Genomic DNA, 144,179 nt, shown 5'->3' on the forward strand with positions numbered 1-144,179 from the left:
TATATTTCTTAACATTGGACGTGATCGTTTCTTACTAGGTTGCTAGCTACCGCTGCAACCCGTATAATATTTATCATAAACATTTCAGTTAGTATAGGCTAAAGTTTGTTCTTTATTATAACCTAGCTAAAATAGGGAAGATAATATGAATGAACCACAGGGTTCAGTTTCTTTGGGCTTGAGTCCGTTCTTTACTATAACTACCGCTTGAGTCCAGATTATAAATTACGAACAGGAAAAAGCCTACGGCTTTTTCTTCTTTGTAATAGTAAGAGACGATCCTCAAATAATCAGACAGCTAACTAGGTTTATAATTTGTTCTTTAACATAAACGTCATTTATCGGATATTTTAATAAGTTCTATATGGTCTAGAGGTTGGGATAGCTCTCACCCAGTTGGCTTGAGTTCAAATTTTGTATAGGAAATTTTAACTTATGATGATTTCTTAAGAAACATAATTAAAATTTCTCAAGGTACTAAAAACGATTTATTTTAAATAGAAGAAGTTTTAACCCCATGAATTTCCTTTAAAATGAGCCATTGAACAATTCTCTACGATGTTCCAGTACCAATCTATCTGTTGAATTACTAACCTATACTATAAATAAGTGGCGTATAAAATTTAGTATAGGCAAGAGCTCGTTCTTTATTATAAAAGTGGCATATAAAATTTAGTATAGGCAAGAGGTCGTTCTTTATTATAAGAAACCTTAACTATAATTAAGTAGCGTATAAAATTTAGTATAGGCAAGAGGTCGTTCTTTATTATAATTTTTATGCTATATCATTACAAACAGGAAAAAGCCTACGGCTTTTTCTTCTTTGAAATAGTAAGAGACGATCCCCAAGCAATCAAGTAGCTATCCAAGTCCAATGTATGCAGTGGTATGTTATTCCAAGGATCGTATTTTAATGTAATTTTCTTTATTTTCAAGCCAATATATTTCCCTTGCTGTTCAAGCCAAGGGACTGAAAGTTTACCATAAAGGGGTTTCGGGCAAGGCGGTTAAAATGGTGTACTTTTTGTTTTGATCTGACTCCTTTTTTTAGGAACTATGAGTTTTTATATTTCGTAACATTTGACGTGATCGTCTCTTACTAGGTTGCTAGCTACCGCTGCAACCAGGATAATTGTGACAGAAAGTTTCCTATATAGGGGTTTCAGACATGGCGGTTCTTATGGTGTACTTTTGGTTTTGATCTAACCTTTTTCTTAGGAGTTATGGGTTTTTATATATTTTAACATTGGACGTGATCGTCTCTTACTAGGTTGCTAGCTACCGCTGCAACCCGGATATACATGATATAATGTTTAGTCAAATAATAGTGTAAGCCTTCGGTAGCTCAGTTGGTAGAGTCGTAGGACGGCAAATGGACGTATGTCGCTGGTTCAAATCCAGGTCGAAGCAATTTTTTACCACCTTTGTTTTCAACTATACTCTGTCTCGTTTTTTAAATTAAAAAACCACAGAAAATCAGGCAACTAAGCTATTCAATTACATGCTGTTTTGTGTTATTTACTAATTTTCAGATTGTATATATTCACTGTGTTGTCGAACATTTTCCATTGCATCTATAAACTGTTCCGCAGTTGCCAATCCATACCTTGGAAGCTTTTCGTTAAACTGACAACATTTCTTTTGGATATTACTATGAAGCTTTGCCAAAGAATTTCTAGCCGACTTTTCAACAGCATCCGCTCTTTCAAAGAGAATTTTAATCTGTAATTTTGAATACTTTTCGTGATCCCGATAAAACATGCGTAAAATGTTTCTTAATTTACAAAGATCAGCCTGCATTTTTGCCATCTTCTTGTATTTCTGAATGTAATTTTTCCCTTTGTCCTTATGTGTTCTTCGGTACAACCTCGCAGAGAATTTAATTTTTTTCATTATAGATTTTGTCACCCCAGTAACGCTCCTTGATCTTTTGTTTGGCTGTCTCAATTTTTACTTCTCGATACACCTGGACGGTTGAATACCTTTGCTTCTGGTTTTTCTTATATTTGATGCGGTAATCTTCATCATTGTGATAACTCTCCTTGAACTTTTGTTTGGCTGTCTCAATTTTTGTATGTCTATAATCTTCATCATTGTGATAACACATCTTGCTCTTTTGTCTAGCCTGCTCAATTCCTGCTTCTCTGTAATCTTTATCATTGTGATAACGCTCCTTGATCTTTTGTCTAGCCTGCTCAATTTTTACTTCTCGATACGCCTGGTCGGTTGAATACCTTTGCTTTTCTGTTTTCAAGATACTATCTCTGTTGTTTGTGTAGTACTGTTTTTTTAACTTGCGTGCAGCTTGCTTTGATTGAAACCATTATGTAATTATGAATGAGAACATTTACAGTTCTGACGCTTCTTATATAGTAATTATGACGTCATGGCGTAATGATTTTATTTCATGATGACGTCATAGCGCAATGATATTATTTCATGACGTCTTCAGAAACAACAATATAATTTCGTGTTTTTCTATTCACGTCATAGCTCTAATATAAAACTATGATGACATTCATTATTTATCTAGTAGGGTTTCAGACAAGGTAATTCTAATGATGTACTTTTGTTTTGATCTGACTCTATTTTTAGGAGTTTTGGTTATATTTCTTAGCATTGGACTGATCGTCTCTTACTAGGTTGCTAGCTACTGCTGCAACCCAAATTCACATATATATTTATTTATGAGAGGCAGCCTGGCCGAGTCGTCCAAGGCACTGGTGTTAGCCACCAGTCTCTTCGGAGGCGTGGGTTCAAATCTTACCGCTGGTATACGATTATGTTTGAAAGACTGCAGTGTGAAAAGACATCGAAAATGCAGTTTTTGGTGGAAAAATTTATTCTCTTTTAGAAATAATTTATTTTAGTTACAAAAGGTTTTTAACCCAATTAATTTCCTTTAAAATGAGCTATTGAACAACCCTCTACGATGTTCCAGTGCCAAGGTATCTGTGGATACAAGAAAAAAAGAAAAAGAAGAAAAAAATATCCCGTTTGGGGAGAATAACGTGGTTAAAGTCAATTTTCTTGATTCTTCAAGTCAATATATTTCCCTTGCTGTTCAAGCCAAGGGACAGAAAGTTTTCTATACAGGGGTTTCGGACAAGGCGGTTCTAATGGTGTACTTGTTGTTTTGATCTGACTCCTTTGTTAGGAACTATGGGTTTTTATATTTCTTAACTTTGGACGTGATCGTCTCTTACTAGGTTGCTAGCTACCGCTGCAACCCGGACTTTAGTATAACCATGATACTGATTGAAATTACATAATCCCTATTAATTATGAACTAAATCGATCCTTTATATAAAATAAGCAGTAAACTAATTCCAACATCATGAATGGTTTTATTTTCTAATGATCGTCTTTTAATGTAATGTCAGAGCTCTGAATTTTTAATATCTGGACTTTAAATATAAATGTACAAGCCTATACTATAGTTAAGTTGCCTATACATATTAGTATAGGAAAGAGTTCGATCTTTATTATATTTCTAGCCAACATATATTCCTTGTTATTCAAGCCAAGGGACGGTAGTTTGCTATATAGAGGTTTTGGACAAGGCGGTTCTAATAGTATAATACTTGTTTTGATCTAAATCTTTTTTCAGGAGTTATGGGTTACTTTATTTTTTACTATGGGGCGTGATCGTCTCTTACAATGTCGCTAGCTACCGCTGCAACTCGGATAATACATTGACTTTAAATATAAATGTACAAGCCTATACTATAGTCAAGTGGCCTATACAGGTTAGCATAGGAAAGAGTTCGTTATTTATTATAAAACTCTCTACGATGTTCCACTGCCAAGCTATCTTTGGAATTACTAACCTATACTATAATTAAGTGGCGTATAAAATTTAGTATAGGCAAGAGGTCGTTCTTTATTATAATCAGAAATAACAAAATAATGTCGTGTTTTTCTATTCACGTCATAGCTCTAATAAAACTATGAAAACATTCATTATTTATCTAGTAGTGTTTCAGACAAGGTGGTTCTAATGATGTACTCTTGTTTTGATCTGACTCTATTTTTAGGAGTTCTGGGTTTTTATATTAATTAGTATTGGACTGATCGTCTCTTACTAGGTTAATAGCTACTGCTGCAACCCGGATTCACATATATAGTTATGACAAGCAGTGTGGCCCAGTGGTCCAAGGCGCTGGTGTTAGCCACCAGTCTCTTCGGAGACGTGGGTTCAAATCTTACCGCTGGTATACGATTATGAGTTATGTACAAAAATCAAATATCTTTGAAAAGACTGCAGTATGAAAAGACATCAAAAATGCAGTTTTTAGTGGAAAAATTTATTCTCTTTTAGAAATAATTTATTTTAGTTACAAAATATTTTTAACCCAATTAATTTCCTTTAAAATGAGTCATTGGAAAACTCTCTACGATGTTCCAGTGCCAAGCTATCTGTGGAAAAGAAAAAAAGAAAAAAAAATTATCCCGTTTAGGCAGAATGTTGTAGTAGCTGCCACTTTTCTTGATTTTCAAGCCAATATATTTCCCTTGCTGTTCAAGCCAAGGGACAGAAATTTTCCTATATAAGAGTTTCGGACAAGGCAGTTCTGATGGTGTACTTTTTGTTTTGATTTGACTCCTTTTTTAGGAGCTATGGGTTTTTATATTTTTTAACATTGGAAATGATTGTCTCTTAATAGGTTGCTAGCTACCGCTGCAACCCGGATATAGAATAATGTATCAGTTTTCAGTTCTATATGTATTAAAATGAGCCATTAAACAGCTCTCTACGATGTTCCAGTGCCAAGCTACCTGTGGAATTACCAACTTATACTATAATTAAGTGGTGTATAAAATTTAGTATAGGCAAGAGGTCATTCTTTATTATAACAAATGACATAAAGTTTCCTATACAGGGGTTTCGGACAAGGCGGTTCTAATGGTGTACTTTTTGTTTTGATCTGACTCCTTTTTTAGGATCTATGGGTTTTTATATTTCTTAACATTGGACTTGATCGTCTCTTACTAGGTTGCTAGCTACCGCTGCAACCCGGATTTTGATCTGAATCTCTTTTTAGGAGTTATGGGTTTTTATATTTCTTAACATTAGACGTGATCGTCTCTTACTAGGTTGCTAGCTACCGCTGCAACCCGGACTAGGTTTCAGCCATATCTACAGCCATCATACTGATGGAAATTACATAATTCCTATTTAAGTTTCAGCTAACATGGGCTAGGTGTCGTTCTTTATTGTAATCATTAGCAAGAAAACTCACACTCTGTGTTCTAAATAACCTGATTAAAAACAGGAAAAAGCCTACGGCTTTTTCTCCTTTGAAATAGTAAGAGAAGAACCTAAAACAATCAAGTAGCTAAACAAAGTTTTTTATTCCAATGATCGTCCTTTAATGTAATGAATGTACGAATTTTCTAAGAAGTACGCCTCCGTATATTCACTGTGTTGTCGAATATTTTCCATTGCATCTATAAACTGTTCCAATGTTGCCAGTCCATACCTTGGAAGCTTTTAATTAAACTGACAACATTTCCTTTGGATATTACTATGAAGTTTTGCCAGAGCATTTCTAGCCGACTTTTCAACAGCATCCGCTCTTTCAAAGAGAATTTTAATATGTAATTTTGAATACTTTTCGTAATCCTGGTTAAACATACGTAAAATGTTTCTCAATAAACCAAGATCAGACTGCATTTTTGCCATTTTTGCATATTTCTTAACATTGGACGTGATCTTCTCTTACTAGGTTGCTAGCTACTGCTTCAACCCGGATTTAAAATCAAATATAACTTCCGTTGATTTTGAATTGAAGTTTTCAAGTATTTTGCAGTAGGTTGCATAGGTTGCATCATAACATGGCTAATTATAGACAGAGAAAACCCAAGACAGATAGTCCAAGTAATTGAGAGACAAATGTTTAAATGGCTGGGGCACGGGTAAATGGCAGGAGTATACATGGTTTGTCTTATTGGACACATAATTTTTTGTTGGTTTTTGGAAAGGCATGCCTGCCTAGAGTCTCAGGTAGGCTGACCAAGAATTCAAAAATTGACATAAGACCGTTAGATTGGCTGTAATGAGAGGCAAACAAGGCACGAGTTGCAGTTATCAAGTATTTTGCAGTAGGTTGCATAGGTTGCATCAAGACATGGCTAATTGTAGACAGAGAAAATCCAAGACAGATAGTATAAGTAATTGAGAGGCAAATGTTTAAATGGCTGCAGCACGGGTAAATGGCAGGAGTATGCATGGTTTCTCTTATTGGACACATACTTGTTTGTTAGTTTTTGGGAAAGGCATGTCTACCTAGACTCTCAGGTATGCTGACCAAGAATTCAAAAATTGACATAAGACCGGTAGATTGCCTGTAATGAGAGGCAAACAAGGCACATCCGCCTATGGTCTTAAGAAGGTTGACCAAGAATTTTGAATTGACATAGGACCATAAATTTTCTTGAAATAACAGACAAACAATCGTTTAAAGCCATCTTTATCTTTCAAATAGTTATCTTTCAAACATCTTTATTTCTCAAACTAACAAACAAGTATATGTCCAATAAGCGAAACCATGTATACTCCTGCCATTTACCCGTGCTCCAGCCATTTAAACATTTGCCTCTCAATTACTTGGACTATCTGTCTTGGCTTTTCTCTGTCTACAATTAGCCATGTCTTGATACAACCTATGCAACCTACTGCAAAATACTTGATAAATTCAATTCAAAATCAACGGACTCGGCCGAGGCCTTCGGCCTCGACCAAGTTGTAAGCTTTTAATTAAACATAAAACATTTCTTTTGGATATTACTATGAAATTTTGCCAAAGTCTTTCTAGCCGACTTTTCAACACAATCCGCGCTTTTAGAGAGAATTTTAATCTGTAATTTTGTATATTTTTCGTAATCCCAGTAAAACATTCGTAAAATGTTTCTCAATTTACAAAGTATAATAAAGAACGACCTCTTGCCTATACTAAATTATATAGGCCACTTAACTATAGAATAGGTTAGTAAAGCTTATATAAAGGACTGATATGGTTCATTATGGTAAAGAATGAATTCTAGGCCATAGTAACTAATTTAATTTTGAAAAGAAGAAATTTCCGCAGAAACCTACATGGTAGTATAAATAAGCTACAAGTTATAATCAAACAGTTCGTAGTAGCAAACTGTATAGTATTACATTAAAAGACGATCAATGGAATATTTATAATAAAGAACGACCTCTTGCCTATACTAAATTTTATACGCCACTTAACTATAGTATAGGTTAGTAATACCACAGATAGCTTGGCACTGGAACATCGTAGTGAGTTGTTCAATGGCTCATTTTAAAGGAAATTAATGGAGTTTAAAACCTTTTGTAATTAAAATTTATAGTAAAGAACGACATCTAGCCCATGTTAACTGAAAAGTAAATAGGAATTATTAGTATCATGTATCATGGATTATCAGTATCATGACTGTAGAGATGGCTGAAACCTAATAAAGAACAAACCATGGCACACATTAGACTTAGTTAGCTGCCTGACTCTTCGAAGTTCGTCTCTTACTTTTCCAAATAAGAAAAAGCCATAGGCTTTTTCCGCTATAAAGGTTTAAGCAAAACTTAGAATAAGCTTAGAAAGCAAAAAGAGTGCTAGGTAAAAGAAACGAAAAGCGATAAAAAAATAAATTATAACCTAAAAACTTACCAGGAGGTAAAAATCAAGGACAAAATCCATTAAAAATAAACCAAAAGCTAAACCTCATCGTCACAAGCAAACCACAGTAGTTCAAGATAATAATTTTAGCTCTAGCAATGTTTTGGATCTGAGAAAACGAACTTGCATAGAAGAATCCTATTTTAATCAATTGGTTTTCACCTGTGCCAGCCAAAACACCCAAATCCCAATCCGTTGAACCCTAACACAAACTAAACAGTATCCACTTTTTCTTTGAAAATAAAATATAACTTTTCACAACAAAAAAAACTCGCAGTAATGAACAGAAATTCATTCTTGTAATTCTCCCAGATTCAAGCTTATCAATAAACCGCAGATAATGAGTACCGAATTCAAAGCTATTTAGCCTTGCAAGGGAATTATTGCCTCTCTTTCTTTGGCAAATAAAATAGTAATTAAAGCTAGTATAAAATTGGCAATCAGTATATCGTAAAAAATTAAATTTTTATATATAAATGATAAATAGCAAATGCGGGGCAAAACGAAATTAAAAGTGTTAAAAAAAAAAAAAAGCTAAGAAAAACTACAGTACTTTTCTAACCCAAAAACTTTCGAAGAAAAAATTTGAATAATTTAAAAAAATACAGGTTGCAAAAATTAGACACCCCCCCCCCACCCCTTAAAAATAAAGGGATAATGAATTTGACCATAGACGGGCAATTAGTATAATAACTTGTAAAAGTTATTGAATAAAACATGAAACATATCAAGATAAGCTTAGAAAATACCTATCTTACTTAAAAAAAAACGGAATAAAAAATTGAAAAAAACCCTTAGGCTTCATTGAAGTAAAAAATCGAAAAAAAGAGAAGGGTTCAAGTTGAAAATATAGCCAGACAAAATTAACAATGAAAAGAAACTGAATGGAGTCAGTTAAACTCTGTTATACGCACTTAGTGAACTTACTGAACGAAACTACTACGAAAAATGTACTAAATAAGTACAAAATGAGTAGCATTCATACTACAGAGCTGTGTGCCATGATTACTGTGTGTTATGTGTGTTACAAATTACTGTGTGCCATGAAGGCCAGGTATTTTTTCTGCAGAAGGGCCACTTTTCTGATAAAAGAATAGCCCAAGAGAAAATTGTGGCAACAAATCAAAAAGTGTGGCAATACTATAGATAATTAATTATTGTGTGTGTAGGTTCATAATAGTCCTTTTAGTTGTAGCTGATGACAAGAGAACCTGGAAACGTTATAAGGAGCTACCAGAAGGCAGCCCTGGTAAGCAAACCTTCAGAGTATAGGCAAAGTCATTTGATAATGGTATAATAGCTATGAGATGAACAGCAAAAATTTTTTAGCTTATCAGATCTAAGGTGTAAATGGAATTTTATCTAAAAAGGACATTAAAGCTGAAAAAAAGAGAGATTACTGACAAAACCGTTATAAAACTGTCTCAAGTACAAAAAAAAAATTTGAAAAGAATTAGAAAGCTTAAAAGTCTGAATAAACAAACAGGCTTATAAGCTAATGACAGTTAATGACACAAGTGGGTTCAAAATAGAACCAAAGTTTTAAAACAAAATGTATATAGTCGTATATGGGAAAAGTTATATAGTTGTAACAAATGTAATTGAGAAAATATCTACTGTTATAAATATATTTCGAAAACCTTTTATAAACAGAGAATTGTAAAAAAAAAAATTATTACAGAAATGTAAATAGAAAAGTTATGTTATATGAAATATTGCCAAGCCCTTATATAGAGGCTAATCACAGTTATCAATTATAGTGCATAAATCTATTTCTTGGAGTTGTGTTTGTTTTGTAAATATTTTAATTACAGTTAGGACTTATCAAATAAAAGTATTGACGGACTTATTTAAAAGTTGTACAGCGAATAAATATTGCAGTGATTAAATAAATTATGAAAGTACATAATTATTATTTGTTTTTAACAATTAAGTTATGTATCAACATAACTTTTGTTAATATATATATATACATATATATATATACTAAACTATCCATGTGAATATAGTGAATTAAATGTTGTGTATTTGGTTTTTTTATGTTTATATCAATCAAGAAGTATCCTACATTAATACTTCATAAGCAATTAACAAAACAATAATTGGAATTAATTCCAATACTAGTCTATACCGTGTTTTGTTTTTAAAAATGCTTTAAGTTTTAACCAATAGTATAATAACATATCTAGTTTTGCGACTTAAATACTTGTGTAAGTTATTACACAATGCTTGTATATATATACTATATTTTTATTAACTTTAAGTTTTAACTAGAGATTTAATTTTATATGTAAATGTTTGACCTCGAGTCAACGTATTAATAATTTTTATTGTGAAATAATCCGTTTAGTATTAAGTTTGAAAAAATAATCCAGCAAGAATCATAATGCTTCGATTTAAGCTGTATATTAATTTTGGAGTAATTAAAAAAGTGGAGAAAGTAATTAAAAGTAACTTACTTTTAAATACATTGATATATACAAAAATTGAGTGTTTCATTCTACTATATTTGTCAAAATATATGCTTTATATGTATACTAATGTGAATATTTATTTTAGATACAGCCTTAGATATATTTTTTTTTTTTTGGAAATCAAATTTTTCATAACATCCTTTTGGATCCAGTTCTCAATCATTTCTTTGACGCATTTTTGGAAAGTAGCAAATTTCAAAGCCAGTTCAATTATATCCTAATACCATCAGAAACCAAACCATACTTGATCAACTGATGTTTGGAAACTACAGACTTTGATACAAAATCATCAAAAGTAAGATAAAATCAGAACTTAATTTAGGCCTAGAAAATGTGCTACATAGCCAAATGGCTTATGTTATTGAAATATGTGAAAATGCTTTGGCTGAAAAAATATGTGAAAATTTAAGAATCAATAATGTTATAAGTAATTTATCCAAGGTAATTCAAAAAGGAAAAATAAACGGTATATTAACCACATCACACAAATAAATTAAATTATTAATGGGAATTAAATTTAAACTAAAAAAAATTCATAAAACTTTTCTAATATAAAACTAATTTAAGCAAAGCCAATAATATAATGTTTAAGCCGCTTGGGGTCAAGTTGAAACAGAAGATGAATATAAAAAGGGTAAAAAGTTTATTTTTCAGCCTTAGAGACAGATAAAACAGGAAACGACGAGGAGTTTTGAGATTAAATCTTTCGACCAATAATAACAGTGCCTATATTGGACCAGAAACAAAACCTTAAGGAAGCACTCGGATAGTACATGCAAATATTGACCCAGAGATAGTATCTTTATAGTTGTAAGCAAAATTAAATGGTTTTCAGAGAAAAAGATTGAGAATTGTGACAATTCTTCTTTAAATGTGGAGTACTCTGGTAAAGCTTTCTAATTTAGTTAATTATTAATTGAATAAAAATATATTAAGAGGCAAAAAAAAAGTTTCTAAATACCACGTTTTAAGATAAAGATACTAATCGTAGAATGTGTGGGCTTGGAGGGAACTTGCTCAATAACCAATTTCCTGGCTAAATGCGTCAATGTACCGGAAGGACGTGGTTAGTATTTCATACATATACCCCGATTTTTGAGACTGAAGAGAGACCTATTGACTTGCAGGGTGAACCTCTGCCCGTTTATTTTCTCATTAGAAATACCTTGGGATCTTGTCGGATCATTGTAAGTGTCTGTATCTTATTATATATTATTGTAGTTTTTTGAGACTTGTGGTCTACTTGGGGCAGCCAGTCCCAGTAGCATATCTATATCTGTAATTACTATGGGTAAATTGAATAAAAGTATTGTATTTTAGACAACCTCTCTACGATCTACCTTTAGCCCCTCGAACATACCCAGTCGGTACGCCTCATTAGTTCGGTCATAGCCTAAGCCACGCTACCAAAGTTTAATTACCTTAGGGCCAGAGTTTATCTCCCCTATAAAGGGAGAATAAAGGCATCTACGACTAAAACACCCAAATACCATAAAATACACGTCACTACACTTCACAACAACTGAGACTATAAATAAAGTTTCTGAGACTATAAATACAACGTCACAACACTATTCCAATTAAGGTTTGTATTAACCAACCAAGGTCTGCCATCAACCAACTATTTCTTCGTAAAAAAGTCTGTAATAGTTGATTTCCGTTTTAGATATAACTTCTATATAATGAATTTGGTTAGCTTTTATGACAGTTTTGCTTCAAAATTTTATTTTATAAAATGAATAAATGGTTCAGTTTTTATCCTAATCACAATAAGATTTATAGCGTACAATATGTTATTGTATTACTCAAGATCTATAAGAATGTCGACCCTATGGGACACATTTTCTGAATTTTAGGGGGGGTATGTATCCCCGTCTATCCTGTATTTAGTCTATCCTGATTTATTTTTGATATCACAGAGTTCTTTTTTTATTGGTTTTAGCCTGGAAAACTATCTTTTCCCAGAAGCAACGCCTGCTGGAATTGTTAAGAACATTTCACAATTTCAAAAGTCAATTGTTCATTTTGATGGTGGCGCGGTGCCTATTCAAACGCGGAGCCCGGTCGTTTCAATCGCCCTTTTTCCGGCCCTGGTAAACTGGCAGTATTTATTGTACATTAATTAAAAAAAAAAATTTCCACAAATAAGTTTTTCAAAGAAAAGTAAAGAACTCCATTGACCCAAAAATGAGCAAAAATAAAATCAAATGATCTACCAAGTGTCAAACTACTATAAATCAGCATCGATAAATAAATGAAACCCGAAACAAACTGTAAATTACAATAAATAACCGAGTCAAACTCAAAACGAGCAGAAATTAACATGAGTAGGGCTCAATTCCCCTGTGCCTTCCCAAGGCCAGAACATAATTTGCACTTTACTGAAAAAAATATTAATGTTTTTACTTTTATAACTTTAATAAACAAAATAATATTAACATTTTGACTATTAAAAATATCAGTATATGTATATTAAACTGACAATGCACATTCATTTTTATTTTTTTCAGTAAAGCGATAATTATGTTCTGGCCTTGGGAAGGCATAAGGGTTTTGCTACTCACGTTAATTTCTGCTCGTTTTTGAGTTTGACTCGGTTATTTATTGTAATTTCTCTTCGTTTTGGGTTTCATTTTTGGGAGTTCTTTACTTTTCTTTAAAAAAACTTATTTTATGGAAAAAGTTTTTTTAATTAATTTCTGTTCGATTTGTATTGACATAGTCAATTCAGGGAAAAAGAATATAATTCTTTAAATTTTTTCGTTTTTTATGACTTTATAGTTTGGCCTGCTATTTGTACTTATTTACTTGTACTTGTTACACGTTCAAGCCGCATCCAGACTCATTGTGGTGTCCAGCAGATGACGACATGTCTCCTTCTATAGGTTTCGCTCGAGGGTGGCGGGCTCCTCCATTTCCAGCCACTGGCGTTCCCAGTGACGGCCGTATTTTCGGAATCCTCCGATTGGCTCCAGATCAGACTTAACTGTAGCTAACCACGTCTTCTTTTGGCCTCCTGCCCTTTTCTTCCATGCAGGTAGCGGTAGACATTTGAGGCATTTTTTGCTTATATGGTCATCTGGTCTGCGCATTGTTTGGCTAAACCATCTCAGTCTCCTATGCGTAACAGGGTCAGAGACAAGTGGGCGATCCCCACATCTTCTCCTTACTTCTTCATTCGAGATTCTATCTGAGAGGCGGATGCCCAGGATATAGCGCAGGCATTTGTGGTTGAATATATTCAAGCTCAACTCTTCGGCTGCTTTAAGTGACCACGTTTCACATCCATAGAGGAGGACAGAGAGAACCATAGCATCATACACTCGGAGCTTTGTGCGTAGCGATATTTCGCTCCGCTTCCAGAGATACTTCCGTAATTGAAGGAAGACACTCAAGGCTGACGATATGCGGGTCTGTATTTCTTCTGAAGGTTCGCCGGTAGGGTTTACCATCGATCCGAGGTATTTAAACGACGGACATCCTCTATCCGATTACTATTTAGGGTCACAGGGGTTTCATCCATCCCATTTGTTCGCATGGATTTTGTTTTCGGAAGGCTTATTTGGAGACCAGTCGAAAGTGCCTTGACTGCCAAGTCATTTATCATAGCCTGGGCTTCTGCAACGGATTCAGCAAGCATGTCCACATCGTCAGCACAGTCAAGATCTGTGACGGAGAAGGACGGGCTCACTGCAACGCCTTTATAATTGTCCAGAACCCTGAAGATCCAATCGATGACGAAGTTGAACAAAGTTGGTAAAAGGACACAGCCTTGACGTACACCTTCCTCGATCAGGACCAGATCTGAAAGATCGCCATCAACTCTTACCTGGGCCTTTGTTTCAGCATAGTATGCCTTGAGAAGATTAAATGATCTTCTCAGGCACACTGTCCTCTCTCATTGCCTCCCATATTGTATCACAATGGACCGAATCAAACGCGGTAATGAAGTCTATGAAGATTTAGATTGTTTCCTGTTGTTGTTTAAACCGGTGTTCAAGTATCTGTCGCAAGCTAAAAATCTGGTCATAGCAACCCATACCCGGCCTGAATCCTGCTTGGTTGGGTCGCGTTTGGCTGTTCCTGGTGTCTCTGAATCTATTTAAAAGTATGACTGCGAACAGCTTGGCAGCAATGGGGATAAGGGATATACCTCGGTAGTTTTTGCAGTCCAGTCGGTCTCCTTTTTTGACGATAGGGACAATTATTGAGGTCTTCCAGTCATCTTGGATGTATTCATTGTCCCAGCCTTCGGTTATCACGCTATGAAGTTCATCCACCGCCGCCTCGGGGAGAGATTTCAGTAACTCGGCAGGAATCCTATCTATTCCTGGGCTTTTATTGTTTTTCAAAACTTGCATCGTCTTAATTACTTCATCCCTGGACGGTGGGTCCGCACATACATTTTCATAAGCCTGGTTGTGCGGGGGGTTCTGCGGTGCTGTAAGTGGTTGCTTTCGATTACTATTGTCTCCTGGTCTCAATAGTTCTTGGGAATGAACTCGCCATCTTTCAATACGTTCCTCGCTGCTTGTGATTATTTTCCCATCCTTCGCCTTAAGCGAGGGGATGGTAGTTTGCTTCTTCCCAGTGCATTCTCCAAGTATCTGATAGAGTTTTCGTGTATCATTCCGTGATGCGGCTCTTTCCATATCACTGGCAACATTAGGCCAGTAGATTTTTATGTCAGCTCTTGCTGATTTGTGACATTCTTGTCGTAGCACTTTGTATGTGGGGGACTTCTTGTTGGTCATTTCTTTTTTCTTGGCAAAGACTTTGAGTGTTTTTTCTGAGATCCATTTCTTGGTTTTACGCTTGACAAACCCAAGTATGTTTGAGGCAGCTTCATTGATGTGGTCCTTGAATTTGCTCTATTTCTTTTTAATCTTTATCTTGGGGCACAGATCAGTCAGGATTGCCTTCTCGGTGTCATCTTGAAGGACAGCGAAGCGGTTTGAAAGTTCAAGGACAAATGCTCTTCGGTACTCAACTACTTTCAGCTTCGACACATCTATTTTCTGGTTCGGCATAGTAATCTTCCTTGAACTAAGTCTGTACTTTAGCCTTATCTTCAGCAAGAAGTGGTCAGATTCATTTTTTGATCCCGTGTCAGCACCTCTGTGCACTCTCGAGTCCAACACCATGGATTTCCATCGTTGGGATGCTAGGAGATAATCTATTTGGGCCTTTACTCTTCCACCACGGGATTCCCATGTATACGTATGACACGGCTTGTGCCTAAACCAGGTGTTGGCCACAGCAAGATTGTTCTGCATTGCGAACAGCAAAAACCTGTTTCCATTTGTGCAGCTGTCTCCGAGGCCGTGCTTGCCGATCGCATGTTCCGAGTTATTCAGCTTTCCGCCGATTCTGGCATTGAAGTCGCTTCCAATTGGGAGGATATCTTTCCGGGGAGTCTTATCAATGACTGTCTGCAGGTCACTGTAAAACTGATCTTTTTGCTGTTGAGTGGCATCTCTTATTGGGGCGTAAACACTAAGGACAGTCAGATTGTTCGTGCGACCTTTAAATCTTGCCCGTACGATTAATGGTCCCGAGTTATAAAAAGAGACCGCCTTCCCAGCCGAAGATTCAAGGGTCAAGATGTTACGTCCATTAAGTCTCGTCTCAGAGACGCACAGAATATCAAGGTTATAAAGGTAAAATTCATCAGCTACAGAAGCTCGTGTCAATGAACATTTAATCGAGCATAGGTTCCAGCAGCCGATATTCAGGCCTTGTCTTCTTGATAGGACGGTAGCTAGCATACTTTTTGACGAGAACGCCATTCTTGTCACATCGCATAATACTGGGGTTACCGTAGCCAAACTTTTCATCATCATATTTGTCATCATCATTGAGCGTTTCTTGGGGATAAGGTACACCACAAGGTCCCCAGTCTTGCAGTCACCCGAAGCGCGTTGGCCATCACCTTGCTCGGCGTAGAGCTCAGTGATGTTTACACCCCTTCACCACTTTGAGGCGCGCTAGTGGATTTCCTATACTGACTAGGGATGGAGGGTCAAGCCTCATTGCCTGGCTGTCCACCACCGCCGTGGAAATTTCCCGGCTTAGCTAGCCCTTTCCTCCCAACTAGAATCAGAAATAGGCTTCAGAAGGGGCAAATCTTTCAGCAATTTTTAACAACATACACCCTTTTAAAAATCTGGACACGAATAGTAGTGTTTAATCTTGGTTCATATCTCCTCAAATTAACCTGAAATTGTAAACTTGATACCATTTGCAAGAAAATCTGTTTGCTTTCTTTGATAGCTTGGATACGCTTACGCTATTTTGATTTGGTTAAATTTTAAGAGCAGAAGTAGCCCCAAAAGTTTGAACATAATACCCTAACTCGTTCTTGAGATACTGCTGAGACGCCTTATTACAAATTAGCATTAACACAGTGCATTTTGATTTAATCTTGTGGCAACATTTAGTTTTTAGACATAATCGGCAAATGGGAGGGTGGGAGTGGGACTAGTTGCCCTCCAATTACTTTTGACTATTGAAAAGGGCATTAGCCCTTTCTATTTTCAATCGAATGAGCCCTTTCCGAAGTTCCTAAGACATTTCCTTCGATACGAAGTGCTCTGGTGTAAACAAAAAAAGACAAAAATAATAATACATTGTACCCACATCGATCTTTACTATAAAAATGTCAAGCCTTCCAATCACTTTCGACTATTAAAAAGGGTACTAGCCCTTTCAATTTCCATTAGAATGAGCCCTTTTTGAATTTCTACGAGAACGCTTTCTATAAAAACCTTATATGCCCCCAGGCATAAATTACAACCCTTGCCCTGAGGGCTGTGAAGGGGTTGTCATCCTCAAAGACTTAATTTTAAGAGCTTTCAGCCACGTTAAACAGAATAGTTATATCAAAATTTGGATTGGATGTGTTTGGGGAAATGGTGGGAGTCAGACGGGCATTAGTTGCTCTCCAATCACCTTCAACTATTAAAACAGGCACTAGCCTTTTCAATTTCCAATCGTATGAGCCCTTTTGAAGTTTCTACGACGAAGATATCAATAAAAACCTTATATTCCTCTAGGGCATAACTTACAAATTTTGCCCTGAGGGCTGGGGGGAGGGGTTGTAATCCTCAAAGACCTAATTTCCAGAACTTTCAACTACATTGAAGAAAATCGCTCTCTCAAAATTTTGATTGGATGTGTTTTGGGAAATGGCGGGCGTGAGAGGGGGATTAGTTACCCTCCGATCACTTCCGACTATTAAAAAGGGCCCTTTTTGAAGTTTCTACGACAACGCTTTCTATAAACCCCTTATACGCCCCAGGGCATTACTTACAACCCTTGATCAGAAGGCTGTGAGGGAGTTGTCATCCTCAAAGACATAATTTCCGAACCTTTTAACTACATTGAACAAAATGGCTATCTAAATATTTGTATTGGATGTGTTTGGGGAAATGATGGGCGTGAGAGGGGCGCCAATTGCCCTCAAATGACTTTCGACTATTAAAAGGGGCACTAGCCCTTTGAATTTCAAATCGAATTAACCCTTTTTCAAATTTCTACGACAGAGCTTTCAATGAAAACCTTATATGCCCCCAGGGCATAACTTACAACCCATACTCTGAGGGCTATGGGGGGAGTGTCATCCTCTTTGATATAATTTCCTATAAAAACCTTATATGCCCCAGGGTATAACTTACAACCCTTGCCCTGAGGGCTCTGGGGGAGTGTCTTCCTCAAAAATATAATATATATGTGGAAGTCAACTACGCTGAACAAAATGGCTATCTCAAAATTTTGATTGGATGTGTTTGGGGAAATGGTGGGCGTGGAAGGGGTGTTAGTTGCCTTCCAATCACTTTCGACTTTTAAAAAGGGCACACACCACTCAAATTCCCAATCGAATGAGCCCTTTTTGAAGTTTCTACGACAACTCCTTCGGTACGAAGTGCCCTGGTCTAAGACCAATAAACAAAAAAAAAAAAAAAAATAATACATTGTGCCAACATCATTCTTTACTAAGGCAGCGTTATTGCGCTGACTATGATAAAAATACCTTAAATTACATTAAATCGCACTTGCTAGCGATATGGACAAGTCCAGTGTACGCCAGTTAGTGATGATAGGGCCGCGGGACATCAGCTTCATCCCATTGCGTGAGCCATAGTTTGGTTTCCCATTCCTTATCGAGATTGGCTTTGAAACTGTCAACGGATAGTGAACTCACTGTCGTTTCGCTCAGATCGTTCCAGAGGCTTATGATGCGGTTGGAGAAGAAATGGTTCCTCTTCCTTGTATTAGCAGGCTTCCAAAAAAGCTTCGCTGAATGACCCCTGGTTCTTGACAACTGGGCAGGCTGAAAGAGGTCCTTGTCGTCAGACTTGAGCAGTTTGTAGGTCATTATCATATCACCTCTTCGCCGACGGTATGTCAGAGTTGATAGCTTGAGGCTCTGCAGTCGGCATTCATACTCTTTGTCTCTGAGCCCCTTTACGCATTTTGACGCCCGTCTTTGGACAGACTCGAGAGCCATCTGGTCTGTTTTATTAATTGGCGTGGCGACACACATTCCAAATTCTAACCTCGGTCTCACCAGGCTCTTGTAAAGTTTTGTGATTATTGCAGGGGATCTACTTGTCATTGTACGTTTGATGAGACCGAGAATTTGGTTTGCCTTTGCTACTGCAGCTCGGGTGTGGCAGTTGAAATTAAGGTCTTTGTCTACAACGACCCCCATATCTCTTTCAGAGGGACTCTCAGAGAGTGGCTGTCTCACACCAGCATTTGCTGACATCGAGTATTGCCATCGCGGGTTATTTCTTCCAAAATGGAGAACCTTGCACTTTTCGACATTAAACTCGAGCCTCCATGTCTTGGCCCATTCGCCAAAGCTGTCAAGATCTGACTGTATTGAGGTCACACCTTGCTGAGTTCCGACAGGACCAATGAGCTTCGAGTCGTCAGCGTATAGGCTAAGCTTGCTTGTAACGGTTCTTGGAGCGTCATTAATATATACATTGAAGAGTGTAGGTCCCAAAACTGTTCCTTGAGGAACCCCGCTTAAGACCTCAGCTATTTCGGAGTAGTAAGCTCAGCCACCTTCACCAAAAACTCTGACCTGCTGCTTTCTTCCCTTTAGGAAAGACGTGATCCAGTCCACCACTCCCTCTTGAATTCCAATTGCCTTCAGTTTCAAATGAAGCCTTTGATGGCAGACTTTATCAAAGGCTTTAGCAAAGTCTAGGAAGACCATATCCACTGGGAGACCTTGGTCGAGGAGCTCAGTTATGTAATTATACAAGTCAATCAGATTGGTTTTGACTGATCTGCCTGGTCGGAAACCATTTTGTTGTTTCGATAGAAGGTTATTTGTGATCAAATGTCTAAGAACAGCAGTGTTGACAATACCTTCTAGGATTTTCCCAACAGCAGACGTAATACTGATTGGCCGATAACTGTAAGCTTTGCTCTTGTCTCCTCCTTTATGTATTGGCGAGATATTGGCTACTTTCCAGTCCATTGGTATGACTGTAGTGTCAATAGATTGCTGGAAGAGTCTTGAGAGGGGTATTGCTAGTTGGGAATGAGCTTCCTTTAAGAGTCGTGGATGTATGCCATCAGGCCCAACAGACTTATTTGGATTAAGCTTTATAAGCCGACATTCGAGCTCAGCCTGATCCACTCTTATTGGTGATATTTGAGTGGTGATTTTGTAGCATGGTGGGGTTGGCAGGGGGGCTTTGTCTGCGGGTGTGAAAACTGATGTAAATTGGTGGTTCAAGGCATCAGCAATTTCTTGGGGGTTATTTGACTGGGCTCCATTACAAACCAGCTCCAAAACCGTGTGTCTACCAGGCTTATGTGCTGAGGCATAATTACATAACTTATTGGGATTGGTTTTTGAGGTTGCTGCAATGGCCTCCTCATATTTATCTATCAGTTCTCTGGACAGGGCTCGAACTTTGTTCCTTGCGGCTTTGAACTTTACCAGGTAGTCCGTTCTGTGGGGGTCCTGATTTATGAGCTTCGACAGTTTCTTCTTCTTGTTCCTTGCACTTTTCATTTCTCTGGTCCTAAAGGGAAGAGTTTTCGATTTTTGTCTCCACGTGGTAGTTGTATTTCTACTGACGGTGTCTAACAACATATTGTTCATTTTCTCCCACGTGTCCTCTGCCTCCATTGTTTCGACAAATGACCAATCGCACTGACAGAGTTCACGCCTGATTTGATTGTAGTTTGTATACACATGTCTGGTTAGATTCGATGTCTGTGGGTACAATTGAAATCTGCATTTTATAGCTATGTGATCACTATTTCCAAATGGGGGTTGCAATTCTATATCAATGAGTGACTCAGGATCATTTACCAAAACGAGGTTAAGTAGTGAAGGATTTGTCCTTCTCAAGATCTTGTCGGAAATGTCACCACCTGGAATAGCGAATATTCTTCTAAGCAGTCAAGAAAATACTGCGTAACCGCATTACTTGTGTGGCCGTACCCCTCAGTCCACTCAATCATAGGTGAGTTAAAGTTGCTAAATATGACAAGATTCTTACACTTTCAAGCAGCACCATGAATAGACTGGCATATAGCCAAGAGTGAGTTCTCCAGACTCGTTGAGGTGGGACTTCTATAAAAACAACCAAGTATAATGGGACCCCCAGGTAGGTTAATAGATATCAAAATTTGTTCTACACATGGCTCATATTCTGACTTAATATCAATAGTGCCTACCTGAATCGTTTCTCGTACATATATGGCTATTGTATATATAATACTTCTAGTATAATATAAATTACTCCCGTAGGTCAAGCTAGTAAAGGAAATACCCATGTTGTCTTGTGAGATATGTAGCATAATATGTCAGGCATAAATGTAAAATTAGCCCTTCCGTAATTTTTTTTTTCGGGTGGTTTTTAAGATTTTTGGTTCTATCTTTTGCCATATTAAATGAGTAAATTTGAAAACATTGGCTTAAGTTACAAAATTTTCTAATTTCGCCAGTTGACTACAAAATTTGTGAATGACAGCTAACTTTATCTTTTCAGGCTGATTATCTTTTGATAACTATTTCACTTGTGTCCCTTTAAGGTGAGACATTATTTTATTTGTAGCTTGAAAACCATTAGGCCTACAGTTTATCTGTAGGCTAGAGGAAGATGTAGGCCTATTTTTGGAAATTTATTTGCGTGCATAAGGTTGTAGAGGTAAATTTGGGGTTCGCTCAATCAATTCTCTAGCTGAGAGATGAACATTTCTCTTGGTACAATTTGGGGACAATTCTATCCTAGCCTAAGTTGCTTAGAGACAAGATAAATTAAATGCTTACATAATAGGCTAATGCCTAATATACTTAATAGACAACCTAAAATACTAAGAGGTAAAATTTTACTTTAGCTAATTTTGGCTATCTTGGAAAGGGGTTAGGTTAGGAAAATGAAACTTTCAGGGATGAGTCTACAGACTAAAGTATTTCCCAAAAAGGTATTTTAAAGTACCTATCTCCATCCCTTCTTCCTCTAGAAGGTCCTGGGTATTTTTTTATTTATGTTATTTCCTTATGAAACCACTTAATGCCTTTTTTATGCTCTTTCCAAATATAATAGGCCTAATAATTTATGTCAGAAATGAATTTTACCCCCATGCCTATAGGCCTATATACCAATTCAGGGTATAGGCTATATTTGCACATTAGGGGGATAGGGGCAAGTTTTATTTCTTATGTAAATGAGAGGTAAGTTTAAACTTTCCCCCACCCCCTAATAGGCAAATATAGGCTATAGGCTACCCTGAATTGGTATATAGCCTATAGGGGTGAGGGTAAGGTCAATATTTACCAAATCATATTATTGAGTTAGGAATAAAGTGAATACACCATTCAATGCCTTTTTTATGCTGATTACAAATATAGCTCTTAATACAGGCATCTGAAAACCAGTTCTAGGTTTGCTCTGAAGTTTTATACAGAGCAATTCTTGAGTGGGATTGCTATTAGTGAAAAGTACCATAGTAATTATTATTTTCATTTATAATAACAACAGATAGTTAGCCTAACTGTCTCATTAGACAGTTTGTAAAAATAAGTTTTTAAACTTTGGTCATTATGGACTATTTTGAGCCATTTTACTTCCTTTAAGTGTCTCAAAACATCAATGGCCCCAGAAGTAACTATTGAATTTGGAAAAGAAATTAAAAAAACCCATCAAATTATGTATTCAACATATTCCTAGCTAAATTATTTGAATATTTATATATCTACCTCAAATTATATATTTTACAGGCATTTTTCTGTTTCTTGGTTTCAATGACTACTTCTTTGCCATTCAATCTGTTAGAACAAAATAGTAATGCAATCAAGAAATAAAAAAATGCATAGGAAATTTATAATTTTAGTCTGTATATTTGCACATTAGAGGGGTGGAGATAAAGTAAAGTGAAGCACTTGTAGGAATGATATAGCCTAAGCATGTATTTAGGATTTTAAAAGTTTTTTTTTCTAAGTTTTATTGTGTTTACTATTGAGTAGGGTTCATTTCATTACTTATGTAGGGGTAACATGGAATGCATGGTTATCAGTATAGCTTTCCCATATTTTAGAAAGAAACACTATAAAATTCTGAAAACTACTGTAAAACGTTATTAAATACTTATTATTACCTAATGTATATCTTGATTACATTAATTTGCACTTCAGAGCAAATTAAGATCCTTTTTTATTTGTTAATTGCTCCATAGTTAATGATGCAGCTGATCAAACATAAGATGCATCCCAATAATACTACCAGGGAACACCATTGCACTTGCCATCTTGTAACTTCTTGATGGCTTCATCATTGGGTGCTGAAACTGTTGTTTCTGAGAGACTGTTCCAATGGTTGGCTACATTGTTGGAGAAAAACCATTGAGTGTGTCAAGTTTTGAGTGATGGTTTGAACAGCTTCTTTGAATGTTCTCTCCTATCTGTGCCAATATTTTGGGAAGTTGACAAGTGAATTGGGGGGGGAGTCTTTTGAAATTAGTTTATACCTTAGTAGCTCTTCTTTGCACCCCTTCCAGAGGCTGTATGTCACCCCTATCTCCTAGCAATGCTATGCATATTCCAAAATTAAGCATTGGCCCAACAAGGGCCTTGTACAATTTCATGAAAGTATAGTTAGATCTAATAGAGATAGTTCACTTCAAGAGTCTCCCTCTCCCTAATGGTGAAATATATTTCCTGAATTATATGCACTCAATACATTTTCTATATGCCTACTATTTTCTTCAAATTAATTCAATGGCAAATAATCAAGACAATGGCAACAAGCATTGAGAAGAAAATAATTGGCATGTGGAAAATTTAATGAGTATATATAATTTGAGGTATATATCTGACCATTAGGGGGGGATTTATTTTATGGGTGCACCTTGATATGATATGATATAAGTATCTAAGCCATTATAGAATGTTCTTCAAGTAGTTTTCAGAATTGCAGTATTTTTTTCAGGAGAATAGGAATGTTGCGGTTTTTCCCCCTTTCATTTAATTTAACTAGAAAGAAATTGAACACATCACTTGATGCCTTTTCTATGCTCTTTCAAAATGTAATAATTGCTTCCATGGGAAATTTCATTTTGAGCTCTTAATGGGGCCCTAAGATGGAACTTATTACCTTTTGACTATGATTAGAATCAGGACCTGATCTAGGGGGGAGAGGTTAAGCACATGTTTAATGACAATTTTAATCAATTTAATCAATTTCAATAAAAGCTTACATCATCACTCCATGTTGAAGCAGTTTCAAATTGAAAATTTTGAAACTACTTAAAAAATTTTGAAGCTAAATTCTTTTAGCTTCAGAAATTAATATTAATTGTTACCAGCCAAAGCTAGCATAATCATAGCTTTGCCAACATTTTTCTTAAAATTTAAATTTAATGCTTAAGAAGCTCAGTGTCAGTGAAAGAAGCAAATAAAAGTCTTTCTAATAGCTATAAGCCTGTTGTTATTGGAATTGTGGCTAGTCTTAATTGACAGATAACAGTAGTAAGGATCCTTCATTTATAGGCATTAGTGTTATTAAGGTGAGCCTATTTTTCTTAATTTATTAGGTTGCAGCTGTTGCTGCAACAATATCTTTTATCTTCTTCTTCTGATCTTAGATTTAAAGCAATTCACATATAAAGGCATTATATTTTGTATTGTCTTGCAAGCAAAGGAGAAAAATAATAAGGGAAAGAAAAATAGGGAAATGTGAAGCAATAAGAATGCTAAGAAGAGGGGGATATGACTATTAATTCCTCACTTCACCATAATCATGAATAAAGACAAGGTGGGATCTGTTTTGTGCAATTTGTGTACAAGCTTCTTAAGATGTAGGTGTCTTATGACTCTGGTTGCACTATTCATAGCAAGGCTCAACCTTAATTTGGGCATTCAAGTTAAAATCAAAATTTGTAGGTGAATTGCTAAAATTTACAACATGAAATGCAGCACTAGTAGGAATATTAGCCTGTATCCATTTTGGTAACCACCAAGGGTGTTCATGCATACTAAATTTTTCTTGTACTTTGGAGATAAAAATGGCAAGAGAAAAAGATAAGAGCAGGTCTGCTTTAACAAAAGCTGGAAAAGTGTTAATAAAAAAAAAAAAAAAAAAATAGTAATACAGTATTTCTAATAAAATCTTTGTATCCATATTGATTCTGTAAAGGAGCATTAAATTTGTAAAACAGAAAAAAAGAAATGTATTTTAAATTTTGATATTTCTGATTATATAGTAGGTATGTTGTTGTGTTTTATATTATTAAAAAAAAATAGTTTCTTCAACTGAAACTAAGGAGTTATATTAAAACATAAAACAAACAGAAATAGTTCCTGGAGTGAGGGGGACAGTCCCCACATCAATTTATCACTTTTTACTCTAAAGTTTTTTAGTACTTCATGAAAACTTCTTATTCCAATTAAATGGCCCTTATGCTTCAGGAGTCATTCATAAAGAGCTGGGACAAAAAAGTCAATTTTTACCATAAAGACTGAGGGATTGAGGAGGGGACAGTACCTCTCATGTATGGAATAATTTTTTATTGTTTTAAGTTTTAATGTTGCTTCTTATTTTTAGTAGAAATAATTTGTTTTTTGTTTAATTTCTGATTGTTTTTCAAATAATAATTATAATTTTATTTCAACTCTTCATACAAATACAGTGTAAATGCTTGAAGGAGTTATAAAAACAAGATAAAAAAGAACAAAAAATCACTGAATGCTACAAAACAAAATCAAACTGCAATAACTATGGAAGAGAGAAAAACAAACAAAATCAAAATCACAGTTTTAATGCACAAGACTGGCCAATGAAAAGTCGTGGATTGTCCTATTTTGACTTTTGAAATGGGTAGACAACTCATCCATTCTCTTACTTATCTCAAAAATATAGTACCTCTGTGAAACATACGAGTTTCTGAACCATATAGGAATTCCCAATAAATATTTGCAATACTGAAAACAATTTGAGCGAATTTGATTACGTTTGTTTTTACTAAAGTAATTCCACAAAGGGGTTAAAAAAGACATGCGGCGCAAACATAGCATTGGAGAGACGACTGAGTGTAATTTTGTCAAATTGACCTTTAGTTTGTGCTAGCATACCATAAGTTTTCCGTAGTTTTTCTTTAAGTGCTGCAATAACTAGATTTTTAGTAGCTTTGATAGAATTCCCATATTGGAGTCCAAGATACTCAAACTTATCCTTTTGGAGAACTATATTCCCTCAAACATCAACAACACGATTTGGCAATGTTTCGTTGTTCAAAACGACGAATTCAGTCTTAGATGGCTCTATTGTTAGCCCAATATCTCCAAGTGCAGACAACACAGCATTAATAGCATTCTTTAAAGATTCTAAATTATCACTTATAAAAAGTAGATCATGTGTGTAAGATAGATGACTAGCATCAATTCCATCATCTATAAAAATTCTTCTATCAATTTTGTTGCAGAATGTGCTATATTGTTAAATATCACAGGGCTGACTACTGGGCCTTGTTTAACACCCCTACATATCTCTATAGGCCCAGAAAGCTGTCCTGCAGACCGAATTCTTACTTGAGATTTTCAATGCCATAGACATTTACAGACAAAGGGACCAACTCCTGCCCTTAGTAGTGACAGGACTGCTTGCAAATGTAGGACAGAATCAAACACATCAGATATGTCTATTGCACAGACAAATAGCCTAACGGAATTTTTCGTTTCTTAAACTTTTCAACAATTGAAATAAAAATTGCATGTGCATTCTGAATGCCAAGCTCGGACCAGAAACCAAACTGATTGTCACCCACATCCGCTCGCGCTGCCACTATAGGGCACAGTATCTTCTCCAGTAACTTTGCTAGAACTGAACAAATAGTGATGGGCCTGTACAAAGCACAATCTTTAGGGTCTTTCCCCTTCTTATGTATACAGGTAACGACCCCCTGACACAGACCCTGTGGGACAGACTGTTGTGATACTATTGCTTGGAACAATAAAGCTATGTGACTAAACAGTTTAGGGGTACCATACCTCAGATGTTCCGGCTGAATATCATCTGCCCCAGGCGATTTTCCTAAAGGAAGAGGACAAACAAAAGATTCAACACACAACAGGGTAATAGTAAGCCAGTTACTGTATTGGTTTAGTCGATCAGAATGTCTCAGAAATTACTTTCTAATGATGAAGGATCAGCCGCAAAAATTGAAGAAAAATGTTCAAACCATCTATTTATTTCACTGCTATTGGGCGGTGACAAAGAAGAACAGATAAGTTTAGACACTTCTCGCCATAGCTGACCAGGATCATTTTTTATTTCCCGCAATAGCTCCTTAACCCAACTTCTTTTCCAAGATTTCACCTTCTTTTGATATTGGTGTTTGCTTGACTTCATAATTTTGAAAACCCATCCTGAACGTGGTCTTTCACAATCAACCCAAAGTTGTCTCCAAAACACATGGCTAGACTTTTCAACCTTCAAACCAAGAAAATCTGACCACCCTCTCTTACGGGTTTTCAGCTTTATTTTTTCCGACGGAACTGCAACGGATGCAGCCGTTTTCACACTATGCACCAATTCAAGCAAATAACAATTAAAATCGAGAAGCCAGTCAGATTTTACCCGCGAGAGCAAATGAAATGGATCCCTTATCTTATCTAAGTACGGATCAAGTAGCATCTGGTAAGTAAATATATCAATATGACTCCAGTTCTGTTTAGTGAACCACTTGGGTCTAGAGGGAGCATATGTCTCAAAAGAACTGAGTGGTAGATGAAACTCAAGATGCAAATGGTCACTGAAAAGAAAGTCGTCAGAAACATTAACTATCTGCCGCTGGAGATCCCCCATATCAGTAAACACGAAATCGAGATCAGAAGTGCTACCACTATTATGTACATAGGTAAACGATCTATTTTTCTGTAGATCAATAGCAATTTCGCGGCAATGTAGCATTTAACATTTGTGAGTAACCAATAGTATTATCATTAATGTCCGTATTAAAATCACCCATATTAACACAAGCTTTACGGGTAAGAGCTATTCTTTCAAGTAGTTTCGATAATGACGAGCAGGCATACGCAAACTTCTGACTCGATCGGTCATTTCTATAATTTGTAGGCATATAAACACAAACAGCAGTAAAACCACTAAATTCTACCGCAAGACATACATCATTAGACTCAAACAGATTTCAATTATGCTTATTTCTAACAGCTATCAATAAGCCCCCCGAGGGTCGAGCCCCTGTACTTTTAGCTGGGCGGATAAAAACTAATGATCAGAAGAAGTAATCAGTCTTGTGCTACTATCTTCATTAAGCAGATGCTTATTAACACAAATTGTATCGAAAGCACCATACACTATTTGAAGTATGTCTAATTTTCTCTAGCACCGTTTATGTTTTGACAGAACACAGGTACTTCGCCATTTATTGAGCTGGTCTACGATTTGAGTTATTCGGCGCAGCTTGGTCTGGAGTTGTACCACGAGCTGCATTTTTCAGGTTCAGGCACCGAAAGCTGTTACTTGCATGGTTGGATCTGTAGTTGGCCCATTTGAGCACATCTGAGGTGCACTCGGGGTAGCTATGATCACCGGCACACTTGCTACATTTAGTGTCCTTCTGACACTGGTTTGTACGATGACCAAAACATTGACATTTAATGCATTGCAGCGGCTTTGTAAGGGGCTTTGACACAGAAAACATGGTGTATTCCACTTTGATTCCAAACTAGAGAGCCTGATCGAAGTCAATCTTAGTAACGAACGTGAGCTGGTTAACTGAGAAATTTCCAAAGCACTTGGCTTGGGAAACACCACTAATTAGGCTGGGAATAGTTGAAACGTCGTAATCTTTGTCAACGTAAATGATCCCGAGGTATTCTGAACACAGTACCTTGCTACGGATATTTTACTCACCTTTGGCCCCGGAGGCGACAACACTTGCAGATGTTTTGTCTTTCATATGTACAAACAGCCTGTCTCTTCGTTGTTCGATTCTGTCTATTTTATCAGCGGGTCCAATTTTCCTCAAGAACTCCTTTTGCTTTGTAGGATTAGCACTCAAGTTCGGGCAGATTCGACAAAACAACTGGGATAGTCCTTTCTGGTCGGGGCAGAGATGGCCACATTGGTGGCTGGTTCTCTGAGCTAGGTACTGCAGAGGTTTCATGCTTCTCTACAAGAAAACTTAGCATCGCTTTACAATCATTCAATCGTGAGTCAACAATCGTACTCACATCTTCAGGAATGGTGGGAACGTCAGATGGGTCGAGATTGGCAAAACGAGGGGTCGGAACTTCATTTGGGAACCTTTCTGAAATAACCTCATAAATATCGCCATAAAAGGCGGAAGCTGGATGAGAACAACTATGACTCTGATTAATGTCTTTGTCGAGCACTGTTTTGCATATATCAATAGCATCTTTCAGAGCTTCCTTTGTGAAAAACTTCGACTGTCTGATAACAATATCCTTATTCGTTTTCTTTTCCACGTGCCTCTGTATAAAGTTCAACACCGGACTTCCGCGGTATTTTCCGTCATTCTTGATCCAGCTATCACCCCAAAAGACAAGGGAAGCGGCAGCCCCCGTTCATCTTATCCCCGCAGTTTAAGGGAGGCTCTCCCAGCAGGTACACCGGCGCTTGCGACGGGGGAACTGCCCCTCTCCTGCTCGCCTTGCGTCTTAATTAAATGAGCAAAGGATATCCAATAGAATTCTGTTATTTCAATTCTTGTAAAAATTCTATAATCACTGGGTCACTGAATTCATTGATAAACATAGGAGAGGATTATACGTCACCAATCCCAAGCTAATTCAATGTTCAGCAATATCTTACTGTTCAACAATTTTACTTTTGCGAACCAATTAAGTTCAAAGTTCCCCGTCAATAGAAACTCTCTCACACTAAAATTTCCTTTATGGAAAATACCTGCTGCAAAAATTTTCTTCCTCAAATAAATCCCTGCTGGACAATTGCATTCTTGCTGAAAGTTCTCCCTGGGAAATTTCCTGCATGTAATTCCCCCTTTAAGATCCTATATACTTTTATTAAAAAAAAACTTATTTTAAATTAATTTCTGATCATTTTTCAAATCCTGCCTGAAATCCCCCTCCTTGGAATTTTTCTGGAAAACCCCACCCCCACAACATAGTTTTCTCCTGCAGAAACTTTGCCCATGGAAAATACCCCCTCCCCACGAAAAAACAGACTTTTCTAACACTGCAGAAAATTTCCTCTGGAACATGTCCACATGGCAGATTGAGTCGCCAAAGAGAAAGTAAGACACATAAAATGAATTCCTGATTGAATTCTGGTAAATTCTCTCCATCTAAGATTTTCCCTGGAAAAATCCCCAGGAAACTGTTCTGCCCTCGGAAAATTGCCCACCCCCTTGAAATCACCCTCCTCCTCTAAAAAAATGTCTGTATGTTTCCCAAGAACAAATAGAATAAGCAATAGACAGATTTCATTTTCTGGGGCTCTGACGTGTCATATCATCCCCAAAGGTATAGTTGTTAGACTTTTCAAATATGCTAAACAATTGTATTTCTCAAAATGTTGATCATTTGATTGGGAAAAAAGGGGCATTGAAGGGGTGCTAGTGGTCCAACAATATTTTGATCACTTAAAAAGCGCACTAGAACTTTTAATTTCCGTTTGAATGAGCCCTCTCCTTATATACTATGACCATTGGTTTGATATAATCTCCTCTGGGGAGGGGGGGGGGATAAAACAAAAAGAAACCCACCCATGATCTTTCTTCTGGAAAAAATACAAAATTGAATTTTTTTTTCAGATTGGAGCCTGAAAACATTGTCAAAATCTAAGTATCAGAGTGAAAAAATTCTTTATTAACTTCTTTTGTTAGATACATCGGATAACATTCATAAAATCTAAGCATCAGAGCGAATAAATTCACTATCATCGTCATTTGTCAGACACGCTTGATAAAATTGAGAAAATCTATGCATCAGAGGGAATCAATTCGTTATCAATGTCGTTTGACAGATACGTTTAATAACATTGACAAAATCTAAGCATCAGAGTGAATAAATTCCTTATTAGCATTTTCTTTTTATCAACATCATTTTTCGGATACGTTGGATAACAGTGACAAAATCTATGTATTAGAATGAATAAATTCTTTATCTACAACTTTTGTCGGATACGTCGGATAAAATTGACAAAATCTAAGTATCAGAGTGAACAAATTATCTACAAACATCCTACGCTGGATACGTCAGATAACATTGTAACAATCTGAGTATTAGAGTGATTAAACTGCATATTAACTTCTTGTGTCGGACACTCGGGACAACATTGACAAACTCTAAGCATCAGAGTGAATAAATTCCTTATCAACCTCCTTTTCTGAATACGTCAGAAACATTATCAAAATCTAGATATCAGAGTGATTAAATTCTATATCAACATCGTTTTCTCGAATAAATAGGATAAAATTGACCGAATCTAAGTGTCAGAGTGAATAAGTTTTTTTATCAGCATCTTTTGTCAGATACATCGGATAAAATTGACAAAATCTAAGTATCAGCCTGAATAAATTCGTTATCAACGTCTTTATCGGATAAATCAGATAACATTCATAAAATCTAAGTTTTATTAATTTTGACTTTATGCATCGTGGCGTTGAATTTAGATTAGACTGGTTATAGATGGCAGCAGACCCACTCAGAAACACAGTCGTAGTGAGAGAGAAATGCAAAAAGTTAGTTTGATTTAGGTTTACTTATAGTGGTGCGCCACTCTAAGTGAACTTCCAAGACCAGAACTTCCAACTACCTGTTACTTCCAAGAGAAATTTGAGTGTGTTAAGTAAAAGTTTATTAGTATTAAGGAATAAGTTTTGCTTCGATGGAGAAAGTTGGCTAGTGATAAGGAAAACTTGCTACTTCTGACGAAAAACTTGTTATCATAACAAAAAATTTTTACTTGTAAGAAAAATAAGGTATCATTGACAGAAAATTTGTTACTTCTAACAGATAACTTATCATCAGTGACGAAAAATTGTTACTTCTAAGAGAAATTTGTTATCTTTGACGGAAAACTTGGTGTTATTAGAAGAAATTTGTTACTGTTAAGAAAATACCTATTACCTCCAAGAGAAACTTGAGTGTGTTAAGTAAAAGTTTGTTAGTATTAAGGAAAAAGTTGTTACTCTAATGGGAAAATTTGTTAGTGTTAAGGAAAACTTGCTAATTCTTACAGAAAACTTGTTATCATAAATAAATTTTTTTTTACTTCTATGAAACATTTGTTATCAATGACACAAAACCTTCCAATTTTAAGAGAAAAGGTGTTATCATTGACAAAAATTGTTACTCTTAAGATAAATTTTTTATCTTTGATGGAAAAATTGGTGCTATTAGGAGAAAATCGTTACTGCTAAGATAAAAAAACTGTTACTTCTAAGGGAAATTTAAGCGTGTTAAGTAAAAGTTTATTAGTATTAAGGAATAAGTTGTTACTTCGATTGAGAAAATTTGTTAATGATAAGGAAAACTTGCTACTTCTGACAAAAAACTTGTTATTATAACGAAAAAATTTTTACTTGTAAGAAAAATATGGTATCATTGACAGAAAACTTATTACTTCTAACAGATAACTTGTTATCAGTGACTAAAAATTGTTACTTCTGTGAGAAACTTGTTATCTTTGACGAAAAACTTGGTGCTATTAGAAAAAATTTGCTATTCTTAAGAAAATACCTGTTACTTCTTAGAGAAATTTGAGTGTATAAAGTAAAAAAAAAAGAAGAAAAAAAGTTGGATAATTTCTGTCCAAAAAAATTCAGTCCAAAAAAAAGTGCTACTACAAACAACATTTTTCTAATAGTAAATGTCACGACTAACATTTCTATATCATTCTCATTTTGAATTTGGAAAATATTAAATGTGAATTTTTTTATGTTTAAAGTATGCTTCATGTCATTCTAAGACATGTGAAAAAAAGCTGAAAAATACCATTTTAACAAAAATAAAAAAAAGTTAAAAAAAAATAGGGGGAGGGGGCCCAAAAAGTTGGAGGAAGCGGGACCCTTGGAGATTGGGGGTAGAGGGCCCTTGGAGGTTGAGGTTCTTGGTGGTTAGGTTCATTGGTGGTTGTGGTCATTGATGGTTCAAACCCAATATCATCTCACTAGTTGATTTCTAAGGATTGTTCAGAATTTCTCTACTAAAATTCTTTTCTTGGCATCTACATCTTTATTAGTTTCAACTTTTGGTATACTCCAATGCTAAGGCATATTTTAAATCGATAACACTACTCAAATGGTACTTGTGTATTATACTGAACACAGTCGAGGAGTAAAGCTAGGTCAAGGCATAAGGTCATCTTGGCGCCTATGACTGCTATTAGTTTCAACTTTTTAGCATACCCCAATGCTAAACCATATTTTATATTGGCAACACTGTTCAAAGGGTAGTTATGTATTACACAGAACACAGCGAAGAAGTACAACCAAGGTAAGTCCCATCATCACCTTATCAGCAGTAATCGTTTCCGTAGATTGATACCAATGATGTTATTCCAAATTTATATTAAATCGCGTAAGAGTTAGCACCCCTTTCGGGCTTACCTTAACTGGTAAGCACTTTAACCCTTTTTTACCACTTTCATACAATCCAATTAAAAATATTCTCGAAATCTGTTTCACCCCTATTATTCAATTACCAGTTAAGATCATTTAGAGCAGAGTTGTGCCAATGGAATACCTTTTTTCACAAATTGAGTTAGTTTTACGCAAATGGTACAACTTTTCGGTACCGTATCTAATACCGTATGCAATCATTAAACCTTCCGTTGAATGCTAATAGCCAAAACCTTGGCTGTTAACCAGCTAGACTGTTAACCTCAGAAACCCGTCTGGCATGTATTGAATCTGAATGCTATAGTTATGATAATCAAGTTACCGTATATTAAGTACCTTCTGTATCCGCTCTCTCTGATTGGCCCAGAAAATGTGTGTTGACACAGAAACATGTATGGTAAGTCATGTACCGTCTCTAGTACTAGATACCTGTCCGTGGTAAGCCATGTACCGTCTGTAGTACTAGATTCCTGTCCGTGGTAAGCCATATTATGCAATCACTCGCTGGACAGCAATATAGGTTACTACTCCTATATACAAAAATATGATTTTTTTTATCACAAGAAAGATAACGGATGCGTGTTTATTTATTTTTATTATTATTATTATTATCTTTCCCAAGGGTTATCGTACGGAACGAGCAAATCTAGAAGATCGCAAGATGGTCTATTGATCGGAAATCGAAAGCTTAATTGCCCTTCTTAAGTGACTAAAAAGATTGGAGGGCAACTAGCGCCTTTCCCACGCGTCTTTTTTTTCCAAAAGTCGTACGGTCAAAATCTTAGATAGCCATTTTATTCAGCATAGTAGAAACGTCCAATAACTATGCCTTTGGGGATAAGATGAACCCCAGAGTCCCAGGGGAAAGGGATATAATTTATAAAATTTGCCCATTGTTTAAGCGTAGTACTTGTTATTGGGAAGTATAGACATTTTCATTAGGGGGCAGGAGGATTTTTTTGCTTTAGGGGATTTTCCATGGCAAGAATTTCTGCCTATTTTTAACTTCAGCTTTAACTTTGAAGCTTCAGCTGAATCTTCCTGCCCCTTGCCAAGTTTAGACTTTCTTAAATATTTTGTTTCCTTTACTTTTCTTTGGGGATTTTTCTATTTCTTAGACTTAGTTTCCAGGGGAAATTTGCCGGAATTCCCACACTAAATCAGTTTTATTTGTCTTAGTCTGTCTTTGTCGGCTCAATTTTACATGTGGGGATAATCCGGGAAAAGTTTCGACTGGGTTGGAATTGTCAGTTGCATAGATCCTGATACTCCGGGGTGAACATTGTATAAAGCGCCCAGAACACGATCTAGTTCCGACCAAAATGATATACAATACAGATAAGAAGTATGCAAATGAGATACCTGTTGATACCTCTATTTATATAGGTCAATGACCCAAGTTATGGTGTTATCTCAGCATAGCATTCAAATGGTCTGAAGGGTCTTAACTCAGGATATCCAGATAAAATGATAATAATAAGAATATTTTTTTTATTTGGATTGAATGAAACTGGTAAAGGGCTAAAATTTCAATCGCTTATCAACTAATGGTAAATCTGAGGGATGGGTGATTCTCACGCCACATTATATATATGTCGGAATAGGATTAGAATATATCCATCTTTTCACAAGTCAATTGATTCGATTAACCTAGCTTTACTTCTTGGCTCTGGTCACTATAATACACAAGTACCAAGTGAGGAGAGCGTCCAATATAAAATATTGTTTGGTATTGGAGTATGCATAAAGTAGAAATTAATAAAGTTGTAGGTGCCGAGAAAAGCATTTTATATAGAAATCAAGAACAATCCTTAGAAATCCAGTACAATCCTTATATTTCAAATCAAGTAGTGAGGTGGTTAAGGGCCCCAATACCCCTCCCCCCATTTTTTCAACTTCTTTGAAGTTAAATTTTTTTTAACTTTTATTTTTTTTTTGAACATATAATTTTTTCAACTTTTTTTACATGGCTTAGAATGACATGAAATATACTTAAAACAAAAAAAATTCACATTTAATATTTTCGAAATACAAAATAAGAATGACAGAAGTGTTAGTCGTGATTTTTTATATTATAAAAAAAATTTGTAGTAACACTTTTCTTTTTTTACTTAGAATTTTTCGGACTTAGTTTCAGTAGCCTATTTTGTGGTACATTGAAAGGATAAACACTTGCATCATATTTAAAAATAAAGTGAAAATGAATTATTCGAAGAAAGTATGTACACATGATAAAATCATCGTTGCGCTGAATGCTGAATAAGACCAATATTTGAATTATGAAACAAGTACTACTGGGGATTTCATTGGAAATGTATGCGTGCGTTGTCATGACAGTGAGAGCTTAAATTTCTTTGGAGTAATGAAAAAATTCAACTCCTATGATGGTGGATATACGAGAGCATCATTTCCAGAGATGATAGTGCTCAAAGAGAATGCCAACATATAAATAATAGTTGATGAAAAAAGCCATCTTCTTGCTAGTGCTTGCGGTAACACGTTACCCAGTGATAAACCCTATCGCCAGCTTTCGGGTATTAGCATTCAATGGAAGGTCAAAAGAAGAAAGGCTTACTGCTGAACTAATGTCTTAAACCATATCTCGTCTACGTGCCAGAACTCTTACCTGTGTAAAAATAATGAGGTAATAGACAGTGAGATCGAAAGCAGAAAGAAAAGGGCATTGGCATACAATATAAAAACGCATATTGAGCCTGTAGGTGACACGACAGTAAAAATTGTGTATGACTCAAAATGGATTTATGTTTATTCTACTGATTATGAACCAAGAAAAGAGAGAGAGAGTAACTGCACTATCAAGAGAGAACATGATGAAATGTTTCATGGAACATATTCAAAATGCCCAAAGTTGTTCAAAGATATTAATAATGTATAATAACGTATGTAACATATTTTTATGTTAATATTCTACATGTTGTTATTTCAATTAAAATGTTTTATGCATTACCTTGTTATATTTCCGTTATTTTTAGGGCACGCCAGCAAGTCAAACGGTTAGAATGTCAATTAAAAAGTCGGTGATGCAAGAAAAGGAATTTTCAGAGAAATAGATAATACTAGCAGACTCATAGGGGATATATTAGAAACTAAGACAGGTTAACAGAGCTTTTACCAAAAATCTGAGAGAGATGAGCAAAATTTTTTCTCAAAAATTGAACAAATGGCTGTCTCAAAATTTAGATCAGATATGCTTGGGGAAAATAAGACGTTTATTTGTTTGGGGGGGATAGCAGCCCTCCAATCACTTTGACTCATAAAAAGGGCACTAGAATTTCCGATTTCCAATCCAATGAGCCTCCTCCTAAGTTTGTACTTAGTTTCAGTAGCCTATTTTGTGGTACATTGAAAGGATAAACACTTGCATCATATTTAAAAATAAAGTGAAAATGAATTATTCGAAGAAAGTATGTACACATGATAAAATCATCGTTGCGCTGAATGCTGAATAAGACCAATATTTGAATTATGAAACAAGTACTACTGGGGATTTCATTGGAAATGTATGCGTGCGTTGTCATGACAGTGAGAGCTTAAATTTCTTTGGAGTAATGACAAAATTCAACTCGTATAATGGTGGATATACGAGAGCATCATTTCCAGAGATGATAGTGCTCAAAGAGAATGCCAACATATAAATAATAGTTGATGAAAAAAGCCATCTTCTTGCTAGTGCTTGCGGTAACACGTTACCCAGTGATAAACCCTATCGCCAGCTTTCGGGTATTAGCATTCAATGGAAGGTCAAAAGAAGAAAGGCTTACTGCTGAACTAATGTCTTAAACCATATCTCGTCTACGTGCCAGAACTTTTACCAGTGTAAAAATAATGAGGTAATAGACAGTGAAATCGAAAGCAGAAAGAAAAGGGCATTGGCATACAATATAAAAACGCATATTGAGCCTGTAGGTGACACGACAGTAAAAATTGTGTATGACTCAAAATGGATTTATGTTTATTCTACTGATTATGAACCAAGAAAAGAGAGAGAGAGTAACTGCACTATCAAGAGAGAACATGATGAAATGTTTCATGGAACATATTCAAAATGCCCAAAGTTGTTCAAAGATATTAATAATGTATAATAACGTATGTAATATACTTTTATGCTAATATTCTACATGTTGTTATTTCAATTAAAATGTTTTATGCATTACCTTGTTATATTTCCGTTATTTTTAGGGCACGCCAGCAAGTCAAACGGTTAGAATGTCAATTAAAAAGTCGGTGATGCAAGAAAAGGAATTTTCAGAGAAATAGATAATACTAGCAGACTCATAGGGGATATATTAGAAACTAAGACAGGTTAACAGAGCTTTTACCAAAAATCTGAGAGAGATGAGCAAAATTTTTTCTCCAAAATTGAACAAATGGCTATCTCAAAATTTAGATCAGATATGCTTGGGGAAAATAAGACGTTTATTTGTTTGGGGGGGATAGCAGCCCTCCAATCACTTTGACTCTTAAAAAGGGCACTAGAATTTCCGATGTCCAATCCAAAGAGCCCCCTCCGAAGTTTGTACAACCACCCTTTCTATAAGAACCTTATATACCATCAATGCATAGCTTACAACCCTTGCCCTGAGATTTGTGGGGGGGGTCATCCTCAAAGACATAGTTTCCGGACCTTTCAGCTATGTTGAACAAAATGGCTATCTCAAAATTTTGATTGGATGTTTGGGGAAATGATGGGAGTGATGGGAAGGGGGGACTGGTTGCCCTCCAATCACTTCCGACTATTAAAAAGAGCACTATCCATTTCGATTTCCAATTGAATGAAGCCTTTTTAAAGTTTCTATGAAAACTCTTTCTTTACGAAGGACCTTGGTCTAAAAAAAAAAAAACACTGTGCCTACAATGCTCTTTAATGAGGCAGCACCTAAGTAGATTACTCTTTACTTATTGCGCTGCCTATGATCTCTCGAAATATAATAACTGCTGCCAGGAAGAATACCGTTTATCGCCCTTAAAGGAGCCCCAAAACGTAACTTATTTTTGTCACCACACAATAAACACAAGTAGAAATAGGTTTAAAAAGTGGCTAGAAACATACCACTTGCTTATAAATCAAATATTCAAAAGAGATGTATTCCAAAGGCACTAATTTATTACAATCTAATTCCACAAAAAAACTGAATTTATAAAAGCCCTTTTAAAACGGCAAACATTTTTCTGATGTCTGTAGAAAAGGGTGTGTCTTTTGCGCAATAAACTTTGAAGACAGCATAAGAAGGGATATTAAATATCAGCAAATAACTGAAAAAAGCTACAAGAGATCAGAGATAAGGAATATGTGCCAGAAGCACTCAATTGTTAGATTCATATTTCTTAAAACCTACAAGCCTGAAGAGAGCCTTCACTATTTTCTGATCAAGGCTTCAAAGTTATACTTCTCCTGATCAGAACACTCACCTTACAGACCATGGAAGCTGAAGCTACCCATGAAGATGATGATTCAGATAATGGGGACCTTGAGTTGGATTTTGTCTCTGAAGATCTGTTACTGCATCAACAAAAATGTGGTTTCCTTTTTTATTTAGCTTTTTAGTGTTATAATTTTCTGAAGTTTAATAATATTTTTATAAGAAAAAACAATTTTAGTTTTACTTTTTTTTTCAATTGAAGCATTGTATAAATTAGTTTCTTTTCCTTTATGTTTCTTGAAGGAAGGCAATAATCTTAATGAATAGGACAATCTGCATATTGAGTATTGGACCATATTTCACTCTAAAGGCAAAAATTAAGGTAATTGAGGCAAGGTAATATGCATTTGGAATGAATCAATGTCTTTATAATATATTATTTTGAAGTAATAGATTTAATAATTGAATTGCGAGTTTTAACTCATTTTCAACTTCACATCAGAGCTGGATCTAGATTTTTTTCTAAGGGGGGCCAAATGTAGATTTTTGTCACTCCTTGCTGCACCATAGATACTGTAAATATTATAATTTTCGTTTAGAGTGTAAGTTGAATGTATTTCATGGAAAAACAATGGTACTGGTATGTATTTATTACATATACATTATTTATCATAAGAGTAGAGTGCTAACTTATACTTTGTTTGCTGCCATAGGAATTCCCATGCTATTTGCTTGCTGCCATAGGAATCTCCATGCTATTTGCCGAGACATATAGGAAAAACGTTTCCAGAGTATGTAATTATGGATTTGCTTGCCTTATGTTCCTTGGTGTCTTTCCAGAGCATATACTTATGGATTTGGGTGGATTATCTTCCCTCCCATGCTACTATAAGGGCTTATGTTCCCTCCCATGTTATTCTAAGGGTTTATATTCCCTCCCATGTTATTATAAGGGTTTATATTCCCTCCCATGCCTTTCTAAGGGCTTATATTCCCTCCCATGCCATTTTAAGGGCTTATGTTCCCTCCCATGCTATTCTAAGGGTTTATTTTCCCTCCCATGATATTTTAAGAGCCTATGTTCCCCCCCCATGCTATTCTAAGGGTTTATATTCCTTCCCATGTTATTTGCTTGGCTTACGTTCCTTCCCATGCTATTTGCTTGGCTTATGTTCTTCCCGTGCTATTTGCTTGGTTTATGTTCCTTCCTTTTTTTTTCTTCGGACTTTTAGTCCCCCCCACGCTATTTGCTTGGCTTATGGTCCTTCCTATGCTATTATAAGGGCTTATGATCCCGCCCAGGCTATTCTAAGGGCTTATTTACCCTCCAATACTATTATAAGGGTTTATGTTCCCTTCCATGCTATTCTATGTTCCTTCCATTGTTATTCTAAGGGACCTCTGCACGTGATTAAACACCTTATGAAGCTACGTGCTATTTGCTTATGCCCCGTTGGTACATTTCCAAACGAGCGGGGATTCCCCACCTGTTCCTAAACATTGCAAAAAAGATAGCAGTATGAACGGTGATTCCCCACATAATTTAAAATTGGATGCTACAATGAGAATTGTTTGATTGACATTTGCAAAAAGGGGTAAGGGATTTGCGAATTGGATTGTAACTCGAGAGTAGTTTGTTATTAAAAAATTGGATACTACAATCAGAATTGTTTGATTGATATTTGCAAAAGCGGGTAAGAGATTTACGAATTGAATTGCATGAAGGGGGAAAAAAAAAGAAAAAAAAGGGTTAAAATGATTATCAGTTAAGGTAACCCCTCGGGGTTGTTAACTCAGGCAATTTGTTATAAATTTGAGACAATATCAATCTATGAAAATGGTTAATGATGATAGAAAGACATTGAGAGTTGACCTAGCTTTACTTCTTCGATGTGTTCTGTATAATACACAAGTTGTGTTTGAACAGTATTGTCAGTTTAAAATAGGGTCCAGCGTTGTAGTATACTAAAAAGTTGATACTAAGAGAGATGTAGATGGCAAGAAAATAATTTTAATAAAGAAATTCAGAACAAACCATAGAAATCCTTGCAAATCAAGTAGTAAGGTGTATGTGAGTACGAACCATCAAGGATCATAAGCACCAATGACCCTAACCAGCTGAGACATCAACCCTCCATAGGTCCCCTATCCCCAAACTCGAAGGGCGCCCCCATCCTCCAACTTTTCGGCCCCCCCCTCCCCATTTTTTTTTTTTAACATGATATATTTTTTTCAACTTTTTTTTACATGTCTTCGAATTCGCAAGTGGTATGTTTCTAGCCACTTTTTAAACCTATTTCTACTTGTGTTTATTGTGTGGTGACAAAAATAAGTTACGTTTTGGGGCTCCTTTAAGGGCGATAAACGGTATTATTCCTGGCAGCAGTTATTATATTTCGAGAGATCATAGGCAGCGCAATAAGTAAAGAGTAATCTACTTAGGCGCTGCCTCAGTAAAGAGCATTGTGGGCACAGTGTTTTTTTTTTGGATTTAGACCAAGGTCCTTCGTAAAGAAAGAGTTTTCATAGAAACTTTAAAAAGGCTTCATTCAATTGGAAATCGAAATGGATAGTGCTCTTTTTAATAGTCGGAAGTGATTGGAGGGCAACCAGTCCCCCCTTCCCATCACTCCCATCATTTCCCCAAACATCCAATCAAAATTTTGATATAGCCATTTTTTTCAGCATAGCTGAAAGGTCCAGAAGTGTTTTAAGTATATATCATGTCATTCTAAGCCATGTAAAAAAAGTTGAAAAAATTATATACTAAAAAAAAAAAATAAAATTTAAAAAAAATTTAACTTCAAAGAAGTTGAAAAAATGGGGGGAGGGGTATTGGGGCCCTTAACCACCTCACTACTTGATTTGAAATATAAGGATTGTACTAGATTTCTAAGGATTGTTCTTGATTTCTATATAAAATGCTTTTCTCGGCACCTACGACTTTATTATTTTCAACTTTCTGCATACTCCAATACCAAACAATATTTTATATTAGACGCACTCCTAACTTGGTACTTGAGTCTTATAGTCACCAGAGCCAAGAAATGAAGCTAGGTCAATGGAATCAATTGACTTGTGAAACGATGAATATATTCTAATCATATTCTGTCATTTATATAATGTGGTTTGGGAGTCACCAATCCCTCTGACTTACCTTTAGTTGATAAGCGATTAAAATGTCAACCCTTTACCTGTTTCATTCGATCCAAATAAAAAAAAATATTCTTATTATTATCATTTTATCTGGATATCCTGAGTTAAGACCCTTCAGACCATTTGAATGCTATGCTGAGTAAACACCATAACTTGGGTCATTGACCTATATAAATAGAGGTATTAACAGGTATCTCATTTGCATACTTCTTATCTGTATTGTATATCATTTTGGTCGGAACTAGATCGTGTTCTGGGCGCTTTATACAATTTTCACCCCGGAGTATCAGGATCTATGCAACTGACAATTCCAACCCAGTCGAAACTTTTCCCGGATTATCCCCACATGTAAAATTGAGTCGACAAAGACAGACTAAGACAAATAAAAATGATTTAGTGTGGGAATTCCGGCAAATTTCCCCTGGAAACTAAGTCTAAGAAATAGAAAAATCCCCAAAGAAAAGTAAAGGAAACAAAATATTTAAGAAAGTCTAAACTGGGCAAGGGGCAGGAAGATTCAGCTGAAGCTTCAAAGTTAAAGCTGAAGTTAAAAATAGGCAGAAATTCTTGCCATGGAAAATCCCCTAAAGCAAAAAAATCCTCCTGCCCCCCTAATGAAAATGTCTATACTTCCCAATAACAAGTACTACGCTTAAACAATGGGCAAATTTTATAACTTTTGGAACAAAAAGACGCGTGGGAAAGGCGCTAGTTGCCCTCCAATCTTTTTAGTCACTTAAGAAGGGCAATTAAGCTTTTGATTTCCGATCAATAGACCATCTTGCGATCTTCTAGATTTGCTCGTTCCGTACGATAACCCTTGGGAAAGATAATAATAAAAATAAATAAACACGCATCCGTTATCTTTCTTGTGATAAAAAGAATCATATTTTTGTATATAGGAGTAGTAACCTATATTGCTGTCCAGCGAGTGATTGCATAATATGGCTTACCACGGAAAGGAATCTAGTACTACAGACGGTACATTGGTTTACCACGGACAGGTATCTAGTACTACAGACGGTACATGACTTACCATACATGTTTCTGTGTCAACACCCATTTTCTGGGCCAATCAGAGAGAGCGGATACAGAGGGTACTTAATATACGGTAACTTGATTATCATAACTATAGCATTCAGATTCAATACATGCCAGACGGGTTTCTGAGGTTAACAGCCTAGCTGGTTAACAGCCAAGGTTTTGGCTATTAGCATTCAACGGAAGGTTTAATGATTGCATACGGTATTAGATACGGTACCGAAAAGTTGTACTATTTGCGTAAAACTAACTCAATTTGTGAAAAAAGGTATTCCATTGGCACAACTCTGCTCTGAATGATCTTAACTGGTAATTGAATAATAGGGGTGAAACAGATTTCGAGAATATTTTTAATTGGATTGTATGAAAGTGGTAAAAAAGGGTTAAAGTGCTTACCAGTTAAGGTAAGCCCGAAAGGGGTGCTAACACTTACGCGATTTAATATAAATTTGGAATAACATCATTGGTATCAATCTACGGAAACGATTACTGCTGATAAGGTGATTGATGGGACTTACCTTGGTTGTACTTCTTGGCTGTGTTCTGTATAATACATAACTACCATTTGAACAGTGTTGCCAATATAAAATATGGTGTAGCATTGGAGTATGCTAAAAAGTTGAAACTAATCAAGTCGTGGGCGCCAAGATGACCTTATGCCCTGACCTAGCTTTACTCCTCGACTGTTTTCTGAATAATACACAAGTACCATTTGAGTAGTGTTATCAATTTAAAATATGCCTTAGCATTGGAGTATACCAAAAAGTTTAAACTAATAAAGATGTAGATGCCAAGAAAAGAATTTTAGTAGAGAAATTCTGAACAATCCTTAGAAATCAACTAGTGAGATGATTTTGGGTTTGAATCATCAAGGACCACAACCACCAACGACCCTAACCACCAAGGACCTCTACCTTCAAGGGCCTCCTACTCCAAACCTCCAAGGGCCCCCTCCCTCCAACTTTTTGTGCCCCTTCCCCCCATTTTTTTTTAACTTTTTTTTATTTTTGTTAAAATGGTATTTTTCAGCTTTTTTTCACATGTCTTAGAATGACATGAAGCATACTTTAAACATAAAAAAATTCACATTTAATATTTTCCAAATTCAAAATGAGAATAATATAGAAATGAAAGTCGTGACATTTACTATTAGAAAAATGTTGTTTGTAGTAGCACTTTTTTTTTACTGAATTTTTTTCTTCTTTTTGTTCTTCTTTTTTTTTACTTAACACACTCAAATTTCTCTAAGAAGTAACAGGTATTTTCTTAAGAGTAGCAATTTTTTTCAAATAGCACCAAGTTTTTCGTCAAAGATAACAAGTTTCTCACAGAAGTAACAATTTTTTGTCACTGATAACAAGTTATCTGTTAGAAGTAACAAGTTTTCTGTCAAAGATACCATATTTTTCTTTCAAGTAACAATTTTTTCGTTATGATAACAAGTTTTCTGTCAGAAGTAGCAGGTTTTTCTTATCACTAACCAAATTTCTCCATAACTGCAAAAACCCACTCCTTATTACTGATAAACTTTTACATAACATGCTCAAATTTCCGTTTGAAGTAACAGTTTTTTTTATCTTAGTAGTGGACAATTTATTCAAATAACAGTAGTTTGCACGCCAAAGATGAAAAATTCTTTCTAAAAGTGAAATTTCTTGTCAAAGATAAAAACTTTTCGGTTAGAAGTAGAAGGCTTTCTGCAAAAGCTACTAAATTTTCCATAGAAGTAACAATTTTTTTCATTCATGATAACAAGTTTTCTGTCAGAGGTAGTAAGTTTTCCTTAACACTAATAAATTTTCTCACCGGAGTAACAACTTTTTCCTTAATGCTAACAAACTTTTACTCTAACACACTCAAATTTCTCTTGGAAGTAATAGGTATTTTCTTAACAGTAACAAATTTCTTCTAATAGCACCAAGTTTTCCGTCAAAGATAATAAATTTCTCATAGAAGTAACCATTTTTCGTCACTGATAACAAGTTATCTGTTAGAAGTAACAAGTGTTCTGTCAATGATACCTTATTTTTCTTACAAATAACAATTTTTCATTATGATAACAAGTTTTCTGTCAGAAGTATTAAGTTTACCTTATCACTAATAAATTTTTTCCATCGAAGTAACAACTTATTCTTTAATAATAATAAACTTTTACTTAACACGCTTAAATTTCCCTTAGAATTAACAGTTGTTTTTTTTTCTTAGCAGTAACAAATTTATTCTAATAGCACCATTTTTTCCATCAAAGATAACAAATTTATCTTAAAAGTGACATTTTTTTTCAATGATAACAACTTTTCTGTTAGAAGTAGAAGGTTTTTTCTCAAAGATACCAAATTTTACATAGAAGTAACAGATTTATTCGTTTATGATAACAAGTTTTATGTCAGAAGTAGCAAGTTTTCCTTAACACTAACAAATTTTCTCATCTGAGTAACAACTTTTTCTTTAATACTAATAATCTTTTACTCTAACACACTCAAATTTCTCTTAGAGGTAATAGATATATTATAAACAGTAACAAATTTTTTCTAATAACAACAAATTGTCTATCAAAGATAGCTCGTTTCTAATAGAAGTAACCGTGTTTTATCACTGATAACATGTTATTTGTTGGAAATAACAAGTGTTCTGTGAAAATTACCATATTTTTCCTAGGAATAAAAATTTTTTGTCATGATAACAAGTACTCTGTCAGAAGTATCAAGTTCTCCTTAACACTAGACAATTTTCTCCATCGAAGTAAAACTTATTCCTTAATACTAATAAACTTTTACTTAACACACTCAAATTTCTCTTGGAAGTAACAGGTAGTTGGAAGTTCTGGTCTTGGAAGTTCACTTAGAGTGGCGCACCACTCTAAGTGAACCTAAATGAAACTAACTTTTAGCATGTCTCTATCTCTACTACTGTGTTGCTGACCGGGTGTGTTCCCATCTATAAGCAGTCTAACCTAAATTCAACGGAATGATACATAAAGTCAAAATTAATAGGACTTATATTTTATTAATGTTATCTGATATTTTCGAATAAAGATGTTGATATTGAATTTATTCACTCTGATACTTAGAGTTTGTCAATTTTATCCGATGTATCTGACATAAGATGTTGATAAAAAAACTTATTCACTCTGACACTTAGATTCGGTCAATTTTATCCTATGTATCCGAGAAAAGGATGTTGATATAGAATTTAATCACTCTGATACTTATATTTTGATAATTTTATCCGACGTATCCAGAAAAGGATATTGATAATGAATTTATTCACTCTGACGCTTACATTTTGTCATTGTTATCCTATGTATCCGACAAAGGGTGTTGATATAGAATTTAAACACTCTAATAGTTAGATTTTGATAAAGTTATCCGATGTATCCAGCATAGGATGTTTATAAAGAATTCGTTCACTCTGATACTTAGATTTTGTCAATTTTATCCTATGTATCCGACAAATGTTGTTGATAAAGAATTTATTCATTCTAATACATAGATTTTGTCAGTGTTATCCAACGTATCCGAAAAATGATGTTGATAAAAAGAAAATGCTAATAAGGAATTTATTCACTCTGATGCTTAGATTTTGTCAATGTTATTAAACGTATCTGTCAAATGACATTGATAACGAATTGATTCCCTCTGATGCATAGATTTTCTCAATTTTATCAAGCGTGTCTGACAAATGACGATGATAGTGAATTTATTCGCTCTGATGCTTAGATTTTATGAATGTTATCCGATGTATCTGACAAAAGAAGTTGATAAAGAATTTATTCACTCTGATACTTAGATTTTGACAATGTTATCTGACATATCAGACAAAAGAGGCTGATAAAGAATTTATTCACTCTGTTGCTTAGAATTTGTCAATTTTATTCGACGTATCCAACAAATGATGTTGATAAATAATGTTAATAAAGAATTTATTCACTCTGATACTTAGATTTTGACAATATTATCAAATTTATCCGTCAAATGACATTGATAAAGAATTTGTTCACTCTGATCGCTTAGATTTTCTCAGTTTTATCAAGCATATCTGACAAAAGACGATGATAAAGAATTTATTCACTCTGATACTTAGATTTTGTGAATGATATCTTATATAACCGACAAAGGAAGTTGATAAAAGAATTTAATTACTCTGATACTTAAATTTTGACAATGTTATCCAACGTATCCGACAAAAGATATTGATAAAGAATTTATTCAATCTGATAGTTATATTTTGTCAATTTTATCCGATGTAATTGAAAGAGATGTTGATAGAAAACGTTTATTCACTCTAATACTTAGATTTTATCGATGTTATCCTATGTATTCAAGAATAGATATTAATATAGAATTCAATCGCTCTAAAAGTTAGATTTTGATAATGTTAACCGAGGTATCCAGTAAATAATGCTGATAAAGAATTTCTAATTAGATTTCGTCAATGTTATCTGATGTAACCAAAAAAGGAAGTTGATAAAAGAATTTATTCACTCTCATACTTAGATTTTAGCGATGTCATCCAATGTGTCTGACAAAAGCTATTGATAGAGCATTTATTGAATCTTATATTTCGATTTTGTTAATTTATCCGATTTGACTGACTCAGATCTTGTTAGAAAACATTTATTCACTTTAATACTTAGATTTTGTCGATGTTATTTTATGTATTCGAGAATAGATGTTGATATAGAATTTAATCACTCTGATACTTAGATTTTGATAATATTAACCGACGGATCCAGCAAATGATGCTGATAAAGAATTTATTCACTATGATACTTAAAATTTCTCAATTTTATCCGACGTATCCGACAAAGGATGATGATAAAGAATTTATTCATTATAATACATAGATTCTGGCAATGTTATCCGACGTATCCGACAAATAATATCGATAAAGAATGTTAATAAAGCAATTTGTTTACTCTGATGCTTAAATTTTGTCAATGTTATCAAACGTATCTGTCAAAAGACATTGATAAAGAATTTATTCACTCTGATACTTAGATTTTCTCAATTTTATCCAACGTATCTAGTAAAGGACTATGATAAAGAATTTATTCACTCTGATACTTAGACTTTGTGAATGTTATCTGATGTATCCGACAAAGGAAGTTGATGAAGAATTTATTCACTATGATACTTTGATTTGGTCAGTTTTATCAAACGTATCTGTCACAAGACATTGATAAAGAATTTATCACTCTGATGCCTAGATTTTCTTAATACTATGAATCATATCTGACAAAAGACGATGATAAAGAATTTATTCACTCTGATACTATCAAACTTATCAGTCAAATGATATTGATAAAGAATTTATTCACTCTGATGCTTAGATTTTCTCAATTTTATCCAGCATATCTGACAAAAGAAGTTGATAAAGAACTTTTTCACTCTGATGCTTAGATTTTGACAATGCTATCCGACAAAAAATTTTGATAAAGAATTATTCACTCTGATATTTAGATTTTGTCAATTTTATCCGATTTATCCGACAAAGATGCTGATAGAAAAAATTTATTCACTCTGATATTTAGATTTTGTCCATTGTTATCCCATGTATCTTACAATAGATGTTGATACAGAATTTAATCACTCAGGCACCTAGGTTTTGATAATTTTAACTGAAATATCTGGTAATGGATGTTGATAAGGAATCTATTCACGCTGATACTTAGATTTCATAAATTTTATCCCGACCTATCCGTTAAAGGATGTTGATAAAGAATTTATTTATTCTAATACATAGATTTTATCAATGTTATCTGACGTATCCGACAAATGATATCGATAAAGAATGTTAATAAAGAATTTCTCCACTCTGATACTTAAATTTTATCCGTGTTATCAAAAGTATCTGTCAACTGGCATTGATAACGAATTTATTCTCTCTGATCCTACGATTTTCTCAATTTTATCAGGCATGTCTGACAAAGTACGATGACGAGGAATTTATTCACTCTGATACTTAGATTTCATGAACTTTTTCCGATGTATCTGGCAAAAGAAGCTGATAAAGAATTTATTCACTATGTCACTTAGATTTGGTCGTTGTTATCAAACATATCTCCCGAAAGACATTGATAAAGAATTTGTTCACTTTGATAGAATTTGTTAGTGTTAAGAAAAAGTTGCTACTTCTGACAGATAACTTGTTATCATAAACGAAAAATTGTTACTTCTATGACGGAAAACTAGGTACTATTAGAAGAAATTTGCTACTGTTAAGAAAACAACTATCACTTCCAAGAGAAATTTGAGTGTGTTAAGTAAAGGTTTGTTAGTCTTAATGGAAAATGTTTATACTTTGAAGAGAAAATTTGTAAGTGATAAGGAAAACTTTCTACTTCTGACAAAAACATTGTTATCATAACAAAAAGATTGTTACTTGTGAGAAAAATATGGTATCATTGACAGAAAACTTGTTACTTCTAACAGAGAACTTGTTATCAGTGACAAAAAATTGTTACTTCTATGAGAAATTTGTTATCTTTGACGGAAAACTTGGTGTTATTAGAAAATTTTTTTTACTGTTAAGAAAGTACCTATTACTTCCAAGAGAAATTTGAGTGTGTTAAGTATAAGTTTGTTAGTATTAAAGAAAAAGTTGTTACTCCGATGAGAAAATTTTTTAGTGTTAAGGAAAACTTACTACTTCTGCCAGAAAACTTGTTATCATAAGTGAAAAAAATTGTTAATTCTGTTAAAAATTTGGTATCTGAGAGAAAACCTACTTCCAAGATAAAAGTTGTTATCATTGACAAAAACTGTCACTTTTAAGAGAACTTTTTTATCTTTGATGGAAAAATTGGTGCTATTAGAAGAAATTTGTTACTGCTAAGAAAAAAAACTGTTACTTCTAAGGGAAATTTAAGCGTGTTAAGTAAAAGTTTATTAGTATTATGGAATAAGTTGTTACTTCGATGGAGAAAATTGAATAGTGATAAGGAGAACTTGCTACTTCTGACAGAAAACTTGTTATCATAACGAAAAAATTGTTACTTGTAAGAAAAATAAGGTATCTTTGACAGAAAACTTGTTACTTCTATGAGGAATTTTTTATCTTTGACGGAAAACTTGGTGCTATTGGAAGAATTTTTTTACTGTTAAGAAAATACCTATTACTTCCAAGAGAAATTTGAGTGTGTTAAGTAAAAGTTTGTTAGTATTAAGGAAAAAAATGTTGCTTCGATGAGAAAATTTGTTAGTGTTAAGGAAAACTTGTTACTTCTGACAGAAAACTTGTTGTCATAAATGAAAAAATTTGTTACTTCTATGTTTAATTTGGTATCTTTGAGAGAAAACCTTCTACTTCTAACAGAAAAGTTGTTATCATTGAAAAAAATTTTCACTTTTAAGAGAAATTTGTTATCTTTGATGGAAAACTTGGTGCTATTAGAAGAAATTTATTACTGCTAAGAAAAAAAAACTGTTATTTCTAAGGGAAATTTAAGTGTGTTAAGTAAAAGTTTATTAGTATTAAGGAGTAAATTGTTGCTTCTAAGGAGAAAATTTGTTAATGATAAGGAAAACTTGCTACTTCTGACAGAAAACTTGTTATTATAACGAAAAAATTGTTACTTGTAAGAAAAATATGGTATCATTGACAGAAAACTTGTTACTTCTAACAGATAACGTGTTATCAGTGACGAAAAATTGTTACTTCTATGAGAAACTTTTTATCCGATGTATCTGACAAAGATGCTGATAGAAAAAATTTATTCGCTCTGATACTTGGATTTTGTCCATGTTATCACATGTATCCTACAATAGATGTTGATACATAATCTAATCACTCTGGCAACTAGGTTTTGATAATTTTAACCGAAATATCTGGTAAAGGATGTTGATAAAGAATCTATTTACTCTGATACTTAGATTTTATAAATTGTATCCCGACCTATCCGTTAAAAGATGTTGATAAAGAATTTATTTATTCTAATACATAGATTTTATCAATGTTATCTGACGTATCCGACAAATGATATCGATAAAGAATCTTAATAAAGAATTTGTCCACTCTGATACTTAAAGTTTATCAGTGTTATCAAAAGTATCTGTCAAATGGCATTGATAAAGAATTTATTCTCTCTGATACTAGGATTTTTTCAATTTAACAGGCATATCTGACAAAGGACGATGATAAGGAATCTATTCACTCTGATACTTAGATTTTGTGAATGTTATCTAATGTATCTGACAAAAGAAGCTGATAAAGAATTTATTCACTATGTTACTTAGATTTAGTCGGTGTTATCAAACGTATCTCCCAAAAGACATTGATAAAGAATTTGTTCACTTTGATAGAATTTGTTAGTGTTAAGAAAAAGTTGCTACTTCTGACAGATAACTTGTTATCATAAACGAAAAATTGTTACTTCCAAGAGAAATTTGAGTGTGTTAAGTAAAAGTTTGTTAGTCTTAATGGAAACTGTTTATACTTTGAAGAGAAAATTTGTAAGTGATAAGGAAAACTTTCTACTTCTGACAGAAACATTGTTATTATAACGAAAAAATTGTTACTTGTAAGAAAAATATAGCATTATTGACAAAAAACTTGTTACTTCTAACAGATAACTTGTTATCAGTGACAAAAAACTGTTACTTCTAAGAGAGATTTGTTATCTTTGACGGAAAACTTGGTGTTATTAGAAGAATTTTGTTACTGTTAAGAAAATACCTGTTACTCCCAAGAGAACTTTGAGTGTGTTAAGTATAAGTTTGTTAGTATTAAAGAAAAAGTTGTTACTCCGATGAGAAAATTTTTTAGTGTTAAGGAAAACTTACTACTTCTGCCAGAAAACTTGTTATCATAAGTGAAAAAAATTGTTAATTCTGTTAAAAATTTGGTATCTGAGAGAAAACCTACTTCTAACAGAAAAGTTGTTATCATTGACAAAAATTGTCACTTTTAAGAGAATTTGTTATCTTTGATGGAAAATTTGGTGCTATTAGAAGAAATTTGTTACTGTTAAGAAAATACATGTTACTTCTTAGAGAAATTTGAGTGTGTTAAGAAGAAAAAAAAATTTGAGTAATTTCTGCCCAAAAAAAATTCAGTCCAAAAAAAAGTGCTATTACAAACAATATTTTTCCAATAGTAAAAGCCACGACTAACATTTCTATATCGTTCTCATTTTGAATTTGGAAAATATGTTTAAAATTTTTTATGTTTAAAGTATGTGTCATGTCATTCTAAGACATGTAAAAAAAGTTGAAAAAAATATGTTAATTTTTTTTAAGTTCAAAAAATGGGGGGGGGGGGAGGGGCCCAAAAAGTTGGAGGAAGGGGGACCCTTGGAGATTTGTGGTAGAGGGTCCTTGGAGGTTGAGGTCCTTGGTGGTTAGGGTTGTTGGTGGTTGTGGTCCTTGATGGTTCAAACCCATAATCATCTCACTAGTTGATTTCTAAGGATTGTTCTGAATTTCTCTATTAAAATTTCTTTTCTTGGCATCTACATCTTTATTAGTTTCAACTTTTTAGAATACACCAATGCTAAGGCATATTTTATATTGGTAACACTACTCAAATGGTACTTGTGTATTATACAGAACACAGTCGAGGAGTAAAGCTATGTCAATGCATAAGGTCATCTTGGCACCATTTTTAGCATACCCCATAAGGTCATTTTTAGCATACCCCAATGCTAAACCATATTTTATATTTGCAACACTGTTCAAATGGTAGTTCTGTAATATACAGAACACAGCCAAGGTAAGTCCCATGATTACCTTGTCAACAGTAATCGTTTCCTTAGATTGATACCAATGATGTTATTCCAATTTATATTAAATTGCGTAAGAGCTAGCACCCCCTTCGGGCTTACGTTAACTGGTAAGCACTTTAACCCTTTTTTACCACTTTCATACAATCCAATTAAAAATATTCTCGAACTCTGTTTCACCCCTATTATTCAATCACCAGTTAAGATCATTCAGAGCAGAGTTACGCCAATGGAATACCTTTTTTCGCAAATTGAGTTAGTTTTACGCAAATGATTCAACTTTTTAGTATCTAATACCATATGCAATCATTAAAGCTTCCGTTGAATTCTAATAGCCGAAAGCTTGGCTGTTAGCCTCAGAAACCCGTCTGGCATGTATTGAATCTGATTGCTATAGCTATGATAATCAAGTTACTGTATATTAAGTACCCTCTATATCCGCTCTCTCTGATTGGCCCAGAAAATGGGTGTTGATACAGAAACCTGTATGGTAAGTCATGCACCGTCTGTAGTACTAGATACCTGTCCGTGGTAAGCCATGTACCGGCTGTAGTACTAGATACCTGTCCGTGGTAAGGCCATATTATGCAATCATGCGCTGGATAGCAGTATAGGTTACTACTTATAGGAGCTTGAAACCTCTACAGTATGGTTCTCTTATCTGCTGAATCTGGTGGTGTGATTTTCATTAACCGCGATATTTTTAGGGGTGTTCCCCCTTTTTCAAAAATTGGGCCAATTTTTTCAGGGTTGTTAGTTTTGATGGATAGCATTAAACTTAATGAACGTTATGTATTTGGAATCAACATTAATATTCTACCCATTTGATTTGTCTGATATTAAAAAACTGTGTTTTTTAGAGTTTTGGTTACAATTTAGCCGCTCGTACTTACAATTTATCCTCGCGTCGCTCGTACTTACAATTTGTTACCACGAATTGTTTGATCTTAGATCGTAAAGTAAATATTTTTTTGCAGGTAGAGTAGCCTGCATATTTAAGCTGATTTAAGTAGTCACATAATGTCAAGGTATAAGAAAGTCCTTGTTGCTGCAGCTGCGGCTGGTGGAGCAGTCTATGCTATTTCAAGTGTCTCTAGCAATCACCACGTAAGTAACACTAGATTTATTGTTTTACTCGTAATAGTTAGAGTGGAATATTTGACCCAACCCAACTCTTGAACCTTTCAAAGGTTCTCATCAAAGGAAAAATAGCCCAAATGTGCGAAAATCAAGCAGTTTCGAACTCAAGTGCCTTTTATGCAGATAGCCTCTTAGAGGCCCCTTTCGTTCTTAATAGGCCCATCTGTTCTACGATTAACCTCGATTTAGACAATTACACAATTAGGCACAGAAAGGTTTTCGACCATTAAGGCTTCGGAGGTCAAAAACAAGAAAAGGTCTATTTTTAGGTTACAATTTTACTGGGGAGGGGGATTTTTGGAAAAAAAATGGAGCCCATTCCCCCTTCAAATGAGCTGAATCGTCTTGCATCAAGAAGTACCCTTTCGTTGCGCCTTATTGTTTATGGAATTCAGTTTATTTATTGAACAGTTTTATAGTTGATATTTTGGGCAAAGCAAAACATTTTTATTTCTTTTCAGACTATAACATTTGAATTTCATTCAGCTTCGTTCATAAATTTGTGTCTGTATGTCTTCGTTTCGGGTGTTTCCCGTATGGGAATTCTGTCCGGAATTTTTTTAGAATAAACTTATTAATGAATTAACCAATTAAACCTAGGTCTGGGCAGCAATGTGAACTAAGTCCCACAAGTCCCATGGATATCGATTCACGAAAATGTGAGGGGTCAAAATGTATTTTCAAATGATTGTGAGTGATTTCTAAATCTAGTGATTGTTTACGATATAGCGCGTATATACATAATTTAATCAAATTAATCTTGTAAGAAGCTAAGTAATAAAAAAAACAAAACACAAAACAGTAATTCACTACACTTCCTAATATGTTCCAGATTAGCATTTATGCAAATATATCGCCTTTGAAACTTCCGATTTCCTGTGGTAACAATCTAATTAAGCAGAAATAATTTAATATGAAATAAATATTTATAACGCAAAAAATATAAATTGCTAAGTTTCGAACTATCAATGTTTACTAATATAAGAAAAAATATCCTTTATGTGAGGTTTGAAAAGGAAATTGCTAGTAACCACTTTCGTGGCTAAGTACGTAAAATAGTGGGTTTTGTTGTGGTTGACTTTTATTTGGTGACATAAATAAAAGTATTATATTATAAACAACCTCTCTACAACCTTATTTAAGCTTCTCGATTAACTCCCAGTAGGTACGCTTCAGATAATTAGTCAAGCCAAGGCCTAAGGGCACGCTACCAAGATTTACTCACCTTAGGACCATAATTATACCCCCTAGAAAGGGTAAGTTAACACAGCAACCAAAACCTACGTTGTAACAGCTAGTGACAGCTGGTGGCAACATAAACTTACTTTACTACATTCCCACCGTCAGGGTTGCCACCCCTAGTGATTTATCACTATTTCTAGTGATTTTTTATGTTGCATAGTCATTTTTTTCTAGCTAGTGATTTATACTGATTTTTGTTCTAAAACTAGTGATTTTTTCCTAAATCTAGCGATTGTTCACGATATAGCAAGTAGACTCATGATTCAATCAGATAAATCGTACAAGAAGCTACCTAATAAAAAAACACACAAAATAGTGATTCACTACAGTCCCTACCATATTAGCATTTATGCAAATACCGCCTTTGAAACTTCCGATTTCCCACTATATGTCCATACCAAATATGACCCCAGAGCGTTATCATCTAGATAATAGGTGAACTAGTTGATCGCAAAATTGCAAAAATGTTCTATACATCCTATTTACAACATTTGTTGAGGTCGAATTTTGTCTTCATATTTATGTCATTTTTTCTCTACAATCTGTCAGTTCTAAATTAGATTTTCTTCTGTTAAAACCTTTGAAAGTGGAGTGAATGGTGGATATAAATACACCCTCTATATCTGAAAATAGAACAGAAATAGAGTAATTGAAAATAAGAAGGTAGGTATACATTAAATATAATACTCTAAATGAAAAACAGAAATCATTGAAAAAATTAATAGGACTTTTTATAATAGTTTTTAAAATAGGACTCTTTTACAATGCCTCTTATAATAGGATTTGTAATATAACTAGATAGATTAAATCGATTGTTAGTTTCAGGATTGAAATTAGTTGGGAGTAGGAGGGGGGGGTATCTACTCTGGGAATGGTCTAATGATTTTAATTTCTGATTCTAATATCTAATCAAAACTCCGATAATTCTCCGAATTCTTTTATTTGTAATTGAAACACCTAATAAACACAGATAACGTCATATTCTTTAAGTTTTCGGATTTATGTGCTAATATATAAAACAGTTTGTGGTAACGAACTGTAAGAATGGAACTACAAGTCTCAATAGTAACCGAAATTCTAGAAACAGAATTTTGATACCAATCAATACTTCATCGGCTTATTAAGTTGATTCCAAATATATAAGATGCATTAAGCTTAGTTTTACCCATAAAATGCTAAGAAACTGTGAAAAATTACCTGATTTTTCAAAGAGGGAGGAAAGACCCAATAAAAGTGAAATTTTTTAAAATTAAAATCAAACCATTACATTCGGTGCATCAGAGAACCCTACTGTAGAGGTTTCAAGCCTCTATCTGCAAAACTGTTGAATTTTGTATTATTTGCCAGAAGAATAATCACGGATGCGTGTTAATATCTTTTTTTTTAGGGGTGATCGTACCGAACCAATGGTTCTAGAACATTGGGAGAGGGCTCATTTGAACGGAAATTAAAATTTCTGGTATCCCTTTTATTTGACCAAAAGGTCGGACGACTACTAGCTCCCCTGATATGTCCTTTTTTTCCCCAAAAATTGATTTGATCAAAAGTTTAAGATAGCCATTTTGTTTAGCATAGTTGAAAGGTTCCAAAACTATACCTTTAGATTTAACATGACCCACGCAACCCCTGAGGATAGTTCATGGGATGAAGTATGCTAAGGATAATAAGGATAATGTACGATCTATGAAAACCAGTTTCATTGCCACAAAGACAGATAACCGGTGACAGAATGCATTGGACTTGTATAACTTGGGCTATATATTTGCACATTAGGGGAGTGGGGGTATGGTTAGATTAAGTCACTTTACCCCCACACCCCTTTAATATGCAACTTTATAGCCCAAATTATATTATTATATAAACTAAAGTATTATATTTTCATCATAGTTCGGCATATTTCATTAGTATTAACATAGCTTTACTTCTTGGGTGTGTTTCGTATACGAGTTCCGTATTCCGTGTTTTCGTAATTAGCAAGTGCATCTTTATTTTTAAGAAGCATTAAGACCGATGCCTCTCGAAATTTGTGAAGAGTGGGACACATTTTTTCCATGGAATTATAAAAAGGTTATTTTCAAAATTGTCGCTGGTGTCAATTCGGGACAAGCGAGGAAGCAAGGATTTTGTTCCATTCTCTGCATAAAGATGCAAAAATGCATTTCTCAAAATTTCAAGGGTAATTTTCGCTTGAGAAAAAACAAAACATCAATCTAAGGGTATCTTTCCACATCTAGGGGGTAATTTTACCCCCTTCCTCTAGGTGTGCCTGTATAGAACATGGTAAAGAAACAAAACAATTATTAATTACAATGATAAAAAGTATTAAAATTCTAGTGATTTCTAATAATTTCTGGTCAATAGTCTAGTGATTTATGTGCTGATTTAGTATTTTTTTTTTCAAAAATCTAGGGATTTTTTTTCACCGGGTGGCAACCCTGCCCACCATATATCCGTATCAGATATGACCCCAGAGCGTTATTGTCAAGATAATAGACGAACTAGTTAATCGTAAAATTGCAAAAATGTTCTATACTTCCTATTTTACACCATTGGCTCAGTCAAATTTTTGCCTTCATATTTATGTTGGTTGTTTTTTCTGTAATCTGTCAGTTCTAAATTAGATTTTCTTCTGTTAAAACCTTTGAAAGTGGAGTGAATGGTTGATATGATATAAATACACCCTCTATATCTGAAAATAGAACAGAAATTGAGTAATTGAAAATAAGAAGGTAGGTATAGATTAAATATAATTTTCTAAATAAAAAAAAAGGAGAAATCATTGAAAAAGAAAATAAGACTTAGCGCTTTTTACAATAGGATTTGTAAAATAACTAGATAGATTAAATCGATTGTTAGTTTGATGGTCGAAGTCGGTTGAGAGTAAGGGGGAGTGTATCTACTCTGGGAATGGTCTAATGATTTTAATTTCTACTTCTAATATCTAATCAAAACTCCAATAATTCTCCAAATTCTCTCATTTATAATTGAAACACCTAATAAACGGAGATAATATTCTATTCTTTAAGTTTTGGGATTTATGTGCTAACATATCAAATAGTTTATGGTAACGAACTGTAAGAATGGAGCTACAAGGCTCAATAGTAACCGAAATTCTAGAAACGGAGTTTTGATGTCACTCAATATATCATCGGCTTATTATGTTGATTCCAAATATATCGGATTCATTAAGCTTAGCTTTACCCATAAAAGGTTGAGAAAATGTGACACATTTGCCTGATTTTTTAAAGAGGAGGAAACACCCAATAAAAGTAAAATAATTAAAATCAAACCATTAGATTTGGAGTATCAGAGAACCCTACTGTAGAGGTTTCAATCCCCTATCTGCAGAAGCGTTGAATTTTTATTATTTGCCGGAAGAAAAATTGTGGATGTGTGTTAATTTCTTCTTTTTTCCCCAGGGGTGATCGTATCGAACCAACGGTCCTAGAACATCGGGAGAGGGCTCATTTGAACGGGAATTAAAATTTCCGGTGTCCATTTTATTTGACCAATAAGATCGGACGGCAACTAGCCCCCCTCTCACATCCCATTTTCCCCCAAAAATTGTTTGATCAAAAGTTTGAAATTGCCATTTGTTTAGCATAGGCCTATTTGAAAGGTTTCAAAACTATACCCTTAGGTTTAACATGACCAACGCATCCCCTGAGGATAGGTCTTGGGATGAAAGTATGCTAAGGATAATTTGTTAGGGATAATAAGGATAATGTACGATCTATGAAGACCAGTTTCATAGCCACAAAGACAAATAACGGGTAACAGAATGCATTGGACTCGTATAACTTGAGCTATGTATTTGCACATTAGGGTGTGGGGGTAAGGTTAGGTTACCTTACCCCCACACCTTCCTAATGTGCAACTATATAGCCCAAACTATATTATTATATAAACTAAAGCATTATATTTTTATCATATTTCATTAGAATTAGCCTACCATAACTTTACTTCTTGGGTTTGTTCCATATAATTAACAAGTGCCTCTTTATTTTTAAGAAGCAATAAGACCGATGACTATTAAAATTTGCCGAGAATGCGATTCTTTTTTTCAATGAATGCATAAAAAGCCCATGTTAAGAAATGTTTCCGGTGTACCGATAATTACAGAAGCTCAATTAGAATTAAGAGAAAAAAACTTTCTATCTTCTATGGGAAAAAAACTGAGGTTTTGGATCGACCAGTGAAAAACATTAAAAAGAAAAAGCAAATATTTCGATTAGATCACTGATAACGAATTTTTAGTGATCGGGGTATAAGCCAAGGGTATCAATTCGGGAACAGGGAGGAAGCAATAATATTGTTCCATTCTCTGCATAAACATGCAAAACGGCATTTCTCAAAATCTCAAGGGCAGTTTTTGCTTGAGAAAAAACAAATCATCAATCTAAAGGTCCTTTTTCACATCTAAGGGGTAATTTTACCCCTTTCCTGCAGTTGTGCCTGCAAAGAACATGGTAAAGAAACAAATAAAAATATTAATTACAATGGTAAAGAGTATTATAATTCTAGTGATTTCTTGTCAATTATCTAGTGATTTATGTGCTGATTTAGTGATTTTTTCAAGAATTTAGTGATGTTTTTTCTTACCGGGTGGTAACCCTGGATTTATTGTTTGTTTGTTTTTGTGTTGTTTTTTTAGAATTAAAAAAACAATAAAATTAATCTTATTTTAGTCATTCATGAAGTCTAAGTGTAATTTTCCTTTATGACTTTCGACATCAATATTATTTCAGTGAAGCTGAGCTTTCTTGGTCATAAATTGTAAAGTTATAGCCTAAAAGTTAATAAAGGTAAATCGAAGTGAAGGAGTGGCACTAATCTTGTATATATGTCAATTTTTTTTTTACAGTTATTGAAATTTCAGATTTGTTCATAAATATCATTTGTTACCTCATTGCCAAATATTTATTTGCCCAAACTCTCGATAATGATTTAAACATTCTCCCATGATAGTAAAATTGTATCATGCTTCTTTTTTTGTTACCAAAATGTCACGCATTCATTACTGGAATAAATTTTTCGTCATTAATAAGAAATTTTGTCAGAGAAACTGTGGGCTGATTAGCAAATGTTTCAATTTCTTCAACTGAAAATAAAAGATCATAGAACGGTGAAGCATCTTGGCTAAAGGATCTGTGGAAGATCTAGAAATGTCCACGAGTACGAGCCATGGACATGACGAAACCCTTTCAGGTTTCTTTTTTGTATCTTGGTGATTTGGCTATGACGCTTAACTCGTTATGACGTATTTAAGTGTTTCCACGCTTGCGGAATATATTATTAATTATGTAATGCACATCATCATTGAAAATCAAATTAAAATTGAAACGATTTAGGTTAGAATTTAAGGTACTTTTTATTAGAGGAGGGGGTACGAATATTTCACTTCTGGGTTATTTGAGCAAGAAAAGATTCGAAGGAAAAAATTAATAGAACGTCTGCGTAGTTAAGTAACGGGTTCAGTAATCTATTGACACCTTTCCCTTTCTTTCAGACCCAAATATTACAATGATAGGAATTCTGGGTACTTGTCGGTTATTGGAAACACACTCAAGAATTACGCTTTGCACTGTAAGACAAAAACCGGTTTCCTTAATGGTTAATCCTAATGAAATTAAATTTAAAAAAAGCAAGTTTTTTCAACTGAAAGTAAGAAGCAACATTAAAACTAAAACGAACAGAAATTATTACGTATATGAGGGGGTTTGCCCCCTAATCAATACCCCGCTCTTTATGCTAAAGTTTGGATTGTGTTCGAATTACAAATCTCTGAATCACAAAGGCCGTTAATTAGAATAGATAGCTCGTTTGAAAGCACTAAAAAAACTTTAGCGTAAATAGTGAGGTATTGACTAGGGGGTGAACCCACTCATATACGTAGTAATTTCAGTTCGTTTTAAGTTTTAATGTTGGTCCTTACTTTCAGTTGAAAAAACTTGTTATTTTAATTTAATTTCTGATCGTTTTTTTAAATAATGCTGGAAAATCCGGCGCCCCCTTCATAGAAATGTCCCTTCACTCAAGGAAACATCCTCCATGGAAAGATCCTCCCTCGTAACCCCCTTCTCCGATCCTCCCCCCAGAAAAAATTTCTCCTAAAAACGTCTGTAGGCCTATATTTCCCAATAATCATTACTAAATGTAAAGAATGGGCAAAGTTCATAACTTGCAGCCCTTCCCCCGGGAGCTGTGGGGGACTAAGTCATCCTCACAGACATATTTATTAGATTCTCGACTGTACTGAACAAAATGGTTATGTCAAAACTTTGATTGAATGACTTTGGGAAAAAAATGAACTTTGGAGGGGGCCAAGTTGCCCTCCAATTTTTTTGGTCACTTAAAAAGGGCATTAGAACTTTTAATTTCCGTTCGAATGAGCCCACTCACGATATTCTAGTACTACTGGATCGATACAATTACCCCTGGCAAAAAAAAAAAACACGCATCCGTAATGTTTCTTCTGTCAAAAAATACGAAATTCCACATTTTTGTAGATAGGAGCTTGAAACATCTACAGTGGGGTTTTCTGTTAAGCTGAATCTGATGGTTTGATTTTTTTTTAAGATTATATCACTTTTAGGGGGATGTTTCCCCCTTTTTTCGAAAATAAGGCAAATTTTTTCAGGCTCGTAACTTTTGATGTGTTAGGCTAAATTTGATGAAACCCCTTGCATTGAAATTCGAGGTGTTTTTTTGCCATCCTTTTACGAGTTAATATTGTAAGTGGCAAAATCCTGTTGCATCACAGGATATATATAGAATGATTCTTCTAACTTGTCTATTCTTGATTTGGTAGTGATATTTGATGCAGGGTTTCCTTTTGATAATTATCTCTGAAATAGGTAAATTTTGACGCAATTTCTACCAAGGTGACTATAATAACACAATAATAGTTTGGAGAGTAAGAGAACTTGAATTAAATGATTGTCTTTTCATCATTAATTATAATTAATTATGTGATGATGTGACCATTCATCATTATGTGAGCCAATTTCACCAGCAATTGTCAATCAACAGTTTTTGATGGACTCTTTTGATGGACTTTTTGCAGACTCATAAAGCGCAGTGGTTGTTGATCAACAATCTTGATCCAAGATTTTCTGTTAGAGGGTGGAAAACGCCTTGTTCCTGTCAAACATTCAGTCTGACATCCTGTCGTATCAAGGACTGCCATTAAGAGATGCTTGTAGTGCATCTTGTATCTATATTTGTTTGTCTCATTTTCATTTATTTGTAGGTTGGTTTTAATCTAGCTTCTGCTGAAGCCAAAAATCCTTTTAATAAAAGGCCTACATTACCTTTGCCTTCTCGGGCGGATCAGTTAAAGTCCTTGCAAGAAGATGAATTCGACGTCTTGGTCATCGGAGGTGGTGCCACTGGGGCAGGGTGTGCACTTGATTCAGTATCCCGAGGTATGTAGAGCTCAATAAGACTTTTCCTGATTGCAAACTCAGTTTAAAATAAGATGAGAACTAATAAATTTAACTGTTTACCTTTAAATTCACTTTTTTGATAAAATGCTTGAGTCATTGAAAATAGCATTGTTTTATTTTTATGGGATGTATTACGTCTCTTTAATACTAATTTTGAAAACTTTTGCAGGAACTATTTTCCAAGGGAAAGTAAATAGCAGTAATTAATTTTAAAAAGAACAAAGTCATATGATCAGTCAAACTTAAAATGGACAATCATGTCAAATTTAAAAATTACTTTGAATGAATAAAAAAACTAAAGTGAACAGATATTAAAATCAAGAATCAAGTCAAATATAAAGCAACCATAAATTAACTAAAAATAAGATTGCTGTCACCACCCCTTCAGACTCCCTAAAAGCTAGTGTTCTTTGTGGAGCTTTACTGAATACCATACGTGTTTTGGAAAAGTGTTTTTTATTTATCATGACATGAATAAAAAACAAAAACGCAATAAACTTGATAGGACAGAATAGCAATACCTGAAGCGGTCTGATTGGTTTTCTGGAACAGTATTTCGATTTGGCGAAGCAATAAATGATTATAAAATAATTTCCTCTCACGGAAATTCCTTCCACGTAAAATAAACCCCCCTTCTCCGATAAATTCTCTCCGGACAATTGCATCCTTGCTGAAAATTCCCCCTTCCCCTCTTTAGAATTTCTTGCGGACAATTCAGCCTTATAGATTCTCCTTAGTATACTTTCATTTGAAAAAGACTTTAATTTCTTATCGTTTTTCCGATCACTCTGGAAATCGCTCCTTCCGTGGAAATTTCCCGGAAATCGAAACTCGCTGAAAATTTCTCTCGGACAATTCCCCCGGAACATCTTCATTTGCAAAATTGAGTTGGTAAAAAGAAAGCAAACCAAATAAAAAGAGTTTCGCATAAGAATTTTGTCAAATTCTCCCGGTGTAAAATTTCCCCTGGAAAGTTAAACACCGGAAATTTCCCTCCCTGTAAAAAATTCTTGCAATGGAAAACCAACCCAATCACAAAATCCCCCCCCCACCCCGTAAAATGTCTATGATTCTCAAAAACAAATACTATGCGTAAACAATGCGCAATTTTATAACTAAAAAACCTATCCTCAAGGGCTGTGGGGTCATTTTATATCCAAAGGCATATTTTTAGGACCTTTAAATTATTCTGAACAAAATGGCTATTCAAAATTTTTGTCGAACGATTTAAGGAAAAATGGATGGATAGGACGGGGGCAAGCTGCCCTGCAATCTTTTTGGTCACTTAAAAAGAGCACTAGAACTTTTAATTTCCTTTCGAATAAGCCGTCTCCCGATTTTCTTGGACCATTAGTTCGATACGATTAGCCCTGGGAAAAAAACACGCATCCGTGATCTTTCTTTTGGAAAAATATACAAAATTCCACATTTTCGTACATGTGAAATTGAAACCTGTACAGTAGGGTTTTCTGATACACTCAATCTGATGGTGTGATTTTCATTAAGATTCTTTGACTTTAAGGGGTGTTTTCACTCTTTTTCGAAAAGCAGATGAATTTTATCAGGTTCGCCACCTTAATGATTTATTTATATTTGGAATGGCCATAATAAGCCGATTATTTTGAAATATGTTTTGATATCAAAATTCCGTTTTTTAGAGTTTGGGTTACTATTGAGCCACGTCGCTCCTTGCCTATAATTCGAGATGCGATACAACCGTCTTATTAATTTATAATAAGAAATAATGTATTTGAAGTTTATATTGTTTTTAATAAAGAATTTTTTAAAATTTTAGGGTTGAAAACTGCTATGGTAGAATTAGACGATTTTTCAAGTGGCACAAGTTCAAGGAGCACAAAACTACTACACGGTGGTGTTAGGTATTTGCAGAAAGCTATCATGCAACTGGATCTAGAACAATATCGAATGGTACAAGAAGCACTCTATGAGAGATCTAACTTATTAGAAATCGCACCACATTTGTCTCATCCTTTACCCATTATGTTACCTGTGTATCAGTAAGTTTTTATTTTCAAAACTTCGCTTGACAGTATCTTAACATCATGATCAGTCCTATATATGCGAAAGGGTGAATCTACCCTAATTTTATTGAAACACAAACAAATAGTGAAATGTGGTCATCAGATCGTTTTCTTAAAAATTAATTTAAAAAAAACTCCGAAAAATAAGTTTTTCTAAGAAAAGTAAAAGGCCATTTTAAACTTAAGCTCAGCAGATACAAATACCTTTTAAAATTCAAACTCAAAACGACCAGAAATTACTATTAAAGAATAAATGAAACCCAAAATGAACAGAAATTAAATAAACATTCATAGGAAAAAACATACAACAAGTAATAATATAAATGAATAAATACATCGTAAAGGAAGTAATACTTAGATTGAATATGAAAATCAAGCTTAAAACGAAAAAAAATATTTTGGTATTGAAGTATAAATGACACTTAAAACGAACAGAAATTAAATAAACTATCAGTGCAAACGAACGCACAATCGATATTAATGTAAATGAATAAAGAAATCTTAAAACAAGTGAAACTTAAATTGAATATGCAAATCAAGCTTGAAACCAACAAAAATCCCTACAAACAAGAGTTTGTGTATGGCCTCCTTCTCTCACTGTAAAAGTCTAAAATCTCACTGGTAAAGTCTATTTCATGCATTTGGGAGAAAAGGGCACGGGGGGGGGGGGGGGCTGGTTATCCTCCGATATTATTTTGACGCTTAAAAACTGAACTAGAAGTTTCAATTTCCAATCAAACGAGCCCTCTCTGAAGTTTATACGAGCATTCCTTCCAGAAAAACATTATATGCCACCAGGGCATAACGTACAACTCTTGCTCTGAGGGTTGGGGGGGGTTGTCATCCTCAAAGACCTAATTTCCAGAACTTTCAACTACGTTGAACAAAATGGCTATCTTAAAATTTTGATTGGATGTGCTTGGGGAAAAGGTGGGCGTGAGAGGGGGTCAGTTGCCCTCCAATCACTTTCGACTTTACAAAAAGGCACTAGCCCTTTGAATTTCCAATCGAATGAGCCCTTTTTGAAGTTTCTACGACAATGCTTTCTATAAAAAGCTTATATGCCCCCAGGGCATAGCTTACAACCCTTGCCTTGAGGGCTGTGGGGGGATTGACCTCCTCAAAAACATAACTTCTATCTGGAAATCAACTACGATGTGTTTAGGGAAATGATAGGCGTAGAGGGGGTCTTAGTTGCCTTCCAATCACTTTTAATCCTTAAAAATTACACTAGAACTCTCGATTTCCGATTTAATGAGCCCCCTCCGAAGTTTATGTGACGACCCCTTCCATACGAAGTGCCTCTGGAAAGAAAAATTCATCAGATGCGACGCTATAGCGTTGCCTATAGTAAAGGCCCAATGTTTTATTATTTATTATTTTTTTTTCCAGGAGCTCTTCATATGGAAGGGGTCGTCGTAGAAACTTCAAAGGGGGCTTATTCGATTGGAAATCGAGAGTTCTAGTGCCCTTTTTAAGGGTCAAAAGTGATTGGACGGCAACTAACACCCCTTCCACGCCCACCACTCCAAAAATATCCAATCAAAATTTTGAAATAGCCATTTTGTTCAGATTAGTTGATTTCCAGATAGATATTATATTTTTGAGGAGGACACTCCCCCACAGCCCTCAGGGCAATTAGTACCAGTTATACTTTTGGTGCATGTAAAGTTTTTATAGAAAACGTTGTCGTCAGAACTTCAAAAAGGGCTAATTCGATTTGAAATTCAAAGGGCTAGTGCCCTTTTTAATAATCGAAATTGATTAGAGGTAAACTAACCCCCCTCTCACGCCCACCTTTTCCCCAAACACATCCAATCAAAATTTTGAGATAGCCATTTTGTTCAACGTAGTTGAAAATTCAGGAAAGTATATGTTTGAGCAGGACACTCCCCCCACAGTCTTCAGGGGCAAGGGTTATAAGTTATGCCTTGGGGGCATATATGGTTCTTATGGACGGAATGTTCGTATAAACTTCAGAGAGGGCTCATTTGATTGGAAATTGAAAACTCTAGTTCACTTTTTAAGCGTCAAAAGATATTGGAGAGTAACTAGCAGTAGTATGCGCCTTCTGGATTTGCGTACCGCCCTAGCAATTTCTATGTTATTTGCGTACCGCCATAGCAATTTCAACATTATTCTATAGAAGCTCTTCACCTTTTCAAAGAGATTCAGAGCTCCCTCACATAATGAAATTTGAGGGTCGATAAAGTGAAATTATGTCACTATTCTAGTTTTTCTAAACCGGTATTTTTCTAAACCGGTTTTCTAAACCGGCTTGCCTGTATAGGACCATGCTATTTGCTTGGCTCAATAGCAATTCCCATGTTATTTGCTAATTTTTTTTTTTTTTATTAGAAAATTGGACACTATACTCAGAATTACTTGATTGACATTTAAAATGGGGTAATGAGATTTGCAAATTGAACACTATGAACGATATTGATTAATGTTTTGAATAATAAGAGTGTGAATGACTCTAATTAGTGATTAAAGGGTTCATGATAAAAAAAAATTTTTTTTCTAGTTGTTTTCGTTTTTGCTTTATTGTTCGACTTGATGACAAAAAAAACATTTTGAAACTAAAGAAAACCATAAAATTTAGTAAATTGTCAAACAATATCAAAATGTAATCTCTTATTTATACGTTATATCTTGGAAATTAAGCCTCTTCTTATCATTATTCTGCAATTCAAATGCTTAATACCCCAAGCATATGCGAGTCAAATTTCACTTTAAAGTGCTGGCGTATCTGATGAAATAATTTAGGTCGTATGATCAATTTAGTAAGGACACCTACTCATTTAGTTTTCTTTCCTAATTTAGTGCGTTTTCTTAAGAAAATGGCCCATCGTTAAAAAATTTAGCCTTAGCTAGTTAAAACTGCACATAAACTCTTGATTTTTTGTCGTGTTAATTAGGTAATACAGGAACATTCGGTTTTCTTTCCTAATGTAAGTGTTTTCTTAAGAAAATGGCCCATCTTTAAAAAATTTAGCCTTAGCTAGTTAAAACTGCACATAAACTCTTGATTTTTTGTCGTGTTACTTAGGTAATAAAGGAACATTTGGTTTTCTTTCCTAATGTAAGTGTTTTCTTAAGAAAATGGCCCATCTTTAACAAATTTAGCCGTAGCTAGTTAAAACTGCGCATAAATTCTTCAATTTTAGTTATGTTAAACAGCTAATAAAGGAACATTTGGTTTTCTTTCCTAATTTAGTGTGTTTTCTTAAGAAAATGATCCATCGTTAACAAATTAAGCCTTAGCTAGTTAAAACTGCACATAAACTCTTCATTTTTTGTCGTGTTACTTAGGTAATAGAGGAACATTTATTTTTCTTTCCTAATTTAGTGTGTTTTCTTAAGAAAATGATCCATCTTTAACAAATTTAGCCTTAGCTAGTTAAAACTGCGCATAAATTCTTGATTTTTATCGTGTTACTTTCCTAATAAAGGAATATTTAGTATTTTTTTTTCTAATTTAGTGTGTTTTCTTAAGAAAATGATCCATCGTTAACAAATTTAGCCTTAGCTAGTTAAAACTGCACATAAACTCTTGATTTTTTGTCGTGTTATTTAGGTAATAAAGGAACATTCGGTTTTCTTTCCTAATGTAAGTGTTTTCTTAAGAAAATGGCCCATCTTTAACAAATTTAGCCGTAGCTAGTTAAAACTGCGCATAAATTCTTCAATTTTAGTTGTGTTAAACAGCTAATAAAGGAACATTTGGTTTTCTTTCCTAATTTAGTGTGTTTTCTTAAGAAAATGATCCATCGTTAACAAATTAAGCCTTAGCTAGTTAAAACTGTGCATAAATTCTTGATTTTTTGTCGTGTTGCTTAGGTAATAAAGGAACATTTAGTATGTTTTTTCTAATGTCAGTGTTTTCTTTAGAAAATGGACCATCGTTAACAAATTTAGCCTTAGCTAGTTAAAACTGTGCATAAATTCTTCAATTTTAGTTGTGTTAAACAGCTAATAAAGGAACAGTTGGTTTTCTTTCCTAATTTAGTGTGTTTTCTTAAGAAAAAGATCCATCTTTAAAAAATTTAGCCTTAGCTAGTTAAAACTGCACATAAATTCTTGATTTTTTGTCGTGTTACTTTCCTAATAAAGGAACATTTAATATTTTTTTCTAATTTAGTGTGTTTTCTTAAGAAAATGATCCATCGTTAACAAATTTAGCCTTAGCTAGTTAAAACCGCACATAAATTCTTCATTTTTTGTCGTGTTACTTACGTAATAAAGGAACATTTGGTTTACTTTCCTAATTTTGAGTTTTTTCTTACGATAGTGGCCCATTTTTAACAAATTCAGCCTTAGCTAGTTAATACTGGACATAAACTCTTGATTTTTTGTCCTGTTATTTAAGTAATAAAGGAACATTTGGTATTCTTTCCTAATTTAGTGTGTTTTCTTAAGAAAATGATCCATCGTTAACAAATTTAGCCTTAGCTAGTTAAAACTGCACATAAACTCTTCATTCATTTTGAATTTCTTTCATTGAAATGCAAGAGTTGGAATATTTCAGTAGTGTTTTGTTGTGCTTTACCTTGTCACAGTTACATTCTGTTGATTTTCATAGTTCATTTTGAATTTCTTTCATTGAAATGCAAGAGTTGGAATATTTTAGTAGTGTTTTGTTGTGCTTTACCTTGTCACAGTTACATTCTTTTGATTTTTCGAAGTTCATTTTGAATTTCTGTCGTGAAATGTAAGTTGGAATATTTTAGTAGTGTTTTGTTGTGCTTTACCTTGTCACAGTTACATTCTGTTGATTTTCATAGTTCATTTTGAATTTCTTTCATTGAAATGCAAGAGTTGGAATATTTCAGTAGTGTTTTGTTGTGGTTTACCTTGTCACAGTTACATTCTCTTAATTTTTCAAAGTTCATTTTGAATTTCTTTCGTTGAAATGAAAGAGTTGGAATATTTCAGTAGTGACTTGTTGTGCTTTACCTTGTCACAGTTACATTCTCTAATGATTTTTCGAAGTTCATCTTTAGCAAATTTACTGTCGTTGAGCATAGTCAAGAATTGCGCATAATTTCAGTTAGAGTTTTTGTCGTGTTGCTTTACCTTGTCACAGTTACATTCTGTTGATTTTCATAGTTCATTTTGAATTTCTTTCATTGAAATGCAAGAATTGGAATATTTCAGTAGTGTTTTGTTGTGCTTTACGTTGTCACAGTTACATTCTCTTAATTTTTCAAAGTTCATTTTGAATTTCTGTCGTGAAATGCAAGAATTGGAATATTTCAGTAGTGACTTGTTGTGCTTTACCTTGTCACAGCTACATTCTCTTGACTTTTCAAAGTTCATTTTGAATTTCTGTCGTGAAATGCAAGAGTTGGAATATTTCAGTAGTGTCTTGTTGTGCTTTACCTTTTCTCAGTTACATTCTCTTGATTTTTCTAATTTCATTTTGATTTTCTGTCGTAAAATGCAAGAGTTGGAATATTTCAGTAGTGTATTGTTGTGCTTTACCTTGTCACAGTTACATTCTCTTGATTTTTCAATGTTCATTTTGAATTTCTGTCGTGAAATGCAAGAGTTGGAAAATTGGGGTCTTAGTCCACCAGCCCGAATGGTGGAAATCCACTAGCTCAGTATTGGGGTCTTAGTCCACCAGCCTGAATGATGGAAATCCACTAGCTCAGTATTGGGATCTTACTCCTACAGCCTGAATGGCGGAAATCCACTAGCTCAGTATTGGGGTCTTAGTCCACCAGCCTGAATGGTGGACATCCACAGCTTTACCTTGTCACAGTTACATTCTCTTGATTTTTCGAAGTTCATTTTGAATTTCTGTCGTGAAATGCAAGAGTTGGAATATTTCAGTAGTGTTTTAGTGTGCTTTTACTTGTCACAGATACATTCTCTTGATTTTCATAGTTCATTTTGTATTTCTTTCTTTGAAATGCAAGAGTTGGAATATTTCAGTAGTGTTTTATTGTGCTTTACCTTGTCAAATTTACATTCTCTTAATTTTTCAAAGTTCATTTTGAATTTCTTTCGTGAAATGCAAGAATTGGAATATTTCAGTAGTGTCATGTCGTGGTTTACCTTGTCACAGCTACATTCTCATGATTTTTCAAAGTTCATTTTGAATTTCTGTCGTGAAATGCAAGAGTTGGATAATTTCAGTAGTGACTTGTTGTGCTTTACCTTGTCACAGTTACATTCTCTTGATTTTTCGAAGTTCATTTTGAATTTCTGTCATGAAATGCAAGAGTTGGAATATTTCAGTAGTGTTTTGTTGTGCTTTACCTCGTCACAGTTACATTCTGTTGATTTTCATAGTTCATTTTGAATTTCTTTCATTGAAATGCAAGAGTTGGAATATTTCAGTAGTGTTTTGTTGTGCTTTACCTTGTCACAGTTACAATCTCTTAATTTTTCAAAGTTCATTTTGAATTTGTTTCGTGAAATGCAAGAATTGGAATATTTCAGTAGTGTCTAGTCGTGGTTTACCTTGTCACAGCTACATTCTCATGATTTTTCAAAGTTCATCTTGAATTTCTGTCGTGAAATGCAAGAGTTGGAATATTTCAGTAGTGACTTGTTGTGCTTTACCCTGTCACAGTTACATTCTCTTGATTTTTCGAAGTTCATTTTGAATTTCTGTCGTGAAATGCAAGAGTTGGAATATTTCAGTAGTGTTTTGTTGTGCTTTACCTTGTCACAGTTACATTCTCTTGATTTTCATAGTTCATATTGAATTTCATTCATTGAAATGCAAGAGTTGGAATATTTCAGTAGTGTTTTGTTGTGCTTTACCTTGTCACAGTTACATTCTCGTAATTTTTCAAAGTTCATTTTGAATTTCTTTTGCGAAATGCAAGAATTGGAATATTTCAGTAGTGTCTTGTCGTGGTTTACCTTGTCACAGGTACATTCTCATGATTTTTCAAAGTTCATTTTGGATTTCTTTCGTTGAAATGCAAGAGTTGGAATATTTCAGTAGTGACTTGTTGTGCTTTACCTTGTCACAGTTACATTCTCTTGATTTTTCGAAGTTCATTTTGAATTTCTGTCGTGAAATGCAAGAGTTGGAATATTTCAGTAGAGTCTTGTTGTGCTTTACCTTGTCACAGTTACATTCTGTTGATTTTCCATAGTTCATTTTGAATTTCTTTCATTGAAATGCAAGAGTTGGAATATTTCAGTAGTGTTTTGTTGTGCTTTACCTTGTCACAGTTACATTCTCTTAATTTTTCAAAGTTCATTTTTAATTTCTTTCGTGAAATGCAAGAATTGGAATATCGTTTCTTCAACTGAAAGTAAGGAGCAACATCAAAACTTAAACCTTGGATAGACAATACAGATACTTTATTCAAGAAATTATGAAAAAATCACAAGTAAGTAACAAACTCTTTCTTGAATTCCCAATTGGATGCACAATACAGAAATTTAATTCAAGAAATTATGGGAAAAAAATGTAAGTAAGTAACAAACTCTATGCTTCTTCTGCATCAATTGTCGGATATGTTGAATAAAATATGCAAAGTCGACATAGTTTTATTTCATTTTTTAAGGTTAATTTAGACGAAGTGTCGTGCGCGCACGTAACTTCTTCTAAATTAACCTTAAAAAATGAAATAAAGCTATGTCGACTTTGCATATTTTATTCAACATGTCCGACAATTTATGCAGAAAAAGCATAGTTTGTTACTTACTTACTTACATTTTTTTTCCATAATTTCTTGAATTAAATTTCTGTATTGTGCATCCAAATGGGGAATTCAAGAAAGAGTTTGTTACTTACTTGCGATTTTTTCATAATTTCTTGAATAAAGTATCTGTATTGTGTATCCAAGGTTTAAGTTTTGATGTTGCTCCTTACTTTCAGTTGAAGAAACGATATTCCAATTCTTGCATTTCACGAAAGAAATTCAAAATGAACTTTGAAAAATTATGAAAATGTAACTGTGACAAGGTAAAGCACAACAAAACACTACTGAAATATTCCAACTCTTGCATTTCAATGAAAGAAATTCAAAATAAACTATGAAAATCAACAGAATGTAACTGTGACAAGGTAAAGCACAACAAAAGACTACTGAAATATTCCAACTCTTGCATTTCACGACAGAAATTCAAAATGAATTTCAAAAAATCAAGAGAATGTAACTGTGACAAGGTAAAGCACAACAAGTCACTACTAAAATATTCCAACTCTTTTATTTCACGACAGAAATTCAAAATGAACTTTGAAAAATCATGAGAATTTAGCTGTGACAAGGTAAACCACGACAAGACACTACTGAAATATTCCAATTCTTGCATTTCACGAAAGAAATTCAAAATGAACTTTGAAAAATTAAGAGAATGTAACTGTGACGAGGTAAAGCACAACAAAACACTACTGAAATATTCCAACTCTTGCATTTCAATGAAATAAATTCAAAATGAACTATTAAAATCAACAGAATGTAACTGTGACAAGGTAAAGCACAACAAGTCACTACTGAAATATTCCAACTCTTGCATTTCAACGAAAGAAATCCAAAATGAACTTTGAAAAATCATGAGAATGTAGCTGTGACAAGGTAAACAAAGAAAATACACTAATGAAATATTACAATTCTTGCATTTCAAGAAAGAAATTAAAAATATACTTTGAAAAATTAAGAGAATGTAACTGTGACAAGGTAAAGCACAACAAAACACTACTGAAATATTCCAACTCTTGCATTTCAATGAATGAAATTCAATATGAACTATGAAAATCAACAGAATGTAACTGTGACAAGGTAAAGCACAACAAGTCACTACTGAAATATTCCAACTCTTGCAATTCAACGAAAGAAATCCAAAATGAACTTTGAAAAATCATGAGAATGTAGCTGTGATAAGGTAAACCACGACAAGACAATGCTTAAATATTAATAGTAATTAATTTAAATAAAGTATTTAATAATTAAATTCTGATAATAAAGAGAATTTAACTGTGACAAGTTAAAACACAACAAGACACTAGTGAGATATTACAACACTTTCATTTCAATGAAAGAAATTCAAAGTGAACTATGAAAATCAACAGAATGTAACTTTCACAAGGTAAAGCACAACAAAACACTACTGAAATATTCCAACTCTTGCATTTCATGACAGAAATTCAAAATGAACTTCGAAAAATCAAGAGAATGTAACTGTGACAAGGTAAAGCACAACAAGTCACTACTGAAATTATCCAACTCTTGCATTTCACGACAGAAATTCAAAATAAACTTTGAAAAATCATGAGAATGTAGCTGTGACAAGGTAAATCACGACATGACACTACTGAACTATTCCAATTCTTGCATTTCACGAAAGAAATTCAAAATGAACTTTGAAAAATTAAGAGAATGTAACTGTGACAAGGTAAAGCACAACAAAACACTACTGAAATATTCCAACTCTTGCATTTCAATGAAAGAAATTCAAAATGAACTATGAAAATCAACAGAATGTAACTGTGACAAGGTAAAGCACAACAAAACACTACTGAAATATTCCAACTCTTGCATTTCACGACAGAAATTCAAAATGAACTTCGAAAAATCAAGAGAATGTAACTGTGACAAACTAAAGCACAACATGTCACTACTGAAATATTCCAAGTCTTGCATTTCAACGAAAGAAATCCAAAACGAACTTAGAAAAATCATGAGAATGTAGCTGTGACAAGGTAAACCACGACAAGACACTACTGAAATATTCCAATTCTTGCATTACGAGAAAGAAATTCAAAATGAACTTTGAAAAATTAAGAGAATGTAACTGTGACAAGGTAAAGCACAACAAAACACTACTGAAATATTCCAACTCTTGCATTTCAATGAAAGAAATTCAAAATGAACAATGATTCCACCGTTCAGGCTGGTGGACTGGGACCCCAATGCTGAGCTTGTAGATTTCCACCATTAAGGCTGGTGGAACAAGACCCCAATACTGAGCAAGTGGAATTCCACCATTCAGGCTGGTGGACTAAGACCCCAATTTTCCAGCTCTTGCATTTCACGACAGAAATTCAAAATGAACTTCGAAAAATCAAGAGAATGTAACTCTGACAAGGTAAAGCACAACAAGTCACTACTGAAATATTCCAACTCTTGCATTTCACGACGGAAATTCAAAATGAACTTTGAAAAATCATGAGAATGTAGCTGTGACAAGATAAACCACGACAAGACACTACTGAAATATTCCAATTCTTGCATTTTGCGAAAGAAATTCAAAATGAACTTTGAAAAATCATGAGAATGTAACTGTGATAAGGTAAACCACGACAAAACACTACTGAAATATTCCAACTCTTGCATTTCAATGAAAGAAATTCCAAATGAACTATGAAAATCAACAGAATGTAACTGTGACAAGGTAAAGCACAACAAAACACTATTGAAATATTCCAACTCTTGCATTTCACGACAGAAATTCAAAATGAACTTCGAAAAATCAAGAGAATGTAACTTCGACAAGGTAAAGCTGTGGATATCCACCATTCAGGCTGGTGGACTAAGACCCCAATACTGAGCTAGTGGATTTCCACCATTCAGGCTGGTGGACTAAGATCCCAATACTGAGCTAGTGGATTTCCATCATTCAGGCTGGTGGACTAAGACCCCAATACTGAGCTAGTGGATTTCCACCATTCGGGCTGGTGGACTAAGACCCCAATTTTCCAACTCTTGCATTTCACGACAGAAATTCAAAATGAACTTCGAAAAATCAAGAGAGTGTAACTGTGACAAGGTAAAGCACAACAAAACACTACTGAAATATTCCAACTCTTGCATTTCACGACAGAAATTCAAAATGAACTTCGAAAAATCAAGAGAATGTAACTGTGACAAGGTAAAGCACAACAAAACACTACTGAAATATTCCAACTCTTGCATTTTACGACAGAAATTCAAAATGAACTTCGAAAAATCAAGAGAATGTAACTGTGACAAGGTAAAGCACAACAAGTCACTACTGAGATATTCCAACTCTTGCATTTTACGACAGAAATTCAAAATGAACTTCGAAAAATCAAGAGAATGTAACTGTGACAAGGTAAAGCACAACAAGCCACTACTGAAATATTCCAACTCTTGCATTTCACGACAGAAATTCAAAATGAACTTTGAAAAGTCATGAGAATGTAGCTGTGACAAGGTAAACCACGACAAGACACTACTGAAATATTCCAATTCTTGCATTTCACGAAAGAAATTCAAAATGAACTTTGAAAAATTAAGAGAACGTAACCGTTGAGAGGTAAAGCACAACAAAACACTACTGAAATATTCCAACTCTTGCATTTCAATGAAAGAAATTCAAAATGAACTATGAAAATCAACAGAATGTAACTGTGACAAGGTAAAGCACAACAAAACACTACTGAAATATTCCAACTCTTGCATTTTATGACAGAAATTCAAAATGAACTTCGAAAAATCAAGAGAATGTAACTATGACAAGGTAAAACACAACAACTCACTACTGAAATATTCCAACTCTTGCATTTCAACGAAAGAAATCCAAAATGAACTTTGAAAAATTAAGAGAATGTAACTCTGACAAGGTAAAGCGCAACAAAACACTACTGAAATATTCCAACTCTTGCTTGTCAATGAAAGAAATTCAAAATAAATTATGAAAATCAACAGAATGTAACTGTGACAAGGTAAAGCACAACAAAACACTACTGAAATATGCCAACTCTTGCATTTCACGACAGAAATTCAAAATGAACTTCGAAAAATCAAGAGAATGTAACTGTGACAAGGTAAAGCACAACAAAACACTACTGAAATATTCCAACTCTTGCATTTCAATGAAAGAAATTCAAAATGAACTATGAAAATCAACAGAATGTAACTGTGACAAGGTAAAGCACAACAAAACACTACTGAAATATTCCAACTCTTGCATTTCAATGAAAGAAATTCAAAATGAATGAAGAATTTATGTGCGGTTTTAACTAGCTAAGGCTAAATTTGTTAACGATGGATCATTTTCGTAAGAAAACACACTAAATTAGGAAGGAAAACCAAATGTTCCTTTATTACCTAAGTAACACGACAAAAAATCAAGAGTTTATGTGCAGTTTTTACTAGCTAAGGTAAGTAACACGACAAAAAATGAAGAATTTATGTGCGGTTTTAACTAGCTAAGGCTAAATTTGTTAAAGATGGATCATTTTCTTAAGAAAACACACTAAATTAGAAAAAAAATACTAAATGTTCCTTTATTAGGAAAGTAATACGACAAAAAATGAAGAATTCATGCGCAGTTTCAACTAGCTAAGGATAAGTTTGTTAAAGATGGATCTTTTTCTTATGAAAACACACTAAATTAGGAAAGAAAACCAAATGTTCCTTTATTAGCTGTTTAACACAACTAAAATTGAAGAATTTATGCACAGTTTTAACTAGCTAAGGCTAAATTTGTTAACGATGGTCCATTTTCTTAAGAAAACACTGACATTAGAAAAAAAATACTAAATGTTCCTTTATTACCTAAGCAACACGACAAAAAATCAAGAATTTATGCACAGTTTTAACTAGCTAAGGCTTAATTTGTTAACGATGGATCATTTTCTTAAGAAAACACACTAAATTAGGAAAGAAAACCAAATGTTCCTTTATTACCTAAGTAACACCACAAAAAAATCAAGAGTTTATGTGCAGTTTTAACTAGCTAAGGCTAAATTTGTTAACGATGGATCATTTTCTTAAGAAAACACACTAAATTAGGAAAGAAAACTAAATGTTCCTCTATTACCTAAGTAACACGACAAAAAATGAAGAGTTTATGTGCAGTTTTAACTAGCTAAGGCTGAATTTGTTAAAGATGGATCATTTTCTTAAGAAAACACACTAAATTAGGAAAGAAAACTAAATGTTCCTCTATTACCTAAGTAACACGACAAAAAATGAAGAGTTTATGTGCAGTTTTAACTAGCTAAGGCTGAATTTGTTAAAGATGGATCATTTTCTTAAGAAAACACACTAAATTAGGAAAGAAAACCAAATGTTTCTTTATTAGCTGTTTAACACAACTAAAATTGAAGAATTTATGCGCAGTTTTAACTTGCTAAGGCTAAATTTGTTAAAGAAGGGCCATTTTCTTAAGAAAACACACTAAATTAGAAAAAAAAACTAAATGTTCCTCTATTACCTAAGTAACACGACAAAAAATGAAGAGTTTATGTGCAGTTTTAACTAGCTAAGGCTAAATTTGTTAAAGATGGATCATTTTCTTAAGAAAACACACTAAATTAGAAAAAAAAAATACCAACTTTTCCTTTATTAGCTTTTTAACATAACTAAAATTGAAGATTTTATGCACAGTTTTAACCAGCTACGGCTAAATTTGTTAACGATGGGCCATTTTCTTAAGAAAACACACTAAATTAGGAAAGAAAACTAAATGTTCCTCTATTACCTAAGTAACACGACAAAAAATGAAGAATTTATGCACAGGTTTAACTAGCTAAGGCTAAATTTGTTAAAGATGGGCCATTTTCTTAAGAAAACGCACTAAATTAGGAAAGAAAACTAAATGTACCTCTATTACCTAAGTAACACGACAAAAAATCAAGAATTTATGCACAGGTTTAACTAGTTAAGGCTAAATTTGTTAAAGATGGGCCATTTTCTTAAGAAAACGCAATAAATTAGGAAAGAAAACTAAATGTTCCTCTATTACCTAAGTAACACGACAAAAAATCAAGAATTTATGCACAGGTTTAACTAGTTAAGGCTAAATTTGTTAAAGATGGGCCATTTTCTTAAGAAAACACTTACATTAGGAAAGAAAACCAAATGTTCCTTTATTACCTAAATAACACGACAAAAAATCAAGAGTTTAGGCGCGGTTTTAACTAGCTAAGGCTAAATTTTTTAAAGATGGGCCATTTTCTTATTACCTAAGTAACACGACAAAAAAATGAAGAATTTATGTGCAGTTTTAACTAGCTAAGGCTAAATTTGTTAACGATGGATCATTTTCTTAAGAAAACACACTAAATTAGAAAAAAAAATACTAAATATTCCTTTATTAGGAAAGTAACACGATAAAAAATCAAGAATTTATGCGCAGTTTTAACTAGCTAAGGCTAAATTTGTTAACGATGGGCCATTTTCTTAAGAAAACACTTAAATTAGGAAAGAAAACCAAATGTTCCTTTATTAGCTGTTTAACACAACTAAAATTGAAGAATTTATGCGCAGTTTTAACTAGCTAAGGCTAAATTTGTTAAAGATGGGCCATTTTCTTAAGAAAACACACTAAATTAGGAAAGAAAACTAAATGAGTAGGTGTCCTTACTAAATTGATCATACGACCTAAATTATTTCATCAGATACGCCAGCACTTTAAAGTGAAATTTGACTCGCATATGCTTGGGGTATTAAGCATTTGAATTGCAGGATAATGATAAGAAGAGGCTTAATTTCCAAGATATAACGTATAAATAAGAGATTACATTTTGATATTGTTTGACAATTTACTAAATTTTATGGTTTTCTTTAGTTTCAAAATGTTTTTTTTGTCATCAAGTCGAACAATAAAGCAAAATCGAAAACAACTACAAAAAAAATGTTTTTATCATGAACCCTTTAATCACTAATTAGAGTCATTCACACTCCTATTATTCAAAACATTAATTAATATCGTTCATAGTGTTCAATTTGCAAATCTCATTACCCCTTTTTAAATGTCAATCAAATAATTCTGAGTATAGTGTCCAATTTTCTAATAACAAAAAAAAATAAGCAAACAACATGGGAATTGCTATTGGGCCAAGCAAATAGCATGGTCCTATACAGGCAGGCAAATACCGGTTTAGAAAAACTAGAATAGTGACATAATTTCACTTTATCGACCCTCAAATTCCATTATGTGAGGGAGCTCTGAATCTCTTTGAAAAGGTGAAGAGCTTCTATAGAATAATGTAGAAATTGCTATGGCGGTACGCAAATAACATAGAAATTGCTAGGGCGTTACGCAAATCCAGAAGGCGTATACTACTATCAGCTCCCTCCCCCCCAAACTCTTTTTTCCCAAATGCATCCAATAAAAATTTTAAGATAGCTATTTTGTTAAAAATAGTTCAAAGATCCTATAACAGAAATTCTGGTGTCGACATAATCCCCCGGGGCCCGGGGCAGGCGTTGTAAGTTATACCCTGGGGGCATATATGGGTCTTATGGAAGGGATGCTCGTATTAACCTCAAAGAGGGCTCATTTGATTGTTAATTGAAAGTTCTAGTTCACTTTTTAAGCGTCAAAAGATATTGGAGGGGGCACCTAGCCCCCCCTCCACACCCTTTTTTCCTCAAACCCATCCGATAAGAACTTTGAGATAGCTTTTTTTTTAAAAAATAGTTCAGAGACCGTATAAAGAAAACTCCGGGTCGACATAGCCCTCCAAGGCCCGAGGGCAGGTGTTGTAAGTTATGCCCTGGGGGGAATATATGTTTCTTATTGAAGGGATGCTCGTAAAAACTTCAGAGATGGCTCATTTGATTGGAAATTGAAAGTTCTAGTTCAGTTTTTTATAGTCAAAAGAGATTGGAGGACAACTAGCCCCCCCCACGCCCTTTTTTCCCAAATGCATCCAATAAAAATTTTGAGAATGCCATTAAGTTAAAAATTGCTCAAAAGTCAGATAACAGAAACTCAAACACATCCAATCAAAATTTTTAGATATCCATTTTGTTCAACGTAGTTGAAAATTCAGGAAATTATGTCACTTTTTGATAGTCAAAAGAGATCCGAGGGCAGCTAGCACCCCCCCCCCTCCATGCCTTCTTTTTACAAACCTATCTGATGAAAATTTTGAGATAGACATTTTGTTAAAAATAGCTCAAAGGTCGGATAAGAAAAAATCCGCCGTCAATATAACCCCCCAGGGCCCATGGGAAGACGTTCTAAGTTATGCCCTAAGGGCATTTATGGTTCTTATGAAAGGGATGCTTGTATAAAGTTCATAGAAGACTCATTTGATCGAAAATTAAATGTTCTAGTTCACTTTTCAAGAGGCAAGAGATGTAAGGGCAACTAGCCCTCTCCCCCACACCCCGTTTTCCACAAACCCATACGCTACAAATTTTCAGATTTCCAGGTTTTTGAAAATTGTTCAAGAATTAGCTAACAAAAACTTCCCCCAGGGCTCAGGGGATAAGCGTTTTAAGTGTTGTCCTGTGGGCGTATATGGTTCTTATGAAAGGGATGCTCGTATAAACTTCAGAGGGGGCTCATTTGATTTGAAATTGAAAGTTCTAGTTCAAGTTTCAAGAGTCAAAAGATATCCGAGGGCAACTAGCCCCCCCCCCCCACACACACACAACCTTTTTCCCCAAGCCCATCCGATGAAATTTTTATAATAGCTATTATATTGAAAATTGTTCAAAGCTGAGATAAGATAAATTCCTCTGTTAATGGAACCCACCAGGGCCCCGAAGCAAGTGGTATGAGTAATGCTCTGGGTGCATATTTGGTTTTTATGAAAGATATACTCGTAAAAGCTTGGAAGAGGGCTTATTTAATTTGAGATTGAAAGTTCTTGTTCACTTTTTAAGAGTCAAAATAGATCGGAGGGCAACTAGCCTCCTCCCCTCCACGGCCTAAATGTATCAGAACAAAAATTTTAGATAGACATTTTTTTTAAATAGTTCAAAGTTCAGATAACAAAAAACTCCGGTGTCGACACAGCCCCCCAGGGCCCGAGGGTGGGCTTTCTAAGTTATACCCTGGGGGTATATATGGTTGTTATGAAAGGGATGCTCGTATAAACTTCCTAGAGGGCTCATTTGATTGGAAATAGAAAGTTGTAATTCACTTTTAGAGGCACTTCATATAGAAGGGGTCGTTGAATAAGCTCCAAAGGGGCTCATTCGATTGGAAATCGAGAGCTCTAGTGCCCTTTTTAAGAGTCAAAAGTAATCGGAGGGCATCTGGTCCCCCAAGCCCTTTCCCCCGAATACATCTGATAAAAATTTGAGGTAGCCATTTTGTTAAAAATAGTTCAAAGAAAATATAACAAAAACTCCTTTGCCCATGGTCATTTCGTTAAAACTAGTTCAAAGGTCAGATAAGAAAAACTCCTGTGTCGACACCCCCCCCCCCCCGGGCCCGGGGCCTGCGTTGTAGGTATTGCTCTTGAGGCATATATGGTTTTTATGGAAGGTATGCTCGTATAAACTTCGAAGAGGGCTCATATTATTGGAAATTGAAAGTTCTCGTTCACTTTTTAAGAGTCAAAAGAAATCGGAGGGCGACTATCCCCTCTCCGCGGCCTATCTTCCTCAAACCCATCCGATAAGAACTTTTAGAGAGCCATTTTTTTCAAAATAGTTCAAAGGTCAGATAACAAAAAATCCGGTGTCGACACATCCCCCCAGGGCCCCAGGGGCAGGCATTGTAAGCTATGTCCTGGGGCCGTATTTGGTTCTTATGAAAGGGATGCTCTTATAAACTCCAGAGAGAGTTCATTTAATGGAAGTTAAAATTTGCATTTCATTTTCTCAGAGTGAAAAAAGATCGGAGGGCAACTAGCCCCTCCCGCCCTCCACGCCTTTGGGTTTATCGGATAGATAAACCATTACGATATAAATTTGAGGTGACCATTTTGTTAAAAATAGTTCAACCATCAGATAATAAAACTCTGGTGTCAACACAACCCCCAGGGCCCCAGGGGATATATATGGTTCTTATAGAAGAGATACTTGTATAAACTTCAGAGAGGGCTCATTTGATTGAAAATAGAAAGTTCTAGGTCAGTTTTAAAGAGTCAAAAGAGACCGAAGGTTAATTAGTCCCGCCACGCCCTTTTTCCCTAAACCCATCCGATAAAAATTTTGAGATAGCGATTTTGTTAAAAATAGTTCAAACATCAGATAATAAAAACTCCGAGGTTGACATAAACCCATTTTTTCAATTTGATATTGTTACTTTGATACCAGTTATGATATTTCGATGAATATTTAATTTGTTTTTTAAGTTTTATTTTGAAATAAGGAATTTTTATAAACTAGAAACTTTTTGCAATCAAAAACGAACAAAAATTAATTAAAAAAAACTTTACGAAAAATAAGTTTTCAAAGAAAAGTAAAGGCCATTTTAAACTTAAGCTCAGCAGATACAAATACCTTTTAAAATTAAAACTCAAAGTTGAACTCAAACTTAAAATTCAAAGCGCCAATGATGCAGTAGGTTTTAGACTTTTACATTGAGAGAAGGATGTCATATCCAAACTCTTGTTTGTAGTGATTTTTGTTCGTTTCAAGCTTGATTTGCATATTCAATTTAAGTTTCACTCGTTTTGAGATTTTTTTAATTAATTTACATTAATATCTGTTGTATGTTTGTTTGCATTGATTGTTTATTTAATTTCTGTTCGTTTTAAGTTTCATTTATACTTCAATAGGAAAATATTTTTTTCGCCTTAAGCTTGATTTTAATTTTCAATCTAAGACTTAATCGCTTTAAAATCTATTTATTCATTTATATTATTACTTGCTGTATGTTTTTGCTATGATTGCTAACTTAATTTCTGTTCGTTTTTGGTTTCATTTATTCTTTAATAGTGATTTCTGGTCGTTTTGAGTTTGAATTTTAAAAGGTATTTGTATCTGCTGAGCTTAAGTTGAAAATGGCCTTTACCTTTCTTTCAAAAACTTATTTTTTGGAAAGTTATTTTTAATTAATAATAATAAATAATAAAACATTGGAGCCGTATGGCCTTTACTATAGGCAACGCTATAGCGTTGCCTCTAACTCGTTGAAAAACTGAATCGATCTATCGTAAATCAGTGGGTACGAAAACTCTTTTAGATTTTCGAAAGGTTTGTAAGGAAGAACAATAGAAGTTAGAAAAAGAACTTTTTTAAGAATCAGGTTAAAACCTGTAAAGAACGCTGTAATTCATTGGGCATCAAGCAATCCTAGTTACCTATCATATGTGCCATGCTATGCTTGAGACCGTAACTACATCAAGCGATTTGGAGAGGAGAATAACTCATCATAACCATTCCGGCTTGGTTAGATGGTACAACAACTACTACTGCTAACAATCCACCACAGAACCAAACCGCCTAAGGCAAACACAGCTACACACGCTCCTCCTCCATCCCAATCTATTCAAAGCCTCCCTCTTTACACCCTCCCAGGAAGTTTCCATTTCCCTTATATCTTTCTTTATAACATCCTCCCACCCCAACCGCGGACGACCTGCTATTTTGGGCCCTAGATGGTTGGCCAAAAAGGACAATCTTCGGCAATCTGTCATCCTTCATCCACAGAACGTGCCTTACCCATCTCAACCTGTCTCTCATTATAGCCTTAGAAAGCGGGATTGAACCACAATTTTTGTACAGTCAACTGTTTGAAATACGGTCAGTCAGACGGGTACAGTATCAAATTAACATGTTAAGTTTTCCTTTCAGTGCCTCGCTAAGCCTATTGATATCATATTCTTTGGACTGGCTCTGACTGGAATAAGTTTCAGCTAAACTACACCAGCTCGTTGGAGCCCACTAATAGGGGTGTCCTCATTATAAAGTAGGGGTGTCCTCATTATGAATGCCTTAAATGCGGTTTTGTAGAAAGCGAGTATGATGTCAATACGTAATTTCCCTTAAAAAGGTGTTTATAGATCAGCAAATGACTCTTTGCTGGGCCAGTTATATTAATTGTTATATAGGAAGACCTGTACATGGACCGTTAATTTTGTATGCTAAGAAATTCAGATTGCGGGTGCGTATTGAACGTGATCCATTTATAATCTATATAACTCAGGACTAAAGGGGCTTGGTAATTGAAACGCTTCTGGTCATTAATATAAGTATAAAAGTTTGGTCTAATTCCTGTTCCTAAAACCACATTGTTCTATTCATAAAGCTTTATCCACAGCATCACTTAGTCTAATAAGCATCATCTTGCTAAGCAATTTGGTTCCTAAAGAAATCGAACTCTTATTAAATAATGTATTCACTCTTGTCCGATTTCTTGTTAATAGGTTTCATTGAAGTCTTCCTAAAATTACTCGGTACTTCCTCTTTATATGGAATCGTATTCGTAATTTTCAGTATCTTATGTCTAACTTGGTAACCACTGCATTCCAAGAACTCATTTATCATACTATTAGTTCCTTCAGCCTTATTAATTTTTTTTACTTGTAATACCATCTTTTCACCTCTTTACTTACTAGTTTTTCCTTTGTTTCTGAACTGTTGAAAATTCTCAATATACTTAGTTGTATGATTCATATAAATATTATATAGATGCACGTAATTACATGCTATAGAAATTACGACTAGTTGGAGTTGGAGGTAGGAACTTTACTAAAAAGACTAAAATAATGGTAAGGGCTCAGGTGCTGGTAGTGTGGTAAAAGATTTTTTGAATATGGTGATTACGAAGCTAGGGATGAGATAGTAAAGATTATGGATACGTTTTTTTTTAAATGGATTGTATCTATCGATTTAGGAAAACTTTGATTACCGTACCCCCTCCCCCCTTTATAAGAAGGATAATAAAGTGAGTGCAGTTATTACAGAGGTATCATCTTTATGTCTGTGGAAAGAAAATTACTTACCATGGTGATGAGTAATTAGCTATTACTACATTCACTCACAGCATAATAAGAGTGAGTGCGGTAATTATAGAGGCATTAGCTTGGTTTCTGTAGGAAGCAAATTACTTAGTATGATAATGCTTTTTAGACTTAAAAAAGCTGCAAATAAAGTTTTAAGAGATAAACAGCGTGGTTTTAGGAACGGGAATAATGTGACTAGATTTCCACTCGTAGATAAGGAGTTGAGAATTGTCTGAACAATCAGTCCTCTTGAGTACTCAGTTTTATAAATCATTAACAGGCATGTGATTCAGCTGATAGAAAAGTTTTAGTATATGTCCTATCCGTTTATAGTATAGCAGACAAACACATTTAGGTGACTAGTGCAATGTTCATTGATAATGTTGCTGTGGTCAGAGTTGAGGTGACATGTTTCGGTTCAGAATTAGGGGCTAGAGAAGATTGTATCCTATTCCAGTTTATACGGACTATTTTGATGAAATTTGTCCTAAGGAACTTGGCAAAGGCTATGGGAGAACATGGTGTCAAATAAGAAAGTGAAACTCCTAGGCTCAGTGGCGGATCCAGAGGGGGGGGGGGCGAGGGGTGCGCCCTCCCCCCCTAGCGTATTCTGAAGTAGTTTATTTTACTTATTCAACTCACGTTTACATTAATTAAACTTGATCCTCGGGCCAATTTATTGAATAAATCTATTTTGCCCCCCCCCCTAATTTTTTTTTATCGGATCATCCTATTTTGTGCCCCCCTCCCCCCCCCCACCCTAAAAAAATCCTGGATGTGCCCCTGCCTAGGCTTGGATATGCAGATGATTTGAGTGTCTTAGGTAAAATATTACTGAAAAGAATGGAATTCGGGGTGCAAGTTTATGGTTCAGTGTGCATATTAGGTTTTAGGGTCCGAGTTTAGGTTTAAAATTGAACCTAACAAGACAAAATCACTTAAACTGGGAATAAATGAGGATGTATTGGCGATTATAGGTAACAAGAAAATCGAGCAAGCGGATAGCTTCACTTACTTGGTTAGCATAATTAGTAATGATTGTGAATGCAGTGAATATATAAAAAGTACAATATTCAAGGCGTAGAGTGTTGATTCGTAGTTGGAAAGGTTTTGGAAGAATAAGTAATTAAGCCTTCGAACTAAGATTAGAATATTACAAGCGACGGTAATGATTTTGGTCAAGTGTGGCTCTGGTATGTGGTTACTTCGAAGGGTTCAGGAAAACATTTTAGATATTTTCCAGACAAATTGTTTAATGATGATTCCAGGCACTCGGTTGCCTGACCGCATAAAAAAAAACTAAAAGAAAAATGTTGTTTGACCCCATTTTCTGCGCTGTATTGTAAGAAAAGTTAAGATGACTCTGCCATGTTTTAAGGATGAAGGGTGATAGATTGCCAAGAATCGTGCATTTTTACCGCCCATCTGGGGCCCAACGCAGGTCATCCCGAATGGGGACGGATAGAGGTGATAAGAAAGAATTGAAAGGAAGAGGAACCGTGGAATGGAATAAAGAGTGAAGCTTCGAATAGAGAGGTGAGAAAAAGGAGTGTCCGCAGCTGGGCTAGTAGTATTATTAATGTTTAAGAGAATGTAAATGCTGATCAAGGTTACCGGGAAAAAAACATCCTACCTGAATAAGTCTTTCCTGTATCGCCGGGCTCCATGCTTCCTAACTCTGGGGGGAGATGAATTTCTGAAACTCAGAAAAAAATCTATTCTGCAGCCAAGACATCAAATGGGTTGTTTTTCTTTCTACATCGTAATTACAGCCCTTGGGGAAGCAAACGGTCCTGCCAGTAAATCCCGGAGACCAATAAATCCTAAGTGCTTCCGAAGTCCAGTCTATCCAAAGTGCTTAGGCTAGATTACGACTGGACTGTGAGCAGTTCTTGGGACATCTAGTCTAAAGGAAACTTTATGCAAGCCTAGGCCCTTTTTGGTCACAACATAGTTTTAAGCATTTTCTGATGCCATTATTTAAGTTGGGAAACATAAAAAAGAGAAAAGGAAACTTTAAAGGAGAGTCTGGCCTTAAGGGAGTCTTGATGAGCTCTCAAACTTTTACTTTGTTGATTATTAAGTTAGTGCCTTTCCGATTCCAATATTGCCTCAAAATTTTTATTGTGGCAAAGAAATATTCGAGATTAATGTCACTCCTGGTTATCTGATTCGATATTTGGCACGGATTATCGTCATAGGAGTAGGATATTCAGCTACAAATATTTGCATCTTTATTTCAATGTGTATTCTTTATTTTTGTTTATTCCCTGTGTATTATTCTTTTCTTTTTAGATGGTGGAAAGTTCCTTATTTTTGGGTCGGTATCAAGGCTTATGATTTGGTTGCAGGATCCAAGGGTCTGCAAAATTCTTACTATCTGAGTAAAAGTAGAGCTTTGGAATTATTTCCGATGTTGAAGAAGGATAAACTTTGTGGTGCTATTGTTTACTATGATGGTAAGTTGTTTCTAGTCTCTTTTCTTCTTTTAATAAATTGGAAAACAAAGTATGCAAAAATAAGTGTTTTAAGGAAAATTAAAAAGTATTTTAAAACTTGAAATGAGCAAAATAAGTCATAACGAATAACGTTATAACGAAAAGGCTTTAACGCAAATGACAATGGCTTCTGTCCCTATCAAGTCAGCCTAAAGGATGTTGTGTTGTTTCCACTTGACTAAAACTGATGTATGTTTTGGAAGTTTTTTTCTATCATACCATTTATAAAAATCAAAGTGCTACTGAAGTCTCCAGGAACAAAAAAAAAACAAATAACTTCTGAGCTCCACTACATCCAATTTAGTTTTACTATTTAAAAAGAACAAACATTTTAGTTGCTATTTTGTTTTTCTTTGAATTGAAGTTTAAACATATGTTCTGAGTTTCAGATCACTCATAGTTGTTGTGCAATACTCTCAGTTTAGCCTTTTGCGAAATCTGGGTATTTGAAATTAAAAAAAGAATAAAGGTTGAAATAATAAATTTACGAATAAAAAGGATGTTCGCAAACTTGTAATTAAAAAATTAATAAACGGTAAGATACTCGAAGCTGAAAACAAAAAATAGCCTGCATTTTGAGGCTTTGTTGAATCTGTTTGGAATTGCTGGACTACAGATTTGCAACTACTTTGGTGGAAATCGCCCTATTTCTGAACCGTGTCTCTACTTCGTCTTGATCTTGGGAAATTCTTTACTGGTAAATTTGCCTTATAGTTGCTTTTAGCAATCTAAGAAATCCTTAAATTGTAATTTTGATTGAAACCAAGCACTATTTAAGCCTCCGTTTTTTATTTTCAAGAGGGCGCAATTTGTGACGTGAATAACGGAGACTTATGCCATTCATAGACGAAAATAACTGCTCGCAACGGTTTTTACTTACAAACATGAACATAATCTCATATGTTAACTTTCTAGTATTTTGAAGTTTTACTGGTACATATCTTTTAATTTCCGGCACCTCAACATCCTAGAATATTTTTTTTTTATCCCAAACACACTGAATCTATATTACTTCCATTAGTGTATCATTACGTCTAGTTGTATATTGAATGAATCGATAAAATAATGTTAATTTGCTATCCAAGTATTCAAAATCTTCAAATTTTTCTTAGAACTAATTTCTGAGATTCGCAGCATTTTCAGCGTATTTCCAATAATATGCAGCGATTACTTGAACTTCATTTATGCATGTAACATATTGGAAAATTCGTCAAATTTTCTTCTCGCAAATGTTTTTCGCATAAAACCAACTCACAAGTTGCTCCTTTCCTTGTAGTGATAAATTTAGATCAATCAAATGTTTTATATCAATCATGAGCTTAAAATCTTGTAGCCAAAATGGATCACTAAAAAAAGGTCAGGTGTCAGCTTTTGAATGTAAAAATTGACGTTTTTCATCTTTTAAATCCCAGAATTTCTTTAGTATCTCGGAGCAGATCTAGCCAGCAGATCTAGCCAGCTAGATAGCCAGCAGATCCCGGATACATGAGAGAATCCGAAATATTCTCTTTCTACTTCGCTAAGGAAGGTACAATACTATTGCTGATTTAACCCACGTAATTCTATAAGAATTTATTACTTTTTTAACATACGACAAGACATTATCTAACCTTGTAACCTTCGTACATAAAACTGCTTGGTGAATAATGCAACGGGCATGATGGGGGTTCGGTTCTTCCCAGTATCTGCGTGTTGCTGGCGTAGCAATGAAGTTTGACATTCCTGCTTTACACAGTGGCACTAATTGGGGGTAGTTAGGGGTCGCAATCGCTCCCCCCCCCCTCCTCCGCTAGGTTTTGAAAACTCACATTCTAAATTTTTTTTTGTAAAAAAACTTGAAATTTGCTGATACTGCATGAAGTCTAATTCATCTTAAAAGATTTTTGTAAAGGAGATATAGAGCAGAAATTTTTCTAATTGAAGAATGGTAGTTTGCGTTTCCTTTTGAAAAGTGGGATTTATTCTATATTCTCCAACTTTCGTTTACGAGACTTTCCACATCATACAAAGAAACTTCAATATTTGTATACACGAATAAGCTTTTCATTGTATTTATTTAGGTCAACACAATGATGCAAGAATGAATATTTCCATTGCAATGACGGCAGCACGTCTTGGTGCAACTGTTGCTAATCACTGTAGAGTCGTCAAGTTGCATAAACAGCCCAATGAAGAAGGTGAAGAAATTCTTTGTGGTGCTCTAGTTCGAGACGAAATCTCGGGTGAGATACTTTTTCTGTCTTGTTTTCACCTAGTTATCAAACTACGTATGGCTGAATTATGAGTCAATTAGTTCAACCATGGACCTTGAGCTCAAATACACGACATCAAACAAGCATTTTAAAGTAATTACATCTTTTAGCTTAATTAGCCTTTAAGACAACACCTGAAAATTTATTTATTCTTTCTTTTTAGCTAAAAATAAGAACGTAGAGTTTTGCCTCCCCACTAGGTTTGTGTTGAGATTGCTTTCTTTTTCGAGAGGAAGGGGATTTTTCAAAATAGCAATGATGTTCAATCATTCTTCATCAACTTTTATCAGGGGATACATGTGTAAATTTCTTACTGTATGTATTTCATGTGTTATTTTGATCCTCCCTTTAGTTTGGCCATGCCCATGGGATCGTACATCTAACCGCACTTTCTAGTTGAATGTTGTCTACTTAAGACGCTATGCAGTTCCGCCTATTGGTTCTAACTTGATAAGTATAAGCATTGAGTCGGCACATTGAATTGTACATCTTCCTATAACTCATGTTCTTGTAAAGATATTCCATAACTTGAAGTAAGTTTGAATTATCAGGAGTGTGTAGTAAAGTATGTCCGAAAAAAACGAATTGGTGACCATGGCGAAGTCAAAGAAAGAATGTGGGTCGCTGTGCAATATATGGACAGCGACCTTTTTGCAGCATATATTTGGATCAATAATCTGCTATTATTTCTGGTGATCGTTTTAACTACTTTTGTGTTGGGATGCAGTTAAACTGGGAATTATATTCTGAAAATAGATTTCACAGAATTTCTCTGGTTCTAATGAAGCAAGAATCTTGTTCTAATAGAAGAACTAGTCGATTAAATGCGAAATTATCTGGTTTTGTTATGATTGACAGTTCAGTGGCCAGTAGCCTTACCACAGCAAATAAATTGTGGTTACATCCCAAAAATAGAATTATGTAATATATACTATCTGACTTACAAAACTTAAAGTGTGAGGTGATTATTACCATAAGTAGCCTAATATGTAAGTTTAACTCCGGATGTTATTATTTGCTGAATAGAATGTGTAGTGAAGGTGACTTAAATTTGAATTTTGTTCAGGTTGTAAAGCTTTCCCGGCAACAACTGTACAAGACAACATGTCTAGGGCTGATATAACAGCAACAATTAATAGTACCAATTGGTTTGTGTCTCCCGAAAAACGTCTCTGAAGACCGAATTCACGGTTCTTGTCCTCGTGGTCGTCCCCAAACAGATGGAAGGAAAGCTTCGCGCCTCATCGGCCTTCTGACCTTCTTTGCCTAGCAGAAGACCGTGAGGCATACTGAAGGCGTATCGACGCTATTACAAATAAAGTCCTTAAGGCAACCTTCAAGGACGGACAGGACCTAAGCCTAGTCATGTCAATTCGATTTCTGCAAATGTTACTAAACAGTTGGCTCAAAAACTTATTAGAGAATGAACCAACAGTTTGGTATATGAACTTTGCAATATTCACCAAAAGTTTGACTTTCTCGAGGCTTCAATTACTAATAAATGTAGCCTAGTGATGAGGAAGCTTGAAAAATTGCCAGCAAAGGAATTGCTGCGATGTAAGTCAATGCTGAGCAATCATTGGAATACGATGTTGAACGTGTTATTTGCTCTAAACAGGATAGGAGGAAGAGATGGAATAATATATAGGGTGGTAAATATGTTCCACCTGTCCCACTCGCATAACACACAAGCCTCACTAATGTGTGCCATGGGTCTAAAATAAATGACGCCGGAACTACCAGTCTCAGAAACTGGATTGGTGAGTCTCAAATTTCAACCGCGACCCCCATGAAATTTTGATTTTTGGGGGAAAATAAACATGTTTTTTTCTTATTTTCCCTATAGTTTCAACGGGGAGTCCCTTTAAATAGAATAAAATGTATATAATGCTTTATCGGTAATTGATCTAGTCCTTAGGAATATGGAGTGCTTTTAGTACGCAGGCATAAGTATATGTTAGAGCAAGGTGGAATGTCCAAAAGGAGGAATCGGCTGAATTGCTCCAGAGGGGCTATTCCTGTCAATGGGGGTAATTTAATTCAAAATTTTAGTTGCTAATTAAATAGTAGGGTTAACAATTACTTTTAGGACGAACCTAGAAAACCGCTTTCTTGAGAATTTTTCGTCAATACTTAAAGAGCTCTTGATCTAGGTGAATAAACATAAGACATTTCATGATTGCTTCAGCGCTAGTGTTTATATTAATGTTAGGGAATTAAGGCTAAATTTTGAGGTGAAAATCTCTTAGTTCCTTCTCAAGGTGTTTGGTCCTCATAGGGTCTCTCAATCTCTATCCAACTAGTGAGTGTTAATGTCGATTAGGATGATTCTTTCAGCAACTAAGTTTTCCACAAAATTTGCTTGTAATTTAACCACTTTTATAGGTAGATGTCCTGACGGCAAGAATTTAGGGATCCCTCTTCCCCCTTCCAAAGATAACAATAGATTGTTTCTGGGCACCCAAGGAACTCAACTAGGTGACTTTTTCTTCCTTCCCCTAAGTTTGGTTGAGATCCAATAACCTGTTCTGACAGATGTAGTGACGACAAATATTGAAGGAGTCTTGCCTCCTACAAAGGTGGGAACGAGTGTTGACTCCCCGAAAAGCCTGTTTCGCTTACCCTCGTATATACTTTATTGTATCCATCAGGACTAATTCCTTAGGCTAATGATGTTTATATTCTAATGATATCAAAAATTTAGTTTCTAGTTACGAAAGAGGAACCTGTAGTTTGCTGTCGTCTAAGTCATCCTGATTGCTTCCAGGTCTATAGTAATGTCCCGCCTTTTTTGGATGTTCTTGTTGCTTTTGTTAATGATAGCACTCAGTTCCAGAACTCAATTATCGTTGGTGACGGATAATCATCCTTCAGCTTGAAATCACAGATTGCGACAAATTTAGCCCCTAAAATACTTGAAAAGCGTGAAAAGGGCTAACGTCATAGATTGTTTTGCCCTTATTGGAACAGAAACTTCAATCTCATTGCTAGTTTCAAATGTGTGTAACTTTGGATTTAAGCATTTCTCTTTTTAAAAAAGGATCTTCTAGAGTACCCTTGAGTTAGTGTCTTTAGAGTACTTGTGCATTGGAGTGCATTATGTGAAAAAAATTTTTTTTTGTTCTATCTCATCCAAAAGAAAATATTAAACGGAACATATAAATTGTGATTTTGTCGTTTTATTGTTGTTCTAGATTTTACGTCAGATAAAAACCACACTGTGCGAAACACAAATGTATGTTCAGTAAAGCGCAAATAAAATTCTAGGCTTTAGAAGATTTAAAGGAGTGGTATTCTTCCTCTTATTTGTGGAAATATCTGTTCGTTTTAAGTTTGAATTTATTATTCATTTTAGAATCGCTGGTTTAGATTTAATTTTAAACATCTTTTTGGGAAACTTTTTTTTACCAGTATATAAAAAAAGCTGTATTCAGCTCTCGGTGTATTTTTATTTTGTTTTTTTAACTGATTTTTTTTCACCTTTAGGATAAATTTACACACATCGTCAAGAGCTATTCTCACTGCCAGAACTATGTCATCCGGAGACCTACTTGCCGCATAAATGTCTAGGCGCTTTGACTATTTAATACAATTAATATCCACCGTAGCTGAATGTCTAAGGCGGGTAATATGATGGTGCTATTTACTTCCTAAGAATCTGCTCTCTAGGAGACCAAAAGATAAAAGAGTAGAATATGAACACCCTCTACTTACGCAGCTTTATAGATTTGGACCTCAGCTATGGCGGTAGTGAAGGTTGATTTGAAATACGTTGATGGTAATGCACTGGGTTCTGAAGGTACCTGTTCCTATTACAATGTGTTTAAGATGGGACTTATAAACACGTCCTATACTAGGATTAATAATTTTAATTAAATAAGTAGGACTAAAAAGCTTTCACCAGTTGTAAATTTTTTTTCTAATACTAGTAAACCAGCACTTTTCTTTCGAAAAGTTTTCTCTCTTCGTAACACCGTTTGTCAAGTTATGAATCAAGGTGAAAGTGCCGGAATATGGCTCACTCTAATTCCCTGCATTAAGAAACGTCCAGTGAAGAGTACGGAAGAAATAGCTTTGTCTGGCATGGTAAAATTCTCTTAAAGCAGTGTCCGTTGATTTTGAATTGAATTTATCAAGTCAGGTTAGGTTAGGTTAGGTTAGGTTACAAGTGAGAAGACTAATGTCATAAAGGGTACTCTTAATGTGCTTCGCACCTAGAATATTGCTGTGAAAGATAATTATATTACTAGTAGTTATTAAACTAAAGTATTTATATTACTATTTAATTTCAGGTAAAGAATGGGACGTTAAAGCAAAGTGTATCATTAATGCAACTGGACCTTTTACTGATACGATCCGAAAGTTAGATAATCAGACTGTGATGGATATATGTGCACCTTCTTCCGGGGCTCATATCGTATTACCGGGATATTATAGGTAAGCCCATAAGTGATTTTAGAATATAGAATAGAATTTAATTAAAAAATTATTTCACAGCATGGTTGCCGAATTTGAATTGTACGTCAGAAATATATATATATATATATATATATATATATATATATATATATATATATATATATATATATATATATATATATATATATATATATATATATATATATATACACATATATATCGAAAGCATTTGACCTTCAAATCAAACATAATCTATTGTACAAATCACATAAAAAAGATGAGTCGAAACTTAGCTAAAAAGTCAAAATGAAAAAATAAATAGATGACAATAAAATTAATGACTAGTTTTCCTCACTATTATACAACTCAACAAAACTCGGAACAAAACTCTTGCGATATATTTCATGTTTAGCGGGGATCAGGGAGTCAGTTTCTGGACTTTTTGGTATTTTATACGGGACGGTCTGATGTGGGCGGGGAGGTAGGATTTGGGGATGATGGAACGTAATCGGGGAACAGACAGGGTCTTGGTACCGAAACGGATGTAGAGGAGGTTCCTTCTCTCGGCCAATGTGGTGAGCTTGAACTTACCTTGTAGATAAACTCTTTCTTTTTAGACGATTCTCATCAACAAATGGATGTTCTCTCTGTTCCTTATCTTTTCAATATCGGGAACATACGCTATGACGGAACCCTTCCATTAAAATCTATCCTGAAAGTTTTTAATTTAGTGGAAATTTCATAGAAAATCTCCATAGGAATTCTCTCTCTCTCTCTCTCTCTCTCTCTCTCTCTCTCTCTCTCTCTCTCTCTCTCTCTCTCTCTCTCTCTCTCTCTCTCTCTCTCTCTCTATCTATCTATCTATCTATCTATCTATCTATCTATCTCCCCCTATCTCCTCTGATTTTTCTTTCTTTTTTTCTCGCCCTTATGGTAAGAAATTTGTGCATCTGTGCTGTGGTTTTTTGTAGTGTTTACTTCATTTTTTCTAGATGATTCAATTATTCTCTATCTTTTTAAAGATGAAATCTGGTTACCATTTCCTATTTTAGCACATAAATTGCTTTCTGTCATTATTTCTTTTTATCACTTTTTGGGTAGTTATTGGTTAGTTTCCCAGCGTAATTAATGCAATCAGTATTTTCCCAAGCAAGTTTTCTTATAAACCTTTATTTGGGTTTTAGTTTGTTTTTTTTTTTAAGAAAGAGCAAATAAACTTAAAACGAACGGAAATTACCGCAAAATACGAGTTGGACTATCACCCCACCAAGCACCCCTAAGGCTAGAGTGTCAGAACAATGAATGATGGATTGGATTTTTTTGCAAGGATTCAGTCAGCATCCTAGACTCAGCAAATTAAGACTACTCTTTTGCACCGAGTCAGTGTGCAGTTGTGACTTGGGTTCGTTTCTACCTTGGGTCAAGACCTTGCTGGTATTTACTCTGAGCTAGGACTTAGCTTATGTAAGTACCGAATTAATCCATAGCTGGGACTTAGCTCATTCTTGCACCCAGCCATGGTTTAGTTTATTCGCTTTTGTTTTGCAATTTTTGCAATCGTTTTGGCTCGTTTTTGCAATCAGTGATTGTACAGCCATGGCACAAAATTATGCTATTTGGACTTAGCTCGGTTTTTAAGTGAGTCAATCCGCAGCTTGAAATTAGCTCGTCTATGATCATAGTCAGGACTCCTCTCGTTCTGCTGGGTGGGGGGGGGGTGCTGAGTGGGTAACATGTGCAATTTTTGCCTTTAATCATGCAAATGTAATGTTTTTGCATCATTCTAGTTTGAACGATGCACAACATGCTTAGATATGCTGCTAAATTGTATCTGTGAAGAATGAGCCATTTTTAAAATTTAACGCCCTTGTCCCAGAACTGTAGGTGTTATGTTTTTTCTTTTTTGATCGCTAAAAAGCGAAATTACTCTAAAAATATTGTGTCTATTCCATAGGGGCTATTGGGGACAAAAGGATTAGGTAGGGTGGCAGGCTGCCCTCTGATCCCTTTTATTTACCTGAAAAGGGTATTATAACTTCAATTCCTGATCGAATGGTTTCCCTCCTAATTTTATGGCCAGAGAAAAGCAGAGGAATGATAGATGCATTGATTAAACAATATTTTCAATAATTTCTCATTTTTTAGCCCTCAAAAGATGGGCCTACTAGACCCAGCGACTTCTGATGGACGAGTGATCTTTTTCCTCCCATGGGAAGGAATGACCATTGCTGGCACCACAGATTCACCATGTGAAGTAACCTATAGTCCAGCCCCTACAGAGAAGGATATTCAGTTTATCCTGAACGAAGTTAAAAATTACCTTAGTTCAGATATCGAAGGTACGAAATATTGATCAAATTTGAAATTAAATAGACAAATCTAAGTTTATGATTTATATCCATAGAGTAAATGTAGAAGACCGTAAATATCTTCGAAAATTTTTTAACAAAAAAAATGCAATGGGCCCAACGCTTTTGTGTAAAAAATGTACTAAATGCAAAGCCCACAAGAAAAATAAGAACAAGTGAAAAGTTGATGCTTTAAACAACGATTTTAGGAACATTACTGGTAAAATTAATTCTACTGATATGGCTTTCTTTGTATTATTTTTGTATTATTTTACTCTTTGTATTGTTTTTTTTTTTTTCAAATATAATTTCTATTTGAACTGATCGATTCAATGTCATTAAGACTTAAGGAAGTGGTTATGAATATAGATGCCATTTTTTTTTTTTTTTTTTGAATATTTCGAGGCTGGAGAAATAGAAATTTTTTTTTATTGTCATTACGGTAATGTCAACTGTCAAGAATAATAGAAATTAATGAGGTAAAAGCAAACAAACTTTAGATATTTTGCAATAATAGAAGCCGTTAGTTTTTCCATGGCATATATGTGCTTTTAAGTTCCTTGAGTTTTGCTTTTCTGTTTTGTCATAAAAAAAAGCCTTTTCCGAATTGTTTTCTGGATGTTTCTAGTCACGTAGGGCTCTTCTGATTGACTTTTGGTGTTCTTAAAGTGAAGCAAAAGTTAAAATACTGTCCTGTGTATTCTAATGAACTTTGACTTTCTTATGTGTGTTCCAAATGTATCACCAGAACTGGTCTATTGCCCCCTGCCTAGCCCAGTGTCTAACTAACATATTCATTGATCTCATTGTAGAATTACGGACTGTTTAGACAAATCTGATTGAACAGAACATTCGAAGTTTTTTTCTAGTGTTCTCTATGTTCCTATTTGAATATATAAAATGTTTTTTTTTCCGATTTTAGTTTATGAATTCTAGTTAGTGCATAGTATGTTTCAAGGTATGTTGTACCAGGGACTATATATATCTGCTGTAAAATTCTGGTATTTTTGTTTGTGTTGTAATTTTTTTTTTTTTTTTTTTTTTTTAAATTAATACCTCATACTATTTAAAAAAAGAATCGTTATAATTTTTGTCCTTGGGCAAACCATAATCGTTTGTATTTTCGGTTTAATTAGGAGTCAAGTAAACAACTTACCTCGACAGTCGAAAAATTCCGTTCAAATAAACGGGCTTTGTACTATTCAAGAAGAAGGAAACACTAAAAAGAATCATTTGTGGAGGGAATATTTTGGTTTCATATCGTATTTCTTGCATAGGAAGAAATCGAAATAAAAGTTCAATTGATTCAACGCCGAAAAAGATTCAGAGCTGCTTACTCAAATTATGTTGCATGTTATCAAATTATGTTGCATGGTTACTACTCAAGAAGAAGGAAACACTAAAAAGAATCATGTGTGGAGGGAATATTTTGGTTTCATATCATATTTCTTGCATAGGAAGAAAGCGAAATAAAAGTTCAATTGATTCAACGCCGAAAGAGATTCAGAGCTGCTTACTCAAATTATGTTGCATGTTTGTGTCATAATATGCATAAGTCCATGTAAGTCTGATACCTTAGGGGATCCTCAGATCCCCCAAAGGAAAAGGAATATTTTTCAAACCACAACTTGATGTCTCTCTGTTCAGGTATGCCCCTTGAATATCATCTTTGTACTTGATCCTTTCCGCTCATTATTCGTTATTATTTGGATTATAAATCATAAGTATTAAATGGTAAATTATATATAATACTTAGGTTTGCACTATGACTGTCATAAATCAAAACACACTAATTTCACATTTTGAAATTGGTGTTTGATTTCCAACAAAATAAATAAATAAATCAAAACATAATAGGTATGTAAGAATTTCTGAGCTTGCTGACCAAAAAAATTATTGATGTTCTAAATCAGAACTTGTGAAGCACACATTTCACAAATGTTTGAAATCCAATTATCGCAGTAGAGACAACCAAAAATAAAAGACGTTAATGAGTCTACACATTTCACAACTGATGTTCAATTTACAGCAAAACTAATTGGAGTGGTAGTCTAAGGGCTTTAATTAACAAGCTCAGAGGGACACGAGCTCAATATCCCCATTCTGAGCCTCCGTAAAGGTTTAGAATCCGTGCATCACCCTAATCTCAACCAGATGTAACACCAACCTAATCAACACCGTTAGAAACATAAATTTCTTTTTCCCTTTAGGTCTCATTTCTTCCTTCATAGCTATTTTTGAATTATGGCCGTCGCAAATTTTTTACGTTTGAATTTGTACCATAAATAAAAGCGCTTTGCTACACCTAAGAACATCCGAAAGTCTAAAGAGTGATTTCCAGCCTCTCTAAACATTTGAAACAACGGAATATGGGGTTAAATCCACAAAAATATTGAGAAAAGGTGGTTTATTTCCAAAACATCTGGTGAAGCAATTAAAATAAAAACGTCAAATGCACTCCGAATCTCCCTGGAAGCTTAGTCTCATGTGTATCTCGAAAAGATAAAACAGAACGGAAGTTTGAATTGTCCTTTTTTGTTTTCTTGAAAGTTACCTATTGCTTCGTATAATTTCAGAATCATGGGATTTTGAGTTTGTGCTTAAAGTATAATATTCTAATATACTACCTCAGGATCTTCCAAAAGGAAGGAAAAGGAATTTTGGGATTTGTGTCGGTGGAAGCCACCGTAAGGATCTAGGCTGTTCCTTAATGCCTAGCCGAAATTTTTTTCTGGCATACAAGTCTCTGTTCCCGAGTTAGAAGGGTCTAATAGGTGAGGACACCGTGGGATATGATGCCAGTTAGATGTCCTACCCTGTGTCTAAGGAATTTCACTTGTCGCTATCTTATGAGTACCGAAAGGGGGTCAGGCGTAGTGCTTTTGGATATGTAATGCCGGTCGAATGGTACTAGAGAGCAGTAAGATTGATTCGACGGTTGACTCATGCAGGCTCATCTTAGTTTTTAGGACGAATTCATTCCTTCTCGAGAAGGACTTTTTTATACTTGTGAGTGCGCCCCATTTTTTTTCCTGTCTTTGCTGCAATATCGGTGGCTTCATGCTCCAGTTTAATAACCAGCTCATTTGGTCGTTTGTTTGATTACATCTAGTTTTAATGTTTTGGTCGATCATAAGGCCAGCTTTCTTTGATGGGCATGAAACATCATTAACCGTTTTTTGTAGTTCCACAGACATGCTTCTTCAGAGAGCTACATCGTCTGAATAATCGAGGTAGTGAGGAGGGGGGTTAATGGGGTTCTTTTTCTTCTGTTCAACTACGAACCCTTTATTAGCACACAGCGAACTAACCATTATTGAATCAATATTTTATGTAGTTGAACAGGATTGGAGAAAGAAGAAAATCTTATTTGACTCCTGATTACATGTCAAGTTCAGTCGTCTTGCTGTCGAGAGTTCGGAATAACGTGACTGTCGACTCATAGTTACCTTTAAGTATTTTAAATTAACTCTGGTAGGACGTCTTCTTTCATCATGATCTTCCGAAGCTCGGCTCCGATAAGGAACGGAAAATACGAACGAAATCAACAATGCCACTGATGACTGACAGTTGGTAATCTGTTGCGCTGTTGTATAATTAGGTGGAGAGTAAGAATATGCTCTTGGCAGCCTCTACTCGGCCTGAAACCTGCTTGTTCTGGTCTTATAAGCTGACCTTTGTAGTCGTTGAAGCGGTTGGGGACGATGAAGTTGTCAACTTATTTTGCGTCGTCATCTTCGCTGACGCTTACTTCAAGGTCAATAGCATTAGAGATTTTCAGAAACATCTCTACTATTCCCCAAAAGGAACCTGGCTATTATGGTTTTTTTTTTTCCCAAAAATAACCAGCTTTGGAAATCGAGTCCCATAAATAACTTTTCATTTCAGTTCGACGGGGTGATGTGCTTTCTGCTTGGAGTGGAATCCGTCCTCTAGTCTCTGACCCCAACAAGCCGGATACACAATCTCTAGCCAGAAATCATATTGTGCATATTAGCCCAAGTAATCTTATTACCATAGCAGGAGGAAAGTGGACTACATACAGAAGTATGGCACAAGATACACTTGACGCTGCAATTGAAGGTAAGTTCTCAGTTATTGCTTTTATGAAGAAAGGAAAATGTATTTTTCTGTGCAAAATAATAAATTGAAGGATCAAAACATTACTTAGGATTTTCAGCTTTTATTAAAGGGAAAAGATTGCTGAACCTAGGGGTTACTGAACCTAAAATAGAAAAAAATTATTCTAGTTGTCTAATAATAAATTGGATAGTTTAAGGGTATTAGGGATATTTAGGGACTCAGTTGAAGGAAAAAGAATGTTTAACCCCCAATCCTAAACTAGAAAAAAATGATAATTTGCTGACCCTTAAAAAGATGAAAGTTTTGGTAGAAAATAGTAATGGTAGAATTAATTGTTAAGCGCAGTTTGAGAACCAAGAAGCTTATTCAAGGGTATAACCCTCAGGTATTAATTAGCTGCGAAAGTATGTTAGTGGTAGCGTGATAACCAAAGCACTATTTTTAGGTTTGGTTCATGCTAAATTTAACCTTACTTTTTTAAGTCAGGAAATGAACAGGGACTCCATTTTAATATTTTCTTTCACTATGGCAGGGGGGGGGGTGACCCCCTCCTCTAAGGTTGATAGTAAATATTTTCCAAACACAAAACAAATCGTGGAAACGGGGTAAATAGCCTTTTCTGAAGTTTTGCTCAACACCTTTTTTTTATGAATAGCTACAGTTGTCCCGAGAAACGAAAAGCGTAATATTCGGTTTGTATAAGAATATTTGTTTTCTCTTAGCGTTCTTTTTTGTTTTAGTTTCGAAGAGTCGAATGAAATAAATGCCTCAAAATATAATTTAAATAGTTGTATTCGATTGCTTTTAAGAATTCAGCAATGCTGAGATTTGCTTTGGAATAAGTTTCGAAGAGCTAACAATCCAAAATTCTTTGTATTTATTACTATTTTAAATACTGATGCAGCCAAATTGGAATTAATGTTCAGGAGAACCAATTTTAGTTGTTATCTTATCTTGTTTCTTGCTCTCTTATGATTTTCATCAAAAAATAATGGTACATAACTGTCCTTGCATCTTTGAAGTGTCGCTACTCTATAAGATTGGAGTATATATCGTTAAATTTCATGGGTGGAGACATGACTCCTAGAGCCATTGATTTCTAGGCATGATTCAGTTACTAGACATGCTAGCAGTTTATCTACCAATTGGCTGTTAAATCTGAAATTTTCTATTTGCATCTGATGCATGTTCCCTAGGACCCATTCGATACTCAAACCCGTCAAAAGCTATAAATAAATAAAAAGCAAAAAAAAAATGAGTATTAAAAGGGTACTACATGCCCAAGTAAATAATCCTCTTAACCCCTTTATAAAGAGTTGCTTGTTTTTGGATGTATATGTACTATGTACGAGTATATATTCTGTGTTGTAGCTACTGGGCTGAAACCTGAAAGACCTTCTCAAACTGATGGCCTACTACTGGAGGGAGCACACGACTATACAGATAACCTTTATATAAAACTCGTCCAGGATTATGGTCTTGAAAGTGAAGTTGCAAAGCATCTGGCAAGAACCTACGGTGATAGAGCCTTCTCTGTTGCTAAATTGGCAGACTTAACTGGTACTTAATATTTTCATTTTATTTCTTTACTTGATAATTTTGCTTTAGTTTGTGTGAATAAGCACAAAAAACTAGTTTAGACGGTGGCCGGCAATTATCCCCCCCCCCCGTGGAAAATAAGGTTTTCCAAATTTGAAAATTTTATTCGAGTTTTATTTTATTTTTTTAATTTCCGTAGGGGGAAGGAGTTTTCGTACTTGTGTATTATGGGCCACTCACTCAAGTTTACGCTGTATAAAACTCGAGAACAAACCGGTTTCTTCGTTACTTTTTTTTCAGCTTAGCCCGAGACAAGATAAAGACAAGTGACAGTGTATGTTGGAAATATATAATTTTGGCTATATATTTGCACATACGGGGGGGGGGGGGGTAAAGTATTTGGACAGTTTGAAGTCAGAAAACAATTTCTTTCTAGGTATATGGCCACTGAAAAATTACAGAAGAATAGCGAGGTATCTGGAAATTTTGTTAACTAAAAAGGGGGAAAAAAAATCTCAGTATTAAGTAAATGTAATGTTTCATTAAAGTGTTTTATGATGATCGCTCATCAAAGTTTATGGTATTTGTGCCTTTCATTTATGTTATTTTAGCGTGTTCATGGCCGTATATTGGGCTTTAAAATACACTTATCTACCTATCTATCTAATATGCAGAATAATTGTACAAAACACATTTTGCATGCAGACCAGTTTTGCTTTACCCCCCCCCCCTAATGTAGAAATCTATAGCACAAATTTATTTTTAAAGTAACAAAGAAACTAGCGAAAAAAACGGTGTGTTCTCAAAGTTTACACAGCGTAAACTTGAGTGAGTGGCGCATAATATACAAGTACCAAAATTTCTTCCCCCTACGGAAAGTAAAAAGAATAAAACTCAAATAAAATTCTCAAATTTGTAGAGCCTTATTTTCTGCGGGTGGGGGAGGGTAAACGTCTAAAATCAGTCTAGACTACTCTATAAAAAAAATCAGTCCCAAAAACAAAGGGCCCCCACAATTTTTTTCAACCAAGTTTTTTTTTGAATTTTTAGCTGTGATTCTGTGCTAGTTACCCCTCTATCTCTCTGTACCCACTTGAGTATGACCGGATAGGCCGACTTGTGGATGAGAAAAAAAAATACGTCAATGAAATAAGAAGTGGGAAGGAAATGACGCACGAGAACTGGTCCTGCTCCAATTCTTCCTTGTGTCGTTCCATATCATTCTACCACTCGCACAAGTTGAAGAGATCCGGTATTTAGGATTCACTCTGAATCCAAATCTGTGTTGAGAAAACAACGCTGCCACATCGTAGCATGCAAGCTGGCGAGAGGCCTTGGAGTTCTGACCCGTTTTCTACATTTTTACATTTTAAAATTCTAAATTAATCGTAATATTCTTTAGTTGGGCCTTATAGGAGTTAGGACCGTTTGATTTGAACGAGTAACTTTAATTGAAGTTTCAGGTTAGCTCAGACTCTGCAGAATAAAACTTTAAGATTGACAGGTAGGTTTGATCGTGGTATTAATAGCACTGAGTGACTTTTTAGAAAGTTCAATATTTTACAAGTCGGTGAAAAAGAGATTATCAAAGAGGATTGTTTGCATTCCACTGCTTGAATGCCCGTGCACCAGATTTTTTCTATGAATTTTTGAATCCCGGTTCGTTTTATTATGACTGTGTGACTATGAGTGCTGCTATTCTTGCATTTCCGCCACAAAACACAACGAAAGCCATTTTTATGACCAGACGCTTAGGCCTGTCAGTTTTGAATTCATTCCTAGATTCTATTGTCAAGCTGAAAGGGAACCTTAACTTTAAAATCGTGAATTTTCTTTTTTTAGGAATTAAATAATGTCCGAATAAAAGGTTCGAGAGAAAGTTATTTCTATTTTACTTTCTTTTTTCTTTTTTTTTCGTTGATTTGTAATTAATTTTTCTGCCTTTTTTAGTATTTATCTTCTTGTTTGTTTGTTGTTTTTTTTTTGGGGGGGGGGGTTTATTGCTGTGTAAATTTGTCTCTTTTTGCCATTATTTTTTCTAGTATTATTGTTACCTATTTTTTGGAATTTATATGATGAGTTCGTATGGATATCCCACTTTTCGCTTTATCAAGCATCTTTTATTTTTATTTTTTTAGTGCAACTTTTTGTCCATATTGAGCTTTGTTTATGCTTCTAAAAACGTTGTAATTAAAAAAAAACATCCTAGTTTTTAAATAATCCCCAAACACATTATTAACTCATGCTACGCGTTGTCTTCCACCGAATAGAACGAAAAAGTTTTCTTTAAGGACGTAATAACAAGCAGCACTCGTGGCTAAGATAGTTGCGTCTGTTGTTTAGGTTAATGAGTTTTTTCCTGCATTGTGATGATGGCCAAGGAGTGATAGGTTGCCCTGCTCAACGCTCTGATCTAGATAAGTATTAGATAAAAAAAATGTTTTTTTTTCCACTGAAAGTAAGGAGCAACATTAAAACTTAGAACGAAGAGAAATTATTACGTACATGAGGGGGGTTGCCCGCTCCGCGATACCTTGATCTTCACGATAATGTTTTTAAGTGCTTTTAAAAGAGCTTTTTATTGTTCTAATTGAACGGCCCTTGTGTATCAGGAGTCGTTCTTATAGAATTGGGACAAAAAGTTGGAACTTTAGCGTAAAGAGCGAGGTATTTAGGAGGAGGTAACTTTCCTTATATTCGTAACAATTTCCGTTTGTTTTAAGTTTTATTGTTGCTCCTTACTTTCAGTTGAATTTTTTTTTCTTATCGTTTTTTAAATAATTCCTGGAAATCTGGTTCCCCTCCATGGAAAATTCCCTCCCCCCACTAAAAATCTCTCTACGGGAAATTCCTCCCGCGTAAATACCCCTCCACCAGAAGAAATCCCCCATGACACTTCCGTACTTGCTAAAAATTCCCCCGAAGAATTTCTTTTCACTTTCATTTGAAAATTTACTTCAGTTTTTGATTGTTTTTCAAATCATGCCGGAGATTCCCCCCCCCCCCAGTGATAAAGTTGCTCCCTTAAAAATTTCCCCGTGGAAGATCCTCCCCCACCGATAGATTCTCTAGACAATTCCATCCCAGTGAAAATGTCCCCGTTACAATTACCCTTAACATCTTCACATGTAAAATATCCCCTGGTAAGTTCAGCCCCATAAATAAAAAATAAACATACTATACGTACACAAGGGGCAAATCTCATAACTTACACACCTTTCCCCACGGGCTGTGGGGGTCTCGTTATCTACAAAGGCGTGGCTATTGGACCTTTCAACTATGCTGAACAAAATAGTTATCTCAAAATTTTGGTCGACTTTGTGGGAAAAATGGAAGTGGAAGGGGGCTAGCTGACCTCCAATCTTTTTTTGTCACTTAAATAGGGCACTAGGACGTTCAATTTCCGTTCGAATAAGCGCTCACCCGATGTCTTAGGCCCATTGATTTGATACCATTACTCGAGGAAAACACAATAAATAAACACGTATCCTTGATCTTTCTTCTGGTAAAAAATACAAAATTACACATTTTTGCAATGGGAGGTTGAAACCTCTACTGTGGGGTTCTCTGACACGCTGAATCTGATGGTGTGGTTTTCAATTATTTCCTAGACTTTTCAAGGATATTGCCTCCTTTTTCAGAGTTTTCTTTTTATCCGAGTGGCTCCTTACTTACAGTTTGTTACCACGAACTGTTTGATATAGCAGAGGGTTGGATGCACAGCGATGGCCAAGTTTCCGTATTCAACGATCTGCTCTGGATAGAGAAGTAGCAGAGAGGGACCAAGCTTCCTTCTTTTTCAAATAGTGTGATATAAAAATTAAAACCATTTGAATGGGCATTTTCCTTCCAAGTATCTAGACTTCCTGTATTTATTTTAATTTGGGTGCTGGACATGGGCAGCTGAATATACAGGCGAATTATTTTTCATTAAAATTCTGTTTATCTGCATCTTATTAACCTGAATTCGTCTTGTTGTTATCATGTTTTGTTTTCGGTTTTTGGGTTGGATTTCATGATTTTCATCATGTAACACAAGGTGTGTCATTATATGTTGGTACCATGTTCTAGACAGTGTTCTATTAGCCTGGATATTTAGTGACCAGATGTTTCGAAATGTTATTTTGATTGTATGTATTTGAGCTATAAAAAACAAAACAAGAAACACTCAAGAAATAGAAGCCCCAACTAACTAAAAGAGGGACCCCCCCCTACCAAAATATAATCCCGGCTCCAGAGCCTAGGTATACCATGTAAGTTATTCGTGCATCTGACCCCCTCCGAGATCAGCTGCTTCCCCTTTTTTTGTATATCTAGTCAAACTAGAGACAATAAATTATTAATCTTCAAATTGTGAGAAAATGCAGGTAATTTGCTTAATAGCTCTTTCGGTCGGGGTATAGTAGATATAACTAATTGTAAAATTAACAATACGAGTTAAATATATTAGTAGCAAGAAAAATATCTTGCTCTTATTGAGGTTATGATTACGATTCTAGCATTAAATAATGTACCAATAGAAAAATGTGATTATTTTATGCTTTGTTTCCTGTAGTTCCTTTTGTTTTCTATAGGGAAAAGGTGGCCTGTGGTTGGCAACCGTCTTCATGAAGAATTTCCTTACATTGAAGCAGAAGTTCGTTATGCTGTTCGTGAATATGCTTGCACAGCTGTTGATGTCATTGCTCGTCGCTTGCGACTCGCATTTTTGAATGTGCAGGCTGCCGAAGAAACTTTAAAAGAGGTCATTAAACTGATGGCTGAAGAACTTAAATGGGATGCGAAGGAGCAGGCGGTGAGTTTTATTTAAGGACACGTGCATTATCTTTTGAATATAGTTTGGAATGTTTCTTCTTGCCTAATTTTTTGATTTTAATTTAGATAGGATAGATAAAATTGTTTACTAACTCCAGACTGGGGCTCAAAACACAAACATATATTACGAAATTCTAAGCTAATAGCTCACAGACTATTGCTGGAAAAGTCTCTCTTAAATATATCTTGTAGCCAGATTGCCTTCAAAATATTATGATATTTTCTAATTCTTGTTGTATTATGCTAAACCAATGCTCTATCAAAAACATAAAACCGATGAATAAGAAACGAGAATGCTTTATTTTTGTACCGAGAGAAATCCTAAGGTGTGTTGTGTTTCTACTTTATACACAATCAAATGTTTCTTTTTGTGTTTTCCGTAAAGTTCGAGTTTTGCATAACCTTAAAAGCATAGAGAAATGTCATCAGTCAGTTAATTTCAACTAGATTTATTGAAACAGGCGTATATGTTGCATAGGCTGCGAAGGAATAATTTCACTCATTTTTAGTATCAACTTTGCTCTTTAGTTCCATCTGAAAAACTGAGTTTTTTAAAGACTCATTTCGGATGTTTTTAGTTTGTTAAAAATCCATATAAAATGGTGGTTCTTGTATGATATACTCCCTACCTAATATTCTTCATCTAATTAGAACCTTGGATTTTCCATAATTTTGGGGTTTTGGGATCAAAATATGATGAATATATGATACTTTATTGACAGAATTATGGGAAATCCCAAAATTAGAGAAAATCCAAGGTTCTAATTAGATGAAGAATATGAGGTAGGGGGTATATCATACAAGTACCAAAATTTGAATAGTAAACTTAGTTATCACTAATTGTAGTAGCTTAAGAGATATAAGAGTAAACAAAACGTAACAGTGCGCATAAGAGAACAGAATCATTGACCCTCTCCAGCCATTCAACTTTTAACTAAAAATGATACCTACCAACTTCATGTTCAGGCTCTTTTTCAGATGTTGTGGCCATTTTCTAAAATTTATTTCCAGAAGATATAAAACTGACGGATACTCAAACAGATTGCTCAAGAGAGTTGGAAATTTATTTATCATCCTGGTTATGACCATAGCTGCAGGCTAATTAACAGCGAAACACGACCCATAAAACTGAAAGTTTAAAAACGCATTTTCAAGGTTACTGTATCGTGAGAAACACTTCTCTATAGCCGCTGGTTCAGATATAATAACTATATTAGGATTCATCACAACTGGAATTTTTTGTTATAAAAACTGATTTTTGAAAGAGTCTGAAATTTCTTAAGTATGAATTCAGATCAAAATAAAAAGCAAACCATTGTAATCCCCATCGTTAAAAACAGTAATATGGACTTTTACAATGCACAGTATAAAAAGCAAGAAAAATCACTTTTTTGTGTATGCAGCAATCACGCATCTCCCTTCTTTTTTCTTTTTTTTTCTGCTAGCACTTGAAAGGTCGCAGAAAGATGGTAATTGACAATACTTGTATCTGCATATTTTTATGAATTTGTCCTGATAGTGCCAGAGTAAAGTACCGTATGGTACCGAAAATGACACTTTTTGGTACCTTCCGCAGAATACAAAAAAGTCTAAGAAGCAAAATTACCCCATTGAATTCACCGTTATTGAAAACATTTATTTGAAAGTTTATAGCATCCCATGGTAGTTGCAACAGTAGCAGCAACCTAGTAAAATGTGAACCACTGCCCATACTAAACAAAATCATGTAAATGTCATGTGGGCAAATTTCGTTTAAATTAGATTGACCCTAGTATTCTCATGTTTGCTGCTATATTTTATTTATTTTGCTGCTATATTTTAGTCTTTTGTAAAATGACATTTGTTTTTCACGTTAAAGTTAGGCTTTGAATTAATTTAGTTATTGACAGTAGTTTCCTTTTTCTGTTTTTAGCGTCAGAGAGAAATGGCTATGGAATTTCTAAAAACTCAAATGGGTCAGCAAGTGAATCGTCAATCGCGACAATTAATACCAATCAATTTGACTCGTGAAGAAATGGGTAAATACATTAAGAGGTTCCAAGCTTTGGATAGAGATAAGAAGGGTTTTGTATCTGTCAATGATGTGAGAAAGAGTTTAAAAGTAAGTAATTTTTAAGTCATTTGGCGTTTTGATATTTCAAGTCATTTCCAGCATTTGTATAATTCCCGTTCTTAGAAGGACGGTAATTTATCAGCTGTGAACTCAACAAGATGCTGAACTATAATAATAAGATAAGATTTTTATTTCTAAAAAGTGTCTATCACAAACCTGAGTGGGCTGAATTCGCGCCTTGGTGTAAAAAAATACAAAAATAAAGAAGCAAATATAAGTCTGGAAAAAGATTCCAGAAAGCAAACAATGTTCTAGAAAAACAGTTGTCAGAACAGGGGAAAATGTCAAAACAGTAAAAAACTTGGAGAATTAAAACAGGAGTAAGTTAAATAAAAACAAAAATAAATAAATAAAAACACACATAAGGATAATTTAGGCTTGCACTGAAACCTACAAAACACAGTTTAGTTAGAAAAAATTGTAAATTAAACATTGAACAGTTGTAAGGTAAATAAAAGAAGGGGGTCTCATGTTTTAACATGTTTACTATATAGGGGACGAAAGTCCTTCTATATCTTTCGGTAGACAGTTTTATTGGGGTAAGAAAGGGTATTTTGTTTAAACAGAACAAGGTGGGCGGGAGGGGGAGGGGGTAATTATCTAGGGAAAAGGTAATTTTTCCATAAGTTATGGAGAGTGCTGTTGGCGAAACACAAGGAAAATTGTGTTCTCCTTTTCTTGAGGGTTACCAGATTGGCTCTTCGAAGATCGGAAATATAAGGAACTTCACCCCTCATAGAAAATAGTTCTTAGGCACCTTTTTTAGACTGTCACTACTCTTTCTGACAATTCATTGAAGATTTACCAGGATGCCAAAAGACCGGCAATGTCCTGTCCTTTTTGGGATGAGAATGGAATATAGGACGTTTAAATTTTTTAAGAAAGGAAAGTGTGGTATTTGCGCGTGTTAAAGTATCATTAACATGATGATCCCACTTTAAATTGCCCGAAATGGTAACACCCATTTCAGGAGGGGGGAGGGCTGGGTAGGTAAAAGAAGGGGAACTCTTAAGGAAATTAATTGTTAATATTGTTGATTTTAAAGGGTTGACTGTCATTTCGTTAGTAGCAGCTTCATCTGATATTTGTTCCTCGATATCCATTGGGCTACTTTTCAGATGTTTGAAACAAGTCTCTAAAAATGTTAGATCATCAACAAATTTCAATCTATCAGACAAGTCGACACCAAGTTTATTTATCATTACGAGAAATAAAATTGGACATAAAAAGGTTCCTTGGGGCACTCCATTTTAAATTGGGAGGGGATCAGAAATTAGATTAATGGATTTGACAACTTGGGTTGTATTAGAGAGAAAAGACGCAAATATTCTAATTAAAAAAGGATCAACTTGAAATTCATTGTATAGTTTTTCTGCCAATGTATTGCGGTTAATTAAATCAAAAGCTTTTTGCAAGTCCACTATTATGACATTGAGCCAGTTGGGTTTTTCAAGTGTATTATATATTGTGTCCATAAGATGAAGAAGATAGTGGTAGTAGATGTAGAGCGTAAGTTTCCGAATTGCCTTTGGTCTACATTTGGGATTTTTTTACTTTCAACCACTCAGCCAAAAAGCTTTCATATAATTTACAGAAAACGGGAGTGAGTGTAATGGACGGACACCATGCAAATCTTGCTTGTTACCTTTCTTTTTCATGGAAGTGATAAAACCTAATTTCCTACAATTTGGGAATTTACCAGTAGATGTAACTTTATCAAAAAGTATTGACAAAGGTTTCGAAAGATTGTCAGCAAAGGCTTCAATTAGTTCACGTCTAAGGGCGAGATAGAGAGAAAATTGAGAGAGTTCAAATTAAGAGGAATGTCTGAAGTGAGCGGATTAACTATGAAGGAAAGGACTTTGTTTGGATCATTAGCTGTAACTAAGGGGCTTCTTCAAATTATTTTTATTCTATTATACCATTGTCTTGGCTTAGTAGAGAACAAATCCTTTACTTAATGCTGATGACTTAATAGTAATAATTTCATGCAAAAAGCTGTTGCAAGTCACTGAAAAATCTCTATGAAATGAGAAACTAGAAAACATATAAAGTTTTTACTAGAATGAATCCGTATCTGGGCTATTTCCTGTTGATGAGGGCAGACTATCCCACTTGCTGTGGACCCGGTTGGAGAAGGTCCATCTTCCAGTGTTCTTGAAGAAACGTCGGTGTCTAGCAGTTTAAACTGATTGTTGTGTGGATTTGTTGTACTGGACTGTAGATTGTCAGTGATTGCAATGTAATCGTAAAAAGTTCCTTTGGAGATCCCTCTCAGATCTCATCAAACGGGTATTTTGTTAGACTTCGTTATAAAGAAAGCTGGATATCCAAAGAACTCAATTTTGTATGAAACCGGCAAAACGAATTTCTCCGCTTGAATCAGAGTTTTTGTGTTTAAAAGGCGTTTATACAAAAAAAAAACTACTGTCTTAGTATACACAACCGCATGCTATAGTTTTTTTTGTGACAGTATCGAAAACGTAACCTGAAGTTAAATAAAGCTAATATAAACTCTGCGATAACTTGTCGCTTAATCGGATCTAGGGCTTTCTCTTAATCTCATGCCAAAGTTGTTTTTACTGTTTTATTTTTTGTTTTGTTTTTTATTGTCCAATTTGGCAATGATACAGAAAATGTAGGAGACTGCTCGAGTTTGGACATTTCATCAGGGCGTTGTAGTTCGATTTAACTCAACACACTAGAATGGTTGGTGAAATCCTTTTTGCTTTCAAAAACTGCTAATAATTTGAGCCCTTGACGTCAAAATTATGTCGCTCTTATGCATTAACAGTAGCTGAAGAACTAATTTGCCTAAAATGGAATAATAATGTTGATCATTAGGTCATTTATATGGGTTTAAGCATGTTAGCTAAACTGTAATTATAGCCTTCGAAGGCTGAGTGTTATGCACAATTGGCCTAAATTCTTGATTCCTCTGTTTAGGATGTTGAGTTTGATTTGAGGGAATCAGTTATCCCCCAAGGGGAAAAGAAAACGAGAAAATAATATTTTAAAGTTCCTGGTTTTACATCGCTCTTACGAGGAGGGATCAATTTTCACTTTTTTCCTTTTGTTTAATACCACGTAATTGAGCTTGGCATCCACTGGTACTTGTATCTGATCCTCTTATGCTAGGGAAATTATGGTTGATCAAATTTTTTTATCTAAATCTTTTGTAGCTGAGATGGGAGGTATGTGGGTACAAGAGCAAGTAAAGGCTCAATTAAATGGGTATCTTATCATAAACATATTGATATGTAACTATTTTAATTTCCAGTTTCAGTTTGTGGTAACTGCAGTGTGTTTTTGTAGCAGACATTTTATATTCCCTTCTTCCTATGTCTAAGGCGCTACCCATCTCGAATTATATTTTATTTAGTCGGGAAAGAAGTCCAATGAACTGTAGGTGCCTTTAATAGTTAAACTGATCAGTTTGCTGAGGTTAGATTTACATTATTTTGTATCTATATTACAGCAAGCTGGTGAGCCCATTCCCGGAGATCAACTCCATGATATTCTTAGTGATTTAGATGCAAATCTCAATGGACAAGTTGAACTCGATGAGTACCTTCAGGTAAAATATAAATTTATTTTTTCTACTTGTTTGTTTGTGTGCAATACAGGTATTCCGAACTGAGCGCCAATGATAGAGTTCTATTCCTAGGTCTTGCTGTCAAAATGAATTATTTTTGTAATAATCTTTACGGTTGTCGAATTTTTTTGGAAAGCTGACATCTATATAATTGAACAATAAGAGACCCACAACTGACAATACTAGGAGAAGTGTTTGACCCATAGACAAGAAAAGAATATACGTGCCTAGTGTTCGAATTTTTCTTCTTTTTTTTAATGCAGAAAAGGCCTTCTACGTGTTTATAGAAAATTAGTCCAGTCGCTCAAGGAAAAAAAAAAGTTTTCCACCCTCCAAAAGTTTTGTATCATCGAATTTCTTTCGTAACTCTATAGGTGAAATTAATTTGGCCTGTGAGTGAATGAGATGTCTAGGTAAACAAGTGATTAGTATCCTATCATGATTGTTCTCAAAACTTGTTAATAACATTGGGACAAAGCTGAAATTATTTATGGACAAAAGTGATTTGAGCCTTTGACACATCTTCAAGCAGTTTTTCAACCTCAAGCCATTGCATAACTAGTGAATGTCTATATCTAGATTTTCTTACTCAGTATTGAAGCCCTTGAAGTATTTTAGTACAGCTGTTGGACTTAATTATTGACGATGGCTGTGGGGAGATGGACCCACAAATAATATACTGTTTTGCTTTAGTTAATATTCCGAAAGGTTTGAGTCCCAACGATTACTTATTGAAATAATCTTTTTATGCCAGGTGGAAATTTAGTCTAAAATCACCAAATGAAGTGTTTCACTCTAGTTTTAGAATAATCGAATAAGTCTCATTAAATTCTACGGGAACTAGTTTTATATTTGAAAAACCCGCCATGAATTTTAATTGATGTTTTAACTAACACATTACTGTTCTATTTTCAATCTATTCAAGAATTCAATTTATAAAGCCAAAATTATATGAGTTTTTATTCTGGCCTGTACAGTTGAAATAAAACACGAAAAATTAGTCAATTGCAATTGTTTCCCTCATCCATCGACTGCGTCACTGACATAGCAAATCTGTGCCTTTTGATCATTCTAAATAATTTAGTTTCTCTTATTTTTTTTTTATTTAATTACAAGATTGTTCCAATTTCGTTTGATTGTTGTTCTCTTCGTTTTCCTTTACTGGCCATAGACCAGTTTGTCTCTTCCAGATTCTTTTCTTTGTATTGTCAGGGATGGCCATTTCGGCTTTAGATTTTTTTATAAATATTCCTATAACTGAATGTGTAGAATAGCGGCCATTCAAAATCCTAACATGTAAAATAAATTTTCAATCTTTGGGCGTAACAGAAAAAAAAAGAATAACAACATGATATGGCTGATCCTTTCCGGTAACTGGCGCAGGTAGGTGCGCGGGATTTAATGTTGCGTCGGTGGGGGGCTGAATGTGTTAAATCAGCAAAACATGTGGTTCAAATGAACGTTATGAAAAATTACAGAAAGAAAGGGCTTGAATTCAACTCCTCCAAATCTGATATTGTCCTGTTTAACTAGAAAACAGATTCCTTTGCCCCTTCCATCATGCTTGGATCTACCTCTGTTCAACCTATAGATAACCTTATATATTTAGATCTGCCATTGCTTCTTCTATCCGACACACCCGAAAACTTCTTCTTGAACAAATCAGACGTAAAATCTCAGCAGCTTACGCTTCCATTGTATCTTGTAAACTTCGATTTAACCGACCTCTTCTAGCAAGTTTATATAATGTTGTTGCCCTTCCCCATATCTTCTACACCACAACCTTCTGAAACTCCTAACTAAAACTGACAAGAGTAAAATCCGATCCATGTTCTTTCGTTTTTCCAAGTATCTACTTCATCTGCCTCCGTGGTACAGAAATTGACTCGCTATTACGAGATTCAAGGTTGTTCACCCAGAGGTTGCCGTCACCAGAAGGATAGTGAAACATAATAGAAAAATTGATGGGAACTTAAATGATTGGTCCCACGTTCTTAAGCAGTGATGTATTGGATTTTTTTTTTCCTCTGCTCCGTCTTGTTGTGTGTTTATTTATGTTTGAATAATAATACTAATTTAGTCCTTGTAAGATTGTTTAACGCTATTGCTCTGCAGCATATATAGTATGTCTCGCCATTTTGAAGTGTTTTTTTTTTTTTTTTTGCTCTTATATTATGTAAATTAGATAGTGCTATTATCGTTTCTCAAATTATCTCCTTCGGCTCTCGCCTTGGACCCGAAACTTGTTTGTATTTATTGGTTATAGGCTATAGTATAACTGATTCATGCGCTGCCGTTTCAACAACTATTGTGAATTTTAGTGATTAATTTGTCCCACAACTGGAGCCATATCTTGCATTGGTAAAATAATAGGCGTATTAGATAGCAAATGTTTAAGTTTATACTCTTTAGCTTAGAAGTCTTTTTTTATTCTGGTTCCTTTCGTATATTTTCTTGTCTTGTATTTTGCAAAGTGTTTAATTGTTGTTTTGTTTTTTGGTTTTTCTTATTGCTCTGTCTTCTTGCTTTTGAATGACGGGTTTTCAAATAAATAAATAAATAAAGCCATGATATTTTGGGAACATGTCTTCTGGTCCTCCTCGCTTTTGTGCCCCTTCTTTGTGTGGAGGGACCAGAATTTTGATTCTGTTTCTGGACCCGCCTTTGATCAAGCTACGTCCTTTTGAATAGATTGTTACCATAACTATAATGAAAAAATTTTCTTATTATTATTTACATGTTTTTTTAGATCTTAGCCCAACATGAGATTTTTAGCCATAGCTGCTTGGAGTCGTGAGCCTAAATAGCGTGCAGATGCTGAATTCATTCTTGGATCGAGTATGGAGTCGAAAGTACAACAATGTTGAACTCATACTCAAGATAGGATTCTTTAAATCCTGATGCCTCCGGGGAGTTCAGTGTCTGAACACTACTCACATGCGTCCAAAGTTATCGCATCCTGTTTTTTTTTGTTTATTTGGGGGAGGGGAGGAAACTGAAGCAGTGGACCCATGTGGCCTGATCTTCAGCTTAGCTATGAGTCTGCCAATATTAGTAGTAATAATAATCGGACGTTGAATGGAAAAAAAATGTTTAACGAAGGACTTGGAACCTGACCCAAGACTGAGTCCAGTGTCTGAAGTTCTCTTAAATCTCACAAACTACTTTTCTTTAATACTGAACCTTCCATGTGACTTCTAGATTTTTCTTTTTCTCATTTGCACCATTATTTCCCACTGAATACAGTTGCTTGAAATTATGATTTTTTATTTGCAATTGATTTGTTTGATCATGATAGTTAAGAGCCATGTGCCTTCTGGTTTTGGGAAATGCGATCCCTTAGAAAGAGTTTGCGTTTACTAAAGCTTGAACAGTATACTAAAATATCTTCCTTTTCTAGATGATGTCAGCTATTAAGACTGGACATATCTCAAATTCTCGCTTTGCTCGTATGGTTGAAATAGCTGAAGAGAATCAAGATCTTGAAGCTTTGAATAAAATCAAGGTTGAACGAAGTGGAGGAGGTGTTTAAGTTTAGTTTCTGACTTTTTTCTCTCTAGAAAGGCTACCATTATTGTATTGTACCCAAACTTAAATAGTGAGATACTATTGCCCTAAAGCTTGAAATGCAGCTTTGTCCTTTATTCCCCTTTGTATTTATTGGTCATTTATTTTATTATCGTTACTGCTTTGTGAAGTTACTTTGTAGTTTTTATCCCTGTTTGTTCAACTTGTACACTTAGGTTAATTTTTGATTTTATGCCTTGTTAATTTAGGAATTGACCATGGAATCAGATTTCTAGCTATTCTGTTCTGCTAAGTTTGCTGATATAATAAGTGAGTAATATTGAGTAGCAAAATAGATTTTTTTTTTTTTTAGGCTCAATAAGTTGAATGTGGAATTTTAATATAACAGTTATTCTAAACCTATAAATGCGAACGGAACTGTTCCTAACACCTCTAGTTTTAGCATATAAATTTTTAAATAATTTTTTTGCTAATAAATTTTAATTATTTTTGGATAATCCGGATTTAATGCAGTATTATATATATTCAGAAGTTGAACCAAAGTTGGCTTGCTCGCACACGTTTTGTGTAATGAGTTTTTGAAGCTTGTTATGGCAATAACATCTAAAAACTTTAAACAAATATATTAAGGAAAAACTGCAATTACTTTAAGAAATACATTTTGGATTTGCCTTATGAAATTACAGTGGAAATTTTATTGTATTTAACAAATTGTTTTTATTGTTTTTTTTTTTCTTTTTATCCAAAACACGATTAAACTTAAATTCGCTTTAAAAAAAAAATTGAAATTCTTTTCCTGTAATGACTCTTCAAATCTTCAAACTTCAATACTTCAAAATTCAACAAAAAATTCAAACTTCAAGAAAATCATCACTAAAAGTTATGGGCGTTAGAAAAATGTTACTGAATTTATGAATCTAGCCTACAAGGCTATGACAGAAAAAAAAAAAAAAAAAAATCATATCAAAAGCCAAAATTTGCAAATTTTTCGAAAAAAATAAAAATGCTGCTCCAGAATGAGTGAGAAGAATAATTCCATTGTTTATCTGAATTCAGTGTAATTTTTTTTACCAGACAAAGAAACTCTTGAGCCAAAAACTGCGATTCGTAGTATAATTCAAGGATCGTATGCAGGAAGTTGACAATTCTACTTTTTATCATTTGAAACCGAGCCACAAACCGTTTTGTGATAAAAATGTGTGCTCGTCATTAAAAAATTCATCTGTAACGTTACTGAAACGTTATAACACCTACGTTCACATTGGATTCGTTTGATTTTATATACTCATTGGCAAACCTTTTGTTTTGGTTATTGATAAAACTCGTTCCTCCCTTATTGAACGCATTAAATTGATCTGATTAAAGTGATCTAATCGGAATTGCTCTGGAAGAGCATAATAATTATATAGCCTATACCAGTATTCCATTAATAGAATTAGTGAATATTCGTTGTAGACCTGTGAACTTTGTGATTTTATGTTTGGTTGGTAATACTAAATAAGGGCATGGAAACTTGGTTTTCGTTTTCGTGGTGAATAAATTCTCACTTTTAGGCCCAACTGTATTTTTTAGACGATCGTAAATTCAAACTTTCCCAGTTAATTCATTTGGCAACAATTTTGTTCGGATGATTATTGAACATATACATTGTTAAAGGAAAAAAGGTCGATCTTGCCATATAAAGTTATCCAAGCTGTAATTGAATGTTGTTATAATGCGAAAAGGATTTTTTTTTTATTTCTGTTGAATGTGGTTTAGTTGTGAGATAAAATTTTAATCAAATTTATTTGACTTTTTTCATTTCTTTTGTTTTGAACACTTGTTATCAAATTCGTTTTGGAGGATATTTTGAGAATAGTTGGGAAGAAATTCGTAGGCGAGTAATTCATGACAATTTTTCAATTTGTTATGTTAGCACAGTTCGGAATTTGAGCCTCCACGACATAACATAATTAGTCTGAAAAACACCGAAGTCCATGTGAGAAAAATTACATCAGTTTTCAGATATACAGCATGCAATTTCATTTGTTTGCAAAAGACATACTTAGATATTGTACCAAGTTGTATGTTGTGTTTACTATGTTTTCTTTTGAATGCAATAAACTTTAACATTAGCTAATTTCGTTATTGGTATTTTGTTAGGTTAACACAGCAGGGACCAATTAGCTAAGCTAGCAGAGGAATCAATCCGCCAATTTACAAGTTCTAAGGATTGCCTTTCATATTCTTAGAAGAAACCTTCTATGGCTCTCGCATTAAAATTTTCGTATTCAAGCAGTGGACGAATTTAGCGTTCGGATAATAGGATCTCCCTTTTAAGTTGCAAGTTAATTTTGTCGCATGAAGACCTTTTTTTGTTTAGCTCATAAATAGTTAATTTTTCCAATATTAAATAATTAAAAAAAAAGTTTTTTCAACTAAAAGTAGGGAACAAAACTTAAACCGAACAGAAATTATTCCGTATGTGAGGGGGTTTGCCCCCTCCTCAATACTCTTTTCGCTAAAATTTGACTTTTTGTTCCAATCATTCAAGAATGACTCCTGAAACACAAGGGCCGCTTAATTAGAATAACAAGCTGTTAAAGGTTCTAGAAAAAACTTTATATATTCTCAGGCTCGTAACTTTTGATGGATAACATTAAACTTGATAAATTTTAGATGTTTGAATTTAAGATGAATTTTTATGTTTTGAATAAGTATCAAAATTTGATTCTTTTGATGTATCTATTTTTAACAAGACTCTATTTCTTAGAGTTTCGGTTACTATTGAGTCGCATCGCTCCTTACTTACAGTTCGTTACCACGAACTGTTTGAAAACTAAAAATGCATATTTCTTCTTCTGAGCATGAAGACTGATATTTGGTAAGACGGGATGACTTGTTGAAGTAAAAGAATTATCCTTGAGTTAATGGAATTTTTGAGAAGACTATGAATTTATACCAGATCTTTCTTTCAGCTGAGGAGGCTTAAAAGCGTCATTTTAGGGAGAAAAAATGCCTATCCCCTATGATCTACGAATTTATCAAATGTATGCAGGGGTGTAGCTTCAGCATTTTATTGGGAGGGGAGAAAGGGGTCCATAGCCGAATAATCAAGGGGCATGGGCTATATAATATTTTTTTCGAAATTAATGGGGGGTAACTGCCCCATCTCCCCCCCCCCCGCCCCCCTCCCCCAATGACCCCTAAATGTATACTAGAAATTGGAAAAAATGATGGGAAATAGGGCAAAAAGTTGGTAAAGTCACCCTCCCCCCCCCTTATACAAAAAGAAGGCAGTGAAGTCTCTTGAGAAGTTCTTATAACATATTCAAATTCTGTCATTAAAAGCTTATTTTTCCTTGCAGAAGAGATTGATCTACTTTGTGGTAATTTTTTAAGAATAAAAACTGCATCGACACAAAATGAAAAATATCGGTTTGAAAAAATTACGATGGCTCGTTTGTTTGCTAATTTATCTATTATGGGCTGCCTCCCCGTAGTAGCATAATATTTGTAGGCATGAATATATAATGAGTCGGAGGTAATAGGCTTGAGATTGTCTGCACAGGATTTCGACTCTTGTTGATAGAAGAGCATCGCCAAGTGCTGAAAACCATGTTGTGACCAAGATGGGGCCAGGATTGCACAAAGCCCCCATTCATTGAGGTCCCAGGGACTTTTTGCTATCTGGTTCTAAGCCGGCTTAAGCACTCCGGTGTAGACTTGAGAAGATATGTGATCCCCGTCCTGCACTGTTATCCGGGATCATTGCTTTTCCTGAGGCGAAAATAGTTTTAATGATTTAAAGAACATGAAAATTGGAATTTGGAATGTTACGACGTTAAAAATTGAGTATCGTATTGACATTATGACAGATGAATTTAGACGATTCAAACTGGACTTATTAGGAGTTTCAGAAGCTCATATCCCAGGGGTAGAAAGTATGAAATTAGGTGATATAGAATTTGTTTTTACTCTGGCAGAAAGGATGGTGCACATACACAGGAAATAAGGCTTATAATGAATAAGGAAGTTGCTAAGTTTTGTTTTGGTTGGGAAGGTATTAATAATAGAATGCTAGTTGCTCATTTTATTACTAAACAATTAAGGGTATCAGTCATAGCAGTATGTGCCCCTATAAAACCGACTGAGAGATACTAGTGACTCAGATGAATTTTACTTGCAGTTACAGGAGCAAATAGACAGGGTTCCAGGTAGAAATATGATGTTTTTACTGGTAGATTTTAAACGCCCAGGTTGGTAGAAATAGGGATAGATGGCATCCTAGCCTAGGTAAATTCGGTGTAGGAAAAGAAAACAATAATGGGTGCAGACTTTTGCAATTTTGTAGGTATAACAATCTAGTTATAACCAATACGGTGTTTGGTTACAAAATGGCTCATAAGTTAACATGGTATTCACATGATGGTAAGAGAGCCAGCATTATTGATTATGTTATTGTAGACCGAAGAATTGCAAGATCAATACAAGATACTAGGGTGTATTGGAGTGCCGTTATTGATGGTAAAAGTAAAGATCACCACCTAGTAGTGTCAAGGGTTAGTTTAAAGCTGAAATTTCGGAAGGGTAACTACCTTCCGGGAAGTTTTGATGTTAGTGGACTCCAGTATAAGAATTTAAGAGACAATTTCCAGGAACAGTTAAATACCAAAATTGAGAGTTTAATATCTGATAATGTTGAAGATAGTTGGAATAATTTAAGGAAAAAAATGCTTCAGGTTGCTGAAGTTGTAATAGGGAAGAAAGCTAGGACTGTAGCTAAGAATATTAGTGAAAAAGCTTTATTCTTGATAAGAAGGAGAAAGGAATTATCCCAGAATTATCTGAGTGATAGATCGTGTAAAAATAAAAAAAATGTGAAGAAAGTGAAGACAACACTAAAGTAGGAGATAAAATGGTGTATAATAGATGTTACAGATAAGATTGCCAAGGATCTGGAAGATGCAGGAAGATTGCATAATAGTAAAATACTGTACTGGCATGTTAATAAATTGAGAAGGAACAGTCAATTACCTTAATTAAGCCACTTTGTAAGAAAGGTGATGAAAGTGAGTGTGGTAATTATCGAGGGATTAGTCTGGTTTCTGTAGGTAGTAAATTACTTAGTAATATGATACTTTTTAGACTGAGAGATGCCGTAGACAACGCTTCAAGAGAAGAACAGTGCGGTTTTTGAAAAGGTAGACGATGTGTCGACCAAATTTTCACTCTTAGGTTAATAATTGAGAAGTACCTGAGTTGTCAAACACCTTTGGTCCTCAGTTTTATAGATTATGAGCAAGCGTTCGATTCTGTTAATTGAAGACCTTTATTAAAGGTTTGATCCTTGTATGGTATACCAGACAAATACATTAAAGTGATTAGTGCTATGTACGAGAATAACACTGCTGCGGTTAAAGTAGGAAATGAGGTTAGCAACTGGTTTTGTATTAAATCAGGAGTAAAGCAGGGTTGTGTTTTATCCCCCTTTATATGGATTATTTTGATGGACTTCTTCTTAAGGAGTACAGGAAAGGCAATGGGAGACCACGGAATCAAATGGGCAGGAAAAAGTCTCCTTGACTTAGATTATTTTCATGATTTAAGCATCCTAGATGAAAGTGTGAGAAAAATGAATGAAGTTTTAGATGTTTTGAGAGTTCAGGGTGCTAGAATAGGTTTGAAAATTAATGTTAGGAAGACTAAGTCACTAACGCTAGGAATAAGTGAAGATGAAAAGGCGAAGTTGGGCAATGAAAAGATTGATCAAGTGGACAGCTTCACTTACCTTGGTAGTATTATTAGTAAAGATAGTGGGAGCAGTGAAGATGTCAAAAGTAGAATAGCCAAGGCTCAGGGTCTTTTTTCACAGTAAAAAAAAGTTTGGAAGAACAGGAACATAAGTCTGTAAACTAAGATTAAAGTATTAGAAGCTACAGTGATGACAGTGATCAAATATGGCTCTGAAGTATGTGCGCTCCGAAAAGCGGATGAAGATTTGCTACATGTTTTCCTGAGAAATTGCTTAAGGAATGTTCTGGGTACCCGGCTGGCTGACCGTATTTCAAACAATAGGCTATACGAAAAATGTGGTTCAATAGCGCTCTCATTTTGATTACTAAATATCAGTATATGTATATTAAACTGACAATGCACATTCATTTGAACTTAATTCCAGAATTTCCAGAACGTTCAACTACGTTGAACAAAATCGATATCTCACAATGTTGATTTGACGTGTTTTGGAAAATGGTGGGCGTTCGTTGCTCTCAAAGCACTTTCAACTACTAAAAAAGGCACTAGCCCTTTCAATTTCCATTTAAATGAGCCCTTTTGAAGTTTCTAGGACAACGATTTAAATAAAAACTTTATATGCCCCCAGGGCATAACGTACAACCCCTGTCGTGAGGGGTGTGGGGGGAGGGGTTGTCATCCTAAAAATACCTAATTTTCAAAGCTTTTAACTACGTTGAATAAAATGGCTATCTAAAAATTTTGATTGGATGTGTTTTGGGAAAAGGTGGGCGAAAGAGGGGGGTTAGTTGCCCTCAAATTACTTTTGACTATTATAAATGGTACTAGTTTTTTTGAATTTCAAATCGAATGAGCCCTTTTTCAAGTTTCTACGACAAAGATTTCAATAAAACCCTTATATGCCCCCAGGGCATAACTTATAATCCTTGCCCTGAGGGGTGTGGGTGAGTGTCGTCCTTAAAAATATGTTTTCTATCGAGAAATCAACTACCCTGAACAAAATGGCTTTCGCAAATTTTTTATTGAATGTGTTTGGGGGAATGATGGGTGTGGGGGGGCTAGTTGCCCTCCAATCACTTTCGACTATTAAAAAGGGCACTAGCTCTTTTAATTTCCAGTCGAATGAGCTTTTATTGAAGTTTTTTCGACAACGCCTTCTTTAAAAACATTATATACCCCCAGGGCATAACATAAAACCCTTGCCCTGAGGGATGTAGGGGAGTGTCCTCCTCAAAAACATATTTTCTATCTGGAAATCAACTACGCTGAACAAAATGGCTATCTCAAAATTTTGATTGGATGTGTTTGGGGGAATGAAGGGCGTGGGGGGGGGGGGGCTAATTGCACTCAAATCACTTTCGACTATTAAAAAGGATACTAGCCCTTCGAGTTTCCTATCGAATGAGCTTGTTTTGAAGTTTCTACGACAACCTTTTCTTCAAACAACCTTATATACCCCCAGGGCATTACCTAAAACCTTTGCCCTGAGGGTGGTGGGGGAGTGCCCTCCTCAAAAACAAAATTTCTATCTGGAAATAAATTGCGCTGAACAAAATGGCAATCTGAAAATTTCGTTTGGATTTGTTGGGAGGACTGATGGAAGTGGGGGAGGGGGCTATTGGCCCTCCAATCACTTTTGACTATTAAAATGGGTACTAGCGCTTTGAATTCCCAATCGAATGAGCCTCTTTTGAAGTTTCTACGACAATGCCTTCTATAAAAACCTCATATGCCCCCAGGGCATAACTTAAAACCCTTGCCCTGAGGGTGGTGGGGGAGTGTCCTCCTCAAAAACATATTTTCTATCTGGAAATCAACTACGCTGAACGAAATGGCAATCTAAAAATTTTTATTGGATGTATTTGGGGGAATGAAGGGCGTGGGGGGGGGGGGCTAGTTGCCCTCCAATCACTTTCGACTATTAAAAAGGGTACTAGCCCTTTGAATTTTCAGTCTGAATTCAAAAACATATTTTCTATCCGAAAATCAATTACACTGAACAAAATGGCTATCGCAAAATTTTGATTGTATGTGTTTGGGGGAATGAAGGGCGTGAGGGGGGGGGGGACTAATTACACTCAAATCACTTTCGACTATTAAAAAGGATACTATCCCTTTGAATTTCCAATATGCCCCCAGGGCATAACTTATAATCCTTGCCCTGAGGGTTGTGGGTGAGTGTCCTCCTTAAAAATATGTTTTCTATCTGGAAATCAACTACCCTGAACAAAATGGCTTTCGCAAATTTTTTATTGAATGTGTGTGGGGGACTGATTGGTGTGGGGGGGCTAGTTGCCTTCCAATCACTTTCGACTATTAAAACAGGCACTAACCCTTTGAATTTACAATCGAATGAGCCTTTTTTGAAGTTTCTACCACAACGCCTTCTATAAAAACCTTATATGCCTCCAGGGCATAACTTAAAACCCTTACCCCGAGGGTTGTGGGGGAGTGTCCTCCTCAAAAATATATTTTCTATCTGGAAATCAACTACGCTGAACAAAATGGCTATATCAAAATTTTGATTGGAACTGTTTGGGGGAATGATGGGTGTAGAGGGGCTAGTTGCCCTCCAATCACTTTCGACCATTAAAAAGTGCACTAGGCCTTTGAATTTCCAACCAAATGAGCCTTTTTTGAAGCTTCTACGACAACGCCTTCTATAAAAACCTTATATGTCCCCAGGGCATAACTTAAAACCCTTGCCCCGAGGATTGTGGGGGAGTGTCCTCCTCAAAAACATATTTTCTATGTGGAAATCAACTACGCTGAACAAAATGGCTATCTCAAAATTTTGATTGGATGAATTTTGGGGAGAGATGGGCGTGGGGGGGGGGGCTAGTTGCCCTCCAATCGCTTTCGAATATGAAAAAGGGCACTAGCCCTTTGAATTTCCAATCGGATGAGCCTTTTTTGAAGTTTCTACGACAACGCCTTCTATAAAAACTTTATATGCCCTCAGGGCATAACTTAAAACACTTGCCCCGGGGGTTGTGGTGGATTGTCCTCCTCAAAAAGATTTTTATATCTAGAAATCAACTACGCTTAACAAAATGGCTATCTCAAAATTTCGATTGGACGTATTTGGAGGAATGAGGGGCGTGGGGGGGGCTAGTTGCCCTTCAATCACTTTCGACTATTAAAAAGGGCACTAGCCACTCCAAATTCCAATTGAATGAGCCTGTTTCGAAGTTTCTGCGACGACTCCTTCGATACGAAGTGCCCGGGCATGTGTGTGTGTGTGTGAGCAAATAGGCGTTTAGTCGAGGTGGACGGATTGCATTGGTCACCTTCAAAACAAAAACTTACTGCTGACCTTCTGCCGAAAAAAAATATTTTTGTACATCATGTGCCTTTAAAATGGATGTGCAAAAACGGTTTCAACGTCACAAAGGTTCATAGAGCCCTCCAGTTGAGTCAAAAACCCTATCTGAAAACCTTTGTTGACACTTTTTTCAAGAAACGTTCTGAAGCGCAGACGAAAGCCGAAAAAGAAACTTATCTTAAGGCTTTTGGTAAAATGTGCGAGAGTGTTCGCAATAGGAATCGTTGTGACGTCGTGACCGATCCCGAGCAATGTGTTCGAATTATTGCCGATCCAAATTATACTTCCTTTACAATCATTGGCCCAGACATGGCACTATTGAATAGGAAAAAAAGCATTGCATTGAATAAAAATATTGTTGCAAGCATTGCGATCTTGAAAATCTCTGAAAAGCTCATGTTGGAATTCTAGTACAATGTGGCTAGGGTACAGTGGCCGGAGAAGGGGCAAGTAGAGGTCTGCTACGGGGACACAGATTCTCTACTGTTAAAAGTAAAAACCCCAAACCTACTTGATGATTTGGCGCATGGTGAAATCATCAGCTTGCGGATGGACTACACTAATTGGAGTGGGCTTTACCCAGAGCTAGTGAAACGTTGGGCGCCAAATCAACTTTTATTTTGTAAATCAGAAACGGGAAGTAACATGATTTTCCGTGATATTTTTGTATGTCCGATCGTGTACTTTATACTGAAACACAATGACGAAATCAAAAATGCTGCAAAAGGAGCACCCAGGTGCTATGTGGATAAGAATTTCGACATGGACATCTATAGGAATTGTATTGTTCCAAATACAATTCCACGAGCAAAATTGCTGGCAATTCGTTCACTCAACTACAGGAACTTTACTTTAAATATAGAAAAAATTGCCATGAGTACCATTTCCAACAAGGTCTTTATTTGTCAAGACGCTGTGACTGCCATCCCCCTTGGGCATTATTTAACTTCCGACCGAGCCGAATGTGTTAGCCATAGGGAAAGTCTCGGTTTTAGTAAAGTCCAATAAATTTTTCCAAAAACCTTGGGGGGGGGAGCTCGCAGCTTAGGGGGGGGGGGGGCTCGCAGCCTGGAGGGGGTGCCCGGCCGGCCGCCAGCGGGGCGCGCTGCCACTACCAAATTTATCTTTTTTTTACTTAGAGCAGATTTTTTATGCGTTTTTGTAAATATACATGTTGCATTCAAATTAAAAAAAAGTGATATTATTTTAAGTGTATTTTTCATTAAATGTTGTATTTTTTGTAAATAAAGTATATTTTTTAAAGTGCATTTTTAAAATGTTTTTTTTATAAATTAAAAAATACACTTTTTTTATTATAAATTAATAAAAAAAAGTGCTGTTTAAAAAAAAAAGTTTTATAAAAACACTTTTATAAATTAAAAAAAAGTGTATTTTTCTTTGTTTTCTGTAAAGTGCTGTTTATAATACAAGAAATATGATTCTTTATTGATTTTGTTCTCATTATTATTCTTGAACGGACTAATAGGGGAACTGTTTAGTCATTAGACAACTATAGTCTACAGTTAGTTGTCTAGGTGAACTGTTGAAGGGAACATGTATCAATTTAAAACACCATTCAGATCGTTTCTGTGTGGGCCATTAATGTCAGGGAAAACAACACTCTTAAGTAAAATGATTAAAAATTGTGATAAAATGTTTATGGGAAAGCCGAAAAAAATCTACTATTGTTACAGTATTTGGCAGGAGTCATACGATAAAATAAAAGCAATTGGCACAGCGGGATTGGTACAGATACAATTCATACAGAGACTTGATGTTTTCAACATTATTGAACCAAACTTTTGGTTGATTATTGACGATCTGGCTGAATCTATTGAACAACGGTCCCAGGAAATGCTGCATTTGTTCACCATTCGCTCTCATCATGAACAGATTTCCATTACTCTGGTTCTACACAATCTCTTTCATCAGAGCAAATTTATGCGGACGCTTGCATTGAAATGCACATGCTATAACAATAATAAAGTCTTTTATGATTACAGATCGCTAACAGCCGCCAATAAACAGTTACCCTAAAGTACTCCTAAATGTTTGTTCACAGGGTACAATGAGGCAACCAATGAACCCTACGTATGTACACCATTAGATATTATCAAAATACACCCGAGGATTTGCGTATAGTCACAGATATTTTTGACAATGAAATTACAGTATATCTCCCTGTGAACAGTACACAGACCTATTAGTTGCCATCATGACAGTGAAGAAACTACATGAAAATAGACATTTCTTTTCAATTCGAAACGCTTCAAAATCCCCACTTAGGAAAGCCATACTCAAACATGGTATTGACAATGATTTCATTAATCTAATATCTGAACTTTTTTTAAATTTAACCGAGGGCAATGTTCAACTACCAGAAATAGTTAAGCAACAGGCAAAGCCACATCGTTCCATTGTACGTGCATTGGACTCTAAAAAGAAGGGAAAGAATTTTAAAAGGAAACGTCTTCTTCAGGCGGGCGGTAGCTTTTTCACACTTTTACCACCGATAATTGCAGGCCTTGTAAACAGTTTTCTCTAGATGGCTAAACCCTAAAAATTGACTCCAATAGTACTTGCTTTCTCAACCGTGGAACATTTTGAGGACAATCTGAGTAAATTCATTGACAACAAGAATATTGAGGATGATAAAAAACTGCTTTTACTTAAAGATGCACTTCGCCGAGTGGACAAACATAAGGCCTATCGGTCAAAGGCCAGTGGTATAGATCACAAAAAATAATCATCTTCTCTGTATTCTGCTGCTGCTGCTGCTGGAAAAAATTTAATGAACTTGTATTGTTTTACATTTTTATCGAAATTCGTAATAATATGGCCAAAATCATTGGTTGAAAAAAGTTAACGACTCATAGTCTATCTCATGGAAAGTGCTCAATATCATATTCAAGTTGAGGGCAATGAGAAAGGGATTATAATTCAAGGGAAGAGTTATAATCTACTTGATTTAATCTATGATATGGTTACAAATCGTAAAGGATTTTTATCATTTGACACTATCTATACAACTTTCTAAATACATAAAACTTCCCCAAAAGCCTTATTAAGAATAGGCAAATTCTTAAGAAAATTAAATGAACATGCATCAACAACACCATTAAAATATGAACATGAAGAAGAAGAAGAAGATTTTAAATCAATTTTGGAAAATACTAGCACACCTAGTGGAAACTTGACAATAAGGAGGAGCAGTACACCACTGATAGCTAGACAAAAGCGAAGACGTATCAAGTCAACGTCACCACCACAACCAACCACCACCAGTTTACAACAGGGTAGCGGACGTTACACTCAACATTTACATTCAAAATGGTCGAAGTTATGAAACGTCCTATAAGAAAATGTTGGTTAAGCGGGGAGTAGAAGTTTATCCACAACTCCTCCCAAAGTCACCGGTGTTCCCATTACAGGTGCACAAGACTACCTACAAAATGAATCAAGTTACACTCTACATAGAAATCATAGACTTCGTGCTAATCATTATCGAAAAACTAAAGCCTTTTTCTCATTGCATATAATGCAAGCACATCTCTTTACTCTAGATGAGATTCAACGACGTCACAATACACCGTACAAGTATATTCTAATTGCGATCAGCGTTTTTAGTCGCTATGCATATGCCATTCCATTGCAGTCAAAGAGAGGTGTCGAAGTTGCTCAGGCCATTGAAAGTATTCTCGAACAGGATTCGTATAAAAAAATTCAAACGGATCGCGGTAGTGAATTTGTTAATCCCCATATTGCAAAAGTACTAACGAAATATAATACACTGCTCTATCACAGTCATAGCCCTATAAAGGCTGCATTGGCCAAACGATTGATAAGAACTATTCGACTTTTAATTTCAAGATATTGTACATTGAAAAATACATCTGCTTTTATTCAGGATGTAGATAAAATCATGTTGATTTATAATCAACGACCTCATCGATCATTGTCCAATTCAACCCCAATGGAAGTCCATCATTCTGATCATGATACAATTGACACCTTTCTTAAACCATATTCCAATGAAACAATTATCAAGAAGAAAAAAATTAATGTTGGTGATAATATTCGAATTAATAGAACAACTAATGTTTTTGAAAAGGGTAATTACTTGTGGTCCAAAGAAATTTTTAAAGTGGCAAAAATCTTAGACACTAAACCCATAGCTTATCGTTTGCGTGATACCAAAGATGAAGAGATTCTTGGTGGCTTTTATGATTATGAAGTATAAAAAGTTAAAAAGAATAGTGAAATCTATCAAATTGAAAATATATTAAAGACTCGTACTCACAGGGGTAGGAAACAGCTACTTGTTCGGTGGCAAGGATACAACTCTGATTTCGATTCTTGGATCAGTGTTGAAGATATTGACAATGCCCAATGATTTCGATGTAACTTTTATGTCCAACGTTTCCGATCCTCTCTACAACGACTTGAACAAGACAAGGGATTTTTGGACGAAACTCTCCCCCTCCATCAAATTTGAGGACGGAAAGTATGAAGTGGCTCTTGTCGACTGTATTCTCACAAATACCCTATAACATCCTGAGAAAGGATCGTGTGAATAATATAAAAGTTACACCATTCGATTGGTCATTCTTTCTCGAGTATGAATGGGTTGAAGCACTTAAAGCTAGCGAATATCCAGATGTTACACTGAGATATAAAGAGTATGTTACTATGATGGATTTATGTCTTGCAATCAATAGAAAAATCTCATATCGTAGGAATGGTACATTCCATTTTAATTATTCAATGGAACACGATAGGATTTATATTACATCACCAGTTGACACTGAAGAAATTCATCTTAATGATAATCTGAGAGACGTTCTTGGCTTTAAACAGAGTATGATCAATGGGAAAAACGCTGGCACTGTTTACGGGATGGATCAAGTTATTTTTGCTGATTATCCACCTGGTTTTGCCTTAGACTCTTGCATATTTCTCAATGCATCTTTTGTGGAAACATCGAGAGTTGGTAATTCAAATGTCCCCCTCCTACGTGTTCTTGAACGAAAAACAACTCATGAACTTGTTCATCACTACATCTTCAGTATGTTCCTGTAAACACTTCGTATTTGGAACTCTGTCAGTTAACACTAAGAAGGGAATTTGGTGATCCTCTAGCAATAACAAAAGGCTTAGCAGTGATTACATGTCATTTTCGAGCCATTGTCGACGAAACCGTCTAAAATTAACAATAGGAGAATTCCATTTGTCTGTCCCGATATCGATTGCTCTGTTGGTGCTCTGAGTCCAAGTCAAATAGGCAATGGATTGGACTACTACAAGGGGCGTACTACAATGTCTGACTAAGGTCTGGGTAGCTGGTTTGCTAGGCTATTTCGTTCTGCACTACCCCTTGCCAGAAAATATCTTGTACCTGCTGCATCAAAGTTTGCTGCCTCAACACTATAGGACTGGGGGTCGGGTAAGAATTTCAAGGATAGTGTTAAGGAAAATATTAGATCTTCAGTAAGAGCCGTTAGTGAGGAATTAAAATCTCGGCAAAATGGGAAGTGATTGAAAAGGATGCGTGCGCATCATTCACTCATCAGTCTCTACCCAGATGGGAAGTGAAGGAAATCAACAAGGACTTTGAGTAATAAAAAAAGGAAGCCCAATAGGGAGATGAAGAAATAGAAAAAGATTGTTGGATCAAGGAAGCATTTATACTCTTGAGATGACTTATTCTCCTCACATGGAATCGCATCCATCAATCAGTTCCTCATTGAATCTGTTCAATGCTGAAAATGTTGATGTCAGTGTCAAGTATGGCTACTATGAACAATTTCACCCCCAACAACCCCTCTCGGAAAATATACACTTTCAAATATTTTCCAATGAAGACTATTTCATTGATTTGTCATCAACATTTATTGATTTAAATGTTGCGGTGAAGAAAAAGTCAGATAATACAACTCCAACTGCTGCCGATGGTCTCTCCTACGAAAACTGTATTCTACACAACCTGTTCAAACAAATTAATGTGTTTATTAATGGAATATCGGTTAGCACTAGCAATAATTTATCCAACTATGCAAGCTAAATACAATTTATGATGATGACATCAAAGGCGTGCATGGAGTTGATAGGACAATCATTGGGCTATGAGTATCGATCAGGTTTTGATACTGACGGTGAGTTGACTACTGCAGTGACCCAGGAGTATTATTTAGGTGGAACATTAAATCATGAGATATTTAATATATCGCAATGGTTACCCCTCAATGTCCAGATTGACATAAAGTTGCAACTAGCACAATCGAATATTATTTTGAGAATTACACTTGCTGCAGCACCCGATGCAAATGTCATTATCACTTCGGCAAATCTCCACGTTCGAAAAAAGCAGGTTATGAGCTCTGTTGCATTGGCAGTGGAAAAGCTAAGAGCCAATGGCAAGAACATTAAACTTCTTGTCCCCCATACAATCACTAATGAACGTCACATTGCCACCGGCTCTCGTAGCTATACCGTTGTGCCGTTGGATCCTGGACTGAATCCCCCCATGATTTTAATTTTTTCGGTCTATCTAGCCTTGTGTGCAAAGAGAATGGTATTCCACTGTACACTTTATCATTTGACAAAAACTCCTATAGAACTCTGTATGAGTTGACCATGCAATCCCTAGATCATGGCTCCCAACTATTTGAAAATGGAATAACCGATTCAATGTTTTCAAAAAATCCTGGTGTAATTGTTTTGGACCTGTCGGGGACTCAGGATAAAAGCATAGTACGAACAGGGAATGTACGTTTAGAGTGCACATTTGCTGATGCTTTGACAGAGAGTATCACGCTAATATCATTGAGTCAATTTGAAACTTATTGGGAAATCACACCCGACGGCAGTGTTCTACTAGACCTAGCACTATGAACACAAACCAAATAATCAACGTATATAATATGGATCCATACATGTCCCAGTGCATGTCCTATTACATACCATCGGACTTCCTTGATAAAATTTAAAGTGTTAATAATACCCTAATCATCGTTAATAGCAGTCCATCAACTTTGAAGACAGGCCATTGGCTATACATCTTTCAAACGGCGAAGAATATTGAATTTTTTGATCCTCTTGGCCTATCGTATAAAATCTACACTCAATACATCAGCAACTTTATTGAACGCAGTGGGAAACCTATTCTGCAAATTCAACTACAAGTACAGGATTTAAGACATGTGGCTTTCATTCGCTACTCTTTTTCATGTTCAGATGTCGTGGCTATACCTACAAGCAGTTTCTTGACATTTACGTTGACTTATCTCGATTGAACAACTTTCTAGTGGAAAATATACTTACAAGCGTTTTTAATATTGATTTTAGTGCCATACGAAAAAAATGTTCTAAAAATGTATGTGAAATTGTTTATTAATAAAAATAATGTATCTACATGATAAAAACGACTTTTCTACTCTTTAGATTTCATCTTCTACTAGGTATTTGTCGATAACAACTAAGGCAGGTAGATTATCTGAATTCACAGTATACTGATCCTGATGTACTGCAATGTCAGGGTCGCATTTTCTACAGTAGAGTGTAACTTCACTCTTGTCATATCTCTTTGTATAGTCAATGATACTATTCTCATTCATTCTATAGAATTCAAATGTTTCAATTTGCTTATTTGAGACAATGTCACAAACAGTGTCCTCAAGTGGTGAATCACATTCCGTCACAGCCAAATAAAATTCAGTGGGCTTATAATCATAGTATTCATTGTCCTCACAACGATGACGTAGAAACCAAATTTTTTTGTTGTTCCAACAGTTGAATCGCTGACCCGGCTCCTCGTCCCAGAACAATCTAAAGCCATAATGATACTACTCCGGTCGAAATTGCAAAAAACCACGTTCAAGATTCTTTCCGTTCATTACTATAATATTTATGCCTCATTTATCGATAGTATTATACATACAGTCGGAAAGGGTATGTGCCCTATAGTGAGCGTCATATCTATTTTCAAGACAGAAAGTTCAATATTTAATTTGTACAGCATATCCTTTATGCAATTTACACGGGTTGCATAATCTACACTTTTCATCATACTCATCAATCATTGTACAATTCTCACATGATGACCAGCTGCCCAGTGTGTACATGCATATCGGACATGTATCGAACATTTTTTCATGTGTTGACACTCTCACTACCACAATGAAACTGAGCTACCAACAACAACAAATTGAGTGGGATAGAGAGAGAGAGAGGAGTAAATCATCCTTGAACTCCATCTTTCTCATGAGAATAAAAGTCTTAAATTGCCTCAAAAACCAGTCTGGTTGTGTTATATCTCGACTATAGTTTCAAAACATGTTTGACCACTTTATAGGTTTGCTCGCTTTTTGCAATGTGCACGTCATACTGCACTGCCTCAGGCGTAGGTTTGAAACCTTATACACTATCATGATGAACGATGTTGCTAAAAACGTGTTTTTTTATCACTTTGCTTGGAAAGGTGCCAAGGAAGTACAGGTGTGAGGGGATACTCACTCTGTTTGAAAAGGAGTAGAGCATCAAGCAAATAGTATGGGAATTCCTATACGTCTCGTAGAAGTATAAGGCCATGTGAGGGGAGTACTCACTCTCTTTGAAAAGGTGTATAGGTTCCATAGAAATGTTTTCCTATAGCTTCAACCAAATAGCATGGTAATTCCTATACGTCTCGTAGAAGTATAAGGCCATATGAGGGGGAGTACTCACTCAATTTGAAAAGGTGTATACGTCCCGTAGAAAGGTTTTCCTATACGTCCTATAGAATTCAATAGATGCATTCTACTTTGACAGGTATCTAATAGAAGACCGAGAGCCGTTTAATGGCTCATTTTAAAGGAAATTACTACATCTAGTGCCTTTTTTAATATAAAAAACGAATAGTTTTTAAAACAGAATCATGTTTAAAAAAAATACATTTTCCTCTACAAGCTTGATTAATTGCGTCATAATCGTAGGTTGTAACCATATATGAAGTAATACGTGAATGCAATATTTATGCCCGTTTATCGTTTGACAAGATAATATAAGAAATACGTATCCGGGTTGCAGCAGTAGCTAGCAACCTAGTAATAGACGATCACGTCCAATGTTAAGAAATATAAAAAACCCTTAACTCTTATAAAAAGAGTCAGATCAAAACAAAAAGTACACCATTAGAACCGCCTTAGCCGGAACCCCTATATAGGAGACTTTCTGTCCCTTGGCTTGAACAGCAAGGGAGATATATTGGCTTGAAAATCAAGCAAAGTGGCAGCTACTACAACATTCTGCCTAAGCGGCATATTTTTTTTTCTTTCTTTTCCGCAGATAGCTTGGCACTGGAACATCGTTGAGAGTTGTTCAATGGCTCATTTTAAAGAAAATTAATTGGGTTAAAAATATTTTGTAACTAAAATAAATTATTTCTAAAAGAGAATAAATTTTTCCACTAAAAACGTGCAATTTTGATGTCTTCTCATACTGCAGTCTTTTCAAAGATATTTGATTTTTGTACGTAAATCATAATCGTATACCTTATATATAGGATCTATATAGTTCAATGTAAATGGGGACATCGATAGCATGGTTATAAAGATATGTCAAACCAAGTAAAGAACAAACCAAGGCATATAGTACCAAAAATTAATATAATAAATTCATCTCTTAAGAAGTTTTATAATAAAGAATGAAAGCTAGCTTAAAACAACCGAAATATCATTTGATAATAGTAGCATTAGCCTTAGTGGCAGTATTATCACCGATAAACTTTTTTTTAGAGCATGTTGCCATATTTTATATACTTAGCTGCTTCATTCTCCGACGTTTGTCTCTTATTATTTAAGCTAAAAAGAGCCGTAGGCTTTTTCCTCTTTGTAATTTAGTTTTTTTAAATTATGTAAAAATCACAAATAAAAATGACTTGAACAACAGTTATATTAAAGAACGAATTATAGCATATTGTAATTGAACTACAAAGCACACCATTAGAATGTTATGAAGGATCAGTCTATTTAATTATATCCGATTTGCAGCGGTAGCTACCAACCTAGTAAGAGTTATGAGCATAATACAGAATTATATAAAGAGTGGGTCTAGTTAATTACAAATGGGAAATATGTAAGTTTGATCGATATCAAGGCTGTTTGATGACTGATTACATTAAAGAACAAGCTATAGCCCATAGTAACTGAAGTATGGAAAAAATCCTTATATAGATGATGGTGCAACACATCTGGGTTGCAGCGGTAGCTAGCAACCTAATAAGAGACGATCACGTCCAATACTAAAAAATATAATAACCCATAACTCCTATGAATAGAGTCAGATAAAAACAAGAAGTAGACTATTGGAACCGCCTGGTCCGAAACCCCTATATAGAAAACTTACCGTCCCTTGGCTTGAACAACAAGAGAAGTATATTGGCTTGAAAATCAAGAAAAGTGGCTGAAACCACGATATTCTGCATCGAGGGCATAATTTTTTTCCTTTTTTTCTCCGTAGCTAGCGAGACACTGGAAGATCATAAAGAGTTGTTTAATGGCTAGTTTTAAAGGAAATGGATATATTTAAAACTCTTTTATAATTTACAAAAACAATTTTTGAAACAGGATCAATTTTTCACGAAAAACTTTATTTTCACGTACAAGATTGATGAATGACATCATAATCTTAGGTTGTAACCATATGTGGCGTAAAATTAAATGCGATATTATAATTTTAGCTATAGTTGCATCAGTACAGAATTGCTAATGTTATTATGGAAACTGCAAAAATATTTATAGTATCTGAGCAATAATATTAGTTTTTTAATTCAATCCGGGTTGCAGCGGTAGCTAGCAGCCTAGTAGGAAACGATCACGTCCAATACTAAGAAGTATAATAACTCATAAACATAGAGTCAGATCAAAACAAAAAGTGCACTATTAGAACCGCCTTGTCCAAAAACCCTGTTTGGGAAACTTACCGTCCCTTGGCTTGATCAACAAGGGACATATATTGGCTTAAAAATCAAGAAAATTGGCTGCTACCAGGATATTCTGAATCGAGGGTATCTTTTTTTTCTTTTTTTTCTCCTCAGCTAGCTCAGCACTGGAAAATCAAAGAGAGCTGTTTAATGGCTCATGTTAAATGAAATTGATGGGTTTAAAACACTTTTGTAATTAAAAATAAGTTGTTATTTTTAATATAAAATCAGTTTTTACGAAAAACTGCATTTTCATGGTCAAGATTGATGAATGATGTCATAATCATAGGTATTTAACCATTATAATAGAAAGCTGTGTAATGGCTCATTTTAAAGGAAATTGCTGCTCCGAAGAGACTGGTGGCTTACACCAGTGCCTTGGACCGCTCGGCCAGGCTGCCTCTCATAAATAATATATATGTGAATCTTGAATCCAGCAGTAGTCCGGGTTGCAGCGGTAGCTAGCAACCTAGTAAGAGACGATCACGTCCAATGTTAAGAAATATAAAAACCCATAGTTCCTAACAAAGGAGTCAGTTCAAAACAAAAAGTACACCATTAGAACCGCCTTGTCCGAAACCCCTGTATAGGAAACTTTCTGTCCCTTGGCTTGAACAGCAAGGGAAATATATTGGCTTGAAAATCAAGAAAATTGACTTTAACCACGTTATTCTCCCCAAACGGGATATTTTTTTCTTTTTTTCTTTTTTTTTCTTTTCCACAGATAGCTTGGCACTGGAACATCGTAGAGGGTTGTTCAATAGCTCATTTTAAAGGAAATTAATTGGGTTAAAAATCTATAGTAACTAAAATAAATTATTTCTAAAAGAGAATAAATTTTTCGACCAAAAACTGCATTTTTGATGTCTTTTCACACTGCAGTCTTTCAAACATAATCGTATACCAGCGGTAAGATTTGAATATATTAAAGGACGATCATTAGAAATTATATAAAGGACCGATATAACTTATCAAAAATGGTGTTTGTCAATTATTATTAGAGTAAAGAACATCCGGGGTGCAGCGGTAGCTAGCAACCTAGTAAGAGACGATCACGTCCAATCTTAAGAAATATAAAAATTCATAAGTCCTAAAAAAAATATAATAAAGAAACTAATATAATAAAGATCAAACTCTTCCCTATACTAACTTGCAAACGCAACTTAACTATAGTTAAGATTACATTATTTATATTTTTACATTAAAAGACGATCACTGAAATAACAAACCATTCCATTAATTGGACTTAGTTAGCTACTTGATTGTTTGAGTTTCGTCTCTTACTATTTAAAAGAAGAAAAACCCGTAGGCTTTTTCCTGCTTGTATTTATAGTTAAAAAACGAACTCAAGTCCAAAGAAACTGAACACTCTCGTTCATTCATATTATCTTCATTATTTTAGCTAGAATGTAAATAAACACGTTTCTTTTTTAAATTTTAAATTGAAAAGATAGTGCTTTTAATTCAACATATTAAAAGTTCTCCCCGACGGGGAATCGAACCCCCTTCTCCAGGTAACAAGTGGGCATACTTACCAATAGTCTATCGAAGACTTATAAAATAAAAGTTACATATAAGATATGATAATAATTTTTTAGTCCGGGTTACAAAAAGGCTCGATGATCGAATTTTTATTTACATAAAGGATCGATCAAGTTCATTACAAATGGAATATATAAGTTTCAGCGGTATCAGGGTTGTAGAGATGGCTTCAATCTAGTAGAGAACAAACTGCAGCATAGTAACTAAAAGTTATGATAATATAAGCATCTTTTGAAAATTTGCTTTTCTGGGATATGGTGACTTACTTAGCTGCTTTATTCTCTGAGATTTGTCCCTTACTATTCCAACTAAGAAAAAGTCATGGGCTATTAACTGCTTGTAATTGTACCGAACCTTAACTTAGATCCTGGAAAAATTGTTGGGTACGACATCAGATCACCTTCTGATTTTATTTTAGATCTTCAATAGTTTTAAAATATTCTTGCATGATCTATCGCCAAATATTTGTACATAGAGGCAGTTCTACATTTAAGGGTTAGTATATGAATCCAAAACACAAGGAATAGGACGCTATCAGCGCTCACTAGTCGTTTCAGTTATAATTAAGAGAATTTGGAGCTATGTTAGAGTTTTGATTTAAATTTTGGAAGCAAGACATTAAAACAACTAATGATTCCTGTTGCTGATCCTTCCCCCTACCAACTTTTACGACTAAAATACAGCCGATTTGAACTATCTATTAGAAATTAAAAATGAAAAAAATAAGTTTTTTAAATTTAAAGTAAGGAGCAACATTAAAACTCAACACGAACAGATATGATTCTGTATATGATGAAGGGTTTTCCCCTTCTCGCTTCCTTGCTCTTTACGCTAAAGCTTAACTTCTCTCCCAATTTTTTTAGAACGGCTACTGAAACATAGGGGCCGTCTAATTAGAATAGGAAGCTTTTATAAAACTGCTGAAACCTTTAGCGTAAAGAGTAAGCAATCGAGGAGGAACAAAACCTTCATATACGGAATAATTTATGTTGGTTTTGAGCTTTAATGTTGCTCCTTACTTTCAGTTAAAAAGAGTTGTTTTTTAATTTAATTAAAAAACTTTTTCCACAAAATAAGTTTTTTCAAAGAAAAGTAAAGAGCTCCACTAAACCAAAAATGAGCAAAAATACAATCAAATAATCTACCAAGCGTGAAACTACCATAAATCAGCATCGATAATTAAATGAAACCCAAAACGAACAGAAATTAAAAAAAATAACCGAATCAAACCCAAAACGAGCAGAAATTAACGTAAGTTGGGCTCAAAACCCCTATGCCTTCCCAAGGCCAAAACATAATTTGCACTTTGCTTCACTTTACTGTAGTGAGCTTTACTGTAGAAACTTTAAAATGGGCTCATTCAATTGGAAATTAAAAGGGCATGTGCCCTTTTTAATAGTCGAAATTGATTGGAGGATAACTAACACCCCTCTCACATCCACCATTTCCTCAAACATTCAATCAAAATTTTAAGATAGCCATTTTTTTCGACGTAGTTAAAAAGTCTTGAAAATACTTTTTTAAGAATAACGCTCCCCCTACACCCCCCAGGGCAAGGATTGTAAGTTATGCCTTGGGGGTATATAATGTTTTTTTATAGAAAGCGTTGTCGAGAAACTTCAAAATTTTTTCATTTGATTGGAAATTGAAACGGCTAGTGCTCTTTTAATAGTCGAAAGTGATTGGAGGATAAATAACACCCCTCTCACATCCACCATTTCCCCAAACACATCCAACCAAAATTTTGAGATAGCCATTTTGTTCAACGTAATTGAAAGGTCCGGAAACTATGTTTTTGAGGATGACAACCCCTCACAGCCCTTAGGTCAAGGGTTAGATATCCCAAAACCCTGGGGCATATAAGGTTTTTATAGAAAGCTTTGTCGTAGAAACTTCAAAAAGGGCTCATTCAATTGGAAATTGAAAGGGCTAGTGCCCTTTTAACAGTCGGAAGTGATTGGAGGGGAACTAACCCCCTCTCATGACCACCATTTCCCCAAACAAATCCAATCAAAATTTTGAGATTGCAAATTTCTTCAACGTAGTTGAAAGTTCTGGAAATTGGGTCTTTGAAGATGGCAATCCCCCCCCCCCAGTCCTCAGGTCAAGGGTTGTAAGTTATGCCCTGGGGGCATATGAGGCTTTTATTGAAAGCGTTGTCGTAGAAACTTCAAAAGGGCTCATTCGATTGGAAATTGAAAGAGCTAGTGCCTTTTTTTTAATAGTTGAAAGTGATTGAAGAGTAACTAACGGCCCTCTAATACCCACCATTTCGCCAAGCACTTCCAATCATAATTTTGAGATAGCCGTTCTGCTTAATGTAGTTGGAAGGCCTGAACACTAGGTATTTGAGCATGACAACTCCCTCACAGCTCAGAGGGCAAGGGTTGTAAGTTATGCCCTGGGGGCATATAAGATGTTTAGAGAAAACTTTGTCGTAGAAACTAAAAAAGTGCTCATTTGATTGGAATTTGAAAGGGTTAGTGCCCCTTTTAATAGTCGAAAGTGACTGGAAGGCTCGACATTTCTATAGTAAAGATCAATGTGGGTACAATATATTTTTATATTTTACTTTTTTTTTGTTTAGACCAGGGCACATTAACATGAGTTAATATGCGAGGCTTATAAGATTTTTTCTATAATTTTTGTATTGTACACGTATAGCAATTGTCATGAAAATTCCATTTTTAGTTTTGGTGAAGGTTCGTCCAAGTCACTTTTTACTTCCAGTTTCTTTTTTATCACAAACTATTTGATAAGATTCTCTTGTGACGAAATTTTTTTGAATAGGACATTTTATTTAGTTGAATAGGACAATAAAAAAAAGATAGTCAATTTGACAGCTGGATAGTAGGTTTAAATTTTGTTTTTCTTTAGCTATTCTTTTTTTTTAATGTCTTACAATGAAAGAGGGACATTTTAAATGGCCAACTATTTGATAAGATTCTCTTCTTTTAAAATTTTTTTGAACTTGTTCATTTTATTTAGTTGAATAGGACAATAAGAAAAAGAGTGTCAATTTGACAGCTGTATAGTAGGTTTTAAATTTTGTTTTTCTTTAGCTATTCTTTTTTTTTTAATGTCTTAATATACAATGAAAGAGGTACATTTTACATGGCCGTTATAACATCAAAACATGGTATGTATGCAGGCAGGATGATTTTTTAGTATCTCTACTCCTTGTGTAAACTATTCGAAGGCGTAGGAAATTGTATAAAGACAAGTCTACATCTGTTATAATCTACAAAAGCAATATTTCTGTAATTTTCGTTTGAGTTTGATTTTCTTTTAAAATTAAATGCATTATAATTAAATATATTATTGATTAAACAAACTGATCCTTTTACCAGGAATCCTTGCGGTTTAAAATTTACTTTATTTTGTTTCATTTTGTAGGCAATTTAATTGTTATTTTTTATTTGAGAGTTCTTTCCTAAAAGTATTTAAAAATAAACTTATTACTACAAAAAAAACTCCTGAAATATATTCCCTCTCACCCAACCCCCACTGATATTTTGGTGTTTGCCCCCCCCCTCTGGAAAATTTTCTGTCTGCACCCTTGTGGGCTATGCTAATGTTAATATTACTGCTACTCTTCATAGCTTCTTAGAAATATTTTTAACTTGGGATTGTTATATTCAGCTAAAATTTCCATCGGTGTTTTAAAACAAGAATAACAATTTAAAGTATTTTCCCCCTAGTTTTAAGCATGCAAAATTAGAAACAAATTAAAACTGCTGTGGTTTATTCAATACTCTTATAGATTGTAGCAGTTCAAATCTAAAGACAGTGCATGATATTGTTAAGTCGTATTATGAAGAAGGAAAATTTGACAATAGAAACCCTTAGTTATCCTCTAAATTCAAAATATATTGCCGCTTATGCGGCATACTGAGTCCATTGAAAGATGGAAACTAATAATCGCATTGTATAGGATTAACGACGCTTCTTGATTATGTTGTTTCAGCATTCAGTGGGTTGCTACAGTTTGGTTCGATCTCTGGGTCTGATATTACCTTCTGAGGTCAAACCCACTGCGCCACCACAGGATCTTAGCTGATAAATTATATAATAAGGCTTTAATATTAAAACCTATTACTATAAATTATATAAAATCCTATTCAAGCTTCACTTTCTTTATTTAGTTGCAAATTCAAGTTTCAAATCCCAAAATATTTTCCAGTTAAAATTGTTTGTTTATATTCTGTTTTTTTTTTCAATCCTTGTTTTATTCTTCATTTTTCCCTCAAAGCCTAATGAGTTGAGCTGATGCAGTCAATTTAAACCACAGAATGAGTTCTCGAATCCCAAAAACCATGCCAAACCAAAATTAACAAATCACTGCAAAAACATAAAGCTAAATACAGACGGACCAGCCGTCGGCTGCCACACCGATGGTACCAACGCACTGATAGCACCTACGACATGGCGTCTAGATCTAGTGAGTACCCTCAGAAAGTGGCTTTTTAAGCCAGAATCTTATAAGAAGTTTTTTTATTTTTAAGTTTTTCGCATTAAATTTTATTACACTCTTCATCTTCAGAGGAAATTCTCATGCGAAGTCTCATGTTTTTGAGTTTTCTAGGATCTCATTTTTTTTTTTTACCTTGAATGGTATGTTTGAATTTTTCTCCAATAAGAGAGTTATTCATACTCCTGCCATTTACCCGTGCCCCAGCCATTTAAACATTTGCCTCTCAATTACTTGGACTATCTGTCTTGGCTTTTCTCTGTCTACAATTACTCAGCCCAGTCTTGATGCAGCCTATGCAACCTATTGCCCAAAATACTTGATAACTTCAATTCAAGCTCCAACGCTGTACTGACCACAGGTGATTGACAAGAAACCTTTTTTGAAGAAGTCAGAGTAATTTGTAAGCCAGCCTTTTTTTTTAGCCTACGCAAGTTGGCTGACAGTTAATGTAGTATAGTTTTGCTGAAAATATTGTTCGTTTTAGCGGTCGGGCTCACTATTAAATGCATTCAATATCTAGCTTAGAAATAGGCTAATGCTTGTAAGCTAAACCTAGCCTATCTTAGGCTAGTCGAATTATTCCTTTTTATGGATTAGCCTAGCCTAATTGAATTTCTATTAAAATTTTAGGTGAAAGATTTTTATTATGATAGAAAATCACTGTGCTATATTTTTATTTCAGTTTACTATAACATTATCTAGCTAGGATGAAAATAAATAGTCTACGCACTTGGTGCCTTTTCTTATGCTCTCTCATAGGCTAGTTTAATTGCCTAATCATGTCTAGGGTAAATTTTTTGCAGTTCATATTATTGACTTACAAATAAAGTAAACATACCACTTGATGTATCTTTTTATGCTCTTTTTATAGGCTAGCCTAGGTTATAGGCCTATACCAATTCAAGGTAGGCCTAGCCTATATATTTGCACATTAGAGGGGCAGGGGGTAAATTTTATTTCTGATGTAAATGAGAGGTAAGCTTAGCTTTACCCCAACCCCCTAATGTGCAAATGTAGGTAAATTTAGACCAAATCATATTAGGCTATTGAGTTAGGAATAAACTGAATACACCATTTGATGCCTTTTTTATGCTGATTATGAATATAATAATCATTTCTATCGGAAATAGATTTTCAGCCCCCACACCCCTATATGTGCAAATATATATCCTGAATTGACATATAGAGGGTGGGGGGCTAAAATTCATTTCTGATAGAAATGGTTGTTATATTTGTAATCAGCATAAAAAAAGGTGGTCAATAGGCTATTTACCAAATCTTATTATTGAGTTTCAAATAGGCTAAAGTGAATATACCATTTGAGGCCTTTTTGGTCAATATATACGAAATCATATTATTGAGTTAGGACTAAAGTGAATACACCATTTGATGCCTTTTTTATGCTGATTACGAATATGATAAGCATTTCTATCAGAAATGAATTTCAGCCCCCCCCTATATATGCCAATTCAGGGTTAGGTTAGGTATAGCCTATATAGGGGGGGGGGACTGAAATTCATTTCCGATAGAAATGCTTATTATATTTGTAATCAGCATAAAAAAAGGCATCAAATAGTGTATTAACTTTAGTCCTAACTCAATAATATGATTTTGTATATATTGACCACCTTTTTTTTATGCTGATTACAAACATAACAATCATTTCTATCAGAAATGAATTTTAGCCCCCCCCCCTATTTATGCCAATTCAGGGTATATATCTTTGTACATTAAGGGGGGTGGGGACAAATTTTATTTCTGATGTAAATAGGAGGTAAGTTTAAACTTTACCCCTACCCCCCTAATGTAGAAATATATACCCTGAATTGGCATATATAGGGGGGGGCTAGAATTCATTTCCAATAGAAATGATTGTTATATTTGTAATCAGCATAAAAAGAGGCATCAAATGGTGTATTCACTTTATTCCTAACTCAATATGAT

At 34.8% G+C, this 144,179-nt stretch overlaps 2 protein-coding genes across 2 annotated transcripts; one reads left to right on the forward strand and one right to left on the reverse strand.

Annotated features, from left to right (window-relative positions):
• Positions 1-15,030: 15,030 nt before the first annotated feature.
• LOC148947762 (protein CFDP2-like) lies at positions 15,031-16,014 on the reverse strand. The gene has a single exon (XM_089096001.1). It carries the CDS (start codon positions 16,012-16,014, stop codon positions 15,031-15,033), a length of 984 nt encoding a protein of 327 aa, XP_088952127.1.
• Positions 16,015-21,074: 5,060 nt separating this feature from the next.
• Positions 21,075-118,320, forward strand: Gpo1 (glycerophosphate oxidase 1). Its single transcript, XM_089095419.1, has 14 exons — positions 21,075-21,226; positions 53,536-53,665; positions 62,193-62,367; positions 64,184-64,406; positions 87,307-87,470; positions 89,570-89,731; positions 94,054-94,198; positions 96,326-96,519; positions 100,417-100,611; positions 101,983-102,171; positions 106,725-106,945; positions 108,878-109,066; positions 112,557-112,655; positions 116,074-118,320. Exons 2-14 carry the CDS (start codon positions 53,579-53,581, stop codon positions 116,203-116,205), a joined length of 2,175 nt encoding a protein of 724 aa, XP_088951545.1. The 5' UTR covers positions 21,075-21,226; positions 53,536-53,578; the 3' UTR covers positions 116,206-118,320.
• The last annotated feature ends 25,859 nt before the right edge of the window (positions 118,321-144,179 follow it).

Source organism: Artemia sp. Qi Xiang Cuo, chromosome 10 (assembly GCF_049724085.1).
Source record: "Artemia sp. Qi Xiang Cuo chromosome 10, ASM4972408v1, whole genome shotgun sequence".
NCBI lineage: Eukaryota > Metazoa > Arthropoda > Branchiopoda > Anostraca > Artemiidae > Artemia > Artemia sp. Qi Xiang Cuo.

Bases quoted from the DNA above. Each gene is read 5' to 3' on its own strand.
- LOC148947762 (XM_089096001.1), bottom strand. From the start codon at position 16,014: ATGATGACAAATATGATGATGAAAAGTTTGGCTACGGTAACCCCAGTA.
- Gpo1 (XM_089095419.1), top strand. From the start codon at position 53,579: ATGTCAAGGTATAAGAAAGTCCTTGTTGCTGCAGCTGCGGCTGGTGGA. The intron at 53,666-62,192 runs GTAAGTAACACT...ATTTATTTGTAG, and splicing joins GTGTCTCTAGCAATCACCAC to GTTGGTTTTAATCTAGCTTC. The intron at 112,656-116,073 runs GTAAAATATAAA...TTCCTTTTCTAG, and splicing joins AACTCGATGAGTACCTTCAG to ATGATGTCAGCTATTAAGAC.